At 40.4% G+C, this 144,179-nt stretch overlaps 7 protein-coding genes across 11 annotated transcripts; 4 read left to right on the top strand and 3 right to left on the bottom strand.

Annotated features, from left to right (window-relative positions):
• Positions 1–45,086: 45,086 nt before the first annotated feature.
• Positions 45,087–47,982, top strand: LOC119908413 (beta-1,4-galactosyltransferase 1-like). Its single transcript, XM_038726071.1, has 2 exons — positions 45,087–46,278; positions 46,774–47,982. The coding sequence occupies exons 1-2, from the start codon at positions 45,919–45,921 to the stop codon at positions 47,440–47,442; spliced, it is 1,029 nt and encodes a 342-aa protein (XP_038581999.1). The 5' UTR covers positions 45,087–45,918; the 3' UTR covers positions 47,443–47,982.
• Positions 47,983–54,870: 6,888 nt separating this feature from the next.
• amer2 (APC membrane recruitment protein 2) lies at positions 54,871–57,837 on the bottom strand. The gene has a single exon (XM_038726060.1). The coding sequence runs from the start codon at positions 57,706–57,708 to the stop codon at positions 55,624–55,626; it is 2,085 nt and encodes a 694-aa protein (XP_038581988.1). The 5' UTR covers positions 57,709–57,837; the 3' UTR covers positions 54,871–55,623.
• An 8,459-nt stretch (positions 57,838–66,296) lies between these two features.
• On the bottom strand, positions 66,297–79,224 carry mtmr6 (myotubularin related protein 6). Its single transcript, XM_038726049.1, has 15 exons — positions 79,028–79,224; positions 76,385–76,516; positions 74,481–74,643; positions 74,171–74,328; positions 72,684–72,812; positions 71,290–71,424; positions 71,007–71,139; positions 70,775–70,884; positions 70,325–70,450; positions 70,134–70,183; positions 69,726–69,819; positions 69,487–69,593; positions 67,925–68,059; positions 67,702–67,828; positions 66,297–66,952 (listed from the first exon to the last, which is right to left on the bottom strand). The coding sequence occupies exons 1-15, from the start codon at positions 79,049–79,051 to the stop codon at positions 66,602–66,604; spliced, it is 1,974 nt and encodes a 657-aa protein (XP_038581977.1). The 5' UTR covers positions 79,052–79,224; the 3' UTR covers positions 66,297–66,601.
• A 975-nt stretch (positions 79,225–80,199) lies between these two features.
• On the top strand, positions 80,200–95,383 carry nup58 (nucleoporin 58). Of its 4 annotated transcripts, XM_038726026.1 has the most exons (14): positions 80,200–80,621; positions 81,308–81,471; positions 81,600–81,632; positions 81,721–81,999; positions 82,385–82,553; positions 83,137–83,202; positions 83,413–83,587; positions 84,086–84,165; positions 84,360–84,478; positions 86,253–86,335; positions 86,514–86,715; positions 92,278–92,361; positions 93,144–93,242; positions 93,697–95,383. In XM_038726026.1, exons 1-14 carry the CDS (start codon positions 80,542–80,544, stop codon positions 93,864–93,866), a joined length of 1,803 nt encoding a protein of 600 aa, XP_038581954.1. In that variant the 5' UTR covers positions 80,200–80,541; the 3' UTR covers positions 93,867–95,383. The 4 variants fall into 4 exon arrangements, with proteins under 4 accessions (XP_038581954.1, XP_038581955.1, XP_038581959.1 ...); XM_038726027.1 differs by lacking the exon at positions 92,278–92,361 and having other exon boundaries at positions 80,201–80,621; XM_038726031.1 differs by lacking the exons at positions 92,278–92,361; positions 93,144–93,242 and having other exon boundaries at positions 80,201–80,621.
• Positions 95,384–95,965: 582 nt separating this feature from the next.
• ropn1l (rhophilin associated tail protein 1-like) lies at positions 95,966–104,678 on the top strand. Of its 2 annotated transcripts, none has more exons than XM_038726024.1 (6): positions 95,966–96,078; positions 96,865–96,997; positions 97,789–97,912; positions 99,220–99,381; positions 100,051–100,226; positions 103,931–104,678. In XM_038726024.1, the coding sequence occupies exons 2-6, from the start codon at positions 96,867–96,869 to the stop codon at positions 104,040–104,042; spliced, it is 705 nt and encodes a 234-aa protein (XP_038581952.1). In that variant the 5' UTR covers positions 95,966–96,078; positions 96,865–96,866; the 3' UTR covers positions 104,043–104,678. The 2 variants fall into 2 exon arrangements, with proteins under 2 accessions (XP_038581952.1, XP_038581953.1); XM_038726025.1 differs by lacking the exon at positions 103,931–104,678 and adding an exon at positions 101,104–103,114.
• A 4,145-nt stretch (positions 104,679–108,823) lies between these two features.
• ankrd33ba (ankyrin repeat domain 33ba) lies at positions 108,824–126,974 on the top strand. Its single transcript, XM_038726023.1, has 6 exons — positions 108,824–109,863; positions 122,307–122,436; positions 122,730–122,870; positions 123,353–123,494; positions 124,146–124,344; positions 125,318–126,974. Exons 1-6 carry the CDS (start codon positions 109,420–109,422, stop codon positions 125,861–125,863), a joined length of 1,602 nt encoding a protein of 533 aa, XP_038581951.1. The 5' UTR covers positions 108,824–109,419; the 3' UTR covers positions 125,864–126,974.
• Positions 126,975–130,957: 3,983 nt separating this feature from the next.
• LOC119908304 (death-associated protein) lies at positions 130,958–143,357 on the bottom strand. Its single transcript, XM_038726020.1, has 4 exons — positions 143,147–143,357; positions 142,022–142,121; positions 136,099–136,141; positions 130,958–132,685 (listed from the first exon to the last, which is right to left on the bottom strand). The coding sequence occupies exons 1-4, from the start codon at positions 143,199–143,201 to the stop codon at positions 132,566–132,568; spliced, it is 318 nt and encodes a 105-aa protein (XP_038581948.1). The 5' UTR covers positions 143,202–143,357; the 3' UTR covers positions 130,958–132,565.
• Positions 143,358–144,179: the final 822 nt, after the last annotated feature.

The following is a 144,179-nucleotide window of genomic DNA, read 5'->3' as shown; positions in this document are numbered from 1 at the left end:
TGTGCAGTCTGTAGTTGTTCCAGAGTTTTTTGACTAAGACAAGAGAAGAAGCTGTTGCAACAATCAAGGTGCAAGGAGATAAACGCATGCAACAGTTTCTGCTTCTCTAAAAAACAAAGTTGTACTGGAAACAAAAATGTAAATCAGACAAAGGTTTCTTCACATAATACACAGTGTGAACTCTGTTTTAAATGGATTCCCATTCAAACTGAAATGCTCACATTCAAGTTCAAGTCTAGCCAATCCTATTTGCATAATGTGTACTGTACACTGCTGTAGCCGCTTGGGCACTTGACTGAATGGTTAAATTAGGGACAAAAGTCAAGGCGTTTGATTCTTAATGTTGTATGCATGGATTAAATTAGTGAGTATGTAGACATATTCACATCACCAGATTTTGTACACAGTTGCTATCCTCTGTTCAGATATGAGTTGCTGCCACCACATTCAGTAACTTCCAATACTGACAGGTACGTGTTTACTTTACATTACAAAACAAAGACATAGTTAACATTATGTTTGGTTAGTCTGAATTTTGGTTAACGTCTTATGAGCTCTTAATAAAGTAAAAGTATGTCACACAGTGTACTGATAACTGTAGGACGCAGTTTCCACAGTGTAATACATTTTATAATATCTTGCTTTTATAACTACTTTGTTTAGTTTTACATTTAAATGATTTTTTACAACTCAAGATGGAAAATACATAGCAAAAGCACGATCTCTATCACTACACTTCACACAATCTTAATGATTCCCCAATCTTCTGTGCTGGCCCACTGTCATTATTGTAAGCTGCTCTGAATAACAGCAGTAGCAAAATCTCTGCAATGTGTAAATGTGTTACAACAGGAATGGTCACTGGGGTGTTGATGGGGACGAGGGCACACACGTATATCCGCTACACACAATCATATACATGCATAGACACATACGTCACCCACACAAACACACGGTGACACAGTCCACACGGACAGCTCCCAGGAGAGTGCCACTACAACTTCCACCACTTTATTATTGGTCAATTTGGAGGCTTCTTTCACAGGGGTGACATGGCGTAGGAGATGTCACAGCCCAACCAATCAATACCACTCTGAAAGCTCAGGACCCACAGCCAGTGTGTGTGGCTGTGCGTGCGTGTATGTGTGTGCGCGCGTGTGTGTGTGTGTGTGTGAGTTGCTGAAAGCTGCAGCAGCTGCGGCAGGACTCTACCCTTCTGACCTGTTTACCGGACAGTAATTACATGGGAAGAGACGTCCGTCCAGCTCCTGCTGACCAGCGTGGCTAATGAAGTAAAACACAGACAGATAGGCAAAGATAAGGGCAGACAGGAAGACAGGATAGACAGAGACAGACAGATACTATAGATAAACAGATGGACAGATACATGGATAGATAATATCTGTCTTTGTGTTACTGATAGTGTGTATTTATTTGTTGGTTTGTGTATGTACAAGCCTGTGTGTCTGCAATATGCCTGTGTGAACGTGGGCATGTGGTACTCATCTATGATCTGCACATACCTATATGCAGGTTGTTTTGCCATAGCCTGTAGCAGGATAGGCCTGACTAGTGGATGAACAAGCCTCACAGCATGTAAGCAATCCCAGGCGTGAGTTTCCCTGGCAAACCTATTGATTCTATGGATTTCCACCCAAAGTTGTGATAATGATACATCACGGGCGGATTTGGCAGAACAGACTGCTGGGGGAAGAGGTGGCAAAGCAATTTGCAGCTGTAAAGACTAAGGGGGACTTTGATTACTAATACCCCCAAAGAAACAAAAAGAGAAGGGGAAATATATCCCTCCATCTCTCTGTCCATATTTCTATCCCTCTCTCCTTGGGTGTCTTGTTTCCTGGTGTGTCGATATGGATGTATGAATTTGTTACAGATGTATCCGGCACAATGGATTGGCTTTGCTGCTTTGTTAAGGATAAGGAGTGCGCAGGCATCATAGACTTTGGTGTGTTTAGCGTGTGAGCCGCAAGAATAGAGCTCATAGATAAACCCACTGTACGTATGTCTGCCGTTTTTCTTTTCCAGGCTCAGAGCATCTTATCTTAACGACTGAATCCCGAGGTGTTTTGTAATATTAAAACTATCTTTCACTTTCTGGCTGAAAGGTATTTTAAATAAATGTATGAGTTCTTCTTTTCACACAACACTGCTGTACAGTACCGTACATCAGCTGTAGCAGCACATACTTTTATGAGTTGTAGATTCCAGAGTGATGCAATAGGTTCAGTGTAGCAAAGCACACTCCTTCAGGATATTAAGATGAAGCCTTCCAGGTATTACACAATGTGAGCTGCAAGTTAAAGGTCCATGTCATGTATTTTATGTTTGCATATCAGTTGGCTTGCATACGAAACACGGGCAGTTGAACTGCAGCGAGGGCAGGTTATTTCGAGTTTATAATGTAATTCTTCCAGAAAAAGAGAAAAACCTTACAGTATGGAACATAATCCCCATGAGTGAAAGTATACCCGAACGACTTTTAATTCAGAATTCCTGATCAAAAATAACTATCTTTTAAGCCTCTTAAAAATGCTGAAAAATTAGATTTGTGATGCGCCGGTGCAAAAACACAAGTCTGCATGAAAGGCAATAATTTATGGCCCATATTTCACTCTGATTAAAAACCTAAGCAGCGATTATAGTGACTACTCAGCAATCTTCTCTGACATCAAGGCATGTTTTTTTCCTCATTCTAATCCACTACATTATAATTATTCAGTCATTTCAACTTTCATAGGGGAAAAATAATCATCTTTTGGTTATGCAAATGATTGGGCCGCTGAAAAGGCCCTCCTTGGCAGATGGCTGGTATTTAAAATGGGGTATGTGGTCATTTGGGTATTTCTGTCATGAGATAGATCTTTGATTTAATGAAATAGGGGTTTAGGATCATTCTGAAGAATATACAATACAATTACTTTATAACCACCATCTCTGATTATAGTAAGTATATTGTCTGTCTGTCTGTCTGTCTGTCTGTGTAGGGGTGTGTGTGTGTGTGTGTGTAGGGATGTGTGCGTGCGCATCCATGCAGCTGTAATGTTCTTGTATGTGTGAACACTTCAGTTGCGCTGCATTTTAGTCAGCACTTGGTGACCCACATACACATGTTTAATCACAATTTGCTTATTATCTGATCGGAGTTATTGGTGTACCTTGTAATTAATCGTAAACTACTTCTGCGGGCCCATTCATCTGTAATTTATTGCAAAACAGACTGTATGGAAGAAAAATACCTAATTGCAAAACAGCAGTTATATCTTTCAAAAGGTCCTCTGACATATTCCTTCCAAATTATGTAACAAAAATGGTTAGGGACTGTAAACTAATTTCTGTTAGGTGTAAAAATTTTGACCTTGTTTTTAGTATCTGTCTGATAGATAGATAGATACTCCCGACTAGCTGGTTTTCCACTCTTTTATTTATTCTTCAGTCATAAAAGAACACACAGTCTCCAGCCCCTTTGTCTTTAAAGGAGAGTGTCTAGCTGCCAGTTGGGTATCCAATCCCAAGCCGTTACGGCCAAATCAGGATAATAACACCTCCCTTTAAACCAAATGACCGCAGCGTGGGACTGCCAGCTAAAATTAATTCCACCTCTGACCAGAGGCGAGAATACCCCACTGCTTAACCCCCTCTACACACACTCACACATCCACAAACACACACTTAAGCTCTTACACACACAAACACACACATACACACACTTAAGCACTTACACGCGCACACAGGCTGATGCATGCATGCACACAAGCACACATACTGAATATGGAGTAGTCCTTATTTGCTCTCGCTGCTCACTATTCAGTCTTGATCACAAGCCTGTCAGCAGACACCAAGCTGCAGCATTTGGCCAAACTATTGTGCATTTAAACAAAGCATTTTCTTTTTCTTATCTGCCTCTGTAATCTAACACTGAACTTTGAAATTACAAAACAACTGTTTCCACAAAAAGTTACAAATTGCATGCAAATTAGGGAGACAAGCTAAATTTGGCGCTCTTTTGTCACAACATCAAATGATGAGTCGCAAAATGGTAGATTGTTATCTCAGGCCGTGACTTGCCTTTAAACAGGCTCTTAGACTCTTCTACAGTGACATAACTTTTAATTGTCCCAAAACTTACACATTTGAAAACTATTTATACAATGCATAAACCTTGTAAAAATCACCCATCCATACTGTTCTGTGAAACGGTATGAAGCTGCTGCTCAGCACATAGCCTGTTAAAATGTGTACGTTTTGAATGGAACACTTGATACCACAGCATTAGCTCCCCTTTCCAGCAATATTGATTTACAACATCGATATAGGCTGGCTCCCTCTTAATACATTTAAACTCTAAAAACACCAATATGTCACAGCTACTTGACTGTGATTCTTCAAAATAAACACTATGTTCTAAAAAAACTGCACGAATCGTGTCTGTTAAGACCCTTGGGTTTTGTTTTATTCTGGGTTGTTGTTAAGTGACCTTTTGTTAACTCATATTTAAGTGACATTCATTCTCCTGTCTCGGGGCACACTTTGTCTTTGTTACCAAGGGTTGCAACTATTCAAATTTCCATGTTCTTCATGCTTCACACAATCATCGAACCAATAGAGGCTCTGCCTTCTGCGGCCTTAAAGGTGTTTATGCACAGACAGAGGTAGCAAATGATCAAGATTCATTGCTGTTCATTTGTCTTTACAAAACCAGAGGAAAGAAGTCCAGCTGCTGCCAAATTTGGGTCAGGGTTCAGGGAATTTCTGATGAAGATACAGGGGATGTGAGTGTTGTGAGGTGACTTTTAAGATTCAAACTTGTTTTACATATAGGGGCGTATATCTATAATTAGGAAACACAGGAAACCTTAAAACAAAATTATTATACTGTATACTGTAGGAGCGTGACTCTAAACTAATGGTGACGGTTATCTCAGTCTGGTTGTGAACGTGTGTGTGTGCGATTGTGTGTGTGTGTGTGTGTGTGTGTGTGTGTGTGTGTGTGTGAGCCCCCGGTGTGTGTATGTGTATGTGTTGTTTCTAGGGCAAGTCTAAACTCTGTCATGTTGATTAGCTGTAGGTGTTAACACACTAGATACTGCCTCATCTCATTCTCTTCCTGACTGATCAATGTCACTCTCTGTCTCACTTCCTTTTTCTCTTCATCACTCCATCCACTCTCTCTTTGTCTCTCCAGTATGCATTGGACACATTAAGCCATACATTTATTTTTTTACTTAGAAAATGTGTTATTCATACATAAGATACATTTTGTGGGTGACTCAAACCATGAAAAAGGAGCAGCACAAATGTAGGCTATATGCATGGATAAATATTTTTGGGCACAGTTTTGTGGTGAGATTTCAGCTTGTTGCTAATTGTCAGCTGCCAGAGGGTCGTAACCATGCAGGCATCAACAGATTGCAGGCTCTCAGCTGCCAGCCTCCCACCAACTGCCTTTGTGCCACTGCCACTTGACATCTCTATTCGCTGTGTGTGATGATGTAAATAATTACACTCAATTAGCACTTAATTAACAATGTTGAAACAAAAGGACAAGTCCCTGGGCGCAGCTCGTCTCCTCTCTCTGCACATTGCTCTCTCTCCACACACATCAGGGAAAACAAAACATGTCAGCTTTTGACAATGTGCCATCTGTCCTCGAGCCAACAGATAGGCTTAGACACATGCACACACAGATATGGCCCCACAGCGCCCATAAGACATGCAGAAACACTAATCGGGTCCTTAGGCGGACATAATTACAGCTTGCCATGTTAATTACCTAACAATTAGCAGCCGTCTCTTCCAAGGGGCAATCAATGAATTAGCTTGTGATTCCCATGTTGAGTTGCCAGACAAGCCCTCCCATTCACGCTCTCCTCACTTCTTCTCCCACTTAGTCTTTGGCACTTTTTTAGCACGCACACACACACAGACACAGAGTACATGTCTAATGCATATAGAATAAGCACCTACATGGCACAGAAAATAGGAATTAATTCACACTTTGCCCAATTAGCTTATTTTTCATCCCAAGGTGCATTGTAAAACCGTTTTGCACCTTCAGTAAGCAAAATGGTCAAGAATTTCATTTCTCCTTCTCTATATAGACCTAATGCCTGAGGGCAGCAGTTTAAAATTCAATGTAAAATAGGCTGAGGAAGAAAAAACATTAAAAAATAATCACAATAGAGGAAATTGAACAAATTGGGTGTCTTGTATTGCTCTTTGTCTTTGTAATTCCTGCTCGTTATCAAATAAATAATGAGAATTTTTTGCTGCTGTGATGCCAAATATGAATCTTAATGCCAATTTTTATTGGAAACAAATTGGTGAAGCAGGTGCAGTCCTGAGACTAATGATCAATAAAAAAAACTCATATTTCATCATTTTTAGAGGACCCAAAAAGCTATCAGTATGAAAAATGTGCACCCTTTACCAGAGAAATCATCCATCACTGCTCCTATTGAATTTCCCATATTAAAACTCCAATATGGAAGTCATATAGGCTGATAACACAATCAGATTGGAAATTGAGAAAAGTTCACCTCCTGCCGATAAATGTATATCATGGATTAGTGCACTTAGATGGTTGCCTCCTCGGGGACAAAAATACTGTTGGTGAATAAACCTTGTGCTTTCTCTTCTTGCATTCAAGCCAAGTCGAGCAGTAACAGCACAACTAAAACACTCGCAACGCACCACCGGGCTCATATATATGTGTGTGTGTGTGTGTGTGTGTGTGTGTGTGTGTGTGTGTGTGTGTGTGTGTGTGTATATATATATATAAATAAAAAACTGAATTGCGCCTTTCTCTCGCCCTTATGGACAGTTTTATTCCCCTCATTACTTCATATTGCAGTGGATATTACTGTGGATGTTAGAGCAGTACAGATTGGCCTTTAGCTTCCTTTATTACTGAAATCTGGCCACATGCATAGGTGATTCATTCATCCTGCCTTGTGTTATATTTATATGTCAGTACAATATGCCTCTGCCTGTCTGCTGTGGCAGCTGGTGACATATTGTAAACTGCGAAATCAAGAAATGAATGGCATATCCTTATTTATATTGTACTAAGTAACATAATTAGACAACAGTCTAAAAGTATACACATTCTTTCTCTCTCTCTTTCAGCATCACCATCACAGACCACAGTGGCCATGCTAGTCCAAGCCACAGACAGCTCTCTAATAGGCCCAGCTGTCTCCTTCTTAATTTGCTGAAATTGCAAAATCAATAGGTGTAGTCGTAGCCGCCCGCTCCCTGTTTTAGTGGGAAAAGATAAAGTCTATGGGAAGGCAATCTTCACTTTCAATTTGCTCCCTGCTCAGCATCGAGGCCGAAGTGCTTATCACTTTACTTAAAGAGACCGTATGCCTGTCTCATGGTGGGTAGTACTGGTGGACAGGCAAGGGTTTCATTCAGAGTCCTGGAAAGCTTGGAAAACACACTCACGCACATACAGACATAATTTTGTTATCTGTGGTACAGCCCAAATAATATCAGCATTATTAATTATTGCGTGCTATCAAAACTTGCTATACTGGACCCAAAATCCTATTTTGCTTTTGTCTCATTCATCTTGTCAGAAGATTTGTGGATTTGTGGATTAAACTTCCTCTATCCTATTGATGTAACTGCCCCACCTACAACTACTGCTCTCTGGATGTGAAAACTTTAATGCTTACTATCTCAAGACTGAACTGGGGAGGGGGGTCTTCTAATTCCAAACTCAACGGGATTATGTGACAACATCTTGGCTAAATCCTTTACTGTAGAATCTGTATGTCGCTATGTGTCACTGGAATTGTAGTTTTCCATAAGAGAGCAATCCTAAAGCTCAAAGACACAGACACCATCTGCACATCTGACCTGGGTGTTTCAGTGCATTTCCATACATTACTGCAGTGGTTCACAAACTGAGAGGGCGAAGTACCACTAGTGAGGGGGGGGCATAGATGTAGACCTCAAGCTCCATGAATGTGATTCATGTGGTGGCATAAACAAAAAAGGGCTCTGATGTTAGCATGGCTATTTTACTAACCTGACTCTTTTGTTGCCCAGTTGCTCTTGTTGTTAACGATTGATAAAAATGAAATCCTCTTTAGCTGGAGTCAGGGGCTTGAACTTTGTTCTGCATCTAAAGGAGGGTGTGACAGCAAAGGTTTGAGAACCACTGCATTATTGTGTGCTTTCATGCATGTGTTTGTAGATATGGCTCTCGAATGCACATTTTCAAAAGCGTGTGTACACGGTGTGTATTCGTGTACGAATGTTTTGAGATGTGTGTGCTTTAAGCAGATCTAGTCGGTAGGATCTTTTGTCTCAGCAAGCCTGGCCGTCCTTTCCTAATCTCCCCTTGATGCTGCTTTTACCCATAATCCTTTCTTTCATTAACTGCCCTCCTCGTACAACACCACCTTTATTGCAGTCTTTCACTTTCTAATTGCAGAGAGACAAGAGCAGGAGGAGGTGAGTGAGTGTGTGTGTGCTGAAGAGAGAGTCTGGGTGGGTGCATTCAGAGCATAAGAAGTTGTGTTTGGGGCCATGCCATAATCGAGGGGAAAGGGAAGGACAGAGGGTGTGGGCGGGTTTGGCTTTGTGGTTGATTGCAGAAATAATTTCACATGTTGTAGAAAAGAGCTTAAAGAAAAAATTTTAATCTGGATATTAAAGAACATTATATGTCCGAGTTAAGGGGGTCATCGCTGTGGCTGCTCTTGGCAGGAAATCCATAGAAATTAAAAACAGGATTTTGATGATGAAGATGAGACAGAAAGAGAGAGGGAGGGTGAGCAAGAGTGAGAGATCAGTTAATGTCTGTACTTGTATCTCCATTATACGTACAATTGTACCAATTCGTGGAATTTTCTAATTACTTTGTGACTTCAAAACATTTTTCAAATCGTCCCACAATATAATACAATAAGCAGATTTACCGGAAGAGAGACAGAGAGAGAGAGAAAGAGCAGCTACGAGAGAGGAGAGGGGAGGGAACAGGAAATGTTTCCAAAACATCCACTGGTGGGTTGCATTTTAAAAATGTTGTTTTTGTGTTGTTAGCACGGAGCCAAAAGAAGGAGGGAGGGTGGAAGCGTGAAGGGGGAAGGGAGGGGAATAAGAGAGGTTCAATTTTGAAAACACTCGTACTGATGCATATTTATGGCCGTGCGTCATAAATGCACTTTATGATAAGGCAAATAATTCACACAGCCCATCACAGACATCACTTTAACATATTCTATAAGCAGAGTTAAAGACCGCCTTGTTTGCCGTTTCCTATTTCACAATAACCCCTCCGACAATAGCCCCCCTTCTCTATGTCCTCCCCACCTGCTCCCCCTCCGAGCCTGTCTCTCTCTTCCACCAATGAACACCGGCCTCACTGAGGCCCTATACTTGGTAACACACTGGCCCCTATTGGCAGTCTTACCACTTAGACAAATCTAAAGTGATGCATGCAAATGGGCAGAAAAGAAAATGGTCAAGCTGTTTTTATTTGAATTTTTTAGATTCAAATGAGCTGTTGTTGTTTTTAAATAATTAAATTTAAAAAGAAAGGAAATGTCATAAAAATGGTGTGAATAAAATCACCCCTAAATTTTTTAAGTTATAGCAGATGTAATCAAAATTGTAAATTTATTTAATTTACTAGTATTTTAAAATATGCCTGAAAGGATGTAATTGTTTTCATATTGATTCTTTTTTTCCAGACAAAAATATTTGTTCAGGTCTGAAGGAATGAATATCACTGTCAGAAACATGGAAATTGATCTCAACAGTAATATCCCTCAATTAATGTTGGGAGTTCTCTTTTTCCAGGGAGGAACAGTGCGTCAGTACATTTCTGCAGCTAAATACATGATTATACTTAAGCTCCTGTAGTTAGGTGTGCCCAATTTCCACACACTAACACAGAAGGAACACAAGGTCACACACTGAGAGAGTCGAAGAGAAATGGGCACAAATGGAGGACAGAGTGAAGGACGAAAAAATGAAGACACAGGGAAGGTGTAGCATGACCACATTTTTGTAACACTGTTTTGAAAGACAGTCTAGAAACTGGGGGAAAGACGTTTTGCAAACTGGATAGCGGATAACCGCCTATGTCAGTTATAATGTCATATGAAATGGAGATATTAGCATACGCACTAACCTTCCAGATTTAGGAGATAACCATGAAAAGAAGCAAAACTTATAGTAGAGGGAAAATATCTGAGCTTTTAAAACTACACGGAAAAATAATATGCAAAACATAGAGGGAAAAATGCCAAACACTGTCTGGTTCCAGCCTCTCAAATGAGGAATTATTGCTTTTCTGCCTTATACATCATTGTTCAATTATATCTTTGCATTTTTGTTGAACAAAGCAAGACATTTGAAGACACCACACTGGGTTCTGGGAAGTTGCGATGGGCATTTTTTTCACAATTTTTTTGACATTTCATAGACTATTGCGAGTTGTAGCTTTAAACTCCAACAGCAGGGGTAAGCAATATGACAACATATAGTACGACATAATAAAAAATGTGTCAGCTGTCGTAAATTTTGTTTAGATTTACACGTGTTTTGCATCAGTGTGACTAAGCACCTTGATTTTCCATGCATTTTCACTAGATTTGACAAAAAACAGATATTCCCGTCGAGCTATTTTGTCTGTGAATGGTGTCTCAATTGAATTTCTAAAAAGATATACCATATCACAACATATTTCTATATCATTATATGACATTCTGTACACTGTGATATATTTTATCAGACTATATATAATCTTATTTCTAACTTAATTTAATTCATATTGACCATAGGCAGCCCCTAAATTTAAATACAATTTTAACATGAGTTTGTGGAGTGAAAAAAACATCTTTAATCCTTTTTTTAATTTTATGTAAAATACTTTACATTTAGGCATCCGTTATAAAACTGTTCATTTATTATAAGAAAAACCTCTAACATGGCATTGGAAGGCAGGTATAAAGGAACTAAGAAACACAACAAAAGTAATGCAGAAGTAGTCAAAACGGCCCTTTTTTTCATGCACAGCTGTGAGATTGCATCTGTCACCACACATGCAAACAGCACACACATTCATCCTCAGCTTCTCACAACTGAACAAAAACACCAAATGTATACATCAATACAGCCATATATTTTGTTTGCCCTGACAGCTTTTCAACAGTTACTCTTCCCTATGCAAATGAGCCGACTCGCTCCCACTCCCAATCGTGGTGAAGTGATATGAGCCGCTGAATATAAATGATTGGGAATGATTGATAGACCCTCCCACTCGCCGCCCTCCACAGACAGATAGAAATTCAGACAGACATATGCATCTCTCTCGCGTCTTCCTCCCATTTCTCTCACTCTCTCTCTCTCTGTCTCACCCACTCACTTGCTAATCCACTCAGTCACACAGTTATACACATAAAGACATGCTAATTGTCAACAAGTTATAAACCATTTATAGTGCTTTAATTCACCACTGTGAGCCACGATAACCAGTCAATATTAAAACGCAATTTAGGTTTCATGCATAGTAGGCCTCAACCAGTCTCAAAAACTATATATATACATATATTCACACACACACACATACACAGTGCAATCTTTGCAATAATTAGTATATTATCAAAAGATTTTCACTGTCCTAATTTATGACAGAAGCTGCCAAAAAAGAACATAGATATATTTTGACAACCAGCTTCCTGAGAAGTCAACTCTGCAGACTACATGACCAGTATACATGAATAAATCAACTCAATGGACCATGAGAGTTTTCAATAAGTCACTGCAGCCATTTTAAATCCCTCAAGGTGTCAACTTTCCTCCACATCGAGCCTTAACGTGTGACAAGTAACTGCTGAAAAATCCATCTAACTGCTTCTGCAACATCCCGATTGACAGCACAACTCGCCTCACTGTTCAGTGCATTATATTTGACTGCAGCTCTACTGTACCTGTGTGCGCACTTACTGGGCTCTTTCCCTGACAAAGCAGCACGCTATGAAGAAACAAGACCCGTCCTCAAGATGGCCAAATTCGAGCAGGGGCCTCTTTAAACATACACAAGACTGAGAGTGCGTTTACAATCAGAAACTAACAAAACCACACAGCTAACACTGGAAATATACAACGCTGTGGACAATGAAGAGCGGAAAAATAATAAGAGATAAGGCTATATGCTACATATGACATGCCGACTCAGACAAACACCAAATATCTACAAAAGAATGTATTTACCCGACTGTTTCCATCCGTTCCCTTTCCCCAATGCCCGACTGGCCAGGTGTGTGTATGTCAGTGTGTGTGTGAGCTACTGTTGGAGGGTCTGTGTGTGATTTCTTTCAGACAGGAGACTGGAAATGGGGTAGAAGCCATTACACTGGGAGAATCACCCAGAGCACCCCGAAATGAGGGGCAGGGGCCTGTCAGCATGCATGGATGTGTGTGTGTGTGTGTGTGTGTGTAGCCAGGGTCCAGCCGGTGACCTTCTTCCAATGAGCCCCCCATGATTTATTTACTGTGCCCTTATCCAACCTCGCCGTGCACACACTCACACACACGCACACACGCACACACGGACAAACACATGATTTCTAGTATTTCAGTGATAAGGTAGAATCTGCAAATGTGGCTTTTTTTCACTCGGGACAGGACAGGCAGGAGAAAATGGTGTTTGGTGCGAGGAGAACAGATCTGTCACCCTATCTCTGACTGCAGTAGCATCTTATTTTCCCCTCCATTTCTCTGCTCTCTGTCCTCTTCTCATTTTAGCTCCTTCTCCAGAGCCAATGTCTGCCTCTCACCCCTTATTCTCACATCCTCGCCCTCCCTGCGCCTTCCCCTCTCACATTTTGTACCGCCCAGACTGGCGAGTCTAGATGCCATCTCCAGCTTTCACTCTCTCTCTCTCCGTTTCATTCTTTCCTTCATCTTTTCTCTTTTTCTCTCTCATTCATTCGTTTCCTGCCTCCCTCACTTTCCCTCTCTCCGTGAGGGGGGAGGGGTTTAGCTGTCGTGGAGCGAGATGAATTTCTGATTGCTGTCGAGCAGCACAGAGCGCTCTCATTGGTCAGAATAAGCCAGGGAGGAGAGGCAAAGGCTGCAGAAAAAAAGAGAGAGAGAAACGACAATTTTTTTTTTCATTGGCTGCATATGACCATAATTGCACCCTCCCTTTTTCTCCCCCTCTGTTTCCCTCTCTCAGCAGAGCAGCAGCAGGCTATAATTTGAACTACCGGAGCCAATTATGCAGATTAGCTGGCCCCAGGTTGACCAATGACCTTCTCTCCGTTTACATTTGTTTACAATATGCAAATTACCTCTTGGTTCAAAAACGCGCTAGAGGGTGTCAAAACACCTTTAGACTAACATCGTACTGCCACAAAAACTGCCTCACCCCTCTGCTAGCTCCCCCACGCTCACATACGATAGTGAACATGTGCAAATGAAACAGAAACAACTTCGCAAGAGATGTTGTCTGATGAAGTGTTTGATAAAGAGTTTGGGGTGTTTTGTGCAATGAGGACTTAATTATATCTGAGGGGGTTTCGCTTAACTTCTGAAACTGAGATTATACTCCAAATGAAAAAAAACACTTAATTGTCCTTCTTTGACGTCCTTCTTACTTTGTCTCTCTACATCTTCTCCTCCCTTCCTTCCTTCTCCACTTCTCTAGCCTTCTCTCCTCTTTCTTTTCTTTCTTTCTTCCAGCCTCTTTCTCACTCCCTCCATCCATCCATGTCTCCCTCTCTCCATTCATGCCCCTCCCTCCACCACCACCCCCGTACCAACCTCCCCCGTTGGTACAGAGATGGAAGCTGGTCTGTCTAATTAGCTGTATGGTTTACCTTGGCTCAGTGGGGCCTGGCTGCCTTAGCCGGGTTTAAACAGGGAGATGGACGGGCTGAAACGCTGAAACCCTAGACTGTAATTAGAGACAAGCTCACTGAGGGCACACCACTGCTGACACAGAGCCTCTGTTCCACCGTGAGCACACACACACACAAGCTCATGGCAAACATACACACAAAGCGCATGAAAACAAAAGGTGTGGGCAATAAGTGCACCCATCTATTCAGGCACGGTCACTGGCATTAAAACACACATACATATGCAGCGAGGTGGCATGCACTCCTGCCAACAAACACAATAAGTCCCTGAAGGGCAAACAAACACACACACTGTACTGTATAGTCCGAAATATATACGAGTGCTCTCAATTTGGTTTCATCTCTCTTATTCCAACTCGTATTTTTGTGGTTTATTTTACTGTGTTGCAGCAAGATGTCCCGAAACACAGTACCAATTATGTCTTTTCCCCTCACCTCATCTATTCTAGCCTACTCTCTCTGCCACTCGTTCCTTTTTTTAACACTGTCTCTCCCCCCCATCTCGTCCAATGATTTATTACTTCTTTCTTCTGATTTTAATTCTCCGTCTCTCTGTTACGACTGTATGCGTTGTGGTGGGCCTATTTCTATTTTGTCCTGTTGGGCAGATTAAAAAGACACACTACCGCGAAATCGGCCAAAGACAACACACACAGCCAATGCCGCACACACACACACGAGCGCACATGCACGTCCACAGCTGGTCTGATTGTGGTGGAAGTGTTGTGTTTATTGTCCTCAAAGTTAACTTCATCAAAACAAGGAACAAAGAGACAGAGCCAATCAATGAAATTCATTAATGAAAACTGAAATGCATTTTATTCTTTTCTAATTACACGCATTGTAGCTCATAATTGAGCGGGTGTATCAGACTTGAGATTACTTCACGTGTGTGTGTGTGTGTGTGTGTGTGTGTGTGTGTGTGTGTGTGTGTGTGTGTGTGAATGCATGATTGTACTGTATGTGTGTGTGTGCGCATGTGTTTGTAGGCAATCTAAATGAGGCAGAGAAAGACATGCATACAAAGAGAAAGAGATGGAGCTAAATGTAGACAAAAAAAGTGATATCAAGAGAGGACTGAGGGTAAAATGAGAGACAGAGAGAAATATGAAGCAATGGAATGAATTAAATCTATTTTTCGCTGGTATTATACTGCCCCCTTCTGTTCATGCACAGAACAATGTTTGCTGTCAGTCAGCTGTGCATGATGAGACCTTCAGTCCCACATGATGCATTCACACAAACTAAACAGGCACACTGCGTCAAGGCGACATGTATAACTTTGATTTGAGTTCATAGTTTGACAGTATAAACTAGATTTGGTTGAGTTTATTGACTTCCCATGGGAAAAAAGATCTTGGCAGAGAGCTCAACAGCGAAAAAAGAGTCATCACTGATGAAAAACGTGTGAAGCCAAAGCAAAATTGATTAGATTTTATTTTTCTCTATACTTGTTCCCTTTTTATCTGTCTGAAAATGTGGTGTTTTGTCAGGAATTCATGTCAGCACAACAACCCTGCTGTTACATCTCATTGCTAAATTGTGATTGTTGTTCTTGAGATTAAAGCGGACCGTTATAAAGAGAGCATGTACTTACAGGTGTCACAGTGTTTTAATATGTTGTGACAACTGCAAGGCACTGTCATCAACATCGTGCATACGGAAAATACAGACACCTCGTATTCTTTTAGGCATTGTTCACCCCTAATCAAACAAATGATGATTAAAGAAAGGTAGAAGCTGTGTGCGCAGGTGTGTGTATGTGTGTGTACATTTTGCCATCTGGCCCTAACTGCCCCACAATAACAAATGTTCCAGCTCTCTGATTGGGCAATTAAAAGCAGCAGGGGCACTGTGTTGACGGGTGAGAGTGTGACATCCATCATCTGAAACAATCGGCCCCTACCAAGTAGAGGTGGATATGTATGTGTGTGTGTGTGTGTGTGTGTGTGTGTGTGTTTGTGCATGCTATAGGCTCCTCAAACTGCCCTAAGCCCCCTGCGTCTCTATAATAACTCCATGAAATCAAACACACAACTCCTTATTCCCAGGTGATACACGGTAGCCAGTGGCATCAAAAAAAAGAGAAGAAAAAAATCAATAATGACCATGTGACCAAACCAGGAAATGCCTGAACCGAGGGCCAAAGGGAGTAGAAAACATAAAAAAAAAAACCTAATGGAAACACATGAGTATGGTGGAGTCTGCTGGTCGCTAAACATGAGGGACACACATTTTGTTTGCAAACATGACGAAATTTAGTCGCCAAATAGAAAGATTGGTCATTAAGTTAGGAATATGTACTGCAAATTCAAACAAAATCACAGAAACCTGCTAAAAGAAATGTTTTTATTAAAACAACTAATCATTATTACAATGGACTAAATACTTAAACCTTGTAAATAATCAACTGTTTTAGTTTTATCGCTCACTGTCATGTTCGCAGTTACTGTGAAAGAACTAAAGGGGATTTTGCTAGGATTTTTCTTAAGACTTGAGCGCAAGCTGAGATTTTTTGTTGCCAGCATCTTGTGGCCATTCAAGAAAGTGCAGTTTGAGGCACTTCCCCATATCTATCCCCTGACCTAAAGCAATTTGCCACATCACGACTATGTCTACCTGTCTATAGATTCATAGTTTATTACTGGTATGAATTTTATGAGGAATGTGCATGAAGTGCATAAATGCATAGCTTAGGTAATTGTGCAGCTCACTTCTTTGTCTCACCTTAGAATTACTAAACGCATGTATTTTTTTACTGTATATCAGAGTTTTGAACTTTAAATTACTCAGTGAAATGTATAAAAAGTGTGAGAGTTTATGGCTCAGAACTGCAGTTTCAGTTTCAAGTTTCATATGGACTTGACTGGAAGATGACACCGATACACTAAGGCAGATTTTTGTCCTTTTCATATTTGTTAAGGAGGCATGTTTATGTACGATTTTTATGTTGACTAGCTGGCAACGGTGTTTACTCGTTCAATCCAACATTTCAAAAGAAGCCTCCCTGCACCCCTGTATACTGAAGCATGCTGTCATAATCTGTCAATAATTAAATCTGGTTCCTATCAAATACATTCTGCACTGAGCTACCATCATGTGTCACACCGGATCCCATGAGTGACAGTCATTACTCAGCAATCTGACAGAAAGAAACTGAATGATGCAAAACCAGTGATTGACAATCCATAGCCACAAAAACCAAACTGCCTCACTAGCATTAGTTGACATTTGTTTGGCTATCAAGTTGAAAAGTAGCCAACTCTGAGTTTGGGTTTAAACTTTTTCTAAAGAGTAATTTAACACCAGGTTAAAAAGCAGTATTTCACTGCCATCTGTTTAAAAGTTTGACTGCCTCTGTCCACACCCGACAGTGATGTCACAGGGCCCTGGAGTACACTTACTACATACATCTATGTAGATCACTGCAGCTCAAGATCAAGTAGATCAAGGTGAGAAGTGAAATCACTGGAAGTCAACAAAAACAATACTTGCATAAAGTCCAATCACTTGCTACCCATTAAATGCTCACCATTCTCTTTTTCTGGACTGGGCATGGTAACAATATTTCAACTTTCAAAGCACGTATATTTCTTTTGGATTTTGTGTGACTGTTTGCTGAGTTCATACCTTGAATAAATAAACCACAAATTGAACCTGAGATGGGGAGTAAACTGAGCAACAAGCAACACCTTAAATCATCAATTAAATCATTATTTACCTAAGTGTAAATCTTACAAATAGGTAATTACATAAATTTGGTTGTTTGAAGATTTACTATACAAAGGTCAAGAAATCACATGGAATAATAGTGTAATTGTAATAGAATCACAAATTAAGTCCACTGGATTAAAAAAACAAACCATAACTAAGAGCTGAAGTGTACTAATAGAAATTGTGTGAAGAAGTCCTCCCCAAAAACATAAACCGAAATAAGTCATATAAGCCAATTTTACTAATTTGACAAGTTTTATGCGTCTCTTTGGTATGCAAAAGATGTACTATATTTAAAAAAGAAAAAAATAACACTGCTGTTTTTGGTTCAGTGCATATCCAAGCAGGACTTACACTTTCTGCAATGCAGAAATGAAGCTCAGTATCAAAGTGGAGCCTTAGTCTTAGCTGTTGATTGTCTAAGAGCATAATTAATGCAGCAACTAATCCAACATGCCATCTAGCCAACCCAGAAACGTCCAATCACATTTACTGTTTCAGCTGCAGTTTGAAGCCACTCAAAGCCTGAGTCCACAGCTGAGGAGCTTTGAGACCACTGAGTGAGGCACTAATCATGACACCATTAACTACGAAAACACTGGGAATTAGTCAGATGAGAAAAAGTTGTGCTTTTCCACAGAGCTTTTGTTTAGTTAATTCCCTGTTGACAGCCAAGTGCTCCACTTGCCTGGAGAAAACTTCCTTGAGAGGGAAAGATTACTTTTTATCCCTAATTAAAGCAGCTTATTTGCATAGCTCACCAAGTCATAATATATGCTAATGTGCATTTACATTGGAGAGTGCTGCGTAGGCAGTTAATGTGGCCTAAATATGTCCATAAATATTATTTATGTTATTTTAAGCCTGCATCTTTTGTATACATTTTATGTTTACTATATGTTTACTTAGTCTCTTAGGTCTTGCTGAGTTACACTGAAGTATAGATTACTTACGCAAGCCACATGACATCTGCAATCAGAACCTAAATAAAACATAATAATTGATGTTTTAAGTCTGTGGTGGATGTGGTTTGGACAAAATGTAAATGCCGCTGAGTGTTTGGGATGAGGACAAAATATGATTTGCGTGTGTGTGTGTGGGGGGGGGGGGGGGGTGCGCGTGTTTACTTTGCCAGCAGACCATCCTGCAGGCCAATCAACCACTGAAGAGGTAGAATCCAAATGATACCATGAAATAAGAGGAAGAATATCACAACTGTGTTTTCATTGTATCTTGCACTGACTGTTAAAGGGAATGAACCAATCTAAATGCTTAATGAATGCAGCAACAGAGTGATGTAAGAGCTGCTCATCAGTCGGAGGACGTGCCTTGTGTCAGCAGGTATCCACTACATGGTGTGTTGGAAAAAACACTCAATCCCTTCTAGCAGAAAAGGAGAAAAATCAAGCTTTTTATTCATAGAAATTATTATTACTATCATACAGTTATAATGAATAAATACTATAGGTCTTCTCTCTACTTAGATCCAAAATGGACCTGTGGAAAACTAACCTGACGTGCATACATTTATTTTTTGAAAGGACTTGAGGACAGGCAGACTGGATATGAATAGACCTGAGGTAGATAGATAAAATTCAAAATGCTGTCAACCTGTAGACCCAAAGAGTGAGAAGACCAACACTGGCAGCAGCATGATACGTCATCAATTAATGGACAGCCCAGGAAAAAAAAGAGTATTCATTTACTAGTCATTTTACCCGCATTTCACAGTTCACAGTCTCCATCTTATCAATATACCACCACATTCAACATCACTTACACTTAACAACAGTAACTTAACAAACTCTGCTAGCTCCCTCCCTCCTAGCATATTTAAAGCAGCAGAAGAGAAGACAATCTGTAGGGGGCATTGCCTCGTGGCTACTTAGTGTGATGCGACCACTGACCACCGCTCAGTGTAGCAGGAGCAGTCATTATCGAGCTGGTAGTCAGAACTAACCAGCCAAAAGCAGCTGCTGTCAGATTCTCAGTGTCTGCACTGGAAACAGAGCTGGAGCTTTGATAGTCACTAGAAGCCCATTCATGGCCCTTTGTAAAAGTTTCTGTTTGGTACCTGTGTTGGAGCTGAGCAATCGGCTCTGAGAGGCTGAGAGGCTCTTTGGTTTGTGTGTGTTTGTGTCAGTATGTAGCTCTAACCCTGCTGTTTATCATGTTACAGGCTACAGTTAGCCGGTGTTCTGACACCAGCTGATATGAAATATAGCTAAACTAGGAGTCCCGATTAGATTATGTGATTCCAAATTACTGCCCTGCGATGGACTGGCGACCTGTCCAGGGTGTACCCCGCCTTTCGCCCAATGTAAGCTGGGATTGGCTCCAGCCCCCCGCAACCCTGTACGCAGGATAAGTGGTTGATGACAGATGGGTGGATTCCAAATTATTTACCGGCCACTTGACCCCATTTTAGTTTTCCACCAAACACAATATTAATTATATAAATTATATAAATTATGGACCCTGTCCTTATGTTTCAATTCCAGCTGAAGACATGGATGCAAGGTCTATGAGACTGTTTATACCTGGCATTAAAATGCATTGCGAGTGATCTGATAGTCCTTGACCACATGGAAGTACAGGTGTAAATGCCTACAAGACACATTGAGGAGGGATTGTGATCTGATCAGCCAAACCACCTCCAGAGGAGGTCAGGGACCCATTGTGACCACATCGAACACAAATGTAAATGTAAATGTGTTGTCAATCCGCATACAACAACTAAGTGAGTGGAAATATGTACCGGTCACAGTCTTCCACTAATAAAATGCTTAAAGTGCGTCCTTCATTGAACTTGCTCTTGTTATTGGTGCACTGAACCTGCACCTCAAGTTTGTGAACTCATGCGCTGTTCAATCAACATACACTACTAAAATAACAGACAATGGCAAGCAGAACTAATGTTTCACTTTCACTTTCCGGCCGAGTTATTGCATTGGCACACAGCTGCAGAGAAAGGAATGAGTGTAGCTGTAATCCACGGAGGAAAACAAATCACAGTGGGAATAGATCATTGAGAGAATTTTTATGCAGACTAGTTATATAGCATTTTTTGGACCTGTGCCAATGGGAGGCAGATGTCACGTTCTGTTATTTGAGCTGGAAAAAGATTGGATCTCAATCAGATCTCAATGTGGACACTGGAGACACATATTAATGCCAAGTATAAATGTAATCTGGTTAAATCATATCCAGATACAATCTGGATATGAGACACATTTTAATGCCAGGTGTGAATGGCCTATATGATCTTTCCTTCTCGCTGGTCATTTGAAAGCCTCACTTATCTTTCCCTGACTGATTTCATTTGGCTTGAAGTGGTTTTGAGAGGAGAGTAATGCCAGATGAGGCCAACTTAAAAACCAGGTATCTCTGAATTTCTTGTCCTTATGGATATTAAGTGTGATGATCTCAAACAAGGGAGGCCCTTCACAGCCATTGCAAATATTAAAAAAGCTGGAGCCTATATGTCTGTTTTTACACAAAGAAAGAGAAAAGTGTTAGAGCGGTTTTCTTTCTAATTGGGTTAGCCTAAATGATGGGGAGATTGAAGAATGCAGCCAAGATGATGGCAACAGAAGAACAGGCCTTCATTTTACAGAAGGGGACAGCAGCACTAGAAGAACAGCCTACCGTTTTCTCCTCAAGTGCTCTCTCGTTTGATTACCCTTTCTGTCCTCTACTTCTCTTCTTGCCTACGAGCAGTGATTTGTGTGCCTTCCTGTAGCATTTTGGTTTCAGCACCAGGAAGTCTGAGCCACAGAGGGCAATGTTCATGCATCTGTGTATGCGCATGTCCATATCTACAACCAAGAGCATATGCGTGCACTCATACCCGCACATGCCTACACAGAAGCATGACCGTGTGTCTATAAACCTTTCTGTTTTTACCCATGTGGCCAAGTTAGAGACCATATTCCATCTTCAAAACACACGGCAGCACCAACGAATGAGTCACCCCTTTCATCTGCTTCCACTGCTCTCGGTTACTCCAGCTTCTACGCCTTGCCTAATGGATTTTCAAATGCAGGTACACGATTTCTTTCAAGACTTGACAGGCATTTTCCTTTGTGTTTAGAGATGGGGATCAGGCACTGAGTGGTTTGCTGGTGATGGTGTTGTTGAAAGATTCTGCATACAGAGTAGAAACATTTTCCCTGAACTTGTTTGGAAAAGGCCAAATGTGAGACTTCATGCACATTTTTACATCTGGTCAAACAAAGGTAATAAAAGCAACCCTGAAATACTTCTTTCTTTCTCTTATGTGAAGTTTTTGCTGTTGTTTGTTTTTGTATTCTTATATTTAACAGAATACTACATATAAAAAAGGTGTGTCAGATGGGATAGGAAGATGACTGTTTAATATCTTAGGACAATTCTGAGGGGTCACCTCAAATGTCTTATCAAAAAATAATGTGGCAAAGCACAAAACACATTATTAATGGGTAAACATTGGAGCTTCACAATGTGGGTTCTTCTAAACATTTCAAAATATTGCAGCTCCTATACGGCTTTTAAGCAAGCTCTGCCATGATTTCACTGAAATTAAAGATTTAAAACTTAGCTTATTTAAAAATTTCACGTTTAATTAAAATAATCTTTCTTCATATATTTAACATTTGACAATTTGCTTTTTTTGTTTCTGGACTTTTGACTGATATCTCATAATCAAAAATCATTGTACTATGAAAATACTCTAAACCATATCTGTGGTCATTTTGCTTATTTCTTCCAGAATGACAACCACAAACTCAATTCAGTAGTAGACAGTCAATGATAGCAGCAGACAGACATGCGTTGACTGTAAATGTATAGTATGAAGCCATTACGGTCAGCATCAGATAAGCTTTGACAAGCTGACTTGCGGTGCCAAACTCATGTTATAACCTGGATGTAATTGACTGTGATATCCAACTGCCCTCTCTGAGCCAGAACGGCAATGTCTTCTAATTAACTAGAGAGCACTGACAGCCTGGTGCCACCTCCATTTGGTCCCCACTTGAAACGAGTGCCATGTCCTGGGGGTTCCTGTCAGACCTAGTGCTCTCTGAACAGTATGACATGTACCTTCATGTCTCCATTCATCTCTCTCTCTCTCTCTCTCTCTCTCTCTCTCTCTCAACACACACACACACACACACACACATACTCTCTTGCCCTGACAACTATTTTCTTCTAATCATGCTCAGGAAGAAAACGACAGTGTGTTTGGCTGGAAGGGAGAAACACACTGCATCTAATGTACGTGTGTGTGATGAGAGAGACAGAGAAAGCAAGAGTGTGTATGAGAGAGAGACCAAGTGAGCAAATGAGAGACGGAAGAAGGAGAGATGTTCTTAAGTCTGTCATCTTATCTGTCTCTCTGTACACTGTGCTTCATTATCTGCCTGGCCTGGAGACTGATGTCTTCCTAAACCAGCACCAAAGCTTTCAGGCTCACGCCACCACCGCCTTCACACTTATTGCAGCACACACATCAGCTACATCATTTATTACTTGCACACACATAAAACACACACAAACACACTGAAACAATTAAAACTGTCACAGATTCTGAATGCAGACAGACAAAAAGGAAAAAACAACATGCATGCATAATATACATTTGGTGAGCACATACATACTACTAAAGGAGAAAAGGAAGGGAGCTGTCGCCCTGATGTAAGGCTAGTGAGGGAGCTAGAAAAAAAGAAAAATGAAGAAAATGTACAGTATGTATAGTGGAGCGGCCACCTAGCAGATAGGAGCCTGCCACTAATGAAATAACTAGATTGGTAATACCCCATTAATTGTGCAGAGAGCAATGGGGTTTAATTGAGAACAAGGCGCAGGTCACTCAGAGAAAGGCTGTTCAACATTTTTTTGAAGCTGGAGGGGGAAAGAGATTACAGTGAGATAGACAGTGGTGTTTGGCTCATTTAAAGGGCAAGCCCAACATTACACAGTTCAGTTGTTGGGTAAATACCTTTAAAGCTTTCAAAGCCTTTAAAATTCCTAATCTGTGCTAGTTTAATACATTCCACTTAATATAAAAGACCCAGTAGCAATGATTAGCTGCATGCTGGCTACACTGTGCTGCACTTCGTTAGATCTACTGCTAGGGAGAATTGGAGATGTTGGCCCACTCCGGAGATGATGTATAGAAAACCTACTCAGTCCCAATAGAACTAAGGAAGATTAGACCCGATCCAAAAAGTGGTCGACACTGGAAGCAGCATGATGTACCACCAATAAATAGGTAGCCACGGTCAAAAAGTAGCAATACATTTTACCCCAAAAACTAATTGTTCTCCTGCAATAACTATGACACACCACATTAATAATGATTTGGACTTGACCCGACTCAGGTCCGAGTTGTTGTCGGACACTAAAAGCCAAGTGCACCCCTGAAGTATGAAATGATAATGAAATGAAAAGTTTTATTAAGTTTTATTATTTAAATTTAAGTGAAGACATCAGTAGAGGCTGAAGAGAGACCTCAAAACTAACAACACCAAAGATATGTGGCAGATAATCAAAAACATCACAGGCTACAAAAGCAAGAGTTTGTGTGAGGCCACATTCAGATGAGTTTAGTACCTTTTAAGGTCGCTTTGATCTCATTTTACAATATTCCGTGTTTTACAGTTCATTCCATTTTAATTTATTAATTCTGCGATTCTGTCTGCGTTTTCCCCATCACACACTTCTGGCAAGAGATACAGAAGTATCCGCTGTCATACCACCAGACTTCTTCCCTGTTGGCTGTGAGACTCTAATTCATCCAAACATTCATTCAAACGTCTGTGTGGCATATTTGGAAAATGCCTCTCTCATCAAGCAGCTCCATACGTTTTGCCTGTATTTCAACAATAGATGAAAAAAAGTAACAAAGCTCAGATGTGAAGCACTTTATTTTACGAAAAGATGGGATGTTTTGTTTTATAACTGTACTGAAGCACTTTCTTTGATAAAAACAATGGTTCAGTGTTGTGAGGCATTATATTTCATTGATCATTTTCAAACATTGTCTTATTGAATTGTCAAAATTGTTTTCATCCGCCACATGATTAGACATGCTTTCTGATGACAAATCATGGATTTCATAAGGCCCTACACGTGAGCTGAGTTTTCTGTAAACTATCAGGAGCAGGAACTCGCTTGATTTATTGAATATTCTGTCCTTGATTCATTGCATTGAGTGGTTAAAGGCGCAAAATTACAACACTGAGCCAATATGGACATAACATGTTGGTCTTGACTGGGCTGTCAAAAACGTATGAATTCTTAAATTATGTGATCATGTGTTACCAAATACTCTACGGTCTGAAATGTGATGTCACTTCTTATCTTGTCACCTCTCCTTTTGCCACTTTTTAATAAAAACACTCAAGCCACTTTTAAGTTTAGACTTTTTTTAACCCTCCCATAAACCTCGGACAACCTATAATTCTCACCACTTTTGTGACACAGAGTAAACTAGACGTTGGAACTTAAATTCAGCGGAAAGACTTTGTCCTTTTCTGACAACTGGCTCTTGAAGTCCCCTCAATTACCCTTCACTAAACCTAGACTTACAGAAAGACATTTGTCACAGAACTGCAAAAACATCCCTCTGGAGCAGAAGTATTTAGTGTGTTTTGCTAAATCTCTGTGCCACACTGCAGGATCCATCTAGTAGTTTGAGGTGCATCACAATCAGCCTAATTGGACAGGTGTTTGCAAGCCATTATGATACTAAACCGTTGTGTCAGTAGAAGAGTCCCAAAACAGCAAGATACCCCCCAAAAACCCGCTGAAGGATTAGCTCTGTGGTTAAGATGGAAGGGAAGGCTTTTACATGTCAGGGTTGAGAGAAATTAAGATGGGGAAGAGAGAAACACAGAGAGAAAGAGAGGAAGGGAGATTAAAGAAGAGCAACACTCTCAGTGTGTGGTAAGCCACAGCCATCTCTTGTCAGCCACCCCTGGTGGGAATATGTACCCCACACAGAGAAACAGAGACAGACATTAACACTCCACTCAACCTCACGACTCATTTACTAAAAGAAGGAAAAAAAATTGAGACAACAGCAGTAAACAGACCTTTCAAAATATGTAACGCTAAATAGGTTGTTAAACGTCATTGTTAGTTGTATCTCTACAGTTAACTTCATTATCAATGTCTCTAGACATATTTTTAATCATTTTAATTACGTCACAAAATACTTTTTAAAAAAGGTTCCCAGAGCCAAAGGTGATGTCTCCCAAGTTGCTTGTGTTGTCTGTCCAACAGTCTAAACCCAAAAAATATTTCTTTTAAAATGATAAAAGAGCAAAACCTCACATTTGACTAAGTGATACCAGAGAATGTTGGCATTTTTGCTTAATAAATTACTTAAACAATTAGTCAGTTACCAAACTTTTCTGTTAATCAACTAACTGATAAGTCAACTAATCGCTCTCATACTACTTAAGTGTGGTGCAGAACAGATCCGTGGTTCCATCAACTAGTATGAACTTTTTAATAATTAACAGAATGATGAATTACTTCAGCATTTAGAAACAATGCCTTGTGATTTGTTAGAGCCTACAAGTGAGGCCTAAAGCAATACAGGAGTCAACCTCAAGGGGTGAAAGTAAGATTGAAGGTCACTATCAGTGGTTATAAACTGACCAGAAACACACTTAGCTGCCTGTAAAGAGAGATATCCATGAGGCACACAAGCCTGTGAGGCACTCAATGAACAGATCCTTATTGATTTCACATAAACGACATGTAGGGCCAATTGAGCCTCTCAACAACTCACTTTTGCTACATCTCCCCTCCAAGCAACTAATCCCTCCCATGAACACACAGTTTCAATCTTCAGTGCACCACATGCACATACACACAGTGCAAACCCTCTCCCCACTACCACTCAAAGCTCTCCTAAATGACCTCATGAAGTAGGGTGAGGCTCTTCACACATCTAGCAACAGTGGTGGAAACAGAGCAAAATATCCCCTCATTGATCGGTTGACGGCACCCAAAGGTCAACAAGGCAGCGTTCTCAGCACGCTGAATGGCCCACATCAGGTCCTGTTGGCAACGGATGTGCTAGTGAGAAACTCTCAGTACTTGAGTGAGACGAGCTAATAGCTGGTGAGCAATTCCAAGCAGTGGACAAAGAGTCTTTTTCTTCTTTCCATTTTGTCTAACTCATGCACCTGGTTTGTTTGGTAAACTGCTCTCAGCTTGAGCCCTGTGTTGAGTTTTACTGTTTATTTATCAGATCATATACATATTATTATCCCTTTTATGTCCTGTCCCAGACCGACAATAATAGTGGCCTTTTTAACCATATGTTGCAAGGTGTAAACACAATTTGAGGAAAATCTTTGATGTACAATATATTGTTCAATATTGCGATGACAATATGACTTGCAATAAATAAAAAATATTGAAGTGTTCATATTAGCTATACAGTTCCTATGTCGGCCTGGTTGTCATTAACTTCAGAAAAAGGACTAAAGCAGCAACGGTAATGTTTACAACAGCAAAGTCACTACATAAACTCAAAATTCTAAGTGAAGTTTATAAATGTAGGAGTAGACAGAGAGCAGGTGATAGGCTGCAGCGTGATAATAAATAGAACAGTCTTTAGCCTCGGTTGCCGGTTAATACTGGGTTTCAGTACCTAAATGTAAGTACAATTATTTGTCTTAATCATCACATTTCAGTCAGTCTTGTGCAATGCGTTTATTGTGAATGTTCATTTCACGATGATGAAAATACAATTTATCACTGAATACTAATTTGAACCAAAATATGACACAGAACCAATATGCCCTGAATACACACATAAAATACATAAGTGTTCTCCACATAAAAAATGTGCCTGCCTCTCAATTTCACTATGTGTGTGTGTGTGTGTGTGTGTGTGTGGGTGGGTGTGTGTTGCGTAATATAGGCCTATAACTAATATAATTTGATGAATAATAAAGTTTACAAAGTGAGTAACACCATTTGGCTCATGTTTTGGGTATGAGTGATGCTGTTCTAGAATATCATAGTAATGATGTGTTTGGGTATTGGCAGAGTAATGGGGCTGCTATCAGATCATTTTCTACATGAACTGCATGCAATAGTCACTGCTTTGCTATTTTGTTATTTTGCTTAGAAACTTCAGATATGTTTTCTTTTCAGACTTCAAAAATGTGAAAAACAGTTGATTGTTTTATGTCCATTATGGTTTACACATAAAACAAATGTAAATTTGATACAAACACGCAGAAGACATCTGATGGTTACCATTGCGTATGAGCACGGACCACTGATAATTAAAATGACCCACCATGTAATATTTGAATAAAAGCAACACATTTTTGGTGTCTGTGCCAATGGAACCTCTAGTCGTTTCCTGCATGCTGTCTCCACTGCTGAAAATAAATGGTATACCAAAGATGCTGACACAAGATGCTGGGAGCTATGGATATCTTAAAGTTCTATCTGGTCACGATTTTCTGCATATTTAGTAAAGGTAGTTGTAATATGGCTATTAATTCAGAACGAGTAATGTGTAATCACGTGCCCTGCAAGACGCTTTTGTTCAGGTTTTGACATCTAATTCGCCATTTTTTTCAGGGAATTAGATTTCATGGAACCCCAGGATGTATTCATTTCTTTGTGGGCATGTGTGAGCACATGCTAGGGCATCTGTGCATCGTGTGTGTTTGCATTTATGTGTGTCACTGGGGTAATTAGAAATAGGAGGAAGGGAGAGATCAAAGGAGGCACTTTACACTCTCCGTTTTAGTTCTGATATGAGTGCGTGTCTGCATGTGTGCGAGTGTGTGTGCGTGCTTGTGTGATGATCTCCTCCAAGCTTTGATGCTGTAAGCTCCGCCGGTTAATGTACTACGGATAAAAATACTACACCATGTAATCTGGCATTTATCCCTGGAGAGCAGAAGCCCAAAATGTGACACATGTCAAGAGGAAGGAGAGACGAAGAACAAGCGGGGGGAAAGAGGAGGAGTAATGGAGGTAAGGGACCTAGAGACTCCATTTCTTCTTCTGCTCTAAGATAATTCAAAGATTGTCAGAGATTCTTAACTGTGCAGAACATTTTCCATTAATTATAAGAATTAATTCAGCACAGTAAAACATGAAAGGGAAGACAGACATGCATTACGAGTTTGCTTGCAGAGTCTGTAGAGTTATAGCAACACATCACAAGCAGCAAAAAAGGAGCGGGGCCCCAAATTCAGTGACATGAACTTCATTTTTTAAGAGAACAGATTCTAAATGTGTTTTCCATCTTTCTAAAGTTTAAATGTGCTGACAACTATGGCCCAAGTAAGGTATGACATTCGATTCAGTTCAAAACAGCACAGGAAACAGATCCACAACCTTCTCATGTAGTCAGAAAAGGGTCAGAAAAGGGTAGTCAGAATTTGTGAATGACAAGCCACCAAACACATTTTCAAAGCTGCGGGAGACTTTACATTGTAAAACACATTACTGTCACAGTCTAATATTAACGCTTGCATTCAGAAACACAAAGATGAAAGTTTCTTAAATTCTACTTTCTGGATCCCTCAAAATCACACTTATGAGAAACACCAACCCCACTTGTCTGTGTGTAACTTAACTGATAATGGATGGTCGTCAGATGCTGTTAGCACCTTTTTAGCTCTTAAAGCAGCCTGATATAACTCCCTGTATGGTGTCTCAGGTGATGCAGCCCTATTGAAACAACTACATGTGAAGCTGTCATGAAGACAAACAGTTGTACTACACTGCGCTAGTGCATAGGATGCTGAACAGACGCATAATGGCTGAGTAGTGTAGACCGCATCCTATCGCTGACCCATGGACCTGAGTGTTTTTGCAATAATATGCAGTCTCCCCAAGAGATGCATTTGCTTGAAAACTGCAGTTTGTGCTCACACTGGTCATTAAGGGAAAAAAACATCCAAATCCTGTCCAGATCTTCTCCCACAGACACTCTCTTTATTTCTAAATATTATACATAATAATAATAATCTTTATTTGTAGAGCACTTTTCAAAAACAAGTTACAAAGTGCTTCAACAAGTGCAAAGACAACAATACAAGCAAGAAAACCAAAGACCAAAATACATGTTTAGGATAAATATAAAATAAGATAAATAATAATAATAATAATAAAATAAAAGGGATAAAATAAAGTCAAATAAGATCGGGAAAGGCTCTCCTATAAAAGTATGTTTTAAGAAGGGACTTCACTGACCCAGCCGACCTGATTTCCTCGTGCAGGCTGTTCCAGAGCCTCGGGCCCCTGACAGCAAACGCTCTGTCCCCTTTAGTTTTCAGTCGAGACTCTGGAACAGACAACAGATCTCTGCCCGAGGATCTCAAGGTACGTGCTGGTGTGTATGGGACTAAAAGGTCAGAAATATAACAAGGCGAGAGGCCATGAAGAGCTTTAAAAGTGATCAATAAAATTTTAAAGTCAATTCTAAAACACACTGGGAGCCAGTGTAGTGAAGCTAAAATAGGGGTGATGTGGTCATATTTCTTTGTTCTGGTTAAAAGCCTGGCAGCTGAGTTCTGGACAGTCTGGAGTCGATCAGTAGATTTTTGGGTTAAACAAGTGAAAAGGCTGTTGCAATAAACCAGGCGTGATGAGATGAAGGCGTGTAAAATGGTCTCGGTGTCCTTAAAAGTTAACATAGATCGAATTTTTGCTATATTTCTAAGTTGATAAAAACATGATTGAACAAGCTTTGTGGTTTGCTTCTCGAAATTTAAATTACTATCAAACCAAACACCAAGGTTCTTTGCAACAGGCTTAAAGTGATTTACTAGGGAACCAGCAGATGGCAGTATTTGTTTTGCCATCTGCTGGGACCCGATGACCAGGATTTCTGTTTTGTCTGAGTTCAGCTGGAGGAAATGATTTGACATCCATTTTTTAACTTCACAAAGGCAGTTGTTAAGTGAACTCAGCATTCCAGGGTCTGTGGATCTGACAGGCAAGTACATTTGTGTGTCATCAGCATAAATATGAAAAGAAATGCCATGTTTATGGATAATATGTCCAAGGGGAAGCAGATACAAGGAAAACAAAATGGGTCCTAAGACCGACCCCTGAGGCACACCATATTTAACTGGACAGAACGAAGAGACATAGTTGTTTACTGACACGCAAAACTTCCTATTTGACAGGTAGGATGAAAACCATTCTAAGGCCGTACCAGAGATCCCCACCCAGTGCATCAGTCTGTCTAACATGATGTTGTGATCAATGGTGTCAAAAGCAGCGATAAGGTCCAGGAGTACCAGGACTGAGCACATACCTTCATCAGCAGACATTAAAAGGTCATTGGTGACTTTAAGCAAGGCAGTCTCAGTGCTGTGGTACTTCCTGAAACCAGAATGAAACTTTTCAAATAATTTGTTATTTTCCAGTACAGTGAGCAGTTGTTTGGACACAATTCTTTCTAAAAGCTTTGCAATAAAAGGCAGTTTTGAAATTGGTCTAAAATTTTGTGGGAGGGAGAGATCTACACCAGGTTTCTTAAAAAGCGGGTTCACGCAAGCCGTTTTAAAATAATCAGGGACACAACCAGTAGATAGGGAGCTGTTAAAAACAGAGATCAAATGGGGCCCAACAGAATCTATTACTTTCAGTAAAAATTTTGCAGGTATTACATCAAGTGGGCTGGAGGACACTCTCATTTGTGATACTGTTTTTAAAAGCTCAGACAAGTCGATGGGATAAAATTGGTTAAAACTCTCTTGTTGCTGGTGAGGGACCTCTGAATAAGAGGCCGTGGGGGTAATAGAGGCTCTGATTGACACCACCTTATTGGTAAAATAAGATAAAAACAATTCACAGTCATCATTACTTCCAGCTGAGGCACAAGGAGGGGTTGGGTTTACCAGCTGATCCACAGTCTTAAACAGAAACCTGAGATTGTGTTTATGTGTAGTAATGAGTTCAGAAAAATAGTGTGTTCTCGCATCCTTAACCATGTTATTGTAGTTACTTAATAAATCCTTCAGACTGAGGTAATGGACTTGGAGACTGGATTTTTTCCATCTGCGCTCTGCTTTCCTGCATTCCCTTTTTAGGCTGTGAATGCTGTCATTTATCCAGGGTTTCTTACTAGCTTTAGACGTAGGCCTAACCTTTAGAGGAGCAGTAATATTTAGTGACAACAAGCAGATATGATTGAAGTGATCGACCAGATTGTTGGTGTTGGAATCAGACAGGCGTTGGCTTTGGCTCTGAAAGAATGTGCAAAACTTTAAAACACCTTGTTCATTAAAGATGTGAGAACACACGGAGCTTGGTGAGGCGACATGAGTAACAGGCGAATCGCAGCTAAAAACAATACATCTGTGGTCAGATATTGTCATGTCCACTAATTCCACCGAGGAAATGCTGACACCCAGGGTAAAAACCAAGTCCAGTGTATGACCACGGTTATGTGTTTGCCCTTTGACATGTTGTTTGAAGTTAAAAGAAGTGGCCATATTTAAAAAGTCAGTTGCATTAACATTGGTGGGGTCATCAACATGAATATTAAAATCGCCACAAAGAACAATTCTTAATTAATTCATAATTTAAAACCAGAGTAGATAAAAATTCAGGAAGTTCTGATAAAAATCCTCCAGGCGTTTTGGGGGGCAATAAATTATAACAAATATGATAGGTTGCAGTCCTCACATAGCCCTAAAGAGCAATAGTACACAAAACACTGGGAACCCTTTAACAAAAAGATATGTTGCAGGCTATACTTTATAACAGAGCTATAGCAGCTGTCAAACATATCTGCATCATGTTGGCCTCGCATATTTTAATGTAGGTCCACCCAAAGTCAGCTACTCCACAGCTGTATGGGAAATAAATAAATCAGCTGATATATCAGCTTGTATTATTGACAAAAACAGTGGTCACTGAGCAGAGAGACAGAGAAAGAGTAAGCAATGTCACTTACTCATACAACAGCATCTGAGATGAAGAAGCTCACTGTACTTGCACTTACTAGCCACAACACAAGAATGCAAATGAGAGCAAATCCTTCAGCAAAGAGCAGCCTATACACTGTGTCCAAAACCAAAGACAACAGCGAGTGAATACAGAGTGCGTGAGAGCTGTTTCCATCCACAGAGAGAAAGAGGGGATGAGTGAGAGCACCATGACAAGCCAGGAAAACAGTAACTCTGACAAACGGCGTAATACAATAACGTTACACACCATCTGACACAGAGTCAAAACACCTCAGGACTATTTCTAGCTAGCAACACAACAAGAGTCCAACAGAAACACGTAAAAGTATTTCTACAGGGAGTTCCTTACCTTTTAGAAGTGATGTAACTTTCCTTTGGGTGCTCTTTGTAGGATAGTCCTGTAAACGCGAAGCTTGTCACTCGAAAATAAATCATATTAATTAGTAGGCTATTGGCGTTTCTAGGGTCTTCATATAACTTACGGCACCAGCTGAAGCATCACAAAGCAGTCAGTTCAGACATTTTGGCGTTTGTCCCGTTTAATTTACTTCTTTTTTCGCTTAGCCTATACAATATCTCCTATAAAAGTTATTCCTCCATGACGACAGGAGCTAGCAATGTCGAGGGATGGCCCACCTCTGACCCCGGCATGACCTTTACCCTCATGGCAAAAGTAAACTTACAGGCATTTTTTTTTTTTTGATTGTTCTAACGCAGATGTAGCCTAACATAAGATACATTTTACATTAATCATGGCTGCTTGGCATTAAATGTCAAAATACATTTTACTAGTGAAGAGGAATGCAGCTTTAATGAACTAATTACTTATGCCTGTGCTTTTATGTGCTGAGTGAGGTCAAAGGGTCTGCTTTGAAAATGGTCTATCAAACAGCAATCATGACAGGCACTCAGTTTTTTATGACTGGCCCTGTGTGTATGACTGTATGACTTTTTATTCATAGATTTTGATTTATTAGCTTGGGGTTAAAACATTAGCAATTAAGTTAAAATTCTACTTTTGTTCAACCAAAAGGGAAATTTATTGTTATTTAACTGTTTAAAAGAATAATTTTACACTGGGAAAAAAAATATTATTCTCTTGCTGAGAAGAGAAAAGAGAAAGGGAAAAATCATGTCTGTGTTGTCACTAATTATGAAGCTACCACCAGCATTCTCGTAACTTAGCCTAGCACAAAGACTGGAAACAGGTGGAAATAGCCAGGCGGCTCTGTCCTACAGTAACAAAGAAATCATGTTTCATACTTACCGTACAAACTTGAGTGGTATCAATCTTCCCATTGAACTCTCAAGCTTTTCCTTTAACTAACTATTTAATAGTGATAGGCCATCAAATAGCAGGGCCTGGGGAACCACTTTAATTCTGAGGCTCGGACCATAAGGGGAGTCCCAGAAGTTTTCCTGCTATAATACTGTACTGTAGCCTACTGTATTTTTGGGGTAGGAGGAAACCACATAAAAGTGAGAATGTGAAAGGAGACCACTTGAGCTCCACACAGAACCTTCTTGCTGTGAGGCAGTGCTCATGTGTAGCCATTGTGATTTACAATTCAGCAATTCATTCTTTTTTAACTATTATATTTAGGACTGCCTTCAAGTTCTGTCTCTGCATACGATGAGACTTTTAATCTAATTCATAAAGACACAAGTATCTTAGCCATGTTAATTGCACAAATTGGCACAAAGTCAGCAGCAACTATTATGTCAAATTCACAGTGAATGATGGTGTTACTGAGTAGATATTCTCATTTAGCAGGGAGAATATGGGGGGACCGCATTTTAAAATGGTGGCAGGCGAACAAATGAGCATGGAAGTCTATCTACCTGAGATAGAAAGGATCTGCTTTAATGAAGAGGGAAATGAATGAACGAGTGTGTGAGTGAGGGAGACAGCTAGTGTGTGGGTGTTCGAGGTAGCAAAAGTGTGACTGAGCGAACAAGTGAGGGAGAGTGAGCCTCTACAGAGGTACCCATCAGGGAGGAGAAGATAGTTAGGCGTGAAGACCATACGTCAATGGGCCCTAATTGAGCTCTTCTCCTTCGTTCTCCTCTTGCTACTGACACATCGCCCCAGGGCCTATTGGGAGAACGCCAGCTTCACGTCACGTAGAAAACGAGAGCGATGGATGATAAGGGGAGCAGAGGACTGTGCTTGTCGGTTTTCCTTCCATGGGTTTTGGCCCCCATCCCTGTGACTCAGGGGTGATGTGTCACCAACTTTTGAAGAACTGAAGTTGCCAAGTCAGCTTACTCTTAAACACTGCAAATGGTCCTAACCTGAAGTCTAGAGTGGCAGACTTGTGGACAGACTTGACAGGCTATGAAAACCTGGGCAGGAGAGTGGAAGAATATTGCCCTTGAGCAAGTCACTTTAACCTGAAATTAAAGTAGAACTGGTAATTGCAAAGGTAGACCAGAGGTTGTGTACCCCGCGTAACTAAGGGAAAAATCAAAAACTGTAAACCAAATCCAATCCCAAAGTGCTTTCATCATTTGGGGCTGTTTTATATGAAGGTGTGACACCTCTCTGATTCCAAACCCTAAGCTTGACATATTACCTGATTCACCCTCTAATAACAGTTGTCATTTCCCCGGTTGTGGTACATATCCCTTTCAAGTGGCCACTTTAGTTGTTATAAGGGATGAGGTCTAATGTTCATGTTCAAATATTTCTATGCTAGCTCTTTACTGGTCAGACCACCAGTGAAGATAAATACAGTCTTTGAGCCCAGTAATGTAGGTCAGTGGTTCTCAAACCTTTTCATAGCAAGGACCCCTTAACTGACACATACCCCCATTTGGTAAGTTTTTGTCTCAAGGTCCCTCATCTGATTGCATTTTTGCTTTTAGATGTTTTATTACAGAAAGTGTATGAAAGTGTTTTTGCTGGGGACTGTCCAATGAATAAGTTCATTGCAGTTCGTATAACTGTTGAGCTGTTTAATACACTAGGTGTTGTGGTGGTGTCAGCCCGGCTGACGGTGAGTGTCCTGGTTTTTTCTCCTTTTTATCAGTTATTCTGCCTTTTCCTTGGTTTTCTGTTCCCTGCCTGCCTCCCTGTGTTTTCTCCCCTGTGTGCTCTCTCTCTCTCCCTCTGCTCCTGAGCCCAGCCAACTTCCTGCACCTGCATCTCATCGGCCACCTCGTCAGCCTGCCACACCTGCCAGCAATCACCTCATGCCTGCCTGCATTTCAACCCCGGTTCTCCACACCATCCTCGCTTGATCGTCGTTGCTCCGTACCCGGTGCCACCTCCGTGTTCAGGCTTTCATGTTTCATGTTTTCTACATTTTCCCTGTACCTTGTCGCCGTCATCCCTAACCCTGTCTCTCTGTCTGTTTCCCTCCCAGGTACACTCACTCTCGTCCTCCCAGTCAGCTGGGCTCATCCACCGGCCCTCTCCTCCTCAGACTTCCCTCACGGCGTCCTCCCTGTTCTCCCACCGCTCCTCGCTTCCTCAGCGCCAGTGTTCCCCGGCTCCCTGGCCCCCTGTCTCCTTGGTTCATCGTGCCTGTGCTTCCCCGACATCCACCTCTTCCTCCCCTCCAGTCCCTCTACCCCTTTCTCCCTCAATAAACCTCCTTCCCTCCAAACATTGCATTTGGGTCCTCTCTGTCCCCACACCACACAACCCCGTAACAGGTTTGTTTGTAGTAAAACCATAGGTTCTGTTTTTGACCCAGTGTTAGAGTTCTGTTGGGTTATTGACCTAAACTAAAACTGTCTCTTTTTTTTTATCCAGTATAGGACACAACCTCAAGGTTTATCACAAATGTATTGTTCTAACATGTAAAATGATACATTAGTAACAATCGGTAAGTAATAGTCATATGTAAGTTTAAAAAGAGCTAAAGTAAATTAGCTATAATATTAGCCATGGGTGCTGTACAGTGTAATGTATACATAGCATTTTAAGCTTAGGTTTAGACCAAATGAGCCACACCCTACGATGGCCTTTGGATAAAACATCATAATATGACACTTTATTGTCGGTTGGTTTTAGAGAGTGGAAGGGATAAATGGAACAGGATATTAGCTGTTAGAAAGGGTCTCTTCAGTTCAGTCAAAAATTAGTTGCTTTAGCACTAGTCTGAGATTCGGGCTTCATTTAAACAACATTAAACTCAGCTCATCATGACTGATATAAATTCATGGGGAAATTTCACATTTAAACTCTTGTAAACACAAGAAATAGGTTTAATACACAGCAAGGCTTCTCAAACACGAGAAAAGAGCTTTATAATTGATTTATTTGGTTATTTTCAATTCAGATTCAAATAACTTCCATACAGTTCTATCCATGTGCACCTCTGGAATAAAAGCTTTGGAATACGAATGTTGAATACATCAAAAAAACAGATTTTGTCAGACCATTTGGGCAATGAGAAGCAGGTGGAGTGCAGAGTTAAGGTTGAGAGGTGTGTGCACATACACACTCACACACACAAAATGCTTTGTTCCCCCGGGTAGACCATGGAGCCGTCAAAACCACTCTGATTCTGAATTAGCTCTGATTGGCTGTCATTGCAGTGTGTCCCACACAGCTGAGACCACTCTAAACCACATACACACACACACACACACACATACAAACACACTTTTATGGTCTGGGCATCATGTTTCACTAAACTGCTGAGTTCTCTAGGCTGTAACTAGGGCTGTTTTAAGAGCTGTGGTTGAGTGTAAATGTGCATGTGTGTGTGTCTGTGTGTGTGTGTTCACATCTGTCTATATGACTGCAATAAATGCATGTATGTAATGTATTCATATTTTCAGATGGTGGGGGAGTGTGTTGTCCTGCATCTTTCAAGCTTGGGGATATTCTCTGAGGGTCTACACTGGGCCAAAAATACTTTGACATTTTGACATTTTAAGCTACAAAAATCAAGAAAACCATGTAACGTATATATTTTGTTAAATAATACCTTGTGTCTTTTTCAGCACATTTCTGGCATTGCTATTCTATTCTTGTGGTCTCTGTATGTCTGACTGAAAAAAACAGAGCTATTTACAATTATGTCTGTATCAAATAGATTGAGTGTGACCCATATGAAAATAATGTGAGTGTGAGAAAGTCCTGGTATTTGTAGAAATGATAAGTATCTTCATGTATGTTGTGTCCTGTAATTAGCACACTATCCTGTACTGATTTACTAGATCAGTCATAAGGCACTAGCGAACTACTGTTTCACAAAAGCCTGATTAAAACTGGGAAATTGGTTTTGTATCACCACCACAGAAGTCATGCAAAAAATCTTGGGTCAATTGTATAACCCTCTTAACACAGAGTCAAGGAAAGCACTCATCTATTTAATTAAGAAATTATACAGGTTTTGCATAAATGTGGCTCCGACACCACAAGCATGCACGCTAAGTAAAATGTGGGTCCAAAAAAAGCAGACCCGCCCACCTCCAAAGCGATGCCACAGTGCCAGCAAAGACTTGTGTGGCTAAATCAGCAGGGGTTTACCAGCCTTGCTCTGTTTGAGTTGGATGTCCATCCAACAAGCCTACTTCTCTGGTTACAAATGTGTCTCGGTAAGCATCGTTCTTGCCCTGAGACTCGAGTTGGTGGGAGCAGCAAAAATAAGCAAAAGCGGGAGGAGATGTAAAAAAAAAAAAAAAAAAAGACAACAAATATCTATTAAAATGTTCAAACTGAAGCTGGATTCCATATAGAGGCCTCGGGATCAGGTTTCTCTACAAAAAGGGAGATTTATCCAAAAGTGTGTGGTTAAGAACGGAGAGCAGAATTCTCTAGAAAGAGACACACACGTGCAGCGACATGCATAAACACAAACATTAATGCACATGGACATGCATGTAATATGTAATATGTAATATTTGTGTGTATGTGTGTACTGGGGTATGTACAGGATTCTATACATAAGCATGCCAAGTCTCTGTAATCTCAGGAGACATCCCTTCTTGTACAGTGGGGCTCACATGCCCATTCTTTCTTTGATGAAACATGAGCAACCCCTAGTTGCAATACACAAGACTACACTCATGATGTCTATCGGAACACTTGGCAGAAACTAGTACTGCACATTGTCCTTCCAATAACCAGTGGTGGACAGTAACTAAATACATTTACTCAAGTACTGTACTTAAGTACAAATTAGAGGTATTTTGTACTATCTAGTATTTTCTTTTTATGCCACTTCACCTTCTACTTCACTACATTTATCTGACAGCTTCAGGTACTAGTTACTTGCAAGTAAGATTTTTACAATATTTTGTAAAAACTAAACTACTCAACAGTTTATACAAGTACAGCTACTTCATTAGTTAACTGACAGAAATTTAAAGACATTCAAGTAATTTTTTCATGTAAAAACATTTTATGGTTCCAGCTTCACAAATGTGAAGGTTTGCTACTTTTTATTTTGATCTTTTTAATGTGTTTAATGTACTTGTAACACAGTATTTTTACAGTGAGGTTATAGTAGTTTTCCTTACGTAAAGGATCTGAATACTTCATCCACCACTGCCAGGAACCCACTCTAGATCTCAATACATCTCTGCTTGCACTAAACCTTTCACACTGGTTTTTAAAGTACTGAACTGAACACATTATATTAACTCTCCATGAGTAATCTTTAAAATATAAAATACTCTCTCCCCACTACCCTGTCCTTCAACCATCTACCACAAACTGCTAATAAAATGTCCAAGGCTGGAAAAGGATGCACATATTATTCTAGTTTTTAAGGAGTCAAAGTTCAGCTTTTATGGTTGCTATCAGAACACATTTAGACAGAATTATGATTTAAGCAAACATTTAACATCTTGGTTGGCACTTTGGGCTATTTTTCAGCCCTGAGAACTCAAGTTCAGCTGAGTGCCAACATCAACATATTAACCATGTATATCACATAACTGAAGCAGCAATGAAAACAAAAAGGAATCCCCATGGTGAACATGATAAACCATAGTAAATGGTTTAAACAGCCAAATAGGGGGCGACGGAACATCTCCATCAAAGTCGTGGGAAAATGTTAGGGAATGTGGGAACATTAGCTTATTTCTTAACCCTACTCCCAGTGTCAGTAACAATACTTAAAGCTATGACTTATATAAATATGTATAAGCTATTGGATAGAATCTGTAGCATGGGAATATAATGTAAGCTTACCTTAGTGTCAGCGAGTCTTAATTTGGAAAAGACACAATGTATACTGATGAGAACAGTAGAATCAGTAGAAACAACAGAATAAAGTCATTATTTCAATGTTTCTCCTTTATTGTACAGAAAGGCACACAAACCAAAACTAAAACTTCATTTGTTTTTATTTAATTGCAGTTACTAAAGTTACTAAAATTCAGTAGGCAGGGTGGTAGTAAGCTCACACAGATGACAACATACTATCTTAGTTTCAGCTGTCTTTCCACTACACACGCTTCATTAAATCGAACTCAGTGCTCTTTTAGGAAGCACATTTCTTCGAGCAGACTCCCCAAGGCACTAATTTTACTTTAACACTAGTGTTTTTCATGTCAACCAGGACAACACTTGCATTTAGATGACAGGTTGGTTTTAAAAAAAACACCTTGGTTTATGGATTGCATGGAGTAGCATGGCCTCCAGGGGTCACTAGCAGCATTTTAACATTCGCTCCTCCATATGTTTCTAGCAGTGATGCAGCTTTGTTGTTAAGACACATCCTTTGGGCCAGATCTAATGCCCTATTGTAGTGTTGCAAAATGACACAATTGCCACTAGTGGTCTCTGTTTGGGAGGTTTAACAAATGCTTGCTGCACTTTGTGGTTTAAATGAGGTCATGAGCACAGTGTATTATTATAATAGAAATCACAATTCAGATGTGACTTACAAAGATATACATAACAGTGTACGAACATATAAAACACAGACAAAATGATATAAAGCATTGCCAGGGGAAGCATACAGGCTATTACAAAAAGAGGACCATATGTTGGCAGTTTTAACTGCCTTTTTGTTGTTGGAGCCAGAAATCAAATTAATATAATGCACAACTTCATGGAAAAAAAGTTAGAGACAAAATTATTTTTTTTTCACTGCTGAATTTACATTTATGAATATGGAATTTTGCCAACAAAATTATTAGTGCAGTAGGACTCTTGTGTCTCTTGGGTGGATCTTAGTATAACGTGACCATTTCACCTGTGGTTTAGATGGACCTGTAATCGTTATGACAGAACAATGAATTTAGCAAACAGCTAAGTGATCTTTCAAAGCAACAGGTTTCATCATGTTTGTTCCAAACACACCCAGCACACTGTGAATAATTACATTTCTAAGAAATGTCTTTTGTTTTGTGAGAGCTGACTGAAACTATAACTACTGTAAGGTACAGCTGACTTCAATTCAGACTTCAAAATAATGCCATTTTTAAAATACTGATGAATTTGCGGCATATGAAGAAGTTGAAGTTTGCAGACAACATCACAATCATCGGCCTCTAATTTCAAACCATGAAGAGATTTCATATTGAGAGGAAACTGAAACTTGCAGAGTGGTGCACGAAAAAGGAGATATAGACACACACTCCTTTCTATGTCAGTGGAGCTGAGGTGGAGCAGGTTCCTGGGAATCAACATCACAGAGAACATGACATGGTCGTCTCACATCGCTCTCCATTCTGGTGAAGAAAAATCAGAAATGGCTGTAAGGAAACTTAAGAAAGCTACACTCCCATGCCAATTCTTGTCAGAGTAATAGAAAGCATCCTGGCTGAAAACATCACTAATTGGCATGGGATGTGCATGGCCCAGGACGAAAGGGCTCTGCAGCAGATGATTAAAACTGCTCAGAAGATCATTGGTATCCACCTCCCAAGCATTAGCTATAATGGTGAGGTCAGGTGCCTCCGCAGAGCCCATTGGATATTAATGGACAGTACCCACCCCAGCCACAGGCTGTTCACCATCTGGAAAAAGATATAGAAGTTTCTGCTGTCACACCACCAGACTGCAGAGCAGATTTTCCCCCCAAGCTATTAGACTTTTAAACTCTAATTTAAATTAATCCTAAACACTGCTCCATGTAATACAGTTTTTAGCTTGCTTCTGTTTACCATTCTATGATTGTTTTTGTACACTGTATATAGCAAAAGGGAGTTACAAACAACATTTCCTTTTACTAGTATTGTAGTCAAGACCACCGAGACCCAGTCAAGACCAAGACCAGAGTTTATCGAGACCAGGACAAGACCAAGACTTTCAGGGGCTGAAATCAAGTCAAGACCAAGACCAAGGGAGGGCGAGACCGAGTCAAGACCAAGACCAGTTCCACACATTACATGACACACAATAAAATGTGGAACAAGATCATAGGTACTTCTTAAATTGATCTGAAAAATCAACATTCCCATAAAAACACCCACATACAAACAGTAAGAGCTGAAATCCACGTAAGCATGTTTATTTAACACTCCTTTTCCATGCTTACCATCACAGGCACAGTCGTTAATGGTAACAACACATTTTTAATTAGGGTTATTGGTTGCATTAGGTTTGGTTAGTTGATCATTGCTTCCTTGTTCTCTGTTGTATTTGGTTTCACATACAGTATCCATGTGTTTTGTCGCTAGCATTACTTCCTGTTTTATTTTGTAGTGATCAGTTTCATGTGTTTTTGTCTAGCTTTGTTTTCTGTCAGCTTGATTGCTTATGTGTCTCACCTGTGTTAAATGCCCTGCCTGCTTGTGTGTATACAGGTGCTGGTCATATAATTAGAATATCATCAAAAAGTTGATTTATTTCAGTAATTCCATTCAAAAAGTGAAACTTGTATAATGTATACATTCATTCCACACAGACTGATATATTTCAAGTGTTCATTCCTTTTAATTTTGATGATTATAACTGACAACTAATGTAAACCCCAAAATCAGTATGAGAATGTTGTGAAAAGGTTCAATATTGAAGACACCTGGTGCCACACTCTAATCAGCTAATTAACTCAAAAAACCTTTAAATAGTCTCTCAGTCTAGTTCTGTAGGTTACACCCTGGAGGGGATTGTGAAAAAAAACCCATTCAAAAATGTGGGGGAGATTCACAAAGAGTGGACTGCAGCTGGAGTCAGTGCTTCAAGAACCACCACGCACAGACGTATGCAAGACATGGGTTTCAGCTGTCGCATTACTTGTGTCAAGCCACTCTTGAACAAGACACAGCGTCAGAAGCGTCTCACCTGGGCTAAAGACAAAAAGGACTGGACTGCTGCTGAGTGGTCCAAATTTGTGTTCTCTGATGAAAGTAAATTTTGCATTTCCTTTGTAGGAAGAGAGGAGAGGCACAGAATCCATATTGCTTGAAGTCCAGTGTAAAGTTTCCACAGTCAGTGATGGTTTGGGGTGCCATGTCATCTGCTGGTGTTTGTCCACTGTGTCTACCAGGAAGTTTTAGAGCACTTCATGCTTCCTGCTGCTGACCAACTTTATGGAGATGCAGACTTCATTTTCCAACAGGACTTGGCACCTGCACACAGTGCCAAAGCTACCAGTACCTGGTTTAAGGACCATGGTATCCCTGTTCTTAATTGGCCAGCAAACTGACCTTTACCCTACAGAAAATCTATGGGGTATTGTGAAGAGGAAGATGCGATACGCCAGACCCAACAATGCAGAAGAGCTGAAGGCCACTATCAGAGCAACCTGGGCTCTCATAACACCTGAGGAGTAATAATAATAATAATAATAATAATAATCATCTTTATTTGTAGAGCACTTTTCTTTTATTTATTTTTTTTAAAAGAGCACTTTTCAAAAACAAGTTACAAAGTGCTTTAATAAGTGTAAAGACAATAATACCCAAAAAACAATAATACAGAAACAATACAAGATAAAAGCAAGAAAACATTGAAAAGACTAAAATACACGATTAAGATAAATATAAAATAGAATAAAATAAAAGGGATAAAATAAAGTCAAATAAGATTGGAAAAGGCTCTCCTATAAAAGTATGTTTTAAGAAGGAACTTAAAAGAGTTCACTGACTCAGCCGACCTGATTTCCTCGGGCAGGCTGTTCCAGAGCCTCGGGGCCCTGACAGCAAACGCTCTTTCCCCTTTAGTTTTCAGTCGAGACTCTGGAACAGACAACAGACCTCTGCCCGAGGATCTCAAGGTACATACTGGTGTGTATGGGACTAAAAGGTCAGAAATATAACAAGGCGAGAGGCCATGAAGAGCTTTAGAAGTGATCAATAAAATTTTAAAGTCAATTCTAAAACATACTGGGAGCCAGTGTAATGAAGCTAAAATAGGGGTGATGTGGTCATATTTTTTAGTTCTGGTTAAAAGCCTGGCAGCTGAGTTCTGGACACTCTGGAGTCGACAGTGCCACAGACTGATCAACTCCATGCCACGCCGCATTGCTGCAGTAATTCAGGACTACCTTGCCTTTTGTTTGATCTTCCCAGTAAGTGACTGTTATCATTTAGAATAAATCTTTGGTTTGAACTGAATCCTCCTCGTCAGTGTCTGCATTTTGGGTCCACACCTCAGTTTGTCTGCTGTTGCACTCAGCCCTCCTGACAATAAATGCACTCATTAACAGAAGTTGAGCATATAGTTCTGCTGTTGCACACTTTTTCAACCAGTCAGTTATTTAATAAACCAGACTACTTCCTCTTAATTGTATTTACCACGTTCTTAAAACACACATCCAACTATCTCCAACCAGCAGCACTTCATTTGTTTATGTTTGAGTATCACATGTCACATGACTTTAACACTGGCTGCTTTGTCTTCAGATTGATGTTTGTATTTGTCACATTATCTCCATACTGTATGCTGCCACATTTTATGACCTTCAAAACAGAACATAATGTATTCAGTATGTTATGTAATAAAATATTGTAAGGCATTATACATGATTCCCTATCATTTATTTGTGATTTTATTAATATCATTCATTTAAATGTAATGAAATCTGAAAATATTTGGGGAAATTGGCATATTATTTGGTTGGTTTTATAGAATGGGTGGATGGACAAGAAGACTAGAAATGCTTTCTTACCATCAATATGAAAACTGAACAGGTAGTAAACATACTGTATCTCCCAGTTCACCACTTTGAGCAATAGCTAGCTCATCTGTCCGGGTTCTGCAGGGAGGGAGATTCTCACACTGAAACTGACCAGAAACCATCAAATCTACATGTGAAGACTGACACAGGAATGTCCTGTATCCAGTTTTCCATCAACCTATCTGTATAATGTTAACCCACGTGACCTTCAATAGTGACCGTAAATAACGTAACTCACAATACCAGACGTACAGTAATCATGTTACATTAATACATTGCTAAACTTGAACAACTGTTCATCTGTAAGTGCATAGTTTCTGTGGTGAACAAAGTAAAGTTGGGTGTGACCAGCGTAACCAATACCCTTCCCGTTTGTCTGCATTCACAAATGACTGGTTTCCTCATTTTTGATGGCACTCCCCTTTCTGACCCTGCGATTGGTTTATCTGCACATAAAGAGGAAGTCAACTTCAGTGTAAAATACCTAATCAGTGACGTTCCACGGGAGAGGTTTACTGCAGTTGGAAATACCCTCAGTCTTGTTACACTTGGCAAGGGACAGCCCTGTCCTCTAAGGTAGAGAGTTTTAAAGTTGTAGTCCTTTTAGTACAGGCTATTTCTACAAGCACATTGGACAGACAGAATCACCGGGACGTCTACGCATATCAAAGGGCAGGTGTGGACAAGTTTCAGTACCTGGGACATATCTCACATATCATAGATCTGGCTGAGGACGTCTTTCAGGGTTGAGCGCTTCTGCTCAGTTCTTGGAGGACTTCTTGAAGGCTTGTCGATGACCTGCTGGTCTGTCAGCACCACGGGACACTCAGAAAATTCAGCAAGTACAATCATACACCAGTAGAGGGCCCCGTGTGACAACACACAGGAAGTATTATAATTGCTGTATTATTTGTGGAAGTGATACTATATATTTTTTAATGTGTTTAGCCAATGACCAAGCCATTTGGTCTCTTAATTCATTACTTTGGTTTTGTTTCATATTAATTAACATTGGTCTAAAAGTACTTGGAGATAATATGCAAATTAAAGGAACTATTAAAATAGTATTCTCTATACTCAAGCACACAGCAGTACACTGAACCAGTCACTAAATTCTGGGTAACAAATGAAAAAAACAAGGATTAATTATTAACAACAGGTGTGTGGCCCAACCTGATCAGCTGACTAGGACAAGCTCAAAGAAAAAAACCTGTTTGGGACACCTTTGAATTGCAAAGAGAAATGCAGGAAGCAGCATCTTAGGAGAGCTGTTGAGTACACATTAGGCCTACTTCAGGGGTAGCAAAAATGCTGCAAAAAATCTTTAACATCCTGGCCCTTTTTGCTTTTCTCAGCTTGGCATGTTTTGTTGTGTTTGTATTCAACCACAAAAACAGCACTTTTACTTTTTTTACTAAGCCATCAAATGAAAATGATTTTTGGGACAAGAAGACTGAAGCTAGAAATGGCAGCCCAAATAAGACAATAACGCTGCCCAGTACAACCAAAATTCTGGGACCCTGCCCTGACACTCCTCCAAATCTTGTTGGTCCTCTCCATGTGGAGTTTAATTATAAACGCACTTTGGATGAGGTGAGAGAGGTGATCAGTGTTCCTCTTCAGGAGGGAGGACGGTACAAACCACCAGACTGTATCGCCAAACAGAAGGTAAGTGAATGACTGGCGAAATAAATTAATACATAAATAAATAAATAATGAAATTATAGATTTAGAACACTTTGCCATGAAATTAAACACTTGTAATATGTGTACAGTGTGTTTAAACAATGATAACTAAACGTGCATGTAATGGAGCACGGGCAAAGCATAGCCTATTGTTCTAATTTTGGGCATTGCTAGTCTAGAAATAAGTTATGTTAACTTTATTACATGTATTTTGTGTATGTATAATTAAATTTTAAGCCAGTGCATGAACTTTTATTTCAGTTTTTTATTTCACTCTACGCTGGGATAAAAGTCAAAATTCTGAGACTTTGTTTAAGTTTAAGAGTTTAAGACTTAAACTCAGAACTTAAATACATTTTTCACATGTGGCCCGAATCCTCTTCCATGCTTCTTGATATTATAAAGGTTTAACAACAACAAAAAAAATAACCCACCAAAGCCTAAATGACTGTATTTTTGCTTATTTCACTTGTTTAGGTGGCGATCATCATCGCATTCCGAAATCGGCATGAGCACCTGAAGCATTGGCTGTTTTATCTCCATCCTATATTGATACGACAGCAGTTGGACTACACTGTGTACGTTATCAACCAGGATGGTGAAGGAGTGTTCAACCGGGCTAAACTGATGAATGTAGGCTATGCTGAAGCACTGAAGGAATATGATTATGAGTGCTTTGTCTTCTCTGACGTAGATCTAGTTCCTATGGATGACCGTAACCTCTATAGATGTTTTGACAAGCCCCGACACTTGGCTGTGGCTATGGACAAATTTAACTTCCATTTACCCTATACCGCCTACTTTGGCGGGGTTTCTTCATTGTCCAAGGAGCAATACTTGAAGATTAACGGCTTCCCGAACACTTACTGGGGCTGGGGTGGTGAGGACGACGATATCTATAAGCGAATTTTCTACCGTGGAATGTCAATCTCTCGACCTGACAATGTGATAGGAAAGTACAAAATGATCAGACATCAGAGAGACCGGCACAATGAGCCTAACCCACATAATCCTGACAAACTGGCCCATACCAAGAAGGCCATGAATAAAGATGGAATTAATTCCCTCAGTTACACAGTCAAGGAGATTGTGAAGGACAAACTTTACACTTTTATCACTGTGGATATTCAGGCTCCGCCAAGCTGAGTGTTGGTGGAACTTGTGGATCTGGGACTGCTGTTGACTTTGGATTCTTTGGTGTTTAAGTCTTAAGAATCAAGCTAAGGCAGCTTGAACCGATTCAGCCTTGGGTGTGTCAGATGCATGTCTTGGTGTAGGGTTACAGATGCAAACATTTGCGCATGTGTGGACAAAGACATTTTGGCAATTGTTGCATCCAGTAGATTTTTGTGTACTGCAAGGCTAAATATCACATGTGTAGCGGATGTAAAGGCCAGACCGGAGTGTTTGGTTGGCCAATGAGGTGTTGGGTCTTATGGTTTCTAATTTATACAGTAGTTTCTCTTTTGCATGATTTTGCAATATCAACTTTAAATTGTTGTTGTTGAAATTACTGTTACTGTGAATGTGGAACATACTGGAAAGGTGTAGCCTACAGTATCACTGCAAAAACTAAAATCTAAGTAAGATTAATTATCTTAATTGAAGGCAAAATATACTTGTTTTTGTCTGACAAGATATTTTTTCTTACCAGGCGGCTTTTATGTAAGAGAATTTCACTTGTTTCAAGTTTTTTTGTCCTTAAGTAGCAAGTCAAATGTTCTTGTTCTGTTGGCAGATAATTTTGCTTATTTTAAGTAATATTTCCCCCATTTTATTGCTTTTTCCCTTGTTTTTGAGAGCTCAGTTTTTGCAGTGCACTGTGAATACACTGGTAGTTGAAATTTGTTGTTTGTATGAAATGTTTTGATGGCTCCTTCTCATTTGGCTCTCAGGCACATTTAACATTAACATCAATTTGTGACACAGTTCCTTAGACTTTTGACTGTCCTGGCAGAAAGGAATGGAAAAGGGAAATTTCATTTTGGTGGAAGTGATGGCAGTATCTTTTTCTTTTTGACAGATTGGTTTACTGTGTCCTTTTGCAATGAAGTAGTGTTCTGCACAGTGTAAACTGATGTGACAATTGTACCCATGTTTTGTGAATTGTAACAATGTTTTTTTTTTTTTTAAGTGTTTCGCAATTGAGAAGAACTGTAATGACATTTATGGCCACCATGGTCCAGCATTGCGCTTTGCCAATTACATAAAAACTAAAATGATCTGCTTTGATCAGCAGATGTAGTTGATATAGTTGGTGTATGAAACAGTGTTTCACCATCATTTAATCGCTATTCCTGGATTTCAGTTACAGTTTTAATCTTTACCACACGGGGTGTATTATATTCTGTAAAGTTCATGATCATATCATGCAGCTTGTATTAGAAACCTGTCGCTCTAACATATAATATGTATGCACTGTATATGTGTTTATGTATGTGTTCAGTTTAGTTTTGTTTGGAATTCATGTGTTTGCCAAATTTAACCTGGTTTAAGATTAAATACATCAAAGTCACTCTCAATGAGAGATTGAAAATACTCAACATCTCTACCACAATTTCACTCCCTGTAGAGATTCTGGTAAGAATTTAGGGGTATTCAACTCTTCTCGCTCAGTAATCCAAAGAGATGGAGTGACCAGTTTGACTGCATTTTTAAAATTACTTGTCACAATGCTTGTTTTACTGGTTTTGTTACTCCCTCCATGCAGGTTATCTTTCTGATCAGCTGAGGTTTGGCGGGGGGATATGAACTCATGAAGAAGACTCTTTTGAAAGAGAATTGTATAGCCCTCTGGCCAGAATACACTCACTTACAAGCACAACTATGCATATGTAGTGTATCCTCAAGCCCGCCCTACCTCCTTATGAAAAATTCAGCATTGTTGCTAAAGTAAATAAGAGGAAACACGACACACTTTGCAGGAGGGGACCAACCCATGTTAATGTTGCGCTCATGATGTTACACTTATTTCTTGTCCGGTAATGACAGTCAAGCATTCAATAGGGGAATTAATTGAGGAAATGAAGATAGCCTACATACCAGTTGTGCATCTCAAAAACGTTTTAGCACAAATTCAGTAATGTGAAAATGTTAATTCAATACTGAGTAAATTCAAGCTATTGTACCCTGTATTAGACCATTAACTCACTTCCCTGACCTTGTATCCTTAAAGGAAATTTCAGTCATCACTCATCTTGTGATTCATAATTCAATCCATAATTCTTCTTTGCTGCTCACATGCTCCCATTCAGTTTGGAACTTAATTGAAATATCTTGTTTCTGGCTGATTTATCATTTCAAAGTCAGAATTTGTCGCTGAAGAGGAACATGTGCTTGTTTGTCCTTTAACAAACTGGTAAACTAGTATAAACCAGATTTTTCATTTGCTTCTGCAGAGTTAAAACCTCACTCAGCATCACGCTGAACTGCATGCCCTTGTCTTCACGGTGTACCACACATTCACGGAGTCAGAAGCTTGTCTGTTGATGAATTATTGACAAGTGGGAGCACTGCACAACATCGAGAGGGACTGTGGCAGCGTATGAGAGACAGTGAGAGAAGTGAGGGAGGATAGAGGATGAAGCAAAAACAACACCAACAGAGAGGGGGATACACAGAGAAGAAAAATGGTGGTGGTGGCGGGGAGATTCCCATGAGATTGCAGAGGTGAAACCCAGTGGTAAAGAGTGGAACCTTCGCATGAGGAATTGATGTGTGTGTGAGATGTATGCTAAAGGTCAGTCTCCTTTTCTTGATTCTCCTGTTGATGGCTTATTAAGTGGCATTTACATTCTGACAATATGGAGTAAGGGTAAGGATTTAAGTTTGCTTTAGCAAAAATAATTGAATTTGTGTCTGTTACTGTGGTATATGTATGTGCATTTCAACATGCGCATTTTTATTTGTGTAAATGTTGCTTGGCACCAGTTCAACTCCAATCACATCTCTCACACACCGTGTTAGCAACCACCACCACCACCCTAACACTCTCCCATCCTCCTTCCTGCCCAGCCCCCTCTTTTCATTGGTTGACCTAGTGGAGTTACTATGGGAACGAGTGTAGAGAGGCTGCCATGCAGAATGTGGGGTACGGCTTTTGAATGGTGCTTAGGGCTCCATCACACACGCACACACACACACACACACACACACACACACACACACACACGTTTATCAGGGAGAGGAAACCCTACCTATCATCAATATATAATTTTTTAGAAATGTCCATACAACCTTTCGCTCTACTCTTTCTCCACCAGCATCTGTAATTTATTGGGTAGTTCTATAGAGGGCTTCTCTGAAAAGCTAAAATGTGTTCTTGTAAGTTAATTTATTTAAATTTAAGCATCAGATGTATAAGCATCTCATCATTTCATCATTTTAACCAAAATATAATGACGACGTTTAGTCAAATTTTCATAGGAACTGTATGTAAATACTAACCTTTATAAAGTCTATGATACTAACACGACTAAATTGACAATAGTTTTACAAACTTAAACCGCAGTAGATACCGATTTAGCTTGAATTATGGAAAACAAATCCCAGTCAACATGTTTTGGATCTTTAGAAAAAACTAGAAAGAAATTCCGACCCTAGCAGAAAACTAGCTAGTTACAATACACATTATAATTGATTATGATGACATACAGGAATAGTATGTACATCCATACAGCAACAGTCACAGGCTACAATACCCTAAAGCAAGACTATGTAACTTTTGGAAGAAGAAATAGCACATTCATAGTCTAGCAGCTGGTGGCCAGTGTTAGCAAACAATACACACATATTGCTATAAATGACATCACCGAGTCAGTTTGCTCATTTAATGACTCTTCTGTGCTAACAAACAAAAAACAAAACAAAAAAAAGACTCTTCTGTGCTTGTGTTACTATTACACTACATTTTAGCATAGCATTATGTGATTATTGCTACTTGTAGCTGCTGTTCATCAAAAGTTACATAGGCTAGCTAAAGGCTTCATTCAAGAGCAGTGAAGCCAGACAAACCCTTAACTCACAGTCACAATAAATCTCCCACTTTTTCTTCATGGTTTTCCTCCTCACTCGCTCCCTTGTTCTCTTCTCTTCAGTATAAGAACTTCGTTGTTCAGCACAAACTAAATCCTCCCTGTTGTGCATTTATACCAGATTTATGCACCAATACAAACACAAACACAGAGGCACAAACATGGCTTACAATGAGGACGAGTGTCCATTAATGATGAGATCAGCCAACACACACACACGCTTGCGCGCACACCAGCACGCACCATTCTCACTGTCAGCATCACTAGCTTTGATCTGGTGGGCTGGTAGGAGTGTTATAGTCTTACGTAAGGCTTTTACATAAACCTCAGCGTGCAGAAACGGAGGGAGTGAGCTGGATAGAGAGGGAGGGGGGTTTGCTGCACCATTACAAAGGGTATTCGCACTGCACCAAATCCTCCTCCCACTACACATGCATGCGCACCCACATCACAACAACATACAAGCTTTCTCTAGCAACACGTGTCTTCCTCGAAATAATGAGACCATCCCTTTCATCTGTATTCAGGACACACAGGAACATCTACAGGTTCCATATCCACATGCATCAGCTGTTCAGACCTACAAGTGTGACGCCACAACAAAAATGCCACACGCTGCATGTCAACAAAAGCGTCTCATGTTTCTCACCCTCGTTCCCACCCAACCTACTCCTTATGGACTGAAGCCACCATCATGTAGGGGCTGCAAAGATTGAGAGGGGTGGGGGGTTGAGGAGAGAAAGGCTTGTGTTGCTGTAATTATGGTACACAAAGCCTCTGACATTAAATTGTATGGATTCTTATATAAATGGGGTTACAAAGAGTCAGGAGCTCATCTATCAGGGCAGTTTTATTCATTAAATATGAAAAGTGGAAAGATTTCACACTGTGAACAGACACAAGGTAACAGAAAAAAGGAAAACATGATGTGCTTTTCATCGCAGCAAATGATCACACAAATGCCCAGATTTGTAAACAGAAAGAAAAGAGAGATGTCTGGAAAGAAAATACAAGGAACTGAGCCACGTGGCAATATGGTGGACTCTGTGGTTGATTTCATTACTGTGTATATGCAAGTGTGACTCAAATGTTCAACTTATTCCTACTTGGAAGAAGCTTAGAAAAGACTTCTATTTACACAGCCAGCTGTGGCAGGTGGAACATGAACTGAGGAGGACGCCATATTTCAACAAAACTTGTTAAACATATGACGCAGAATGATCACTTCTTGTCCAGTTCATAGTTCCCTACTCTATCTTAATCTTAACAATAAAGAGGTGGTATTATGCTCATTTTCAGATTCAAAATCTTATTTAGGTGTTGTACCAGAACAGGTTTACATGGTTTCATTTTTTAAAAACACCATATTTCTGTGATACTGAACATTACAGCAGCTCCTCTTTTTACCCTGTGTGTTGAATGCTTCGTTTTAGCTATGGAGTGATAAATCTTACCTCTACGTGATCTTTGTTGGGAGTTGCACATGCACAGTTCCTAGTTTAGGACCAGGACTAGCCAATCAGAAGCAGAGAGGGGCGGGTCAGTGAGAAGCCGGAAAACACGGCTTCGGTTCAGCTGTATTTGTTGCCCCTACCAGCTTAGCAACAAGGACTGGAGCAAGAGTTTACATCTTTCATCCATAAAGTTTCATCCCTGTGTCGTCAAAGGAGAGGGAAAAAGCCAAAAAGCATCATATGATTGCTTCAATATAATTTGATTGGTGACAATGTGGTTTCCCATTCATTATTTTTTGGAGTCTCTGGGCAACTGTTTTGGTCAACAATCCACTATCACCACCAATGCTGTTTAGAGAAAATATTCTTCTTTTTGAAGATTTAGATTGTTGACCATATCAGTCTCCCAAAAACCTTATGGCACCATCCCTTTCCATCCAATCACTCATCACTCAGTCAACACTACAAGGGAGGGAGAATGAAAGTGAGCGCATAATAAATCAAAAGAGCACAGTGTAAGCAAAAACATAAACGGGCATGACCATTCTCTGCTCCCTATGTGACCTTTAACCTGCCCTTTTTATCCGGTGAGAAACGCATTTACTTCAGACCTGGGATCAGGTTACCCCAATGACCTGTCCTACACTACACCATCAGGAGACTGAAAAGATATCTGAACCTGGAGCAGTGGTGTGGATCAATCATTACATTCTGAGATGAGATGGAAAGCTGTCATGAACTAGAATGACCCTCGGGTGTCATTGGTACCCTTGTGGTTAGGATTAGAGAAAAGTTTCACCATCTTGAATGTCTTTTCCTATGAAAACCCCTCTCTTTAACTGAAGGGTAGGGTACACTCTGCTCCCTGTAACTTGTCTCACTGAACCACTGACAAAGGCCTTTTAGGGCTGCAATACACCCCCTCACTCTCAAAACAAGTGTCGCTTTGCAAAGCTGCAACACTGTGCAGCGGTTTGTCTTCATTTTTCAGAGCACGGTGGACTTAGAAAACAGTAAACTCCACCATTAGTATTGCCTCCACAAAGGACGGACAAAGAGGAAAACAGACCAACACAGGAAAATATATGCTGACCAATGATCTACAATGATGTCAAGCTACATTCAGATTCCCACACAGCTGCGGTGGCTCCTAGTTGTACAATGTTTAGTAGAACAACAGCCAGGAGAAGAAGGGTGAAGGACTCTAAACTGATTTAGCATCAGTCCCCGAATTTTGCTTTGTATTACGCTGAGATCCAGTAAATTAAGTGACTTTTTTCTTTAAATGGATCCCTGACAGAATTTTCTTTTGGGGGGGTTGTCGCAGCCTATTTAAAACTGGCTAGCAGCAAGGATGCCTCCCTGCCATCCACCCACACCAGCTTGTAAGGTATATTAGTACAGAAGAACAGAAAGAACAGAAAGCAGAGTATAGAAGCTGGTGCGATCACAGTTTAAGATCCGTGCAGTGTGACTCAGAAAGAAGGAGCCTATAAAAACTCTATGAAATCCAGTGAAGAAGAAAGTACTAACTAGAAAAAGTTGGCTGTTTATGCATGTGTCCTTGAAGAAAAGAGTCATCCAGTGCAGCTAAAAAGACAGTGCCAAAGGTTGAACAGTGTGTGTAACTTAGATCATTCAGAGTTAGATGATGTTCCCTGACCTTTGTGCCTTGTATGTGTGGCACTGCATGCAGAGAGTGAGAGAAATTGTCTGTGTGCATGTATGACTTTGTGTGTGTGTGTGTGTGTGTGTGTGTGTGTGTTTGTGTGTATTGAAGTGTCAGTGCAAGGGATCCCTCCAGGTGGAGTATTGCGATAGTTCTGCAGGTTTCCATTGGTAATTCAACAGTTGTAAATCCCAGAGATTGAAATCCTATGGATGCCGGGTGATGCAGTGGGTTGTAAGTAATATCCAAATGCAACAGGCTGAAGCCAAACTTAGTCCATCCACAATAAAATAATTTACCAGCTAAAACCGAGGCGCTCTCCCCCTCCAAAAAACACAAGTTTTGTGTGGCCTTCTGTAGGACAGCTATGCCACATTTTTAGCTGCAAAGTAGGTAAGTAATAAAACTGGTTCAGATCTCTAGATTTGCAGTTTAATAATCAGTGTACGGTCAGAAGAAGACCATCTTCATAAAGCAAAAAACACATACAATGGCCGAACAAAAACTGGTGGGTTATTCCAGGCTGTGGATACTGTTGAGTCTTTTCAAGACAATTAGAGGCTGTGAAATGAAGTTTATTTTAACTTTGGCTCTAAGATCAAAGGATTAGGAGGTAATTTGTTACAGATTAGACAAAATGACAAACTCAGAAAAAAAACAACTTTAGATTAGGTCCTTATAAGCAAATCGTGTTACGCCATGTGGTAATTCCATAAGAAAAATGTAAAAGATAAGAAGGTGCTCTGCTTTTCTTTAGTTTTTTTGTTAGTTTTTTTGCAGTGTGCAGTCATGAGCGGTCAAAGTCTCAGCAGGTATGGGGCTTTTCCAGGAAGTTACAAGGCAAATGTGTCTATTGCGAGTCCATGGATTGTCAAGAGTCAACATCAAAAGTTCCAGTGAGGGCTGTGAAGTGTTAACCCAGCTTTTTGGAGTCTCCTCGTGACTTTCTCAAGTGAACAAAACCACTTATTCTATTCTTGCCTGTCGTAAGCCAAAACACTTAAGGAATGAGAGCTTTTAAGATTGGAGAGGAATTTATAGGCTGTTAACTCTACAGCTCAACATTTTTCTTGGTCTGGGAAACTTTTGGCTCTACATAAACAGCCCTGAAGTGATGTAGACTCAAGTCCATACATTAGTAGGAGAGAACCCCACCCCCATCTGATAGGAACTACTTCTTGTGGGCAGTTCCTCTGGTTCTGCTGCCAGGTTTGTTTCCAGAACGACGGACGGGCACCTTGGATACAGGGATTCTGGTGCGAGCCGGGGGAGGCGCTTGGGTCTTTGCCGGAGGGGATTCGGCCTCTAGAACAGAGGAGAGGGCTGACTGGCTTACAGAGTGGGGAGGTGGGGTTTGTCTGGTGCTTACTGGGATCTTGGATTCCCGAGGAAGGCTGGTGCTGCCTTTCATTGACCGGAAGGAGGAACAGGAGGAGGAGGAAGGAGGAGATGTTTGGGAGTTGGGGCTCAGTTTGTATTCCGTTGATGGAGAGGGAGTACTGTTTACATCATCATCTCCCTCCTGCTCTTCCTCTCCTTCCTCTTCAGGGTCATGGTAGAAGTCATACAGGTGGTCTCCAGAGCAACTGTCACGTGATAGGGCCATCTTCTGGTTACGCTGCAGCCCGCTCTCGTCAGGTGTTGCTGTGGGTGTTGCGGAGGGTGTGTCCCAGTAGCCCTCATCACTAAGTGGCTCTTTTTCACCAGGTGATGTGGGATGACGGCCATGTGTGTGAGGGAGGGGGGGTTTAGCTGCCCGGCTTCCTGCTCCACCAACTACTGGAATCTTACTGAGCCCCAACGCCTTCACCTGTGTTACCTTTCGGTCTTCACTCCTGGAGGCTGAGGGCAGGTGGCTGCTGGCAAGGCAGGAGGTGGCTCGAGGAGGATAAGTGGAAGTGGGAGTGGTAGAGGGAGGTTGGTGTAATCGGGGCAAAGCAGGGGAGTTGTCCCCTGTCGAGGGCAGCATGTGCCAGAGCCCCTGCATGTCCGCATCATCCACTCCTTCTGGACTCGCCATTTCTTCCCCTCCGCCCATGTAGGCCACCACACCACTACCGGCTGGGTGCTGCTGTGGTGGAGGTGGTGCCCGAGCCCGAGCTGGGAGGGAGATAGGCACTGAGCTTGGGGATACAGAGAACATGGGCTGGATGAGCTGGGAAGGTAGAGGGGTTTTGGATGGGGAGCCACGAGACATGGCACTTGTGACACCAACAGCTCTCCCAGCACCCGCTCCCACACCCCCCCCTCCTCCCCCACTGCTGCTACTGCTGGTGCCACTACCCCCATTACCCGCTGGCCCCTCCTCGTCTGCGTCAGCAATAATGTCACCACAACCTGTCAGTGAATCAAAGCTCTTGAGGGATGTGACATCGGTGAAGAGGAGAGAGCAGAGGCGGTCCACAGAAGGCTCTGAGGGTGGGTCCCCTGTGCTGCAGCGATCCAAAGGGGGTGTTGCGAGGGAGGGGGTGAGGCTGGAAATTGAGGCTTTGGTTTTTTGGATGGGAGGGCGCAGAGGCGAGTCAGTTGGTGTGTAAGGAAAGGGGGAGTCTGGCTCACCAGATGGCCCTGGCATGGCAACACAGTGTGGGGGTGTCATGGTAACACTAGTAGTGGGAGTCTCTAGGTTAGGCTCTGTCTCTGCGTTCCCACAATCCTCTTGGTGATGATGAGGAGCCGGTTCAAGGGTGAGCGTTATATCCTTTACCTTTTCAGAGTCAGCAAGATCCCCATGCTTCTCCTTCTTGCCTTCCACCTCTTCCCCCTCTCCCTCGTTAGTTTTTTCCTTGCGTCTCCATCGCATGCTGCTAAAAAAGCCCTTTAGGCCCCTCCCTCTTCTGACAAGCCCTGCCCCTCCGTTTTGACTTGACCTAAAACTCCCACGTCGGAGTAGAGAGAAGAAAGTCAGCGATTTGCTGAGAGACCTCACCGGTCCCGCCTCCAGGCTAGCAAGCGCCTCCCCTCTCTGTCCATCAGTGTCGTTGTTAGAGCCCGTTAGTCCATCGTGGGTTTTGCTCCTAACGAGCTCTGCCGATGCCGCCGAGCCGTTCCCATTCAAAGAATTCCCATTGTCAGAATTCCCGTTGTTTGCGCTGTGTGTAGCCCCTTTGTTCCTGAAGGAGAAGAAGCTGGCCATTCCAGAGCCGGTGCTCCGCTTTCCGAAGAGTTTGAAGGCAGCTTTGTTGATCTTCCCTGTGGACTGAGGGTCACACTGAGGGGCCACAGGAGGCTCCACACACTCCGACTGCACCTCCATTATCTGTTATATGTCTATCGTCTTCCTCTAGCTCTGTAGCTGCCTTTCTGTCCTCTATCTCTCTCTGGCCACACATACACTCCTCTCTCTCTCTCTCCCTCTCTCTCCTCCCTGCTGTCTGGTGCTCTTTCACTCCCACTCTGACTTGCTCTAACGCCTGCCTGCTGGTTTTCTCTCAGACTCCCTCCCTCCCCTCCCTCTCTTTCTCTCTCTCTCTCTCTCTCTCTCTCTCTATCACAGGCTGGGTGCTGCTCCTAACTGTATCCATGGCAACTGGGTGGGCTAAGCAGCTTTCGTCAACGTTGGCGGGGCGCCAGTGTCTGCCCTCCACTCCCTCCCCCATCCTCTTCCTCCTCTCCTCCTCTACCTTTCCTGTCATCAGTGCCGTGTTTGCTCTTTTCTTTTAACTGTTCATCAATCTATAAGCCCCACATACACTTTTTCCATCCCTGCATGCGTGCCTCTGTGTGTTCGTACTGTGTTTTGTATTCTACATGTGTGATAGCAATTAAGTAGAGATACACACCCACTGATGAGTTATGACGGATTAGACAGTAGACAGTTTAATATGTTTATGTGAGCTTCCTCAGTGGGTCATGAGACAGAGTGGAGTGGCTAATTATAAAGACTGCTTGCATACTTGTTTATACATCTTTGTGGAACATGAGCGATGAGAGTGGAGCAGACGACGTAATAGCACAAGTTCCACACATGAACATTTTGAATTAGTTTCTTGTAGATGTGTATCACTGGGTGAGGTAAGTCATATCAAAGCTTCATGCAAAAAATATCTTGACATTACAAATGTACCAGTGTTTGTGTGTGTGTGTGTGTGTTTGAGCGTGCATGTGTGTGAGCATGGAAAAGCTCCAAGTAAATAAAAATAAGCGTGTCAGAAGCCTGACTTAGAGGACTCAAATACAAGATCTGCTGATCAACAGTGTGGGAGGACTTAAGCCGGGATATGGATTTAGAAAAAGATAGTGCACACACAAACACACACACGTGCACACATGTTTACTTATGTCACTTTTTGGGATATTAAATAGACATTAATTTCCTGGAGACTTACCCTAATCCTAACCACTACTTGGCTAACCCTAACCTTAACCGTAACCAAGACTTGCCCACTGGCCCAAAAATCATCTTTTTCCCAAGACAAGACTATTGTCCCCAAATAGACAATCTGTCCCAAATCAATTGGTCTTTAGTCTTAAATGTGTCCCAAAATGTAGCATAGGTTAGACACACACGCACACACACACACACACACAGAGCTCAGACATGCCTCCAATACAGTTTGGGTCAGACATATAGGCCATATGGCCTCAAACCCTCTTCCATATGGACGCACAGGACCAGGTGTCTGAAAGCTATGTGTTATCCTATCACCCTAAGTGTGTCTGTGTTTTTGTAACTCATGTAATCAACAATACATAATTCTTTTTAGATTAGATGTACTGTTAGCGCCTTCCCTGGCAACCAAGTTTCTGTTGTCATTTGGAACAATTAACTGTTCACAAACTGGAGCAGTGTGTATCTTTAACTTACTGTCTTGTAATTTTCTTTTTTAAAGTCTCTTGAATTTACATAAGAAATATATATAATATGTAAAATGGTTCAAGTCTTAAAACATGTTGATGAAAATGCATCTCTATTCTATCCTCCCAGCCCCCCATGAATCTCCCTGATACCCCGACCCACTTACAAACCTTCTCTCCCCTCCTTCCTGTCTTCCCCTGCTCCTTTTCTCTCTCTCTTTCTCTCTCTCCTCCTCCTCCTCCTCCTCCTCCTCCTCAGTTGCTGTGAGCACAGGCTCTCCTGTTCCAGCCCACTGCTAGTATCAAACAATGTCTGCATTCATCCGCCTAAGGCAACACACACACACACACACACTCACACACACACACACACACACACACACTCACACACAGATCCACAGACATGCTCACACCCACACAAACACATTTTGAGGGCTTCCCCAGAGTGAAGCACTGAAGCATGTCTTCCTTATGCTCTCCCCCAATAGGAAAGATAATCTGTCCGCTCAGCCCACAAGTCAGTCACCCAGCCTGTCTGCTTGCCAGTCAGTCAGTCGCCCGGTGTGCAAGTTTTCAGGTACATCAGATACTCAAGCAGAATGCCCTACAGCCATGCTAGCAGGTCAGCTGGCTATTGGATGGACTTGAAGCTGACTCTGAGCAGCAGATGGCCGGCAATGAGTGGAGGCTGACGAGTGGGTTCAGTTATCACATGATGAGACAAAGGATTTTGCTTATGGTGGAAATGCACGTTGTAATGCCACTTAAATCATCAGTACATCATTATTACTACTAATATGCAATATTTGTATATTCTGTAATTTAGACCATTATCACAAATTAGGCAGCGTTCACAATCTATTTCACATTGTTGGAGCAGGCTGGAGTTAGTGGGAAAGCAACAGGGTTAAGAGGATAATAATCTTTACTTCAATCAATTAATAAAGACGGCATGCTTTGACATTAACTTTAAATTTTATATTATCATACTAGGCTATTACAAAATAAATATGCACCCCCCTGACTGAATAATTAATTCTATCCCTATTTACTATGAACAAGAAGACAGACACGTGCACACACACAAATGAAAAAGTACACACCCTATTATCTTTTCACCCCACCCCCCATCTGTCTAAAGAGGGTTCCCATTTCAGCCCCCTGAGTGAAGCTCAACACTAAGTGGGACAGTTAGAGGACATTTTCTTTATCTTTCTCTCTTACTGTGTCTTCTAATAATATGGCTTGTCTTAGTGTGGGTGCATGCATAGTGTGCGTATCCCTTGCACTATGCCTGCATGTGGCTGCTGAATGTGCTTTTAAACTCTCTATGCTCTGCTAGCAAAGAGCCTCAGGATGCAAATATTGATGCTATTTAAAAAGCGCATGGGAGTGCATGTGTGTAGGGCAGCGTGAAAGAATGGATGGAAATACAGATGGATGAATATGCCAACATGATGCTGAGTGTACAAAATTTAAAGAACTTGCCTGTTTGTGTTTACCTTTGCAATTAAAATAAAAGTGCACTGCCTCGCCTAGGCAACTCCAGAGATGCAAATCATTTCTAGGTAAAGGCAATGTATTTGCATATTTCTCTTCACTGCCACTAGGAGTGGCCATACAGTAGTTCCTCATCCTGTACAGCCTAACTTTTCTACTGAATCCACATCATGATGTAATTATCTTGATTTATTGAAGTGTGTATCCTTATCATCCAACTCTAATGATCTGACTACAATGAGTGCCAATGGTAAATATAATGACTATGCAACACTTAGTATCTATTGTTTGTTCAATCCAGTCTTTTTGTACATTGGTACCAACCTTGCAATTTCAATAAATCAAAATAAAAACTGCAAATCAGACACTAAAAACACATTCTGCTTCTCTAGGCTCCAGCTCTCCACCACCCTGTTCACTACTAAGTTACTGTATTGCCAACATTTGCAGAATAAAAACATGTTGAATAAAATTATATGGTTTTACATGCTCAAATAACACAACTGAGCAAAAGTCTAACTGTGTGATATTCCCTTGATGTGCCCTCACCATCACAAAGACCAAGGTGTTTACATGACATAGTCAATAGTCTGTACTTTGCGTCAGTGGGCTAATCAACACTAAATCACATACCCTAATCAGTAATATCAGCAGGTGTTTTACCTTTGGCAGATAATGAAAAACACCTGCTATGAACATACTAGCTAGGATTTAGCAAGAAATGCACTAAGTTTCAGCCTTTAGACAGTAGTGCTGCAGCAATTGCCTCACGTGCTGATTTACTCTTTATTAAGGATTGATCAAGATTTTTGCATGTAAATGTATGACTCTTGACAGGGATGAGACCATAATAGAAACCCATATTCTGGTTGACTGTTGAGTGTCATCTCTGCCTGTGATATGATGGGTGTTGAAGCATCAGCATAATACAATATGGTAGATTTTATTAAAATCATTTTACAACACAGGGTTGTATGATGAGATTATGTTGTAATTCCCTTTATGTTACTCAAAGAAAACAAACATAATTTACATAAATTATATATATTCTGAGCGGTTTTAATGCAGAGCCCTCCTGTACAGGGCAGTGCCCATTTCAGTTTGTGATTCAGGATGCTTTCTATTGCTCCTCCTGCAGGTTAACAAGAACTTGGCACAGGAACTTTGCCTTCTTAAGATTACAAAAGAAAGACTGTTTCTGTGGTTTCTTAACCAGCGAGGAGATGTACATATCCAGTACAGGTCTGCAAAAGATGAATGATGCGAATAAAGCACAGGTGTGGCTGCTTGTCAGTTACACTTTACAAACAAACCCAACCTGTTCTGGCATCGTTATACAGGAACAGATCACACACACACACACACACACACACACACAACACATTCGTCATCATCATCATCATCATGGTCATCATCATCATCACTAGGGGTCCTGTTGGTCAGGTTGTTTTAGGACAGAGGGTCTTCCAGCTCCAGATTAAACTAAGCTATAGTGTGTATGTGTTTGTGTGTGGGATTCAGCGCACGTTTGTTTATGTAGTATTAAACCCCCCCGGGATTACCCCCTGTGCTCTTTTGTTACTTTAGTAATCAACAGGGAGTGGTACAAACTGTTATTAAGCCTTTAAGCACATACTCCCAAGCACTTTTACATCCCAAAGGCTGTAAACAATGTCTCTATGAGTATTTTCAACCTCTTGCCTATAGGCCAAAGAACCCCCACCCCATCAAATAAACCCATTATTAGAGAAATACCACAAGGTAAAATAGATAACATTATATAAGTAATAATCCTGCTATATTTATTCTTTCAGTGACATGTTTTCAGTGCATTTCTTTTGCAGTCTACCGACCTATTAATAATATAATATAATCAGGCTCTGTTCCATTTAGATGTACCACTTCTAGAGTCCTGTTTTCACGTAGTGTTGTGTTGTTCGTGAATGTCTCATTCAAAAGAACTAATCTTTTGACTGAACGAAGTGAACTGAATCACTTCCTGAAACCATCTGTGAATTTCTTAGTCATTTGCGAATCGATGTGCAGCAATACAGTTACTCACTGAGCAGTGGCGGAGTTCACAGAATGAATGCTTAGTTGACAAATCTGCTACATTTTATTCCATCCCATAATATGTGTGATATATGTGATATATATTAGCCAATTACTTTATTATATTATTACTGTGTATCAGGAGGTAATGTTCTTACTTATATTGCCATATTTAGAGTTTAGTTGTAAAACATTCATTTGACACAGGCTCTAGTCCCTTCTTAAAACATATTTTTATAGGGAGAGCCTTTCCCAATCTTATCTGACTTTATTTTATCCCTTTTATTCTATTTTACTAATTTTATATTTATCTTAAATGTGTATAGTCTTTTCTTTTCTTTATCTTGTATTGTTTTTGTATTATTGTTTTTTGGGTATTATTGTCTTTACACTTGTCAAAGCACTTTGTAACTTGTTTTTGAAAAGTGCTCTACAAATAAAGATTATTATTATTATTAGCAAGTTCCCTGCAGCTAAAGTTAGCTAGCTTGCAATACAGCAATGTTAAAGTAGTCGCCTCACCAACTCGCTTAAGTGTTATAGATGCATTTTCACACACCCGAAATAACACTTGTCTACGGTTTACTGGCTGATGCTGCTGAACTACATACTGAGGATGGCGGCTGAGATGTAGGTTACTCCTCATGAAAAACTAGTTTCCACAGTCATTAAGTTTGTCAGCTAGCTAGCTAGCAAGCTTGCTTACTGAGGTGACACTAGTGAATGAAACAGACACACAACAAGACAACAACCCATATGACTGTTGCTCCATTGATTGCTCCCTCTGTTCCAATCAGAGAAACTGAGGGGAAATGAAACAATAAAATGATCATCTCACAGTTTACCCAGATGATGGAGAAAATGAATGAAATATCAACGTGTAGAAGATCTTAGTCAGATATCATAAGGAGGGAGAGTGACCCAAACCCATTTTAAACCACAGACCCACACACATACAACCTGCATGTCCACCATACATAAGTATGTATAGTGTGTGTGTATTTATACAGTATACATATTGATGTGAGCCATCTGTGTGTACGTAGTGCTGGATGTGTTCATGTTGTACAGTATTTCTAGTACAGCATTTCCTCCTTGCCCCCAGGAGTGTTCTGCCGGCATGGCGTGCAGTACTCATCTGAATGATTCAGAGAGCCCTCAGCAGCTTGTCCTGACTTGTCAATGTTTAATATGATGTAACGTGCACGAATAGGCTACAGGAAGGCCTCTCTAACGGAGAGAGTAGTGACATAGTGACGCTTTGTTTCCAGAGCAGTGGACACCGTATACAACGAATAGGGTAGGGTAAAAGTTAACTGTCTTTATTAACAAACAACCTGATGAGAGCAGGTGGCAGGAAAACTTGAGATGGTGTGGTCCGGCTGGAGGAGGCTTTGGTGTTTGGTAGTGAGCAATAAGGAAAACCCAAAGGTACTCCACCACATGAGGCAAGGACACTCTGGTGCCAAGAAGCAGAAAACCATAAATATTTGACCAGGAAGTTGATGAGCTGATGGGAAACAGGTAATGTAGTTCCACCAGGTGCCCAGAGTGACCCCCCCCAAATGTCACTTAGTACAGCTGTAATCCCCTAAAGCAAATCACTACTGTTTATCTGATGTTGTAACTTGAGCTTATTAAGTCTGTAGAAATAAACACATATTAAAGCAACTCTATTAAATAAACTCATCACTGTAAGCTAGAACTTGTGATTGCACACTGCGTTCCATCAAATAGATAAATATAAATGACTGATCACCTTAAAAAGGCTGGTAAAGTTTAATAAACCTTGAGAGAGAGGTAAAAGGTGAATGAAAAGTGAATGTACATGTTTTTTGCTTGCTAAAAACCCTGTTCTTGTGTGGATACCCTTTTTTCTCTTCGGAGAAAGCTGACACAGGGGATTACACGTCACACTGCACTGTCAGTCTATTGTTATTTAAAGTTGTGGTAACTGCTCATAGACAATGATTTGTCTGAGGCCAAAGGCCACTTTGTCTGATTGCTGTGTGAATGTGTGTGTGAGCACAAAAGTCCATTTGTGAGGACAGTGAAGAGAGTGGTGTTTAAGGAGGAAATAGTTCACTGCCAGTACATGCAGTGCTACAAATTCCATAAAGTATTTAGAAGCATACGGCGGGATAAAACAGAGCAGAATGAAACGTCTCTGGTGTTGTGCTTTGTTTCTTTGAGTGCCGTGCTAAGCCCTGTGCAAAGAAAATATATGAAGACTATCACAAATCTGCAGAGATACAAAGACGTCATGCATTCACTCTTTATGTGCTCACATCCTTCAAGTTTTTTCTTGTGCAGCAATCTGATTGAGGAAGATATTTGCTTGTACAGTCAATCCAATCAAAGATTAAATCCTTTCAGAGCTCTGATATGAAACAAAGTTACAACCTCAATCTGGAATTAACATAGAATTATTAGTCTCAACAAATACCAGCTGAGCAAAACACACAGTCTGGTACAAAAATAAATAGTAACTTCTGGCCTAAATTCACATGCCACATCCCCATGGCAGTAAACCTAACCCAGTTAAAATAAGGGTGTATTGAAATCCACTGCTCAAAGATGTGACAAAGACTACAGGAAATGTAAGAATTTTACCTTAATTCCTTTCCTCCCCCCCGTTCCGTGAAATATTTTATGCAAATATAAATATGAAAAAAATAGACATTAAGTATTAGCACCTACATAACATCTATCCATAATGCAAAGCAGCACAGATTGATGCAATTGCAGTTTTTCATTTTTGTTAAGCTCCAGAAAAGAAGACTTCTTGAGAGAAAAAAATCATGTGAAGTTTATGGAATATTTCGTACAACTTTTTAAAAAGGTCCAGCATTTGTCAGTGCTTAGATGAGTAGCCTCCTTAACCTTACACCTCGTGCCAGTGTATCTGTGACAGTGAACCCAGATCAGGGTCAGGTGTCATAAACAATAAGTTGTTGACATGACAGACAGAGACAACACATGGGATATGGGATCAATGCGCTTTAGAAAATCAGATTATCTGATCCATGTGAGATGCAAAATAGGATTAAATGATCAATAAGGGTGACAGCTGGCAGCTGAACCTCTTCAGGGTCTGAATATAACATAGCATTTGTCCATTGTCACGGTAATAATTAAATAAGCGAAATGACCAGTGAGGAAAAACCTGTGTTTAGTCAGATACAGTTAGTATTGCTACCAAATTTTGGTTTGGCATAATTTCCAGAGCAGATTATCTTCAATGATGTCAAATATTTCTTTCAATCAGTCACGTGGAGCAAAATCATTGGAGCTCAGGACACAAACAACATTTAGATTAGGCTGGATTCAAGCATGCAGCAGATGAGATTACTTATTTCTGGTGCCAGAAAACATGATTCTCTGTGGGTTGTCATGTTGAGAAATATGAAAAAGAAATATTTGTTAAGAATACCAATGCCATATGTTTTAAAATGAATTATATAAAAAGCAAGTAAAACCGAACAAAGACTCACGCATTTTTTGATGAATTTATTCTCTGATTCTATTCATTAATTCTCTATAGTGCTTTTCAACATTCATAAAAAACAAGCTTTTTTACTATAGATGCAGTATATGACATAATAATGATGCTTTCCATTGAGATTTAGACTATACAGACATACAACTTCGTCCACTGGGCCCATTTAGGACCATTGTGTAATCAGCACGTTATCGCATACAGATTCACGACTGATTCTTGACACGCACACACACTTTCAGTAAGCTCTATCACTTAGTCACGCCTGTCCCTCAGTATCCCACAATGCCCCTGTTTGGTCTCAGCAGGTCATGCGCGCCACTCCAAACTCCAGACTGACAACAGCTGGCTCTTCTTTGGCTGACTCGCTGTTGTATGTCCCTTCCAGCTCTCCGTAGCTCTGCTTCCTGCTCTCGGTGCCGCTGCTGCCCTCCACTGTCCGCTCCATGTCGGTGCTCTCTGTGGCCTCCTCGCCTACCTCCTCCTGCTCTTCGTCATCCTCCTGTTGCTGCACTTCTTTGTGGTTCATGGGCGCTCCCAGAATGAGGGAATCGGGACGTGGCGGGAGGGTGTTGCAACGCTGATCTCTGGTGGGAGGAGGTGCCGGGGGGGCGGAGGTCGTAATGGGGGTCACACCAAGCTGGTGGAGCCGCTGCACACAGAAAGAGGGACAACACAACACAGTGAAACACATTTTTACTGACACAGAACACATAATCGCTCCTGATGGTTAGGCCAGCAACTTGCAAGGCAGCTGTATGTGGTTGTGTGTGTGAATGGGTGAATGAAAGGCAAACTGCAGCATATGAAATGCTCTAAATATAATGACATATTTGAGGTTTTCAATTTGAATATTAAAAATGTTTCAAGATCAACAAGTACATTCTGAGACGGTGCTGTAGCTTAAATCTTATGCGCAGCCACTAAAAATGTTCCCTGAAACAGGGAACAGGGGTTGCAAAGTAGCTTCAGCTAGAAACCCTATATGCAACACATCTGTTCAAGTTACTGTAACCTGTTACAATGTGTCTCTCTTGCATTGTCCCTGACAAATAAACAATAAAGAAAGAAAGTAAAAGTAATGTAGGGCAACTAAGAGCAGCCGGTTGTAATTACTTTATCTTAAGAATACAATTTTCATCATAATAAGATGGTCTTTATCTCCACCATTTGTTTAACCAATATCATGAGAAAAACAACCTTGTTATCCACGCAAGACTGCTGCTCTCTGCTGTTAAGACAACTGTATAAAACAACAAAATACACTCAAATTGCCATATTATTTTTAGGTACACACCTACCTATATGGGATTATTTTTTTGTGTTTCTATTATTTTGTCCACCCCATTAATATCAACGAGGGAAGACTAATAAATAAAGAGAATTAGTGTGTCGACTCACACTCTCCAGTGTCTGCAGTGTGCTCTCTGTCTTACGGCTGTTCTCTCTCAGAGTAAGGATAGTTTTGAGGATAGACTGCCGTGGGTGCATGGACCGATCAAACTGGTGGTACATGTTCCTCCAGAACCTTGGAAATATAAACATACAGGTAAGATTCCTTTTAGAAAGATGAATGATGAAGATGATAAATAGGGACAGCAGCAGGGAGCTGAGAACGGCTCACTTGAAATTGTAGGGCAGAGTGGAAGGTGTCAGCACAGGTTGCGCTTCAGAGTACGCAGGGCTGTAGAACGGATTCAAGTAGTTCTGTTTTTCGCTCATTAAAAATGCCCATAGTGAGTGAGTCCGCTCTCTCAGCCTGGAACACAAAACAGCAATATAACACATAAAGAAAGAAAGACATTTAACACATAGACTTCAGGACAGTCTACTACTGTTATGCTCCATTAATGTTTTGTTGCACTGAAAACACACAGCAGAATAGATAACGTGGCTAGATAGTAGGGGTGTGACAAGACACATGGCTCACGAGACGAGACACGATACTGGGATCCTGACATTGAGTTTGTAACACTATTTTTTTTAGAAATCTTCAATGGCGAATAACATTTAACACATAACTTTTGAGCATTAAACACTTAATTTCCTGCATTCTGGTGATTTCTTTTTCCACCAATTTATGCCCTTTCTGCATCAATTTATGGTTGAGATGCTTTTATTTATGTAAAGGGAAACAAAATTCAGGTGACAGGTGACATTTCAAAATATAAAACTATAACAGAAGTTAATGCTGTGCAGCTCTCAGGCATTCTGTGCTACTTTCAGATGTTTCTCCAGTAGATCAACTTTTCTCATGTAATATCATCCCTGCTGAGTCAACACACGAGGCATGATTTAATCTCGCCTCTTCTTTTGTGGCACCTTTTCACCTCAATGAGAAATTCATTTTAATTCTGTTATAAACTCCTGGACTTTAATAGCTTCTGTGTTTCAGCATGTTTTCTGCTCATGTTCAAAACTTTCTGCACATTCAAAATCTTTCCCACATATCTGTGTTCTCTGACATGTCGAGAAAAAGTCGAAATACTACAGACTAACATCATCATTTAATGAGTATATGTTAGGATGAGACAATGGAAGTGGAAAATACTTCTTATCAGGCAGAAATCTCACCACAAATCCACCCACGTTAACTCTATTAAAGTGCAGCTTACAGTCCCAAACACAGCAGGTTTGCACTTAAGATTTTAGATGTTTATATTGCAAAAGTCTACCAGCTACGTTAACGCTTGGTCATAAACTGGCTGAGACTCACAATATGAGAGCGGGTGCTCTTGATTACTATCAAGGCGTGTGCCGGTGTCACATCAGCTAGGTGGAGCTGATTTGCAAAGCGAGTCGGCGTTAACAGTTATACATTTGTTTTTCACTGCGTATGAAAACTGATGTGTGGCGTGACAGCGTGTGAAGTGTCAAATGCGTGAGTCTCACAAGACACATTTTCCACTGACGAGAAATATTGTTACGTTTTAATCTTCTCACACCCCTACGACATACTGTTACATGGAGAGATGGTGTGTTTGTCAGACTTGTGTGAATTACAATCCTCAATGAATTGTGTTTGTTTTGGCCTCATACAGTGCGAGGACGAATCCCACACAGGATGATTTAAACAACCAGAAGAGAGAAGTATTTGCTAGATTAATTCATCTAAATTCTCAAATATGTTATCTCTTTATAACCGATTACTATAAGTGTGTGCGTGTGTGTGTGTGTTGGCCTCACTGCAACTCCTCTCTCTGTCTCTGATTGTTGCCTAGGAAGTTTCCATATTGGCAGGAGTGGACGTGTTCATGAATCTGCAGCAGGAACCACTCGCTGAACTCAAATGCCTAAGGAGAGGGTTATCATTATAAAAACACAACAAATATTACAACACTGCATTAAAGACACTTAGGTGTGTGTAAATTCATTACTCATCATGTAGCTCACACACACACACACACACACACACACACACACACCTGTGGGAACTGCTCCGTCAGCTGCCAGACACACTCAAGGAACTGAGTGAAAATAGGAGACACCTCCTTTGGATCCACGTCCAACTGGTCACACCTAGGAGTATATAATTCAAATATAAAATAACAGTCAGCTAATAACTACTAAAAAACTAAGTAGTATAAATGGAACATACAGTGTGTAGTATCCATCTCTCTATGAAAATGATAAAACATAAATTATAAAATTGGGCAAATGCAATTAGGAGGTCCTGCTTAATTCTTCTCAAGTTGCAAATTATTTCTTTCTAAAAAAAAAAAACAAAATAGTCAGCAGTGTCCACATCTTACTTGATTTTGTGCATCAAATCAGCAGGAAAGGGCAGACTCTGACTAAATCTCTAAGCTTTATTGATCCAGTTGAAACCTCACCTGTCAGCAAACTTGTGGCCAAAGGAGATCCAGTCTTTCTCTATCAGCACCTAGAAGATAAACGCAAGGGAAAAAAGATGTTAGGCACACAAACGTCCGGCAGAAATTCATATTGTCATCAGCTCTTTAGTCTTCTTAACTAGTGCAGTACCGTCTGTGTGTGTACGTGTTTGTGTGTTTGTGGTTGGTACCATGAAGCCCTTGATGGTGCGGTAGTAAGGGTCCATGAGCAGCGACCCCAGTGAGCAGACCTGGGCTGTTCTGTCCCATCCGTCTGAACAATGAACCAAAACACTGGCTCCTTCCACTGTCACTGCCTGGAATCAAGAGCGAAGACAGACAGCAGAGAATTGTCGCGTTAAAAAAAAAACTAAAAGATATTAAGCAGTCCTTGATGGTCTCTGTCTATGATGTGATAGGGGCGATTGGCCAGCGATGCGCAGTGAGGTTTAGGCTGAACATGGACAGTCAAGAATGAAAGGAGGAGGAGATCATAGTCTCATGAGTTTTATTGCATGCTTTACTGTTCATTTATAGGATGGAGGATATGCCGCATATTACTCTAAAAAAATGTTGAATAAAAAACAATGCTAATGAGCAACAAAAATCAAGGCGCAGGAAAGGGAACTTTTTTTGTTTACCTTGGTGAGAAAGATAGCTGCGTCTACAATAGCTTTGATATGCCGCAGCCAGCCACTGCTCTCCAGGCCAACCAGGTAGTCACTCATGGAAAGAGACCGAGTCCCGATCACTGGGAGACACATTCAAAGACAGAAAGTCATTTCAGATGAACCATTTACCGACTACATGCACATAGTCTGAGTACTTATAAAAGTGCTTTCTTCATCTGCAATGTGTGCTGAAGTGTTTAACCTTCAAGCAACTTCTGCAGGCTGGTCCGCATTACGTGGATGTTTTCAATGCCGACAAACTGGAAGCGGATGTTGGAGTAATTGTCCTCGTTCTCATAGCCTTTACCTGCTGCTCGATTAGCTAGCGCATTCAACTGCAGAAAAAAGAAACGTTCTGCTTGGATATACATACAGCACATTTAAAGCATACATTTTTTTTTTACTTTATAAATAAAATAAAAAAAACACACTTCCAATGTTATTGAACCTGCACATTTTATCCAGAGATTGTTTTTATTTGTTACCTTTGGCCTAGTGTCCATGACGTAGACAAATCGGCTGTTGTGATTGGCCTTGCTGATGGCCTGCAGCATGCTCTCATCCTCTAAGCATCGCGCACTGAACCCAGAGAGGGGCTGACTGCATCGACACACCGCCGCCTGTCAGGGTGAACAGAATACACCATTTGGAATAAGGGAAGTAACACAAAATACTGCTGCTAAATTACCAACTAAAAGTGAAACATTTGACCACATTACACCTATCATTACCTCCCTCTATGGCTCGCCTATAATCTAACAACTACAGCTGTAGTTTAATCTTCATCAAACTGACACGTTCAAACTTCAATAGCAATTTACCGTCATCTTACTTTTTAGTTCAGATTATGGACAGAAAACACAATACTAGTGTTTAGTATTGTGTTTTCCAAACCTTAATGGATAATTGATGTTGATCAAGGCAGTTTGTGGTACAGTATATAGGCTGTGCTTGTGCCAAAAAATGCATTGACTGAATGCAGAGTGCAGATGGATCATGTTGCCTAATCATTCTTAAGAATCAGTTTTTGTTTGCTCTACTCAGAGCTGTTTTACTGGAAATCAGGAATGTAAATATGCATGCATGGGTGCGTGTGACGTACAAGACCCCTACAGCGCTATAAAGGGCATTTTATTCAGTTTAGAAGGGCCCAACAATAGCAGTATCTGCTCATCAGTCCCTGGGACATTTTGGAACAAGATATATATCCAGATTTCCCTGAAACTTCAGTAAATCCTTGTAGTTATAGGTGATCCCCTGACCTTTCATCTGCCGCCAACTGAAGTTCAAAATTTCCATCTGTACACAAGCAATTTCAAAATCTAATGAGCAGATTTCCATGAAATTTGTTAAACATGTATGTGTTCGCAGGGGACAACTCCTTTTCATGTTGGACATCCTGTGAGATGCTATTATGAAATCCCATAAAATTTGCTTAGCAAATTCATATAACCCAGGGCATACACCCATTCTATTACATTAGCCCTATGGCCTTTCCTCCAGCACCACCTTGTGGAAGACCTTTACGCTTTTTTAGTTGTAGTATTAGTAAGACTTCAAGAAATATCAATATGTTGTTTGTCCCTTTATAACATTTTGTGTTGTGGGTGTAATGCCAAGTACACAGCAGCATACTCTAGGGACAACTAATTTCATTTAGATGTCTAGTCTTGTGTTACTACTGAACTATTTGCAAAAACAATCAAAAGAAAAGAAAAGGCCTATACTCTCCTACACCTTTAATAGCATCTTTCTTACTGTCCATGGAGATATTTATATTCCATTCATATCTCTCTAGAAACTACAACATACAAAAAGACCAAACCGAAATGGTTCGTATTCATACTGTGTGTGTAGGTTGTTACGGTTAATACTGTACCTTCTTTTCTTGGTAGAAGTATGTGAGTACAGGAAAGCGCCCTTTGCTTCTGAACTTGGAACTGCCCACAATGATAGGCTTACTGGCTGTGATGGGAACATACAGGTCCCGTGGATACGTCTCGCACACCTGGAAAACCACGCACGACACGACGCACATCACATACACGCAAACACACACGCAGGCACAAAAGATATCAGACATGGTGCTGATAAATAAATCATTAGTCAATAATTCAAAATGACACATGAATCTAGCATAAAAACTATTCTGTACATACAACATGTCGTGTTGAACCAAAATGTTAACAGTAATAATTCTTTATTAATCATCACTCAAAGCAAAAACTCTTATTTGGAACATTGGGAGGAAGAGACAAAAAAAAATAACCCCACACACATTAGATTTCTACCTGGCCCTAAACAGAGATTATGAAATGACCACACCCTAGCAATTGAAAACAGAAGACATAAAAGATCCTGGCTACCAAAAGAATATAGTTTTTCTCCTGAAATATATAGAAGCATAAGAGAGCAATATTTTGAGAAATTCCATCTATTAACGCTGGATTTTAATTTAACAATAAATTAAGAATAATCCTAGGAAAAGGACGTACAGCAATCCTTGCAACCAAATATGTGTCCCTGTGTCACAGCGAGTGACTCAGCGAACAGTTCACTGAATGGCATGTTAAATCTTGTTCATAGTTTAACATTCTGTATTTGTTATTTTTGTTGAAGCATATTAAACTGAATTGAACTGAATAAGACAAAACTATAGTTTGGATCTTTGGATTGAAGCTGTGTTTGTCTATCATACTTGGAGCTAATATTCAACACAGGAGCTAACAGTGAAGCTCAAGCGCCCTCTCCTGGAGCTACGTGCATCGTGTTTTAAAAAAAGTGGGAACATCCAACTGGTTTTTCCAATATACTGTGTTAACTGAGTTCCTTTAATACCTCCACACCCTCAGTCAAAGCCAGTTTATTACAACACAGGAATACCTAGCCTCATATTTGCGCTGGCAAGCCTTAGCCAGGACAATGTTTACACAAAGCACAATCAAGTAATACTGTCAGAATCATAAGAATGACTTTTTTGCTCGGTAATCACCAGCAAACTGCCTACTCATTGAAACTTCTTTTCTTTGTAGCAGGTGGTGGTTTTTGGGACACAGAGGCAGTGCCAAGGTTCAAAAGTCCAGCTTTAACTGGGCAAACTGGGCTCAATACCATTTTTTCTAATTTTTACTTTTTAACTCCAGTTTTATTTTACTACTTTCTGCATATAGACAATGTATTCCTTCCAGTTACTAAACCTGTTGACATCATCTATGGTGTTTTTCCATTTTGTCCTGATTAGGGAGGATGCTAGGCTAATTAAAAAAAATAAATAAATAAAAAAAATAAAAGATACTCTCTTTCTCAGCAGAGAAAAGAAGCAGTTTGGCACATCAGCCGAAGAACAAGATACAGCCAGCTAGCTACCTTGTAGTCTCTGTTGACGTCGGTGAGTTGCCATTGGTCGCAGGGGACGCCCATCCTCTCAAACTCTGCCCCCAGGTCAATGAGTTGCCACCCTTCCTCTCTTTGTTGGTCGTTCTGCTTGGGGTTGTAGGAGAACGCATAGAGCTCATCATATGATACTGCACAAAGGAGAAGGAAACCAGAGAAAGAGCCTTAACAAAACACTGATAAATAAGCAAAAGCGCTGTGTGTGGAAGGGGCAAGAAATCTGAGAGAGCACAGGTAAAGTAAATAGACAGATCTTGACATTGACACACACACAGAAACCCACCAGGCCGTAAAAGGTGCAGCAGCGAGCTGTAAACGTCATGGCAATCCCTTTCTCTCTGTACCACAAAATGAACCACCCTGAAGTTGCGACACTGGATGACCAGAGGACAACCTGTGGTGGTCAGGGAGAGCTTCTCCACAGATGCTATATGGTGATGCAAAATCTGTAGAGGAGGGGAGCAATAAAGGAGCAAAAAGGAGAGAGAAAGAGAGCTGATGATCTTCACTGAAGCCACATTTATTATTATTGTTATTATATTATTATATTGCGCCACATAATCATTAAATTGTTATATATATATATCAAAAAGCACATAGGGCAAGAAGGACAAATGCAGCACATCACCATGTTCATGAGGTTTGAATTCCTCAGGGATTCCAAATATGGGAAATCATAAAGATGCACATTCACAAGCATTGGTATTGACACACACACACACACACACACACACACACACACAGTATATGCTGATCTCACCAGCTGTTGAGACAGACAGTAACTCAACTGCTGTTTAATATTTTACAAGGCACAATAACAGTCTAACAAAACTCTCTCTCTCTGACCAACAGACTGATTCTAAATTGCCTCCACAAATGCAGACACATGTAGAACACTGCCCATGCATACAGACACACAGGACCAAATACATAAATTAAAACACATGCACAGTGGACAGAAGTGCTGCATGCTATGCCAGAATAAGCCCATGAACAGAGGAAAAGAAAATATTCCATCTTCTCAGCACATAAAACAGGAAGGATGGTGGGGAGGAGGCTGGGCCCTGGATCTGCTGCACAAAGCATTTTAAATCACGCTACCCCTTCCAAAATGCAGATCAGCCACTGGGGCTAGCTGTTTTTATCATATAACAGGATAAAAAAAAAATAGAGCGCTACAGAGAGGTTCAAATTGCATTACATGAGACTAAAACACTTGCACATCATTTCCCAAAGATAAATTCCCAATAATCCCATCTCAGATGACTGCTCAGGGCTCATCACTGTATTGGACATCTACTATGTTGGTACATTTCTTTCATGCTTCTCTCATACTCCAACACTGCCATTGTGTTGCCACTGAAACCACTTAAAAAAAGGTGACCATCAGGGAATCAGGACACCCTACTGATTGTTCTCACAGTGCTGTTTAAGTAATCCTTTTTCAGATGGAGGCAGAAAACATACACAGGCACACTTCACATGCACCCACAGACCGCTAACAAGACAGCTTGATGAGGCTTTTGGACCTTTACCTGACTTCCTGTTACCACACACAAGCTTGCATATTCTCTCCCTTTGCCCAACACTTGCCATCACTCCCACCACTTCCTTGCGTCTGTCACACTGGCATTACACTGCAGCTCAAGTTTCTGTATAACAGTTACAGCCCTACATTTGCAATTGGAACATCTGTTTTTTCAGTTTCAAACTTGACCTCTTTATACAGTATGTATCTCAGCTTTATTCAAAGGGTAAATCAGGAGCTCAAAAAGAAAGAGGATCAAACTAGCTGTGAATTCAGAGTAAAAGACGCACGTTTCTGACAGCAACAGCTGTGATTTTGATAGAAGCTACCGGCAGCATTACACTGCATAAGGCCTTCCAGTGTGGGAGTGCATAAATTATATATTGCAATCTAATGAAAGCCAAAACCCTGCGATGGACTGGGGACCTGTCCAGGGTGTACCCCGCCTTTCGCCCGATGTCAGCTGGGATTGGCTCCAGCCCCCCACGACCCTGTACTCAGGATTATCGGTTGACGATGGATGGAAGCAAGCCAAAATGTTTGCTGGCACCAAAGAAATACCAATGGTGTATTTATTGTGGTTACACCCATAATGTATTGTACTGAAAAAAGGGCTCCTGTACTACTGGCAGAATGCAGTCCCCACCAAAACCACTCACCCAGATCTCCTGTCCGGCAGATGATGAGTTGTTAGAGCTGCTCTCCACAAAGATGAGGTGTGTAGCTGTGAGGTACAGTGTGCCGTTTGTGGATTTGTTGCTGAAGCGATCCAACAGTCGCACCTGCTCCACCTGCAAACACACACACATCATCAGTAATAACAGCATTAAGTTAGCCAGTAGTTCGCAGTAAGGTTAACTTCTTCAGCTAGGTGTAAACTTATGTATAAAAAGAAGAAACTGAGAAGAAGAAAGATATGATCTTGTTTACAGGAATGACACCTGTCACAAAATGACTGTAAGTGGCACATGGCGCCAGATCCAGCTGGCACACCACCTAATCCTGGCCACCTGGGCACAACTCAGCTGCCAGTTCCATCATAATGAGAGGCACAAATGATGTCTGGATATGGGAAGAAAGTCTACTTACGGTATTGACTGAACAATGTGATGTAAATGTGCAGTACCTTAAAAATGTAATTTCTCTCTATACACAGCTGAGGTGTAGCCTTGCAATGTTCTTCCCAGTGCCCCTAACTCTTCCACGCATACGAACAGAAATACTGTAGATGTAGTACAGTAGTACACACATTTTCACATAGGAAGAAACTTGTGATCCACTGGCTGTAATAACCAAAAGGTCTTAATATCTTCTGTGTCAGAACGCCTATTCTTAAATGTATTAAATAAGGCAGAAAACTTCCTGTGCAAGATAAATGTCTATGACAGTATTTTAGTATTGCCAAATACACATTACAGACATTAACAAGATCCCTAGCAACATGAGACATGTATTCTAAACAATGCTGTCGATGGACTTAGATGACACTTTTAAAATACATGTGCACCCTGAAATGTTGCATTCATCTCAAATCCCTCTCAAACACTAAAATCCATTAGAATAAGAGTTCTCCTTATTGTTAAAAAAAAGCTGATTGTTTCTAGTGACCTACACTTTGTGGCCAGAAGGTTATTGGACTGTTTGCTGCTGTTGTTGCTGCTAAGTGTAAAAGTCCATGATTCATCATAGAAGCGGTTCTCTTGTTGACTCAGACATCCTCTCCTTTGTTTCCGTTTTCCTGTCATTCTCATGTGATGAAATGTCTATCTCTGTCCCCCAGCAGCCGTGGACACAGCTCTGTCACAGACAGGCTTCTTAGCACATACAGGAAGTCAGGCGGGTGTGTGTGTTTGTGTGTGTGTGTGAATGAAGTGTCATTATAAAGTTGATGATGTAAATGTTTACACTAACGATGCAATCTAAGATATTCTTCAAAGTACTTTAAATACTGTAGTCGCCACAGAGCTCGACCATTGCATCCTTTGAATTTTTTTAAAACAGCTTCAACTTTTTTCTAATGCAGGTTGACCAGAGAGTTAATAAAACACCATCATCCAACAAAACACTACAATATACAAGCTAGGAGTGTTTTTCTTTTTACACAAAGTGAAAACATATGTTATTATATGGCAATATAAAAGTCCTCCTCTGCTGTTTTACTCAAGTGAACAACCGAGAGGACTTGAGACAGTAGGGGCCACACCCAGACTGCATGTAATCACACCCACCTGAACAAACCAAATGCACAATTATCCTAGATTTTCAGAAGTTAGGCCACGCTGCTTCGTAACGTGACGAAGAAAGCTCACCTTTCAAAAACGCACACCATCACAATTACACATACTAGAACAAATAAGATGTAGGCCTAAAGCATGTCCCCAACTTGTGGGCTGCAGAGGCTTATGTAGAATACGTTTGAGTGGTTAATGTCAGTGGCATGTAATCCCTCCACTTTACGGGATGGAATGTAACTTGACCATAACATAAAATGAAAGCAATCGCTTTTTATATCTGGTTGCAAATCATTTGCAACCAATCTCTGTCTGACATCTACATATCACCAGCCACTTGGGATCTTTTCTAGTAATGCTCTGCAAGGCCTGTTACTGCAGCAATCTTCAGTTTTTGCTTGTTTGACTGAGGGCCTTTTGCCTTCAGTCTGCTGCTCTTCTGGCAATGATTTGGACGTCAGGTGATTTGACTTGGCCAGTCAAAACCATTTCACTGCTTGGCGAATCCTAGGTTTTTTCGCTGGATGTTTAGGATAACTGTCCAGATGATAAAATTGTTAGACTATGTATGAAGAGGACTGCCAGTCCTACAGAGATCACGCTGGGTGTGAACACCTTCTAACACTCACTCAGATATAACGTTGCAGACAGTAACGTTACTGTGTGTCAGACAAGTCCATCGCTGAGTCATTAGGCTTGAACGTAGCTTGGATTCTCCTTCTACAACATTGCATGCGCTGGCTGGCTTGACAGTGTAACGTTAAATTCAATCGATAATAGGGCGTGCAAGTGGCATCATTATAAATACCAAGCCCAGCTATCGGCTCTCACAAAACGTGAAAAACAAACAGCTCATTGATGCCCGTCACGTCCGACAAGCTGCTGGCGACACCTGCTAGTCACCATGCTACATTAGATTGATCCACAAACATCTAAGGTTAGTCTAAACGTTGAAATCCGGCCAACGTAACCCCACTCAAGCAATACAAAAATCCACACAAGACAGGCCCAGGCTGCTGCTGACTGTATCCCATCCATTTGCAATTAGCTAGAAATGTTAGCTAACGTTACCTTTGGCGTTCGGATATGCTCCATTTCTCCGAAGCGAAACAGCTGTCAGCTTCAAACGACGCAGTCTGGAGATAACTGTATCATTTATAACAGAATGGCTCAAACTGCGGCATAAACCGTCTTCACTTTGTAAGCGGCACACGATATGTGTTTATTGTCAGTTATTTTCCTCCTCCATCCGCGTAAAGACAGTGTCGATCACGTCAACACATTTCCAACGTGTGAGGTTTTCGAAGTAAAAGCACAAGTCCGGATTTACCCTACTAAAATGCTATTCAGGTACACACTGTATTAACAAGCTTCAATGGCAGAAATGTGTTTCTCCATACATTTAATCGCTTATGCATGTACTGAAATTATTACTATTACTGTTATGTCTCAATCTATCAATCATTTATTTATTATTATTTGTCCCAAAAGGTTATGTCTCATATATAGGCCTATATTGTCTTTATCCTCAACAGTTTCTTCTTTTTATTATATTAGTCTGTCCACATATGTAGGGTTTAGGTCAGATCTGGGAGATTGTTTCATTGTTTTCCTTTCTTGCCATTCCTCTCCTCTCCTTGAATGTTCATTCAAGGCTGGGAGAGGATCTCTGTTCCCCAAAACATATTTGGACTGTCTAAATGATTATGCATCCATTTGCTGTGATCCAGACACTCAAAGCTGCCCTAGGCAGCAGGTCTCTAGACCAGCTGATGATTTTTTGAGTACTTCCTTGTTCTTTTGTCCTATCATAAATACTAAAAGACAATGATTGTAAGTTTTGTAGGTTTTTTGAAGTAAAATACACAGTAGCCTTGTGTAAAATTGTTATTAGTGTCATTATTATGATTTTAGTATTAGCAGTATGAATTCAGCTATAAATATGCAGTGTAAAACAAAACAAGAATCACGAATCAAATCACTGTATGGCTATAATACAAAAGATGCCAAGTGGCAAAAATGTACAGTAAGTGAAACAGCCTTGTGCAAATACAGTGTTTATTTACCTATGTGTCTACCATGTTTTCTATCAGCGTCAAATGGCTTCTTTCATTTTGAAAGCAAGGCCGGAATCATACTGTGTGGTCTTTTCTCATTTAACAGCGCTGAACCAAAGTTGGTACCGGACTGTACGTGATAATATCGATAGGGACGACGGGAAACGTAGTTTATAAAAAGATTACCCGAAATGCCATAGCACTCGGGACATACCAGGCGGGGAATAAGAAAAGTAGCATGCTGCGATATTTGGCAGCTTTAAAAAAATACACTAACAAAAGAACAGTTGGCAAAAACACAGCGGGCTACTGTTGAATAGTTCCGGGTGTATTTAGGAAAGGCGACATTTTTGTCCAAGTATGTTGTGAATTAAAGACAAGCCCGTGGATTTGGCCCTCACGCGGGCATCTTTCAAAGCTAAGTAGCGTGTTAGCTGTGATGTCGTTTACTCGCTGAGCATCTTCATGAGTAACTTAGCTGAAGTCTAGATTGCCAACTAGTGTTCAATGTGTGCCTCATAAGATAAAATGTCTGGCTTTAACTTTGGATCAGGGACCCTCGGTTCCGCCAACACTGGTGGGGGATTCACATTTGGGGCCGTAACCAGGTAAGTTAATGACAGAAGCCGACTTAGCTAACGTTAGCATTGCCTCAGTTAACCGGACGTTAGCAGGTAACAAAGCTTGCATGGTTGGTTCTGTGTTCATTTATTTATCATTGTACAGCACAGGGTTGTACAACGAAATGCAAGCTGTAGTTAGTCACTTAATGCTAACGTTACACTAAAAAAAAACTATTTGTGCAGAATATAACGTTAAGTTATTGTCAAATGTAACGTTACATGTGTTTGTGTAGAACTCTAAGATAATATTGAGTATAGCTGGTTGATATCAAGTTAGCGATCGTTATAGCCAGATTGTTAAAGAAACTCACTTATGTTCTGTCTGTTGTGTATTTGTTGCTTGTCTTGATAAGCAACTGCACGTTTGGCGCGACATTCTTATTAGCATAAGGAACTGTAAGGTATCTTTCACTTTGACTCAACAAGTGTAACTCTTGCAAACTGCAGGTTTGACCTGACAATCTGTGGTGTGTATGTAACAAGTAAAATGTCTAAGGTTAAGTAGTAGGAAGGGATTTCCTTTTAAAATTGACGTCTTTCTTTTGAGTAGTTGTTAGTTTGCATTAATGTGGCAGTGACAGGTTATTCCTTGCTTCACAATTTGCTTTTTGACTGGTATCATGGAAGTACTGTGATAATGTGACTGAAATTACTTCCTTTTGCCATTTTAGTGCACCTGCGGCCAATACTGGTGGTTTCTCTATTGGGACTGCCCTGGGTACAGCAGCCCCAACCCCTGCCTCCGCCGCCAGCGCCACCCCGTCTCTTGGCCTAGGAGGCAATCTCTTTGGTCAGAAACCTACTGGAGGATTCTCTTTCAACACACCTGCCTCAAGTAATAATGTCAAACAGATACAAAAACAAACACAGTGGCAAGCAGTGAAATAAATTCCTGTGTCAGTAAACCATCTACCTGCTGAAGCCGAACACCTTGTCTTATGGTATGTTTTTGTTCCCCTTTAGGTGCTGCTGCACCCACTGCAGGCCTTACATTAGGTATGTTTGTATTTCTGGGATATTTTTAAAATAAGATCTTGGAAAGTCAATGGAAACAGGTTATAACCTTGATTATACTTCCCCTCAGGTGCCCAAGCCACTACTGCTGCGTCCACCGGCTTCAGCTTGGCCTTCAACAAGCCCACCGCCTCAGCAACACCCTTCTCCCTCACCACCACTGCTACCACCTCCTCATCAGCCCCTGCAGGGACAGGCCTAACATTTGGCTCTGTCCTGACTTCCACAGCTCCACAGCAGCCTGCACCCATGGGCTTCACGCTCGGTCTTGGTGGCACAACAACCACCACAGCAGCCTCAACAGGCCCATCACTGGGCGGGGGTCTCTTCTCCAACACTATCTCTTCAGGTGAGATGCGTCCAGACATGATAACTGGCAAGAGCTGATTTTGGCACAGACACCGCGAATAAATTATACAACAATGGCAAAGCTTTATACCATTTCTACAAATGCAAGAATTGTAGACAAAGGCAAATTCAATATAAAGTATTAATTGGTGTATAGGTAAACTAATGATAACTAAGGTTTTTGTAGTGTTTGGTCAGTGGGTCAGCAAAGTAGTGGTGACTTTAACATAGTGCTGTGACTTCTGATTTTCAGAGAGGACATAAATATTTAAAATTGTAACTGCTGTTGTGGTTTTGACCATGACTCAACCGTCTTACCTGAGCACTGTTTGAGAAGTAATCGTCGCTCACAGTTTAATAACACACATCTTTACCTGCTGTTGCAGGTTTGGGTCAGACCACTCTTGGAGGAGGAGGTGGGCTAACATTGAGTTCTCTGTTAGCTACTTCCACAGCAGTATCAGCGGCTCCTGCCCCCAGTATTGGACTGGGTGGAGTTGACTTTAGCACTTCCTCTGAGAATAAGAGCGACACATCATCTGGAGTTAATGCACAGTAAGTCCTGCTCAATAACATAGACCGGGTTCTTTACTCAGTAGAAATGCTAGAACAACTGTCCAGGACTGTCTATACTGCACTGTTTTAAGTTAAGTTAAAAGTGTGTAAATAACTGTTTACTGAGAGGCATTTAGTGGTTTTCTTTTAATTTAAGGGACCATAGAATAGGAAAAACTGTATTTACCCTGGCATAATTAAATGAGAAGCTTTCAGTACATGGATCTGACATACCTTGAGCCTCAGTCATCATTGTTTCTTCCTTCATATGTAAATCTTGTGCGTGCAAAAGACCCCGGAAACAGGGGTGAATGCTAACAAGCACTAGGTTGGACGTAACACTGGGGCTCTTGAATATTTACACCCACAAAATGTACATAAACCAGCGCACGGTCTGGAAGTGGCCCCTAAAGAGGCGGGGGCTAAAATGGAACGCTCAGACAGAAGGTGAAAAGAGCTGCTGAAGCAGTGTATGAGTAAAACAATGTATGTTTTTAATATTAAAGCATGTAAACATTTTATAGTACAACAAGGCATGTTCAGTTTGTTGTAAAGATGAAAAACACTCTTTTCTCTCCCTCAGGGACAGTAAAGCTTTAAAAGATGAGAACCTGCCCCCAGTAATTTGTCAGGATGTCGAGAACTTCCAGTAAGTGGTGTTGTATGTGTGTGTGTATAGTCACAGAATTTGATCCAGTGACACTCACAAGCCTGGGCATGCTGCTTGGCAATGTAGAACTGTCTTATTTGTTTAAAGAAGCAAATGTTAATGTCTTTGATCAGTAGTGTTATTGTTCCAAAGCAGATGCGGCACATTTTTGTTCCAATGGTCTCTCTTCCTCCTTTATTTTTTCAATAGAAAATTTGTGAAAGACCAGAAACTGGTTCAGGAGGACATCAGCAGGATGTCATCTAAGGCCATTTCTAAAGTCCAAGATGACATCAAGAGCCTCAAACAGCTTCTGTCTGTAAGTGCCAGCGGTCTGCAGCGCCAAGCTCTGGCCATCGACAAGTTAAAGCTGGAGACAGCGCAGGTAAAAACAGTACATCTGCATACACATGCCCAAGTATGAGACGTTATGTTAACTCAAGTCTTTTTAGTCTTGGTGCATAAAAATACTTTGACTTAATCACACATCAGTTGTCAGTATATGGATACGTAACATTGAACACTTGACTTCCTTAAATCCAGTGAAGAAATTAACATGACAATTGGTGTTTTAAAGTGGACACGCATATTTCATGTGCGTACTATTAAATATTTTGAATCCCAAAGTATGTAAGATATAAGAAAATGCTCCAGTTCAATGCAAAGATGGACATAAGCTGTGTTTTCAAAGGCATAGCTACAGACCAATCTAGCTCTTTTAAATAGGATTTGAAATGAGAAGAACTTAATTGTCTGTAAAGTTGCAAACCGTATCTATTACTCACAACATGAAGTGAAAATGTGGAATGTGATCTCTAAGAAAAAGGTGGCATCCTGAAGTTATGTATTAAAAATAATCTTTTGACTTTCCTTTCTTTTTAAGGAGCTAAAAAATGCTGACATAGCACTGCGTACACAGAAGACTCCCCCTGGACTTCAACATGAGAACACTGCTCCATCAGAGTAAGTTAGCTACCGGATAGTAGTCCCGTTAAGTCCTATGAGACAATGGTAAATAATCGTCTTTTTAGTAGTGTCAGCTTCTTGGCCTGCAGTATTCTTAACTCACTAGTCTCTCAGTTGTTTTCTAAACATCAGCTTTTACCACTTCATGGATTCGACAAAGATGAAAATATATGTAATTTCTCTGTGTTTAGTTATTTCCATAGCCTGATAGAGCAGTTTGAGGTGCAGCTGCAGCAGTACCGGCAGCAGATAGAAGAGCTCGAGAACCACCTGACAACGCAGAGCAATGGCTCCCACATCACTCCTCAGGGTAAGAGGGCATCTGTCTGACTTTTATCACAATTCTGGAAAGCAGGTGAAATGTCTCGTCATTAATCAATGTACACTGCTCAAAAAAAAATGAAGGGAACACTAAACACATCCCATCTGAATGAATGAAATAATCTCATTCAGTACTCCTTTCTTTACATAGTTGAATGTGCTGACAACAAAATCACACAAAAATTATCAATGGAAATCAAATTTATGAACTCATGGAGGTCTGGATTTGGAGTCACACTCAAAATCAAAGTGGAAAACCGCACTACAGGCCGATCCAGCTTTGATGTAATGTCCTTTAAAACAATTCAAAATGAGGCTCAGTAGTGTGTGTGTAGCCTCCACGTGCCTGTAGACCTCCCTACAACGCCTGAGCATCCTCCTGATGAGGTGGCAGATGGTCTCCTGAGGGATCTCCTCCCAGACCTGGACTAAAGCATCCGCCAACTCCTGGACAGTCTGGTGGTCCATAGCATCAATGCCTTCCTCTTGCAGGAACTGCTGACACACTCCAGCCACATGAGGTCTAGCATTGTCTTGCATTAGGAGGAACCCAGGGCCAACCGCACCAGCATATGGTCTCACAAGGGGTCTGAGGATCTCATCTCGGTACCTAATGGCAGTCAGGCTACCTCTGGCGAGCACATGGAGGGCTATGTGGCCCCCCAAAGAAATGCCACCCACCACCAAACCGGTCATGCTGGAGGATGTTGCAGGCAGCAGAACGTTCTCCACGACGTCTCCAGACTCTGTCACGTCTGTCACATGTGCTCAGTGTGAACCTGCTTTCATCTGTGAAGAGCACAGGGCGCCAGTGGCGAATTTGCCAATCTTGGTGTTCTCTGGCAAATGCCAAATGTCCTGCATGGTGTTGGGCTGTAAGCACAACCCCCACCTGTGGACGTCGGACCCTCATACCACCCTCATGGAGTCTGTTTCTGACCATTTGAGCAGACACATGCACATTTGTGGCCCGCTGAAGGTCATTTTGCAGGGCTCTGGCAGTGCTCCTGCTGCTCCTTGCACAAATGCGGAGGCAGCGGTCCTGCTGCTGGGTTGTTGCCCTGCTACGGCCTCCTCCACGTCTCCTGATGTACTGGCCTGTCTCCTGGTAGCGCCTCCATGCTCTGGACACTAAGCTGACAGACACAGCAAACCTTCTTGCCACAGCTTGCATTGATGTGCCATCCTGGATGAGCTGCACTACCTGAGCCCCTTGTGTGGGTTGTAGACTCCATCTCATGCTATCACTAGAGTGAAAGCACCGCCAGCATTCAAAAGTGACCAAAACATCAGCCAGGGAGCATTAGAACTGAGAAGTGGTCTGTGGTCACCACCTGCAGAACCACTCCTTTATTGGGGGTGTCTTGCTAATTGCCTATAATTTCCACCTGTTGTCTATTCCATTTGCACAACAGCATGTGAAATTGATTGTCAATCAGTGTTGCTTCCTAAGTGGACAGTTTGATTTAACAGGAGTGTGATTGACTTACATTGTGTTGTTTAAGTGTTCCCTTTATTTTTTTGAGCAGTGTATTTAACATGACCATAATGTGAAAGTGGTTACACACAGTGACAAACGGCTAAAGCAAACCACAGATCTGTTTAGAACCAGGTTAAACACTGATCAAAAAAAAAAAAGAAAACATTTAAACGTTTTTTTCAGTGACTTTCTATTCCTTGCTCTTTCTCCCCACTTCATCCTTTCATAAATGCGCCATAAATGTGCCCAAAGGTGATGATGATTCTGTGTTTTTTGTTTCCAGACCTGACCATGGCCATGCAGAAGTTGTACCAGACATTTGTTGCGCAGGCTGCCCAGCTCCAGTCTGTCCATGAGAATGTCAAGGTCAGTTATTTTGAAATGTTGTTTTATAATATCTAGGACAGTGTGATAAGGCATTTATCAACTTGAAGTTGAATAGTATTGTGATCATGTTATTGTTTTGTTTTACAACATGTTAATTTATTTCTTTTTTTCTTCCTTTTTTCTTGTCTTTCCCTTTTGTTTATGCCTGATATCACAGATCTTGAAGCACCAGTACCTATCTTACCGCCGGGCCTTCCTGGAAGACTCCACGGACGTCTTTGAGTCCAAACGGGCATCCAACAGGAAGTGGCAGAGTACGGCGCGAGTCACGACCGGGCCTGCCCCGTTCTCCAGTGTGCCCAACGCTGCAGCGGTTGCCATGGCAGCCACATTGACCCAGCAACAGCAGCCAACTCCAGGTCTGACTGCCTACAAGTTTTAGAAAGCGATATTCCTCTCACCTTCAAATATAGGAGGGAGGGGAGAGGCAAATGTATTAAGAAGTTTGGGAGAGTGTTTTTTAAAATTAGACAATTGTCGGAGCGGACAGGTCAAAAGGGGACACAGAGGATGATTACAAATACTAAAAAACAAAAAAAAAGCTTCAGCTGGTGCCAAACTAATGTCTGTACTTTGTCTGTAGAAAGAATGGTTAAAGACAGCGGGAGAAAGGGAGAGATGACCTACAGGAAACCATTGTGCTGCCTTACCATCTTGTGACTGACTCTCAGTTCAAGGGTTAGACACATTTATTTAATGCGCCTTACAACACTAGAGTGAGGACATTTTATAGATTGCTCCCTTGGGAAATCTGGCGGTGTTGGTGCCATACACTTGAGAATGTTATACAAACACTTTAAGAAATACCAAGGACATAATAACCTACTTCCTCTATTTTCTCCCTGGGCCCGCTCTTAATAGAATGTTTGAGCAGGTATGTGAGGCTGACGTTTTACGAGACATTATATAATGGGAGAGAAAGTCCAGCTATCTCAATTTTCTTGAATCTTGAAGTAATTATTAGAGATTCATTTGAGTTTGAACTGTTTATTTTTGTTTGTTTTTTCTCAATGGATGCTTGGAATGAGCCAACTCTATGAAGGTTATTATGTATAATGGGGTCAGACGTGTTAGACACTTGCTGTGTGTTTTAGATATACTTAGCAAACCTAAACCTGAATGATTTGTCAGGATTGGGTGCATTTAAATAAACAATTAACATTATGTCTGGGTGATCAGTTGGTGTGTAAGCTATACATGTATTATAATGTAGCTCCTACTCTCTTCAGTCACCAAATTGGATCATCTCTGAAAATACAGAACTTTTTTTAAGAAGAGAATGCAGCTTCTCTTGTTCAGGGTCTTAGCAATACAATGCCCATTTTAGACCAAGGAATCATACTCTAAAAAATTAAACCAAATACATACATTTTTTATTTTAAAAAAGGCCTATTTATTGATCAAACAATGTAAAAGATGTTCGTTAAATGTTAAATACCATTATTTACATCTTCTGCCAGTAAAAACAACACTATTTATAAAGATTGTTCTTCACAGTATTAATATGCATCTTTTTATTATGCATACTGCCTACTCTGAGATTGGTGTCGGAGGTGTGGTGCCAAATTGACATTAGGAATTGGTATAACCCAAAAATATTTAAATAAGCCCCATACCACCAATGTTACAAAATGCAGTCGAGCAGGTCATATTGTTTCACTCACCTCAGCCATCCCACTAAATTCACTTTTAAACATTGTACAACTGAAATAACTATGTGAAGAGTTGTCTGTTATTGTTGTTGCTACATCTCTGAGATGTGAAGCCCATTTTCAGCCCTTTCTGGAGGCTTTGGTGTGGAGGCCACTTACTGGCATATCAGGTTGGATTACTTAACAAGGAACAAACTATAAACAAACTAAAGTATTATGTATATTAGCATGTATATTAGCATGTTTCTACTATCTATTTTTTTTTTTTTAAAGTAAAAGTGTCGTAAAGACTGACTTCACACGTTTGAATGCAACTTTTTAATTAGATTGGGTTGCAAAGGGCAGTATAGTTTTTCAAATTCTCACATGGCAAATTATAGAAACGACAGCTGAAGTCTGGTTTCACTTGCAGATTTTGGCTGCTTCTGTCAGATTTGCTTTTTTACCGGTAATCAGATCTGATAACCACCAGTTGTTACCCAGACAAAGAATGTGGCTTATTGTTTCCATATACTACTATATGAACATTCACATACCTTTTGATCACTTAGCAGGACATGGAGGAGCTATTCTGAAAAAGCATCTAGCCTATTTGAGTGTGCTAAGTAGGGATGGGAATATTTTACCTTTATCTATTTCTTAATGACAGTTTGCAGAAAACTTTCACAAACACTGTTGCCACAATAGATAAGATTCACTTGTGTGGTCGAAGCGCACACTACCTTGGTGCCTACTTGTTTTTGTGTTGCTTTCCATTTTTTAAATTTCATATAAAGCCAAATAAATTTCTGCTCATTTGTTTCTTGTAACCCTGTATGCCCTGGGTATGCTAGCTGTCTGAAAAGGCTGCATTATGCTGTAATTTATTTCTAACTCATAGCTTTGCATGTCTGTTAACGCCAGAGTTGTGCACTGGGTTACATAATGGCTTTTTTTAGTGATCATTTTTAGCATAATTCCCATCCCTAATGCCAGATAGTGGTTATTTTCTAGTATTTGACTCAGTCATTTCATAGACTAACCCTAATCAAAAGTGGATGTCTTGGTCTCTTCAGTATTTATTTACCTATTTATTTCTATTTAGTTTTTTTGTTTGTGTGTAACTTAGTCCATGATTGGAATGGCACAGTGGAGGGTGGCCGGCATCACAGCACATATAACACTAACCACGCAGCTGGGTGGCGCTTACTTCAGGCAGATTCCTGTTTGACCCACATACTTGTCGGTGTGGTCGTTGGTTGCGTCGGCCAAAAGCTTGTTCAGATTTGTGCCTCAATGGACATGAGGGTGAAACGTGCCAAAAGACTCAGGATTGAAAATATAAACTATTTAAGTATCTGAACTGTAAATTTAAACTTAGAAATTGTCTTTCCATTACTGCACTTGCTTGGTCTTGAAGTGGAAGCGAGGCTGGTAACCTTGTAAAATAGCCCCGTGACAAAATACTAAAATGCATTCGTTAGTTGGTTTGGTTGTATGAGGCCACACCACTGTTACTTGATTTAAAATATTTCACCTAAGGGCTACTGCCAGTGTAACAGGGCTGGATCATTTCACATTAAGTTCAGTTAACTGAAGATGTAGAGTAAAAGTGCTGTTCACAAGTTGTAATTTCAGGTATTTTATCCAACGTGGTGGTACTTTGTATGGACCTTTTGCCGAAACAAGTTTCTTTTGATTTTGTTGTTTGGAAATCTACTTTGACATTGGTTTTACTGACTCATTGATTGGGTCCAATTTGTTTGATAGTTCAGAGGAGGAGTTTGGTTTTTGCTGCTCACACTGGTCCTTCAGTTACCAGTAAAATAAATCGGTGCCAAATGAAGTAGACAGGTCAGTGTGATCAGGTTGCATGTCTGCGTGGGGTTTATTTCCCACCATTTTGTGATAAAAGGATACAGTGTTGCTTGGTGTAGATACTGGTGAGAGCTTAGCATCTTTGGCGCTCAGACAAGTTAGGACAAAAAATGAAAAGTGGTTTAATGTGTTGTGATATAAACTGGTTTTCAGTTCACGCTCCAGCACTTATCTGTATATTGCTGCTAGTTACAGTGGTGCTCGGTGAACCCAAACTAATCAATTTTTAAAAAAATTATTTTTTGTGATGGAGCCGCTACGTGTTAAGAAACTGCTGCTTTGGACATTCCAGTCCTCCGTTGAACAACTCTAAACTTATTTGTAGGATCGAGATACAGTGTTGGACTGAGCTGGATGTCTTTTAGCTGGATTCCCAATTTGTTCTGAATTTTGACTTTTACTAGTGTAGTTTAGTTTACACTTTAATATATTGTCTTCCACATCCCTACAGTCGCACTAATTATTCTGTCAAAGGTGTTTGGACCTTGAAGGTGATCTTGGATCTTTAGCTCCCGTATTCCTGTATGTTAGGTATCTTCTCTATCTGTCAGTAATATGTATGCAAATGCTGACTGCTGTATTCTCCTTGAATGCCATTACAACAGCAGGAGTGATCCCATTTACCTCCCCTCTTTTTTTTTTTTTTTTTTTTTTTTTTAAACGTGAAGGAATTTAAATGTGGTGATTTTTTTTTTAATGGTTGACATAGTACTAGCACCAAAATTTGCATACAGCGCTTAAGATGAGTTATTCTAAAAGTCAGTTATTCTGAATTGTGTATATGGTATCGTACTTTTTTGTGTGATGTTGAGCTTAAGCACATCAGTTCTCCACAACGGGCTAGATAAGTCAAAAATCAGAGTGTGGTCTTTTGACTAATTGGCTGTTACAGACTGTTTTGAATGTTCTTGTTCTCTCCATTTCCTTTGGCTATTTATCATATGCTTGCGTCATATGTTACGTTATTTTATGCTTTTTTGTAGTGGTGGCTTTCAGGAGGTACAGGTTGTGTTTTATTGGGGGGTTGGGGGTTCTTTGTGATCTCTGATATGGTAAACATTTGCTAATCTGATTTGTTTATCTAAAATCTAGACTAAAGAGTCTCTTACAATATGTTAACCAGTCACCTCCACTAAGTGAGACTTGATCAAACAAAGTTTTTCTAGCCTGTAACCATGTGTAGATTTATCCACGGTGCAGCTTTTTTTGTTAAACAAAACCCAACCACCATTAACCACCAAGAATTTGGCTGTTATTATGTCTAAGAATACACTGGTGAAAGGTGTTCAAACAAACGTGCAGCACCACGGTCATTCTATTCCTGATGAAAGGGTGACCTGAAACTTGAACACACTCACTTCAAGCAAACTATAACATATCACTGAGTTTTCTTTATTTTGACCAGTTTACACTGAGAGGCAGCCGTAGATGCCAAATTCACATTTCTTATCAAAATCTCGAGTGCTTTTACTTGTAGATGAATGTGTTTAAACGTATATAACCAATGCCTGTTCATACAGTATATTTAATATATAATATGGTGTGCCTTTTAAGCTATATACAATAATTGTGTGATGCATTTTTTTTTTATTTTTTTTTTTTAAGGGTATGCTAGTTCATTCACTCTCAGAAATCTTGAAAAATTTGGAAACTTGTCAAATGCAGTAGCAATTAGCAATTAACAATCAATTCTGTTCTAAACTGTTTGTGTTTTATGTAAGTGGAGTTGCATATTAAATTGACAATAAATCAATTTTTAAACAAACAAACGTTTGTCCTTGTTTCTTTTTGACTGGAGTTGTTATAACAATGCAGGCTAATTGGAAGCCATGCAAAATTTGAATACATAAAAGGAGGAAAAAAAGGACAAGTTTCTGAGTGAAAGAACTAGCAGCATTCTTTTCCACAGTTTGTCAGCAATTATAACTACTGCTGATTAGCTGGAATGTTGGTTTATAAATATTGTTGTAAAGGTTTAAAAGTACATATAATTGTGCACATCAGTTGTATTGTGATGGTGCAGTTATAAAGTAGTAATATATTTTAATGCACCATGTGAGGTTATAAAGAGAAGGTACATAGCTGCTACAATCTTTTGGCATTCCCACAAACAACCTCTATTAGATTTCTCTTATACCATCTGTTGCAGACTTAGAGGTGCATTTAAAAACTTAAACTATTCATATTTTTCCTTTTTAATCTTGATATTTAATCATATTTTAAAATTTGATTTTGTCAATGTGAAAATGAAGTAAATTTTATGTTACAGAAGTGCTAGTCATAAAATACATATATCCGTCCCATGGTGAATGTTCTTACCAGCTTTTTTTCTGTCAAAGAAGGTGAGGAACATAGTTTATCTCGCAACACATTCAGAGGAGTAAAGCTTTATGCTCTCTCTGTGTGCCTTAGGGACCCAGGCACCCTTGGGGGCAGGGTTTGGAAACCCCTTTGCCTCGGCAGTGGGCACTAGCTTGGGCTCTTCTACCCTTGGAGGTATCGCCTGTGCCTTTTTTTTTTTTTTTTTTTAAGTAAATATTCCCTTTTGTTTTGTCCTTCACTGTCCTTAACACAGTGTTAACATTTCCCTAATGCCTCCTAGCCTTTAATGCCAGGCAGCCTCAGTCTTTGTGTTCTCTTGTATGAAAGTAGTGGTAGGCAGTGTGTATGTGTCTGAGAGAGTGGTGCAATCAAAGCTTGGCAGTTTCGTTTTTGTTTCTGCTCTTCCTTGCGCAAGAGGTCAAGTGCGTTCACACCACAAGAAAACTGAGCAACCATTTGCCACAAGTCACTGTAACTTTTTTACATGTGACAAGTTGGATGATTTTATTTTCCTTAGTGAGGAGAAATCTGGCCCAGAACAAATTCACCAGCCTGTTAAACTAAAATAATGCCATACATGTTACTAAAACACTGGCAAATCCACTTGGCCACAACAGCCAGTTAAAAGTAACTTGCGGTGTGAGAACAAGTGGTCTGAACGCACACCAAAGTTGGCGTGTTCTCATGTAGTTGGTTGTGTTTTGGTAAAATATTTCTTGTTTTTCTCCCTTTGGCGTTTGCCTTGCCATGCAGTGTACTGTGAGTCCTGTTTTATTCCCCAGTCAGAAGTTAAGCTGTGCGTAGCTCTCTGTTGACTAGGTTGTGGCATTTATTTTCCATACATGTTTTGCTGATATCTGCCTGTGTGTGCTCTTGAGACACTGCTCCTTGCATTCATTCCTAGTGTAGGCTGTGTGCTTAGCCCAAACTGACTTCCATGTCACTCTCTCCCACAGGTTTTGGTGGTGGGCCAGGATTTGGTGGGGTGGGGACTGGGGGTTCTTCTTTTGCCTTCTCCTCCACCAGTAAGCCCACAGGAGGCAGTCTGAGTGCAGGTACAGACATACTGTATATAACCCCCATCACACCTGGCTCCAACTAGAAATGAGTAGGAGTCCGAGTAGGCTTATGTTTACAAGTTGTACTTCCTGAATTGTAATATTTCTCTGAGCATATGTCATCAGATGCAGTTGGACAAGCTGTTCTGAGCATCAAAGCAATGTGCAGATACTATATGATATATTTCTCTGGTTTTCTCTCTGCTGTAAGTAGGCTTTGACAACGTCATCCTTGTGTAGTCTAAGCAGCCATTGTGCTGCCAGTTTGGCCACAAATCATTTTAGGATATGGGGTTTTAACACCAGGTGGACAAAATCTGTTCACAACGTAGCAAATGCTGGAATCAGCCCTTTTATTTTTATCCTTTATTACTTCTGTTCTCTCTAACATTTCTTATATTTTTCTCTTTCTTTTATGTCCTTCTGTGTCCCCTGTCTCTTGCTTTTCTAGGTTTTGGTAGCAGCAGCAGCTCAGGCTTTAACTTCAGCAACCCTGGCATCAACCCCTCAGCTGGCCTGACATTTGGCGTGTCTAACCAGCCTACTGCAGGCTTCAGCACAGGAGGGCCCCTTCTCCAGCTCAAGAAACCCCCTGCTGGTAATAAAAGGGGCAAGAGATAGAACCACGGAAACACCGAACCCTGTGACTGACCAGCTTGGGGTTTGTAGCGGGTAAGGCCTGGTCTCCCAAAAGCATTTAAGTGGTCTAATAATCATTCAACTACAGAACGAAGAAAACATTTTGAGGAAAACATCGGGGACGGGATTGATCCCACAATAAAAGAGCAAAGCAGGATCACCCATTTATTTAAAATAAACATTGAGAAAATGAAACTTCCATTGACCAACAAGCATAATCTTTCAATCATACATTGGTCTGTATTGTCTTCTGTTCTACAGTGATTTGATTCCAAATTGCCAAGGTCTTAGTGTTACCTGCCAGTTGATACAGAAAGTTGCCCACGTCCACGTGTTCCTATGAGGTCTATTTAAACAATAAAATTACATTACTTATTATTAAAACTCACTAACTCTGAATCAATATAGTGGTGTGTACGCAAAGGTTAAAAATCTTTGACTATTTCTGAACAGGACTCTGTGTATTTGCATAGACTCAAAATGTTGCTTGTATCATCTGTAGCCCTACAATGCTTTTGGGATTGCCAGCCACGGACAGCTGGGTCAGTTACAAATCGTTCGGTTATCTGTAAGGAATTTCTTTCGTATGAATATTGTACAAGATCGATGTGTTTTTGCGCTTTGGGGCGGACGGTGCAGATGGTTCCATTGTGTTACACAAACTCTGTCAATTGCATAACTGCACTTGAACGCCTCTCAAAATATGACTGGGTCCAAGTCTCGTCCAGGGAAGGGAAAGGGAAAGAAGCTTATGGAGTAATAGTTGGTTGGGAACAGTGTAGTCCCTGCCTGGAGGTATCAGTGGGGGGTATTATCTGATCCAAGATAGTTTTATAGGCACAGGAGAGTGTCCAGGGTGGGTTTTTGGGGAAGCACAGTTTTATTTTTGTATGAAGTGGAAAAAGAGATGACATTCGGGAGGGGTAAAAGGGGACTAGCACCTTGGGATAGTCCATTAGTCCACATAACCTGTGTTGTTTTTGCTAGAGTCTATCCTTATCATTGTTTAATAATTACTTTTTAGACATTTGTTTGCCCCAGTGTCAGAACATGGGAGAGGAAACGCTATGCTGTTTGTATTACATGGCTCCTATTAAATGTTAAGTTAGTTGAATCTGAAAGGGATTTCACACGCAGGTTCTACCTACTCAACTCAATTTACACATGTGCTACAATAAATGTGCACTTGCCACTGCATACGACCTAACAGTGATAGTGTCAATGTGCATGTGTGCCTATTGCACAAGTATGAATTTGTCTCTCTGGTCTATCATAGTTGCTGACTTCTTTTGAGTGTCTGGTGTGCTTGGGGGGGAATTCTGCTTTTTTAAAATTGACCATGTCCATTTGGTTACCAAAAACTGGTAGATGTATTATTATTTTCTAATCACAGTCTGTGTAAACCTGTATTTTCAAGAAGCTGTTTAATAATAAAATTGTCACTATGATGTTTTGCCTGGCTATGGCATCACTTCAATAAATGTATGTGTTGACACAGATGGTGTTTGTCATTGTGTGTTTGTCCGAATGTGTGTTACCTGATTCGGGGCAGTTAACTAACTTTAATATGACAATGAAGACATGTTCATGGTTATACCAGTTTTCACCATGTTTATGCCAGGACAATAGACGACTATACCAACATTGTCATAGCCTGTATCCAGTGCATTTTCCTGGGCATTGCACAAGCAAGTAAAGTCTTTTAAATGTTTGTGGGTTACATTTCAAGAGGGCAATGGATGGAGAATTACATTCTCATTACATTCTCCACAAAGGTGTTAAATAATCTTTAATTTTATAGCCTTCTTTCTCTGCCAGACTTACCTGTTATGTTACTTTGTGATTGTTCAGTGTCTCAACCAGACCATGTGTCCTATTCCCTTTATGCATCAGAGCTTTTTAGAATTAATGTTTGGAAGAGTAATAAGTGGAAATTGTGTTAACAGATGTAATTTTATTCGTGAAACACTGTTGAACAGTAAAATGGTACACTCTCCTCAGCAGAAGGGGGCGGTAATGCACTTCACGGAGCGTTTTAGCCCCCCCTTAAACAAACGTAGAACGCTGTTACTAAGCGACGATGCTGCAATACACACATCAGGTGCTAGGAATAAATTTACATTTGAGCTAGCCACCCATATTTGAGCCCATCTTTGTGCGGTTTGTGGTCCACATTCATTATTCAACAACCCAGGTAACGTTACAGTGTTTAATGATATTGAAGATTTCTGACAGCTAAAGTTAGAAAAATGCCTTTTGGCTCTTAGCCAAGAATTGCCAACTAACGTTAACGTTACGTTTGTGGCAGGTAGCATTATGACCAAAAGGAGCTGACTTAATTAACGTTAATTGTATAAATGCATTTACATATATTTAAATATATAGAGCAATTAAGAAATTAGTTTTGCTCTCCATACTTTTTCAAGAACAAGTAGAAATGTTTTGTCAAAACAGAATAGCTCTTGAGCGGTTAACTTTAGCTGTAAATTATATCTAACGTAACGTCAGTGTCCTAACGGTTTGTTTCTTTATTCGCCGTTTGTAGGGCGGATTCAGCAGCTGTTACTAACACCTTTTGGGGTGGCTAATGCCAGATTCACAGGCATACTAATATACTTGGCCTGTTTTGCTGTATGTCATTTCTAGGAAATGTATAATATTGATAACTCCATTGTATGAAATGTACTGTAGCTTTTCCAACGTGTCCCCTTTGGATGTTGTGTTCATGGTCTTTACCTACATACTTTTGTCAAACTTCTACAGTGCAGCTTCAACATTAACGCAAAGTCAAGAGAACCAGAATGGACCTTTTATGTTACAGCTAGCCTAATGGTGTGTTATTGTGTTATGTGCACGCACTGTTTTAAGTGGCCAGGGAGCTGCCACTTTAAAAACATTTTTTTTTAAACTTTCTCTTAGGTCTGCGTTCTGCTAGATCTCATCTGCTAATTGGACTATATAAAAATGTTTTATATTGCAGCCATGCCTCTTCCAGACACAATCTACTGTGCCCAGCAAATCAACATCCCTCCCCTGCTGCCAGACATCCTCAAAAACTTCACCAAGGCAGCCATCCGTACACAGCCCAAGGATTTGCTGCTGTGGTCTGCGGCGTAAGTCTTAGTCTTTGTCAGAGGTGGTTTGGGTCAAGGGTAGGGTTACATGTGATTGTGTTTTATTCCAATCTTGATCTCTTAAAGAACGCCATAAACAGTGTCCCCAGGCAGAATCACTCTGTGAAAAGGCAGGCCCTCTTCACCTGTGCATCCCATTTTTGCATTGACTGGCTGTAATTGGATCCCAGGGGCATCCATGTTTCTGCAGCAGTTAAACTATCTGACTTTCTCCAACAAAGGAAAAGAAAACACTGGATTAAAATTTAAATATACCAAGAATGTTTTGTACCCCTAAGGACTGTCGTATCATCTGCTATTTTATTGGCCAATGTAGCTTGGCAGTGTTTACAGTAAAAGACCATAAAGTCAGCCATATGGTGAAACAAAAACAATCAAATGTCTCCTGGGTTACAAGATGTTTATATGCTATTAAAGTAACACCAGGCTCTGTTGCCTTTGAGAGATGCTGAAAGTCACCGTGCCTCCGTTCATTCACTGTAAAATGTTATTTAAACTGTGAAGTAAGAAAAGCCACAGTATGCCCTTTAGCATTATAAGACTGTTGGTAAACTCCAGGCATAGAAAACTGCAATATATGATGTTTCTTTTCAACTGATGGTACTCAATGAGAACTCATTCAATTGGACACATGCCTCATTTTACATATCTTTTATCACTGTATTTGATTGGCATGCTCAGGGAGCAGGGGAGATGAGTGACAAGCAGGGTGAAGCTAAGCACTGTGTTTAATAATAAACGTGTGTTAATAATGTGTGTGTGTGTCCCAGATACTTCAGTGCGCTGTCTAAAGGGGAGTGTCTGCCTGTCAAGGACAGACTGGAGATGAATGTTGCCACCCAGAAGACAGACACTGGGCTGACTCCAGGTCTGCTGAAGACTCTTCATAAACAGGTATTTTCTCTACAGCAGGATCACACCTCATAAAACTGATCACATCATTTCATTTCATAGTGTTGCGGGCTACATTTTGTAATTGATTACATATATGTTGTGTAATTATTAGTTGCATTAAGTTTAATATCCACATTTACTTTCGCTTATATTATTCTGTTTCTGTGTATCTGCATAGTGCAGTGATGCTGTTTCCCCATGAGGATCATTAAAGTTTCATTTTATTGTAAGCCTATTTTATCTCACCTGCGGTGGATTCATTAAAATAACTTAATAATTAATATTTCCTTAAAGGCCAACAGTTAAGCACCAGTGTTAACACTGTGTGGATGCCACTGTCTTCCGCTCTTTATGCCAGTAATGTTAGTATTACAGTTATTAATTTTCACAGCTGTCATTTAGTGTGAAGGACTTTTGGGGGTACTATGACACAGGTTTCCCCCAGTCATTTTAGGGTCAATTGCTGAGCTAAAGTAAGCCTACGGTGAGAGCCAGTGACTCTTCAACTCAGTATATCAAACTCTGTTTGGTCGACTGACTGATGCAGCTGCCTTGATATTGATGCACTATTATCCATTTGTTAGGTAACCCATGGTCGAGATGATATAGGATAATATTTTTTTTATTACAGACAAACTGACTGGCTCTATGCCACACAGTGTTACTTTAGGTTAACGTTGGTAAGCATAGTGTCTTGGCTTGAACCAACATCCAATGGAATCTTCACACATGTCTAGAGGGGTGAACAATAACCTTATTTGGACACTTAGTGAATCTCTGTAGCTCTGGGTAGGAAAAATATCCCCAGACAGAAAGTACTGTTTAGATTTGGTATTGGCATTGCATGTGTTCACATCTCAATAAACGATGCTGCGTAAGTCTTCAGCCGTCTCTGAAACTTCTTAATGACATCTAAACGGGCTCAATTTATTTCTATAACAAATTAGAAAAATTTAAAGAAAGTCTGTATGGCCACAATTCTACCACAGATTGTAGTTGTTTTGGGACATTTACACTCAGATGTAGCTTACATACCAGCTTGGAGTGGGAATAGACTCCTCTTCTTATGTATCTATCCCTGCTGTGTCTTAATTACATAGCTTCCTCAATATAAAAGTCTAGCATAAGTAAAGGAAATCTTGCAGATAAACAGATCATTAGTATGCACAGCTGCCCGATTCCCGAGATCCAATACTTTCAACATATAATACTGAATAACTCATGATTTGTTTTACAGTAAACTAGATATATCTCATTTTCTTTCTCCTCACCTCTCCTAACCTCCCTCTACCCACACCCAATCTTAGCTGTCCGCCGGGCAAACGTGCAGCAAAGAGGAACTGCAGAAGAAATGGAAGGGTCTGTGTCTACCCATGGACCAGCTTGAGACCCTGCTGTTGCTGGGCAGCTTTGGCTCAGACATTGACTGGATGGAGTTCTTTTCCCTGGGCTGCAGTGCTCTGGGAGGGGTGAGATGTTACATAAGGCCAGATATAAATGCCAACACCACTTTATACCACTTCCTTTGAGCGTTAAAACCTACTGTGAGGCAAACCACAGCTGGAGATCCTCAAGCAGCACATTTTCTGTCCATCACACAATCTAGTCTTCGAGTGTTAAGACTAGATCCAGACATCCGTGATCCAGACTTTTCCACCAGGGCCCCCGGGGTCCAGATAGAATGACTGGATGAATCCTTCTCTGATACTTGAATCTATATAAAGCCAATGATTTTGCTTCAAAACTGAAGAAGAGCAGTAGAGACAGATTAAAGAGAATTTCTTTAAGCACTGAGAAATTTGCAGATGATGATGACTTAGAATCTGCAAAAGCAAATGCAGTTCAGCATTATCATCATGTGCTCGATGTCAACAGTTTGGAAAGGATGCAGCTGTGTGTTAGGCTGTTGAACACTTTGCCACATGAGGGCAGTCACGTTCTACATAGAATTGGCTGGTTTTTAAACTGAAAGCTAGTGTTTGCGCATGCAAGCATATTTGCAGTGTGTGCTTGTGATGCACATAAGGGACGTCATCATCCTTGAATGCTGAATGCATGTATTGTGTGTATTGTGTGTGTTTGTTTTTTTGACAAAATTCCTACCATCTGCTTCTGTGTCTCTGCACACGGTTTCTCAGACCCTCATGAGTTCTCTGAAGTTTGCCTGTGAGATCCTGACAGAGGATGAGGAGGGCGGTGCTGCGAGGATCCCGTTCAACACCTTTGTCAAACTCTACAGCTACTTGGCTCACCTGGACGGGGACATGCCACAGGACCACATTGACAACTTCCTCAGCAGCCTGCAGGCACAAGTGTAGGTGCCGTTTGTGTTTTCTCCTCAGATTTAGAGCTGTCAGTGTGCTTATAGAAATGAAGCCTACCTCCCTACTTCCACTTGCAGAAAGCAGCAGAGTGGATGTAGGCGGTGGAAAATTAGGCTGTTTTTAGGCTTGCAGAGATGCTACCCAGTTCTCTTTCCTCAAACAGCCTAATTATTTTTCTCATTCGAATCAGTTCCCCTTGGATTTAGCTCCATTCAAATCTCATATAAAGGCCTTAATTTACTCTTTTGTCTATGAAGATTATCAGTCATCAAGGTCATATGGTATCTCCAAGTATTAACTCAAGAGGCAGCTGGACCTGTTTGGACACGTGACCTCAGCAACTGCAGCAGTAAATGCAGTTGCCTTTTGTTTTTACAACTTCTAGATGTTTCATTCATTTCCCCGTCAAATTTTCCTGATTTATTTTTCCACGTGAGATAGCTAACAAGTCACTCATAGTTTGATTAGGTCAAATGTTCAGCACACATGATTATATCCAGTATACATAGTGCTGCTTAGCATTACAGACTTGACACTCCATATGTGTACAGTAGATTCATAGTCGCCCATATTTCATTTAAAACATGCAGGCAATAACTAATGCAAAACTACTTTAAGCTGAAGGGTTTGCTGCCAAATATTTGTTCCGCAGTGATGACTCTGGATGTGCTGAACATTGCTTTAGCTCTGTTTGGTCCAACATTTCTGCCAGTCAACGTCGGTGGGCTAAGAAGCACAGAAAGTTGAAGAGCTAAGCCCGGTCCCCTGGCCTCAGATGATGTTGTGAGATAGTGCTATTCACTGTGAAAATCCTTATGCTGCTGAGTAGAGCTGTTGCACTGATGCACTGGTTTCTCTGCCCGACAGCAACAAGCAGAACGGCATGATTCAGGTTTCCAGCTTCTACATCAGCAGGAAGTGAAGGAAGGCAAGACAGAAAGCAAAGGAAGACAGGAAGGAAGGAATAGAAGTAACAAAAGGACAGTGTTCAATTAATAAATGGTCCTGCTAATGCTCCTTCAAGCACAGCTGTTGTTTCATTACCTAGAAATTGGTTCCATTAATTGTTAGCATCAGGCACAGTGGGTTATTATTCATCATTGTCCAGCTGAATGAGGCTGCTATTTTGAGTCAGGTTGGAATCTTTTAATGAGCAGCGAGAGAGACACAAAGTCAGCTTACACAAACTGTCAGGTTGAGTGTGTGTATGCTTTTTATTGCCTGTTCCCTTATGTCTGGGTTAGTCAAAGTTCATTTATCATACACACAACCACACATCAGCATACGGCCTCTCTGTTGGTGTATTCATTTCGCCCAGCGGATGAAAAAGAGGAGAGGTAAGGAGATAAGCTCCGAGGGCACAAGAGCATGATTTTCAGCCTGTGTTAAAGACCTAAACCCCCCTGTGTTTTGTTCACTCCTCCATGCAATACTGTAAATGGGCAAGTACAAATTCAAACTCAGACAGGTTTAGTACACTCATCAGAAAGCACACGAAATAACATGCAGGGCCAAGAAATCTAAGTGACACACACATTCGCACACATGCACACACATGCACACATACACGCGCACACACACATGCACACACGCATAAATCTCACAACCAGTCTCCTCAGCATATAATTTTAGATTTACACATTTTTAAAAGACGCTCGCTCATGTGTCAGTATGGGAGCATAATCTGTGGTCACAGATGCACAATATGACACTCTTTTCTTATGAGCATGTTTTTCCGCCTAACGCACGCACACACACACACACACACACACACACACAGAGGCTTGTAGTTTTGTCATTTTGTGAGCATTTCATCAGGCAGGACAGGGAACAGGATCAGTGGGAATTCACAGTTCAGGCACAGTTGGCAGTACGTTTTAGGGGTAGAGGATGCACACACATAAACTGAAGCTTACCCCTTGCAGGATTGCAGCTGCGGCAGAGTCAAAGGGGATTGAAGTACCGATAGAATGCCTGATAACCTGATAACTGAAGGCCCTCCTCTTAGTCAGGCTTAGGCTTTAAAACAGAGATCTTTCTATGAACCACACAGTAGAACCTAAATATTATGTTGAAAATACTTAAGCATTGGTTTTAATCTGCTCAGAATACTTCAATGATAGGGAAATACAGATTGTGTGTGTATATATTGTGATGTAAATAGAAACTTAAAATGTTATCCTACACATGATTTTCCAAGAAGGAAACACGATTAGCTTAATAGAAATAGAGACAAGTTTAGATTTGGGCTATTGCAGTCCTCCAACTGCAGGAACCTTCCCAAGAATCCCAAAACTTGTTTTAGGAAAACATAAACTTCCAGTTTTGGTTTTGTTAATCTTTAGTGGTGTTTCAAATTACATTTTTGTTGTTGACTAAGATATAGACCATGGGCAAGAGAAGCAAAATTAAAAGTTTTCAGTGTGGTTATTTATTATATTTAAAAAACTGTAGATCCTCACTGCTTTAGAGACCTGCCTTCATGGTTTTTTCAATATCCCTTCCAACCTCTGCACGTCTTCCTTCAAGTATATATTTAAAAATCCCACTCTCACACTAGCAAACTACAAAGAGCAACACTCAATTGTCTCAGACCAAACAACTTTTCTACTGTCGTTTAAGATATCTGTCTAAAACTGAAGCCGCTAAAACTGGCACCTGTGCGTGTCCGGAGACACTGCTTGTATTGTTCTATCAAGAAATGATCGTCTTGTCCTGTCCCGGTTTACAATTCTTGTTAAGTAAATTGTATTAAGTAATTGTAAATTGTCTTTATATTCATGTATAATTTACATAGACAATCCGCTCTGGACCTTGTTACCATGTATTGATTGTTACGCCTGCTATTAAAGACAAGGAGATAAGGCTGAAACACAGATATTCCTGTATTTACTGACCTTCTGAGACAAGGATCTTTTCAATATTTCCTATTGTCCAATACTTTCCACTTTTGACCATTCAGTGACACTGTCTTCCCAGCGCATTCTTGGAACTATCCTCAAATTTCTATGCAACTAAAACTTATTTTTAAGTGCATCCTCCACCCAGTACAATGGTCATACAGTGCTGCTTGGGAGTTGTATGCTCCATTGTATTAGCATGTTGGAACATGGGGGAACCATGATGTCATTGCAAAGATGTCAGTGGTTTAGGAATCTCAGCTCCAGGGCGGACCTTGTTGCACAGCTTTTTCTGTTTCTTCAAGCTTTGCTCATAACATCGCATCTCCAGGGACACGACGAATGTAGCAGATTAGTGCGAAAGAGACAGGAGAAGACAGTGTGGACACAAAGGCCCCATTCTAGTGGTCCGCTCTGTAGCTGTTGTGTAACAGATATCAGGGTAAGACTGAGGGAAAACATGATTCATCATGTATTCTGAATTTGCAGAACATGGATATTTCATCAGTTAGCTCTATTACTGTAGTCAGTGCAGTTGTACTCGATTTTGTTGACAGCATTTGTTAGGAAACTGTTTAAACATTAATGGGTTGTTTTACATAATTTAATCATTCTAGAATTCATTGTAAGGCTTGGCTGTTTGTTTTAGTTATCTATTAGTATGAATGATAACCTTAATAACACATGAGATACAGTAACTGGGACATTAGCTGCTCAGTTGTATATGTATTGCGTGCAGATTGCACTATACCAATGTATGTAATAGATGTTTAACAACATGCTATATGTTCCAGGGAGCTCCAACACGGGATGATAAAACCTCTAGACTTTATCCATCGGGATGATATGAACTCAACTTCTCCGGATACATCAGACTTTGCCAGAGCAACCTCAAGAGCTGAATAAGTAAAGCTTGTGTTCGTGTGACCAAAAGAGAGAGTCAGCTGGAAACACCTATCACAACGCTGATGTAACAAATATTTTAGAGACATGGGACACTATGCCATTAACAACACCCATACTTTCCTCGCTGGACGTTTTAAAGACTGGATTTGGGTTTACCACCTGCCACTGTCTTAAAGCTGTGGTGGGATGAACAAGCAGAAACCTCAACAGCTGCCTATGACAGGCACCTGTCAATCAAGCAAACACTCCCAAAAGCATTCTTCTCTTTAAGCCTCATTATCTTCTTAATGGAACGGTGATCTCATAATCCCCACTATGACACACATTAGCAGATTTATTATGAATTTATCTGGTCCTGAAAAAAAATATATAAATACTTTTTATTTCAAGGAAGTTGGAAGAGCGTTTGTGTGTAAGAGGACAGTCATTATTTCCTCTGCAAAACATTGGACTTTTTTCTTGTGTCATTACTCTGTGTTGTCACACTTAACTGTTTTGCGAAGGGGCCGCATGCGCTTAACAGTATTGATTGTTCAATTCTATGTAATGTTTTTGTGTATTTATTTTTAATACTGATTTTGTCAAGGGTGTAACAGCACTGGGGAATGTGTGATCAATACATGAATTTGAATTGTCCAGGCTGTGTTTGAGAGTTGTTCTTACACACATGAACACACAGCACAGAATGAACATAATTAAGGGCCATTGCTGGCTGATTAAAATGAGTTAATTACCACTTGTAGACTATTGAATTTCTCCTATTCAAGCAGCAGCAAAAGCATTGTCTGTCCCTGGATTTAAGTGTTGTCCTTAGCTACTGAATAGGCAGTGTTGTCTGTCCCTGCCTCATTAACTGATTAAGCAATAATGTGAAGAGTTTCTAATCAAGCTATTAATAATCACTACATAAGCCTTTGCTATAAGTGGAAAAACAACATTTTCAGGCAATCTTCTTAGACACAAGCAGCCCCGTTAAAACCCCAACATAAATACTCAGTTTTGGTCCCACATTTACTCTATCATCACACACATACACAAACCTAAACAGTTCAGTGCTTGTGTCAAAAGGAGCCTCACAGGAGATCTTTGTATGGCTCTCCTGCTTCAGGTATGCCATAGAATAGAGCATGGTGTGTTGGGCTGTTTTGGCTGTTTGTGGTTTTAAGGGGGTATGAATGAGAGGAGGTTTGCTGCAGGAGCTTGTCCACGCCTACCAGCGCCAAGATCACATGCTCATTAGATGCATGTGGGATGCAGGCATATATTCCGCTCAATGATATGATGTTAGAGAAATGTATTTATGATCACCTTTTAAATAAAAAGCCGTCCACAGTAGAGTCATTTCTCAGTTTAAAGGAATATTTTGCCACTAATTATGTGGACATCGATTTTGTGCTAATGGTCAAACTCATATTTACAACAACTACATTTTAGTCAGGGAGCCCGCCCCACAGTGCCTCCTTCTCCGAGTAACCTGTAAATGTGAGCTTCTCAATAGTAGACCCTGAGGCACACTTATAGTGGCTGTTAGGGGAAGGTCCTTATTATGTCCAACAAGTATTAGCTTGCCCTTGCGTATAATGATCGTTCTGCTTATGCCTGCTTATATAGGCTACAAATAGAGCTGGGTTAAAGAAATGCTTAAGTAAGGCAACATGCCGGGATTACTGTGGTGACTGCATGTGTACTGTACATAGGTACTGTAGCATGCAGGGTTAGGGTTGAACAAGATGCAGACAAAGTGAGCAGTACGTAGACCCTGTCATCCCTCCCGCAGCAGGTGTGTTATCTCAAGTTATCTCATATTTGAGGTTTTCCAACATGTGATGACTCCTTCAGGAAAATATTGCCAAATATTTTTTCCACATGCTAACAAAGAGAGAGACAGGTTTTGATTTCGAAAAGGTTGAATGTTTTACAGCTTTGGAGTGCTGTACTAAAAGAGCCTTGAATGTAATGGATCAGGGACCCAGTATAAACCTCACCATTTAAATGACACACACACATTCACAGAAGGGCTCATTGTAATTAGGATTTAGATTTTTCTTTAGAGCCCAGGTTGAACTAATGCACTTGGCTCTGCAAGTGATGGTGCTGCTAATGTTGCTCTATTTCCAGCGAGGAGCACCGTGGTTACAGAAGGTGTTACTGTAAAGTGATATTAAGGCATCTCACGTTTTGATAAATTTATGCAATGTAATTTACTCTAGTTATTCAGTTGCATCCCCTAAAACACCCATTCATTATCAATATGAGCCAATTTCCTTTTTTTCTGGCAGAAAATTGTTGCCTTTGTGGCAGCTTTATCCTACTGAACATTTCTTTGACCAGCTCTGGAACTGCTGGTAGTATCAGGGTGTAAAACTGTGATTACAGAATACATTATTGTCCTAAATCAATATAATGTGAGCAACTGAAATTGTTTCATTTTCAGTCTATTAAAATATAAATGTGCTGAACTTTATGGTTATTTTTTGGTTTTCCTGAATTAGTATGCATTATATTGAGAGGTGTTTCTAATATTTTTGTCTACTCCCCTTTTATAGGTAGACTAAATATTTGGAAAATATTTAAGGCTGAAATAGGTGAAAATGGAAGAAGATTGTACTCCTACTACCTGTTTTGCAATTGAATTATTATATTATTATAGTAATTATTATATAATATCTCGAGTCTCTGGTCTTCATGGCCCTAGAATGTTCACTTGCATTCTGTCTGTAATTACAATGTTGCAGTGTAGCTTCTCACAGCCTCCGTCTACATTACATTACATCTACACGTCACTCAGAATCTACACACTTGAGAGCTATACGGGATTAAGTGGAAGAGTGAGAAAGTCATGAGTTACAAGCTTTTACATCTAAAATGTTGATTGCAACCTTTACTCTAACCCTAACTTCACCTTCCTTAATTCTAATTCTAACTGAAGATGGGCAGTTTTATTTTATCATTACCTCCTCTGGTGACTATGTCTGTCTGAACTTAAACTGTTCAAAGTGTTCACAGATATATATCTCTGGAAGCACTACACTGACTGTCACACACACACACACACACACGCGCGCGCGCACACACACACACACACACGCACACACAACAGCAGAGTGATACCATAGAGATGGAAGAGCCACAGGAGAGCAGAGCTCTCAGCTGGGGGTAGATGAAGGTATAATAATAATGGGTACACACTGTTATTCACTAGGTCTTTCCACAGCAGGTGATGCCAGCAAACTGATGTTATTGATTACTGAGGGAAAAAAGGATCATCTCTGTGAAGCTGGCTGTGAGCTTTAAGTAACAGAATGTTGTAGTATTTAGGCACAGCAGACTTTACACAAAACTTAACAGTGTACATCTGCTATTCAGTAACAGCAAATTATTATCCTCTCACTTAACCCTGTTTTTTAACTGTAACTTTGTGTGTTATAGTGAAAACAACCAGTTACATCAACGATATTACGAGTAACATGAAAACAGGATGCAGTCAAAGTATAAAAAAGAACGTGTACCCTGCCAGTGTAAACCTCTCGGTCTTACCTTATCAAATGCAGGACAGGCTATCTATTGTAATGACAAGGTCCTCACACCACAAAACCAGCCCAGCACATCCAGTAAAGAATCTGATGCTGCTAGTGGAACCGATATCAACATGATATCTAATTTCACTGACACTAATTGTCTGCTTAGTGGATCTATATTTTATGACATTACTTTGAAATAATCATTTTCAAGTACAAACTTAACACCATAGCTGATACAGTTTAATTTAGGGTTACTGTTAAATGATGGGTAAATGCCAAATAATCTTTTTGTGTTGGTTTTGCTCACTTCTGTCTAAAAGGTTGCTGTGGTCCAGCCCACACAGTTGCACATTTTTCTGCGCACTAGATGAGAGAACTAGATGATTTCTTTTCCTCCAAATTAGTATGAATTTTCCATGAGCCGAAGCTGGTTACAGACATGCACAAGCACAAGCCCCGCTCTCTCCATAGTTCAGCGCCAAGTAATGAAGCCCAATCTATGTCTCTATTATCTCAACTGGCCAGTGGCCAAGAAAATGAGAGCTAGAGAGAGAGAGAGTGGTGGCTGAACAGGATGCACTGAGGCTGTGTGTAAAATAAATTATCTCACAATCTTACTACATAATTATGGGAAATGTAACCCAATGTGCCACAATCACATTAATAATGTGAATCCCTTAATTTGAACAGAATCTGCTGTAGTAGCTTGAACAGTTTTGGTTTACAGTAAAGTGATGCCTTGCAGACATTCATTCAAATGACTCATGATAGGCTGACACTTGCTGGTTTTCCCCATGTGATTTTCCTGAATCAGATGTAGAGTAGGCTACCAGAAATGTATTACACTTATGGGGTTTTTCTGAAAGGATTAGAGCATAGGGTTTTTCATTTAGTTTTCAATATCACTTGAAACCACAATAGCTTGGCAGAAAGAAGCAGAAACTAAACTGTTGTCAAACCATCATAATCTAGCCTTATATCCAGAGAAAACAGACATAACCTTTTGCAGTGTTTGCTGTATTAACAGGGGTGCTTAAAAGCTAATTAATAGGAAGAGAGAGGAAGTCACAAATAAACTATTGATTTCTACTTTGACTTTACAGAAACAGCATATATGATACAGAGAAAATCTACTGTGGCCTACTGCTACTACTACTATACAAGATATACTTGCTTCCTTTTGAATCTCAAAAATACTAAAACAATATCACACAGATAAATAGGCCCACACCCATAAAACCGAACTAAACCACAATCATATAGGCCTACATGAATATTCTAAGAATAGGCTATATGTTTCACCACGGGGTTGCGTCCCGCAGAGTGAGTAGAATTAATCTTTCGTCCGTAGAGAGAGAGAGAGAGATAGAGAGGGAGAGGTCCCAGTCCCATTTAATCGGATTAGGCGACTGTAGGTTAACAGGCTGTCTCTCTCCGCCCTACATGGGACACTCGTTTTATCTGCTGTAGCTCCACTTTTATCTTAACCTGACTCGTATTTCCATCAGTGTACCCTGGAACCGGATAAATGTAACTACAATTCAACGTGGTTTCGTTTTGGTGGCGCGCGAAAAGAACACCTCACTTCGTGGAAGTTCACGGCTCAGATGGGCACTTGTCAACAGTTCTCCGAAGGTGACTGACGGGTAACTGCACGCGCAACATGCTTAACTAGTAGCACAGATCAATACATTTGTGTCATTTAGGCTGGCGTAGGCGATGTGAGTGACTTTTTTAAAGTAGGCTACAGTCGTTTGATTCCGCTGTGGTCTGGAGAGACAACCAGTCCCATGCCCGCGCCCCGCGTGTCAGGCTGCACTCTACCCCGAGGACAGTGCCCTAGGCTCGGGGGTTAGATGGTGCTTATCACGGACGACAGGGATGGAGGAGGCGCTTCATCTGTCCGGGTCAAACAGCTCCAGCAGCAGCAAAAAGTCGGGGGAAACATCACCCTAGTCCACCCGACCATAGTCGAGGAGCCGCTGTCCAACTCTGACGAGGACTATCTGGGCTCGTGCGAGGAAGACGATGAAGAGGACGACGGAGGGGAGGAAGACCACGATGAATTCGAAGAAGTTGACTTTGAGGACTTGGAAGACTGTCGGAGCATCGTGTCGGACGACTCCTTCTACCCGCCGGATGATGTGTTCGCGGACTCTGAGCGCACCCCGTCTCCGGAGAGCCCGGAGCCGCTGTCTTTTTTCCGGGCGTGCTGCACCAACAACGCGGCTATCGTCCGGATTATGATACGGCATGGGGTGAAGGAGGAAGAGGTCAACGAGAAGGACAGGAACAACAGGGTATGAAGCACATCACAGGGCCTTAGGAACTCCTCGCAAGTTGGTAATACTTTTTGTAGGCTGGTCCGCTTTGACACCACAAGTGTTACCACATGAAAACTTGGCTTGTTGGCCATCTCAAAGCAGACTAGTTTTAGGGTCAAGGTTTTAAGTGTTGCAGTAGCTGAGTTGGATCCAATTAAATAGTAGGGTATTTGTGGTTATATAATTTATAGACAAGTTACAGGTCAAGTATTATGTGGGCCAGCTCAGGGGCACTAAATCTTGAAGCCTCAGATTCAGTAGGTATTGCAGGCCTGCCTCACTGAAAAATGAAGTTATTACACCAATATCTCAATAAGTCTGTAACTTAATAGCAATAATTAATTAATAATCTGATTCATAATCAATTAACAATTAAATATTTGTCTGATATTTATTGAAACTGAGATGTGGGTTGAATAGACCACATATATACACATATATTTCTTACCAGGTTGGCAGTTGGCTTGAAAATGCCACTTCATTATTTACTTCAGTTAAGAGTTTATTTTTATGAGCTTACACCTTTATCCTGAATCATACAAACCATGTGTTTGTGTGTGTATAAAAACACTGAAGTCTCTCATGGTTAGCAGAACACACAATCCTGTGTGTATGTGTGTGTGTGACAGAGTCTCTTACTGAGAGTGTGTGTGTGTGTGTGTGTGTGTGTGTGTGTGTGTGTGTGTGTGTGTGTGTGTGCAGGCACATTTATGCATATGTGAGTGTGCATCTGACTGCAGTTTCTCATTCTGGAATTGGCGTCCGTAGACAAACACATTATCTAGCAATGACATGATGACATTAGTGTGTGTAAGAGTAATTTGAACAGTCTTGTTAATGACCCAAGATGCATTTTTAAAACCATAAATTCCACAATAGGGAAGTAGCAGTGCCTGTCTGTTGAACAGTAGACATTTACCAAAATCAAACACTGATGTAATCATTTATACACAACTTCATTCCGTTAACTTGTGTAGATTATGTAGATTACATAAACACGTGTATTTTTTACTAAAGGTGCTTTGTCAAAAGGAAACATATTTTATCTGAAATGTAATCAAAGTCTATATCACTTCACTCCAGCCAAAGAACTGCAGCTCAGGGTAAAGAGATAAATCCATAATGATGGAACACTAGACTTCTTTTCATTCTTCCAGACATTTCGCTAATAGTATCTGAATTAGCTGACAATGGCCCAGGGATTACATACCTTTTATTATGTATTGTTGTGACTCAGTATACTTGGTACATCTTTAGCCATTTAAACCAGAAAAGAGTTGACAAAGCCCTTTTTTCTCATTACCAACACATGGTTTTATACCTTCACACATGGAATATAACTGTAGTATGTTTTACCATTGGCAACTAAAGAGCTCCAATAGAGAAGTTTGGAGTGCAGTGCCTTGTTCAGAGGCACCTTAATTGCAGTTGCTGAGGGAGAAAGCGTGTTTTATTCATTTGCTGTGGCCACTTAAAATTTCCCAGCTGGTCTTTGTTTTCATACTACTGTCCTTACATTACAAATCTTCATCTCTAACCTTGAGGCTACCCCAATCTCGCTTTGTGTTTTCTACTCTTTCACTTTTCTATATATCTCTCACCCCCTCTCCCTCATTATTTCTCCGTGTGTATGAAATTACTTATCATAGTCAGTAGGTCATAGGAAGGAAGAGTAGAAATAACATCTCTTCTATATGGCAAGCAGGATTATTTTGGTAAACACCCAAAAACACATACTTGCATATTGTATGCTTGTGTATGTGTGTGTACTGGTGATGGACAGACAGTTATGTGTTTGCATAGATAGCCAGGATGTCTGTACTTTGCCATGCCCTGTGACCTCAGGGATGTGCCCATACCCAGACACAATACATGCTAGCAAACCCATCCATTGGCAACACATGTTGATCTGACTCTGTTAAGCTCATTAGTGCATGTGTGTGTGTGTATGTATGTGTTCAACATCCCGACATAGATGTCAACATCCTGATATAGCAGACAGCTTGATGATGTCATGTGCATAACAAAGGGTGTTACATCCCAGGCTTGGCAATTTCCCTTTTCTCTTATCAGCAGATTAAAGGGACCACTACAATTATTTGTTAATTTTGGAAGAAAAAGAAAACTGAAAACTGTTAATGTTAGTTAAGGGATGTAGGTAACATAAGATGTAAGATTTGTGTGTTATGATATGTTGTGGCAACGCATCACACAAGGGTCTGTTTGGCTTTGTGGTTTAAAACCAACACCTAATTACATCACAACCATATGGTCCAGAAAGACGTTTCATGATAAAAACTTAAGCAAAGATGTAACAATTCCCTCTATTTGCATACTGGTGAGGATGTGAAGACATGCAGAGAGGGTAGAAAAACTAGTCAAATAGCCTGAAACAACATTGGCAAAATAATGTACCTGTGTGATTGGAAATACAAAGAGAACAAATTGAGGACCTTTAGAAATACGAGGGAACACAACCTATAGACCTGCATTGAACATTACAACCCTACATTTCTAGTAAATGTACCATGGTAACTTGAGAAGTTTTGAGTCTTATGAGAATGGGTGTCTAGCAAAATGTGTTTTGAGTGTCATAAACCATCAGTCACAACTTTTGTTATATTATTTATTCCAGAATGTTTCATATATCAGTTTCCTCTGGCAACTCTGACCCTGTTTACACCTAGATGTGTGTTCCCCTTCCAGTGAATTGAATAAGTTGTCATGCTCACATAAAAACCCATTGAATACACACACACTCACATACACACACACAGACAGAATCCAATCAACTTAAATGAGGACACACTGCCCCTTATCTCTCTCTCAAACGCACAAACATACACACACTCCGCCTCTTGAACACAATCAAATTTTCCAAATAGGGTGAGATCAGGTGATGAACCAGGACAGATACAGTATGTTACAGGCACCAGGCGACAAAGTCAACCGCAGTGTCTACCAGTGGCAAACAGGCAGAAAGTACAGCTGACCAACACACAGATCAATCATCAGGCCAACAGGAAGGCAGACTAAATGAGGCACAGGCTGGGAGAGACAGAAACTGGCCACTGCAGATGGTAGCAACCACGATGCTGCTAGCAAATATAGATGAGTGGAAAAATCAAAGCGACAGTCATACACATCTGATTTGATGCAGCCATGTGAGCCCTCAGCTGCAGACAGAAAGACAGTTAACAGGGAGGCTATTGACAGAAACATGGCCCAGTACGTCCGTGTCAGTGCTTGTGGTGTATGTGATTGAGGGAGAACTAGTGTGTATTTGCCTGTGTATGTGTGTGTGTGTGCATGTTCTTGAACACAAAGACGTACTGTAAAATACCAAACCAATGCAACGTTTTATACTTGATTTATGCAGGCTGCAGAGATACAGATTTTCTGCCACTCAAATGATTTGCAGGATTTAGCCTTGACCAGTACTTGTTTGGAAAAGTAAAAAACACAGTTGGGGTTAAGTCCTTATTTAGGAAACAAGACGATAATTAGGTAGTTTTATTGAAGAAGTCACATTGGGAAACCCATTAGGTAAGCAAGATCTTGGGAACTCTAGCGGTTGAAGGCCAATACTAGACATTGTGGAGAGATTTCACAGGTTTCTACTAGGTTAGGATGCTATCCTAGTTGTTTTTGCTCATATGATAATGCTGCTACAGTAGTTAGTAATTGTTATATATAATGTAATTATAGTAGTTATAATATTTATCACTAGCAGAATGAGAAACATCACAGGGCAGAAATTGGCAGTTCACTGAGATAGAGCTAATATTTTATATAGTTCCTACCATTTTAAATCCTCTAGTAAGCAAAAACTGATTGACTATTGGTTACAAACTACTTACAGTATCCGTAAAGTTAATTATTCCAGATGTTCTTTCATCTCAGTACCAGCTAAAGTCAGTTAATTCATCATTAACTGACTTGAGACATTAATTAATTCATGTTTATCTAGAGATGGTATGTTACTAGTGCGACTTGTACTTTGGTCTGCTTTATGTGATTTGATTTAGATGGTAATTAATAGTTGAGAGTTGGTTGGGAGACCTGTATTTTATTTATTGTGTGTCTATAAGGAATTTGAAGGGCTACACTGGGCCTATTATAACAGCATTCTCACATTAACTGTAAATACACAGTCTCCCTCCCCCCTTCTCTCTGTTGTACTCTGACTGATACGGCTAAGCCTTTCTATTCCTAGCTTTGGATATTCCCCAGATTACTTTGTGAGTATGTGTGTGTGCTTGTGTCTTTGTCTTTGTGTCTGTGTCTGTGTACGTGTCCATATGGGCTAATAATAAGTTGACCAGAATTTGTGTGTGTGTCTGTGTTAAGACCAGAGTCCACTGACCTTGATTGCAAATGCAAGTTAAAGTTATTTAAAGTTCAACTGAAACTTAAACTTAATTTGTTATGATGTGTACTTAAAATTGTAATTTCCAAAAATACATTTTAATTTGATTTGTTTCTTATGCAGTATGCATCTCTGATATTGGTGCACTCCAGTGGGCATGTCTTTTTGGTGTGGACTGATAATGTTGGTACTTATTTTGTTATCTTTGAGAATTAGTTTATTATATCACTTCAATTTCTTATAATCAGGGTACTTTAATATACTGTAGTTTATAGACACTACTTGAACTATGTTAAGGTACTTTGTTGGTTGGTATAATTTTAGACAATCAGAACGTTGGCCATTAACACTACTGGACAACCAATCCTTTCTATAGACTAATCCATCCATCCATTATCGATGACTGCTTATCTGTGCAGGATTGCGGGGGGGGGGGGGGGGAGCAAATCCCAGCTGACATTGCGCAAGAGGCAGGGTACACGCTGGACAGGTCTCCAGTCCATCACAGGGCTGACACATAGCCTAGAGACAAGCAACCATGCACACTGACAATCACACCTAACTGTGATTCAGAGTAAACACTAATTTAATCTTTGCGTTGCTTTCCTTGTGGGGGTTTTATCAATGGACTACTGCCGAGTGTTCACACATAATGCAAGATGCGAATAAACCCAACCAGCAATTACTACAGGGGTATGAAACCAAAGTAAACATTTTGCTGTGATTGAATTGCAATAAATGGATCAAAATTATGCCGAAGTAACTACTACATGATTGTCGTACATATGAATATGTATCTGTCAGCAAGACAGCAATACACTTTGGATCGATCAGGGTGGTGCTATGCTAACTTGTTCACAGTAAAGTCCCAACGATAGCGGGAATCAAGTAACAGACACATATATTCTGAACTTACTTGGTAGTTCAACTAGGGATACACAATTTGGAGAAAAAGTCAAATTGTGATGACTGTGGGGTAATATTGCAATTGCAATTGCGATTCGATTATAATAGAACAAATGGTACTATATATCTACTTGCTTGATTATCAACAAATACTGACATTTTGAAATGTGTTTTTCTCAACTTGAACAAAGTTAAACGATAAACAATATTTATAACAATAACTAGTAAAAAAGATGTAAAACAGTACAAGGGGAGCGTGTTGCTCTCAGGAGGAGGAGGCTAGAAGCAGCAAATATTGGCACACTGGCATCCTTACTCTGGCTAAATCTGCATCTGTCCATTGCAGGGACTCTATCCACAAACTGGAGGAGAATCTAGTATACATGAATGTTTTGTATATTATTATACTAAACATTCGTGTATACTCTTTATAAAATAAAGAGTATAGCATAATGTTCAGTTAATAGTATTCTGTTAGTATAACGTTAATATGTTAATTACTATATTTATTATAATTTAATATAATAGTGTACTATTCTACCACTAGTTTAATAAATAGCCTACAGTTACAGCAGTTTCATTTCTGGGGATTGCTTTTTTTTTTATTTAATCCTTGTGTAGGAAAAAGGCTTTACATTGGTCTCTAATTTTTTATGCTAAGTACTAACTTGTCAATAATCATATTGTTCAACAATGTAAAGTTTGCTGTAGTACGTCAGACCTTTTTTAATTTCCCACCTCATCGAGGCTGTGATTGGTCGGTTGACGAAAAGAGAGCCTGATAAGCACGTTGGTTCTGTGAAAAGTTAAACAACAAAAGGCACCGATACAGCTAACGTTAAATGGCCAGCAAGTCAAACCCAAACCTTCCTATCTTCTCCCTGTTTTCTTCTGTGTCGCTCTGTCTCTTGGTGCTCCGGTGACGAGTCCAACTACGTTTTGAACAGTTAGCGGTGGGGCGAGGAGGTGGGTTATGGTAGGTTGTTGTCTTAAAAGTTACTTGCACAAACTGCTCGTAAATCATTTTTCTCAATGCACGTAGACTTATCTGTTTTTAGGGGCACATACGAGAGCCCGGTAAGGGAAATTTAAAATTGCAGTAGTCTGCATCTTTATATGACCTACATGCAAAAATACATAATTCTCCCAGAAACTAGGATTTGAAACTCTGTCATGCTCTGTCTGACTTTGCATTTCACGCACTGCACACACACTCATCCACCCCCGGAAGTAGCCTCTTGATTGTTTCAGGGTTGTTGAGCTACGTGGTAGTTTTGTTATTTTTAGCCCTTTAGCCTTAGTGTTACTCATTCAATGGGCAATATTGTGGAGCACATGATTGCCTTTTCTCGATTAATTTGTGTCTCTGTAATTGTATTCTGTGTGTGCATTTCACTGGTGCTCTTCTCTCAGATTCTTCAGTCACGAGCATCGCCAGCAGCCACTGCTAAAGTGCATCAGAGCCCAGTGGATGTAACAAACATCAGTGTGTATCATAGGCATGTGCTGAGTAGAAAACTAGAGCCTGGGAGAAAAAGGTAAAATAAAAACAGAAGTTTAATACTCTTGAGAGTTTTTGAGCGTGTGTGAGAAAGGTTCACAGAGAAAATAGGACATTGTCAGACGACTGAGATTGCTCCAGACATGCTGCAGGGCATGCTGCTGAAGTATATTGCAGCAAGGCTGGAGGGTTGCCAAGAATGTGTGTGTGTGTCTGGAGCTGTGCCTATGTATGTGAACTTCTTCCACAAAATCCACCAGTTACTCCACAGGACCTCTCTCCACCTTTTCCCCTTAAAACTCTCTGGGCTGACAACACTAATATGACTACATCACCAGCTTTAGTTCACACATGTACTGTAAATGCTGCAAGGCATCATTTTAACTGAGCCTGTGCTGTGGACTAAAACAAAATCTTAGTTGCCATATTTTAAATAAAAAGAAACTATGTGTTCAGTCTGATTATAGGATTTATCAGACCATCACATATTTTGGGAGTATAGTCTTGATGCTGGGTAAATTATGCATAATTAAAACATTATGCAACCTGAGAAATTTGTAGACATTTTGCATGGAGATTTTGACTTGGACTTCAGTGTCGATATTGTTTAGAATTTAGTATGTGGATATAACTCTATCCTTTCATACACCACGTCAGTCAGTATAATGTGTGTGTGTGTGGGTAGTAGGTATACGGGGGAAGTTGGCACACACTCAAGCAAGTTTTCTATAAACCTTCAAGCCCTCTCTGTACCAATCTTCTGTCATTATTATATTTATTCATTTCAGCGAGACAGTGACTTTTCACATCCATACCAGAGTTTGAAAGAATAATTTACTGGAGTAACACAGTGTCCTTGGGAACCAAGACTAAAAACGTATCACACCAAGTGCTGCAAAGCATTGAGTAGATTTCGTGAGTGCTCTGAAGAGAACATCATGTCACAGAAGCAGGTTCACAAATCAAGTCTGCTCAATGAGGAAAATCAAATGTGGAACAAATTATAACAACCTATTTAAACACTGCAACACTTTGAATTTATTTCTTAAGTCTGATTTTTAACTCTTCGTGGCACAGATCTGATATTCACATGGCATTAAATATGTACAAACAAGTTTGATCTGTTCTGCAGTTGAACTATTTTTATTTTTTTTCACAGCAGCTGGGAGCACCATGTGTGCTGGTATACATGTACTTGTACTTGAACATGTACTTTCATCATCATTAATAGGAAAACTCTTCACACTCTGTTAGGTACTCTCAGCAGTCACCTGTAGCAGAATATATAAATATTTGTCTTGCCACTGATGCATGCACTGTCTGCGTGTGTTTTGACATGGAGTAGGTCTGACTGGTTGACCTTTCCAGCACACCTGGCTTTCATTAAGCACCAATGAAGTATCCCTGTAGGGTCTGTTACCCTGCCAATAGGTCGTTATGAACAACATGTTTTTATTTGTTTTTATTTGTTGTTTTTTTGCAATAGCTCCGGCTATTCTGCATTCTGCATTGAGCCTGCATGAAATACAGTAATACATACCCAGAAATTATTTCATGACTTTAACCAGTTTAACCAAGAATATCATGTATTTTACATCTTACATTGATGTAAATGCAGTACATGTAATTTTTATGCCTTTGATGGAGCAAAACAAAAGGCGCCTGTGACAACAAAAAGAAGACACGGTATTATTGCACTGAGAAATGAAAAATTCCTTATGCTTTATGGAATCATCAGGAAATCGAAAAACCGAAGAAAGAAAATGACAGAACTACTATACTGAATATTAAAAACAGATGATTCTAACATCAGCTATCAACGGATAACTATGCAATTTTTTGTCTCCTACATGTGTCTGAGATCTAAGCAATTTCTTGTCAGAATTGGATTATTTCCAACAAAATAATTAATTTATCTCATCACATTAATCAGATTCATTCTCATCAGCATTTATCTATCAATGAAACGCAATCCTAACAGAAACTTATAAATACACTGTGTATATGATATGGAAATTGAGAACTCTGTGTTCCTAAATTCTACTCCCTCCACCCCTTCTCTTTTCTCTCTCTGGTGTTAAACTTGTTTGTCTTGGCTGATGAAGTGTGTACCTTCCGGAAAGTACTCTACTTTTACAGGAGTTTTCCAGGACTCACACACTCCCAAACTCACATAAACTCACACTCATCCACATCCACATAAAAGCATTCTTGTCCTGGCATGAACACACACTGAGGCGCACAAACATGTATACACAAAGGTACACAACAACATCAGATGGGGAGATGTGTAGGGGTAAATCTATGTCAATATCATACATATCATAGATATATATATATTTACCCTCCAGACTTTAATTGATCAAGAATTAAAAAAAAGAAAAGAAAGGTATATGCCTGTTTTGTTGACTTCCAAAAACCCTTTGATTCTATCTGGCACGGGGACCTTTTCTATAGACTACTTGAAAGTGGCATTGGGGGAAAAATATATGATTTTATTAAGAACATGTATACAAAAGTGAATGTGCCATAAAGATTGGAAACAAACAAACAGCGTTCTTCTCCCAGGGCCAAGGAGTGAGGCAGGGATGCAGTCTCAGTCCAATTATCTTCTATCAATCATCATCTATCTATCAATGAATTAGTGAACCAAGTAGCGCGTTCCACGGCACCTGGCCTCACCTTGCACAACACCGAGATCAGAGGTCTTCTGTATACAGATGACTTAGTGTTGCTTTCACCTACTAAAGAAGATTTGCAGCAGCACCTTAATCTCCTGCAGAGATTGTGTCAGACCTGGGCCCTGACAATAAACACAGCAAAGAGTAAGATAATGATCTTTTAGAAACAATACAGAAATCAGGTTACACACAATTTCTATTTATACACTACTAAATTGCAACATTCAAAAAACTACACTTACCTTGGCCTCAACATTACATACACAGGAAACCTCAACATGGGTATGAAAGATCTTAGGGACAAAGCAAGGAAAGCTTTTCTATGCAATAAAAAGAAACATTAAAATCTATATTCCAATTGAAATCTGGCTTCAAATTTTCCAATTTGTACTAGAACTAATTATTCTATATGGCAGCGAAATTTGGGGACCAAAACTAAATAATGAATTTGATAAATGGGACAAAACAATCACACAGAATTCTGTGAGCATCCTGCAGGTGCAGAGAAAAACACCAAATAATCTATGCAGAGCAGAGCTCGGCCAATTATCTTATCTTATTAAAAATACAGAAAAGATCAATTAAATTTTACAGTCACTTAAAATCAGTTAACCCCCAGACATACCATCACAAAGCCCTAACATGCCAGAGAACAGCCCCCTCAGTAGCTGGTCCTGAGGCTCTCTGCAGTAACAAGTCCCCAACAGCCTCAGGACAGCAACACCAACTCAAGCAGACCAAACCAAATTATCAAAAAGCAAAAAGAAAAATATATTGAATACTGGAAAGTAACCACCAAAACACAAAGTAAATTACAATGTTATCTGACCATAAAAAGACAATTCACACTGGCAAATTAGCTGAGCACAATAAAATGTCCTAAACAAAGAAAAATGTTGACAACATACACACTGAGTGAACACAGCCTGGCCATAGAAAAGGGTCGCCACAGACAGAGCTGGCTACCAGAAGAGGAGAGACTCTGCTCCCAGTGAGACAGTGGACAGGTAGAGACAGAGCTGCACTTTCTAACCTCATGCCCTAAATAGAAAACATTAAGAGAAAAACACTTCGCAAACATTTTTAAATTATACCCCAAATTCAAATTTCTATCACACACTGCCCTATTTACTGGGAGAAATGCCATAATGCCAAATCATTGCAGCAAAGTTTATCTCCTCATGCCATGAACTGAGGACAACTCAGACTAGACTCATAAATATATTAAATAATTGTTCTATAAATTTTTCAATTTCACATTTGATACTGATTTTTTATTTATTTATTTATTTTTTTTACACATACACACGTTTACTGTTTTATTTATTTATTTTATTTTAATTTTTAATATATGTATTTTTAACACACACTTGTTTTATTTATTTATTTGATTAACCATATGAATTATTTTTAATATTTATTTTTACTTTATTTTATATTTCCTATATTTTAATTTTTTTTTAACACACACAAACACACTTACTGTTTTATTTACTTATTTAATGAAATGTATGAAATTCATTGTTCTTTTGTAATTTATCTGTAGCTTTGACAATATTGTTGTTAAACATTCATGCCAATAAAGCTGAATTGAATTGTATTGATAGGCTATTACTCGTGACTTGTAACCAATCAGCTAGTAGAGCCAAAGGAGTGCATTTTTTTTATTAATTAATTATATCGGCTATCTGTTTAAAATGACCGATGCAGATTATTGGAAAAATGCTGAATATCGGCCACGATAATTGGCCAGGCCAATTATTGGTCATCCCTACAAAGAACGTCTAACTTGTAATTTCAATCTCAGCATTCAAGTGTCAGATCTCTGTTTGCGGATCACAGTGTATTTGTGGCTCACTTCCTATTTGTCTACAAATAATTTTGACACTAGTTAGTAGAATGTGACAATGATCCACAAATGTGGGCAATCAGGAGTTTTGCTTGCTATGTGATGTCACCCCTTCTCAATAAGCCTTTCAAAATAAGAGGTGAAATGTGTCATAACGTGTACATCATCAACTCAAGTTCTGGTTCGGATTTAAGGGGTTCTTGTGGTTAATAATTATTTACTGAAATGTAGCGGTAATGGAAAAAAGGTGTTTTAATAGTCAATATTTATTACAGATTGTTTTTCTAGGGGGAAGATGCACAAGCTGGGTGGCATACTGAGTGAGGTAGGGCCTTATGTTGTATAGAGAAAAGCGGCATGACCGAGAGATGGCGCCAACATGGTCTGAAAAGGACAGCTGGTCATCAATCATGACACCCAAGCTTCTCACCACCCTGGTTGGAGTGATGGTAGAGGAGTGAATTTGTTGTTTGATGTTATGGTGGATAGATTGCTTGGCTGGAATGACCAAGAGTTCAGTCTTAGAGAGGTTTAGTTGAAAGTGGCAAGCCTTCATCCATGCAGATATATCCAAGAGACAGTCCATGATCCGCGACGAGACGGTGGGGTTGTCTGGCGGTTGTTACCGTCTGTATATTGCGTAGTATTCCCCATTGTTAGTGTGCTTGGTTTTTGAGATTCATTATTTTATACCAAGAAGAGTTTGTTTGAAGACTTTGAATTTATTTGTAGATCGTCTTTTGTGTTTACAAATTGTACATAAATATATATTTATGACTCATAGCTTTTGCATTTACAATAATATTGACATCAGTTTACCCCCGTAGAGACAGCTTATTTTTACTTTACTTTTTACTGTTCAGTTCTCAATGAAAAGACAACAGATGTCATATTTATTCAGGGATATCAGTTTTGAAAGATGCCTTAAGATCCCCTGGTCGCATTTTTCTTCCTACTACTTCCTACATGTCAGCACTTTATTGTAGTTTTGCTTCACCTCTTGTGGCAATTTTTTTTTCTCTGAACATTTTTGCTGATCCTAAACATAAGCCTCTCTCCCTTTCCCTCATCTTTTAACTCCTCTATCTCCTCTTCTGTCACTTTCTGTCTCAGATAGGGCTGTTGGTTGCGTGTTACCAAGGTTATGTGGACGTCGTCATAGCGCTGTCTCAGTGTCCGTATCTGGATGTCAACTGGCAGGACAGTGAGGGAAACACAGCTCTCATCACTGCAGCTCAAGCAGGTAACACACACACACACACACACACACACACACACACACACACACACAAACAAAAACTTGCTGTACCTTACTAGCTTTTTGAAAGATGAAGTTGTGAGTGTGTTGCGTGAAAGTGAATGAGGACCAGCCAGCCAGTATGGATGTGTATCTTGCCTGTCCAAAATATTGAAGTACAATGATATGATATACAAGTGTGAATGAGCATTTAGCAGCTCTTATCCAAGCCAACGATATGATTACAGACTGCGTTTTGTGACCTACAGTATCTAATGTCCGTCCTTTTATTCCTCAAGGCCACATAACAATCACCAACTATCTTCTTAACTACTACTCTGGGTTGGACATTGAGAGGAGGAACTGCCATGGCTTCACCGCTCTGATGAAAGCTGCCATGCAGGGCAGGGTGGAATGTGTGCGCTCGCTCATGATGGCAGGTGAGGAGAATGTGTCTAATTATACTAAATGTACAAAACTCTGTAGCAATCAGAAAGGAGTAAATTACACAATTGACTCAGTATCAGAAATGTGTCGCTTATATCTGGATTTTACAAATGACCTGGACTTTTTTTGGCAGATTTTAATAATTAAAACCACAAAAGATGTTGTTTTTTTCTGCCATTACAGTGATCCAGATTGGTGTTATTACATTACATTGTTCTCTTTTTAGCCATAACATTACCTGTGAAGCTAATCGCGAGATTTGATGCCAGTTCATTAAGTCAGGGGGTTAATTTTAATGACAGCAGTGTCATGAACGCAGATGTTTAAATCTTCAGTCATTTCTTTGCCCTCCTCTTCACTTCTGAGTATATGTAACTCTTTCTACCTTCTTATCTTTTAACCCATACCTTTGTGCATCTACCTTCTGCTGTTTCCTTTCATTGACATTTCTAACCTTCTTCGTGGTGTCCATCAGGAGCTGCTCTGAATGCCAGGGACTTTGGCCGCAACTTGACTGCCAGGGAGTGGGCCTTTTTTACGGGCCGTTATGAAACTGCCTGGGTGATGACTCGCTTGATGGAACGGCCCTGCGCCAGCCAGTACAGTGACACGTACAGGTAAAAATATCTCATCACTGTCTGTCATGGGCAATTATCTTATATACCTATATCCAAAGAAATTATGCTTTCCATCACTGGATAGCATTATCTTCAAAACTGTATTCCAAGGGAGGGAGATGGAAGGCAGGCATATTTTCATGTATAAACTAAATATTTCTGACTAGTTTTCAGGGCAACTGCAATATTAATGCTAAGTTATTAAGAGGTGCTGCCAAGTGTAGTTATGAGCAATTTTGCATGTCCTTTTCTCTGACTCTTCACTTGGACAACCCCACAACTCAGCATCCAGTTTATTAGAAAACAAATAATCCTGACTTGCATTCTAGGTATGTAGTTATTTATAAGTTATCTCCTCATCAGTGTTTCTGGACAGGTATTGCTTGTTGGCGATTTGCTGCAAGACATGGGGATTTAGACATGCAACACAAGGTCAAAAAAAGCATAAATATAAGGAAGGTCAGAGCAATTGGCCATAGATTCATTGGAAAGGGAGGAGAATATAAGTTGTTCAATATTATGCATGCATTAAGCAACAGAAACATAACACAAAAGTGGCCTTAAGAGAGGCTATGACTTACTTTATGCTGTTGAAGAGTAAACCCTACAGTGCCTAGGTGCAGTGAATTTATTTTAGATTTGCTCTTCCAGTCTAGAGTGGCCCCCACTGGCATCATTGGTGGCCAAAGCCCAGGAGCCCCGTGGCTGTCTGAAGCGCCTGTCGGACACCGTGCGGAACATCTTCAACATCGCGAATGTCACCAACCCCGAGGAGGAAGGTGTCATTGATCACATGGTTTCTATTACAACTGCGATGAGGAGCCCTTTTATTGCTGTGGCATGCCATACAGTGAGTTATTAAGCTCTGGATCATGTTTACTGTTCGTGACCCATTTTGCAAATGTAAGCTGAGATAAGGTGAAGCAGTGAGTAAACTGGCAACTTGCTCTGTGGGACAGTTTTAAGTCTATAAAGTTGCTCTTGTCTGCATTATTCCTGTTGGTGTGTGCACAAACTCAGCATAGTTGGAGATATCAGGGCTCATTCTTATCTTCTTGTACAATGTGGAAATCACTGTCCACAGACTTGAAATTTGACTGAACAGCCGATATTTGTGTTTTTGCATCAGTTTGCAAATTACATAAAAATATATAAAGTGGTTCCATCAGTGCAGTTTTATATATGTATATATAATTGCAAAAAAACTAATGATAATATTGTGATAATAATGCTATTAGAGGATAGACCTGACACGGTGGTCCAGTGGATGGCACTGTGGCCTCACAGCAAGAATGTCGTGGGTTCAAACCCGGGTCTGTGTGGAGTTTGCATGTTCTCCCCGTGTCTGTGTGGGTTTCCTCCGGGTGCTCTGGTTTCCCCCACCATCAAAAACATGTTAGGTACTGCAGTCAGTGCCACTGATATATACATCTGGAGTTGGTCCCCGGGCGCTGCACAGTGGCTGCCCACTGGTCCCTTGAGGGATGGGTTAAATGCAGATAATGAATTTCACAACATGTATGTGACAATAAAGGTCTATTCTATCTATTTTTTATTTTATCATCAAATTATCTGCTTCTTCATGGGATTTGTTCCCCATAATTAAAGATATAATAAATGCCAGCCTTATCTGATAAGCAGGTTATTCATGCAAGATTACCAGTACTGCAGTACTGCAAACAAAAGGGAGACTGAGCACTGCTTTCTGTTAATAACACAGCAAGAAGTCTATTATTATCACTAGTATTGCTACTGCCGAGCTATTAATATTACACTGCTCATATTATAACTAGTAATACCAATCAGAGACTGTTTTGTTTCAGGTGTGTCCCGACAGTCCCCCAAGTGTGGGCAAACGCCGCTTTGCAGTTCCTGAGATCATCCGCCAGCAGCGCGCCAAGGAGCTCCGCTCCGTCAACCCTGACAGGGTGCACAGCCATCTCAAACTCTTTCAGAACTCCCGGGTCACACTGGTGGCCAAGAACTCAGTAGACCGCAGGGCCAGCCTTCAGGCCCAGAGCCTGGGGCCTCGAAACAGGAGCTCCAGCCTGGGCATCGTGTCTTATAACGAATCCCTGGAGTTGCGGAGAACCAGCCTGCTGCCCATGCACATGGTGCTGAGGAGGAGCAGCGTCAGGCCAGGGTACAGCATCCCCAAAGTGAGGGTGTCCAAGGCCCCCACACCCACTTATGAACCAGAAAAGATCCGGAGGAAGAGCAGTGCCAAAGACGGAGGGGGGCACCTACTACAGATACCAAAGTGGCGGTACAAGGAGCTAAAAGAAGAAAGGAAGAAAGCCGAGGAGGCAGAGAGGAGGAGGCTGGAGGCTGTAACCAAGAGACACCTTTCTGCTGGAAAAAGGAAATAATGTTATTGCCTCAGAGGATAGAATGGACACTACCCCAAAAAGACGCAAAATCTGGACAGACCATAAAGTTGGACAGATTTGGCTTGAATGTCTTTCTATATTATTTGTGCTCAGGGTGAGCCTATAATTACCAGAAGCATTGCTCAAAGAGGTCAGAAGGGGATGCCGGCTGGCCTCTTAAAAATGGTAGCCGGAGCTTTAACAGCATGTGTATGATGCTCAGTGTCCTTTATGATGTCAAACAGTGAATACCCAGGAGGTTTGATACTTGAAATGTTTTTTAGCTAACTTATTTTTCATATTTATTGCTTTTTAATGGACAGCCAAGTCTATATTTTGTTATGCGTTGGGTGCTCTATACTGCAGTGTTTGTGTAGTATGTTGCACCGTATTGGAGCAGAAAACACACATTCTTTCAGAACTGTAACCACAGCAGAAATGTGTTCATCCTTCTACCAAAAAAATTGGAAGCATTTTATTAAAGATGTTATGGAATAATGTCTTTACCAGATTCAGTCGAGAATACTAATGGGCATGTCATATTGACTGAGAAGGCTAAACACAAGCTTATATAGAATCTAATAGCATTTGACAGCAGTTTTTAGATGCTTTTTGTTTTGCTTTATAATGAGAAAACCCATGAATGTATTTTGCATATATATTTTATATTAGAGATTATAATGCTTTTTGATGACAAACTTTTTATTTTTTAATTCCATATGGACTTTTTCCACATAGCCTACTGACATACAAAGAACTATGTTTTATAGTCTTGATGTTCGAGACCAAGAATGAAATGTTTAGCACTATTGTGATGTAACACTTAAATCTCACCATGTGGGATGAATATTCAAACTCTTCCCAAATTTTTGGATTAAAAAACCACATTACACTGGTTCTAATAGTGATACACTAACATGCAGCGAATGAGACTCTTATGCAACAAATGAGACTCAGACTAAGATGTGTGAGTTTGGTGTATACAGGGTATGGATGATGTGGACAAAATAAACAGTTCTGTTAACAGTGACTTATTGAGCCAAATATTGCTGCTTTATTTGCTGTTCAAATGTTGTGTTGAAAAATTAAAAAGAAAATGCTGGGGTATTTATTTTTGCTCTTCTTGATTTTCATAAAATATCTTAGCATTTGGAGGGCATGCATTTCAACCAAGAACTGTAGAAAAAAAAGAGACTGACAGTAATGTGAGTTTGAGAAACCAGGGTGAGCCTTGGTCGAGTAGAATTGAAGTGATAATCCCTAACATACGGCCCCTCTGGTATAAACAGCCAACCCATTATAGAGCAAGAGGTCAGCTGCCTGTTTTAACATTAGAACAGTGAAAATAATAGGGCAAAAAATAGCTGTGAGTTTAAACACGCATAGCCACGGGGAGAGCAGTGATATAACAATGTCGAGATTTCTGAGAGCACAATTTCACGGTCCTAACTCCTCATGGCGATTGCAGCTTAAGTGCCATCCAAGAGTGTGTGTCTAATATACATGGTGATGAGTTGCTAAGGGGTTACAAGGGGTGCTGCGCAGCCAAATCATTTCTTCAAATAAACTTCATTGACTGCAGAGTGGCAGTCTGCTTAGATACCGCCCAGAGGAAGCCATTTGAACACGACAAAAGATGAGCTAACTGCACATTCACTGAACTCTGCGCTTAGCAAACTGCAAGTGCAGGATTTACATATTTGTCAATAAAGTAAGGTCTACTGTGTGTAGTTTGAGAGCATTTTCATAAGGTTTCTACAGCCTGTTTCTTGGCAATAGGCCTACAGAATGAAGCTCAGATACCTTTAGATACATCACATGCTCATGTTTATGACAGGCTTTTGAATTCTGGTCAGGACTGTGTTATTTGTGCATACTGTGTTTGTGTTTGTTTTCATCTTTTGCAATTTGACTCATACATAGTGTGAAGTAAATGAACTACTACTGTGTGCATGCGTGTGTATGTGTGTGTGTGTGTGTGTGTGTGTGGGTGAGTGGGTGAGGGGGGGTACAAAACCTATTAGCCACGAATGCATCAGGTAATATTTAGGTCATTGTTGTAGCTCAAACAGCTGTTGGTTTACATTGTAACCTGAGATTATGAAGCGCCACAGGCTTGGTCAGCGATTCCCCATCGCGCCCCCCTCCCCCACCCCGACCCAAATCCCTCATAGATATTCACAAGTGGCCAAGTAAACAGGGCACTATCCACTGATAGTATGACAGCTATTATGTCACAATGTGATGCTACAGCCTGGGATTTAGACAGTATGACCCGATTCTAGAAACCAAACCTGTGAATTTGGGGGAAATCCCGAATCCTTAGTTGGGGCCCTCTGCTGGTTGGTTTTAGTACAACACTTATAATGATAATCCTCCATCCACACATTTTCAGTGTTCATGAGCAAATGGTCTCTGTCTGGCTACTGCATTCCAAAGATGACGTTTGATGTTTAGTGATCAGCAGAGGTGGAAGAAGTGTTAAGATCTTTCACTTAAAAGTAGTTATAACACAGTGTAAAAATACTGTTACAAATAAAAGTGCTGCATTTAAAATATACAAAAGTCCATGTATTAGCATCAAAACGTCAAATGGCAAAAGTGTTCATTATGCAAAATGGCTTATTTCAAGAAAATCACTGGATTATAATGTCGCAGGTGGCGCTAATTTCAGCTACTTTATATGCTTCTTGGTAGCTTCATCTATAATAATATGTCATAATTTATTAGATGATTAATATTTTGAATAAAAAATCTGAATCTGCAAAGTAACTAGTGACTAAAGCTGTCAAATAAATGTAGTGGTACAAATGTAGCTCACAAAATGGAAATACCCAAGTAAAGTACTAGTACCTCAAAATTCTACTTGAGTAAATGTACTTACATTTCACCACTGGTAATCGGCAGCGATCCCTGTAAGATTTTCATTTGAATGTGACCTTCTTTTATATACTCCCTGCACAAAATTATGACATTATGAAGTATTAATAATACCATCATTTTTAATTAATGTTAATAATGCCTAATAATGAAATCATGTATAATGTAACAACTGAAGTATTGCATTATTGTTACATTCCTTAAATAATAACAAGCAGCAATGATGATGTTTTACAATTTTAGATTAAGATGTAATATTGCATCATGTGGCAGTTATTACATTTTCACTACATATACTTGTCAAATCTTAATTATAATATGAATTATCTTAAAAAATGTACTATATATGCCATACAATAAGCAATAATTAAGGCAAAGCAATATCTGTGTGGCTGTATACACACACACACACACACACACACACACATATATATATTTATTTATCGAATGATTTAATTCCTGGCTGGCTAGTGAACCACATGTGAGGCTTTATTTCCAAATAATACATGATAATAAGATCCCTATGGTCCCAAAGACTTTCTCTATATTTTTTCTAGCAAGAACTAAATGTAATCTATTCCAGCACTCAAAGTGTAAGAGCTATATAATTTTTATTTCTTTTTAGTATTCTTTGAAATGTGATGCAATCAAGCATAAAGTAGGTCCCTCTTAATGAATTCCATTTCTGAAAAGTATGAATAAATGAAAATATCTCACAATTAAATCAGCATCAGAATGATCTACAATGTGTGAACTGAAAATGAACTTCAAGTGGCGATGCCCTCACTGGTAAAAAGCGAGGAAAACTTGGCAAAGAGCAGCACTTGAATACACACAAAAAAAGTTTCTCAGGAGTTTTGATAAGATTGAGCTTGATTTAAAAGAAAAAAAAAAAAAAAAACAGGTCCTGCGTTACCTTATCTGTTGTCAGCAGTAACACTGCAAAAAATAGTTTGGTTTAACATTAAATTGTGTCAAGGTGCTGTTTGAGGAGTCCTGTTCATGCTATGTTGTGATGTTTTTTCATTGTAGCCTTGCTGCCATCTCAAAATGACCATGACCACAACCCAAAAGGCCCGGACATAAATGACCGAAATACCTTTTCCTCTCAGTGTTGCCTGTTGACTGAGTAAACCGCAGCATCAGTGGAAGGTTTTCAAGGTGGCTGTGACACAGAAATGACCAGTCTAAACTAGCTGAAGCCAGTTTGAATGTTCCTGAGGACCACATGGCCAGCTGGTCGTGTATACTCAAGGCTAACGTAATACAGTGCCTAAATGAGAAGGACTTGGTGTAACCTTGATTGTTTTTATGGTGCTGGAAGGAAAACTAAAAAAAGCATGTTTTGGACAAAGACAGATGACTTCCTTTGCCTGCTGACATGTTTGCTGGAAGCTGGCCATTTTGGATATCCCCCCCTACACACCTTTAATATTTAATAGACCATTCTTTATCTATATATAAAAAAAGAACAAAGACACACAATTCGATACGTATTTCAGCACTTTTGCAGTACCACGACCGGCGGCTTCTCCTGTATGGGTGGTCATAGTTACTTCACTGTGGAATTACTTACACATACTTACACAACCAAAGATTCCTGAGTAGGGCAGTTTGATAGATTTTTTGCAGTGTCTCACCCTTGCTCTGTTCGTCCAGTCAAATAGGGCATGGCAGGGGATGAGAGGTCTGCCACATTGAGAGAACTATATACAGCCAGGGAGATGCAGGGAGATCATGTCTGCTTTAATAGGGTGCTTCAGCATGCTGACGGAGGCTCCTACCAACTAAGCCCCACACTGGCTGGTTTAATGGGCTAACATAAAGTGACAGAACACCTGGTTGCAGATGCTTGTGTGAAGATGGATTACATGCACTAACACCTGGTGCACACTGTGTATTTGTTTGTGTGTGAGCTGAAGTGGGGGAGGGGGGCAGACAGCTCTTGGAGAGATGCTTCTTCATTTCAAAACACCACCTGAGCCCTAATCCCTCAGTGCAGGGTGCTAATTCACCATGGTACGCTCAAACACTTCAGGTGAGGTGCAGGTTACAATCCATCCAAGTAGGACTAGTTTGAACTTTTACAAAGTACAACACATTAGAACCATATCATTCACATTCTCCAGTAGGAGGTAATCTATTTTTTTTTTCTCTCAACATGAAGTTTTCCAGTCATCACCCGTTTAATTTAAATACAGACAAGCCGAAAAGGGCATTTTCAAGATAGTCTATATCTTTATTTACTATGACAACCACACCTAACACCTTCGTCCACTCAATGACTAAAGATTTGTACAATTTGAACAATTTACTCAAGCAAACTGAACCGAGAAGAACAAAAATAAACTCTTTTAAACTTAATTAAATTAACACAGGAAATCATTCCTTCTTGGCAAGATAAATTTCTTTCTTTCATGGAAACCTGAACATTAGTTTTGCAACCAACACTTGAGTGTAAGGAGATAGGTGATTAAGGAAGAGGGTGGTTTGTGTTTGTGTGTGCTGATATGTTATCATTTCCAAGGAAACGCAGACCTGGATTTTGTGGGCTGGTACAGATTTCTGATACACAACGCAGCCATACCTGCAGATATCCTTGCACACTGACAAACCGTCACATGGTTGACATATTTTCTATGGAATGTTGAAATCGTCTTGTTACCTTCATCTCACAGTTAGGAGCCTCACTATTTTCTGATCCGCATCTCTGAACTGCATTGTTCAACTTGTAATAGAGTATATTACCCACTTGTGATGTTCAGGGTAATGTTAACGTAAACACAAAGCATCCCGCAGCTGCTTCACAGTAAATGGCTTTCTTTAGATTTTGTGATTTCCATTCCTGTTGACTCCGGCGTGCGGCAGATAAAATGTAAATCGATGTGAGCCAAATGAGACTAAATAACTCGAAGTCTAAGCAACGAGGCACTGCTGGCAAACTTTTACTGTGAGGCAGGGTGAGTTTGCATTAAAGTTAGTTTACATTGCCAGGAAAGGACAGACATTGTTACAACTCCAAGAAGGCAGGTAAAAAGGGAGAGCAGATCTGAGATCAGCAAGACTCTTCTCTGGTAAATAAAAGGCAGGAGGAAACTGGTTTTGCTGTGGCCCAAAAGCTATATAAGTATATAACCATAGCTAGCTATCCACAGTCATGACATGAACGACATGCATTAAGTAGCTCCTAGGAGTAATGGGTAGTGTTTTGCATCTTACTGGTTCCCCTTACTGCGCATCTATTACACATTGAAAATGCCTAGTTTCTTGTCTTGTTTGAATATATTTAAACGTTTAAATTGGAGGCAGATAATCGGAAACTGGTCTGCACCTCATGATTTGTTCTTTTGGTCTGTGAAGGTCATAGGTAGAAGGCTGGAGCTTAGGGCTCATCACTGTGAGGTGACTGGTTTTTAAGTTGGCCTGATTGGTAGGTTGCTGTGATTGGCTGGTTGTGGTTGTGATGTGGCTTGGGTCAACATGTCGCTGGGGTGAGAGTTCCCCCCACAGACTCAGATCAGTTTATCTATTAATGTTTAATCCTCAAATCATAGCCATTTTAGAAGACCTTCCACCCACTTATACCACCTTAAGACTATACAAATGTCAAAAGAGAAGAAAGCGGGACTTCTACAATGGCTGTATTGGCATTGGGTGTCTGTTGCAGATAAATTCCTCATACATGTAAAGCAACAGGCTGAAAACTACTCTTTGATTTTTTTTAGAGATCTGTGCCTGGTGGGGAAACATCTTCATCCTATGTGTTCTGTTGGGAAGGCCGGCCGGTGGAGTTAGCATAGCCATTGAAGCTTGCGGCTTGGCTCACTTGCGGGGCTGGTGGATGTGCTGGTTGATGTGCTGGACAGAGGGCAGCTTGGGGACACAAGGCTGTGGCTTCTGGTGGGCCACCTGCGCAGCTGCAGGGGTGAAGTCCTTATCACCCTGAATAGAACACAGTCATACAATAGTTGTTTAAGGAGAAAATTCAGTTCATGCATATTTTCCGGATAAACAAGATCAAATTTGGTGCCAAAACAACTCACTTTGGAACTATTACTAGAGATGACTTGAGAGGGAAATGAACAACTGTTCGATTGTGATGGAGTACTTTATTCTTGATGGCCAATATGAAATGCTTAAAATGTCTACAAGAACATCCCCTTTTGGAGTTTTAAAGTATTTTACCATCACCAAAAGTATACAGACAGAACAGCTGGTGTTCCTGCGTGTCCAACTGCACATGAAGCACGCACCTCATTGGTAGTCGTGCTCAATATGCTAGTTCCGCTTCACTGTTGTACAACTGGGTGCTCAAACCACTAAAACTTTTCATCTTATATTTGTCAGCTGGGAAACTCATGAATGAAGCAATACTTTCAGATGGCCCATAAGCTCTGCTGCATCTTATCTGTTGCATACCTCCCATTGCAACATACAGTAGAGCAAATATCTATCCAACTGAAGTTAGCTATTAAATAGTAGCATAGTGATGTGGTTGTTTTCCATTAAGTTAGACACTAAAGACAAAATAAGAGTACTGCGACTAATGTAAGTAGTGATGGTGATGGGGCAGTGCATAAGACACATGCCTTTGGCCTGAGAGACCTGGGTTTGATTCACCCTGTTACATCCACCAATGTGTCCCTGAGCAAGACACTTAAACCCTAGTTGCTCCAGAGGTGTCCAACCTCTGACATATAGCAATTGTAAGTTGCTTTGGATAAAAGCATCAGCTAAATTAAAAGTAAAAACTGTACTGTGAACAGTAATATTCAAGTGTGAAAGTGTGTATGTGATATAATGTGTGTGCCCTTCGTGTTCTATTTTTAAATCCTTTCCCTCTGGTAATCATAATAACGATGAGGAAAGTGTGTGAAGGATAGCGTATGGAGCACTCATCTGTCCCTACTCATATGCTCTGCAACCTCAATCTCTTTTTCCAAGAAAAATGCCCATAAACAGCCTCATGTCTAAATCGGATCAAAGCAGGTATTTGATTATTCAAAAAAGAAAGGCAGACTTTCATCAAAGACCTCAATCATGCCTGGATTTCCTCCCTTCTTTCGTTTTATCTTTACCTGCCAACATGTTTTTGTTTCTTCCTTATACCGCTTCCTAACTCCCCTGTTCTTCACTCGTTAGTGCCAAACTGGCTTTTGGTCATCACCATAATTCTGTGGGGGTGGTGGAACGGTGGGGGATTAAAGTAGTAATCTTTACTCATGGGTAACATTGCCCAGCACCATTGCTCTAAAAGTTGCTCCGTGTATCATCAGCTTTACAGGTTTTACATACAGCACAGTGAGGGTGGTGGTGAGCTTGTTTAAAGCTGGGAAACCAGTTGCTTAAAGACAGCGTTTTTGAAAAGCACACATTACATTGCTGCATGCATGATTATGAATTCATACTGAAGTTTTTTTCATCTAAAATTCTTTTATCTAAAATACTGGATTTAAGCATTTATTTGTTGTTTGCCGCTGATGCGGACTTATCATTCCAGATGTTGCTATATGTGGATGTTACTATTCCATCATATATATATATATATAAAAAACAAATACAAGTTTCCCTCAAATTTTGATTTCTAAGAACGTCTATATGGATAAACTTATAAAACCAATTTAATTAACGCTCTACCAACACGCACGCACACACACACACCCTCCTGTCTATCTGAACCTCTTGCTGAATTTCATTCGCCCAACCCATCATCGCTTGACCCTAATCCTCACTGTATGTGTGTGCTGGTTTTGTACAGTATGTGCACTACTTTCTCTACATGTGTGTGTATGTGGGCACAAAACATTTACAGTGTGTGTATTTCTTTCATTTAAAGCCAATTCCACAGCTAAGTGCATGGGATGTGGATTGATTTGACCTCCAATTGCCCTTCGTCTTTCTTCTGAAGCTCAAAGCTTCTGTCTCTCCTATCTTTCGCCGACTGAAGCAGAGGTATGGGAGGGAAAGCAACAAATTAACTGTGTTACTGTGAATAGAAATCATGGTGATTGGCATGGCATGTTTCCTGCCTCATTTTCACCATTTTAATACACAGGTAAAAAACCCATTCGGGGAAATAATGTGATATTTGCTACTTTTCCCTAGTCTAATTTTCCTCCTTTTAATACTTTAAAGAATGTTTCAGAATGAGAACATGTTAAAATGGAAGAAATGAAACTAAGTTTTTTTTTTTTTACATCCATGTGGCTCAAGAAGATAATGGCTCAAGAATGTTTTGAATGGTTCAAATTAACATAATGTTTCATTAGATATTGAATAAAGAATAGCAAATTTAGTCTAAAGCAGAACTGTCTCACCCAATATGCATATTCTCTGTCTTGCATGCAAAAGCTGACCTGTTGAGATATACTTTTCAACAATTCTTTTATTAATCTGTCTGTGTATAATACCAAAATGATCTCTCTCTCTCTAACCATCATCCTAGACGCTCACCTTCAGTAACTTGGGACAAATAATTTTCACAACACAAAAGGCAAGGAAAGGGAAAAATATACGTAGCCAGGAAATGTCTTCTTTTTTTTACATTAAAATAAAACCCCAACAGGCCACAAACTGCGCGGGTGCACACACACACACACACACAGACAAGTGTTTCACTTAGCTCCTAAAAGGCTTTTCTGAGGCTTTGTGCAGTGCTAGCCTCTGGGTTTGATGGCAGTGATAGGGGGCGAACGGGAAGGCTAGAGAGGATCGGGGGATAAATGGGATGCCTGCCACCTTGCTGATATCACCGCAATCTTCCGCAAACAATCTACCTGGTCTGACAGGCAGGAAACGGATCCATCCAGGGACTGAAGGACACGCACGCACGCACGCACGCACGCAACAACGCACGCACGCACTCACTGCTGAATAGCCTGAATGAATCCTAAAATGTCTGACTACCTTTGTAAAACTTACAACTTACTTATGTTCAATTTTATAATATTACTTCAAAAGTTGTTGTTTTTTTTGGGGGGGGGGGGGGGATTGAAAGTAATATAGAACGTAACAAGAAACTTGTTTTTAACTTTTATTAACCAGAAATAAGTAAAGTAATATTGTTACTTTTTCAAGGAGTAATAATTATCTAGTAACTTGCCCAACACTGCAGATGAGTGATCCTCGCCCTTCTTTGCTTTCTCACATTTACCTCTGCATTTCTCTTCATTTTCTTCTCCTCACCTCCTCTGCCTTGCTTTCCCCTTTTCTGTCTTTCTTTCTCTTTCTCTGCACTAAGCCTCTACACATCCCTGTAGAGCTCATGTCCCACATTGAAACCACCTCATAATGCTTATTTTAACACTACTGGTGGTCTCTGTATGTCTGTGCCTGAGAGGGTGTGTGTGTCTTACCTTTGTAACCACTCCAGATACAATCATGGGGACCTTTGGTGGACTAAAAAAGGAGAATAAGACAAAAAGAGAGAGACATATTTTTGAAGAATTCATAACAATATACCATTTAGTAAGCAGAGTGTGTCCAGTGCTTTATTCTGTGGCATCATTTAATCAAATTGTGAGCAGCTTTATACAGTATGACAACACTTACAAATGTTACCTATCTGGCCACTTTAAAACCTCCAAGTGACACTGTGCCAAAATTGTAACATCCAGAGTTGTCAAAACACGTAACACCCACACACTTACTCTCTCTGGCAACACACACACACTCACACACACACACACACCAAAAGGACCTGCCAGCAGCTTAAATAGCTCCCATTCATCCTGGCCAAACACTGGGGCTCACAGCTTTCGGGATGGAAAGCATGAGAAGAGAGAGGGAGGGAGGGAGGTGGCAGAAAGCTGAAGCTATGAGAGGAAAAGAGAGCTAATGAGGAGGAAAGGATTTGGGAAGGAGGAGAAAAGGAGAGGAAAAATTAGAGGGGGATGAAGGGGTAAAAGGCAGGTTATGGCAGATAGAGGAGGTGGAGGACTGGAAAGGGGAGGTGAGAGTGCAGGGAGGGTAGGAGAGAATAAATACCTATATAATAATAGACTGTTAGAGGAGAGAAGAAGAGGATGGAGGAGAGAAGGAGGTGAGCACTCACCTCAGACACAGAGAAAGGGAAGGGAATGGAGGCAGAGAAAAAGATGAGGAGGAGGAATGCAGGACCTGAGGTAAGTATCGACCTTGACATGACAAACGAGCGCCGTCTAATTTTATGGCGACGTCACCCCCCCGGCAAAAGAGTACAGTTATAGTAGCCACCTTCAAAACTCTACTCAAAGACATTAGCTATAGCAGCAAGCATGTCCAACTTATGGCTTACCTCATTAACAGCCTAAATGCAACAGCAGTCAGAATCGAAGAACTTGAGAAAACATAACATTTGAAACATCTGCTACTTCCTTTTAACATTTAATGATCAAGCACAACTTTTTAAATCACAATCAATTAACAGTGATGGATTCTCAGCACATCTGGTTAGCTTCCATCTCTGCAATCAACATCTTGGCACTGAACAGCCCTCTATTTATCTTAATGAGAATATCTACACCTTGTTATTGAATTAATGCTTGGATTTGTTGAATTTCGCTTATTATTCCAGACTAGCAAAGCTAGCTTGTCAAAATGCAGGTTTGAGAGTCGCTTAATTAGCAAGTCGATTAACTGAAATATACCACATTAGAGCCACTGGTCCTCATTCAAAGTAATTCTCTGCTATCTGTGAGGCAGTCTTGCTAGGTTTCTGCTTTGGATCAAACATTTGGATCAAAAGTTTTAAATATTTTATGGTTAACTGAGGAACACATGGATAATAAATGTGCATATGGCAAGTGCCTGATGAAGAAAACTAAAAAAAATGCTTGTGTGCAAGAACTTAGGCTAAACTTTCATTTTAAACATCTTGCTGAGTGACATCCTGCATAGCTGAAGTATCTGCTTTCATTACACAGACAATAGTTAACTGAAAAATTAACATGCTAGCATTATAGCATACTAGATTTCCTCATTTGTTCTAACAGGTCCTTCTAGCTGTAAGCTACCTCTGTATCTATAAAATATCTATATTTCACATAAAAATTTCATACCTAATTTACACCATGTCGCAAAGACATGCCACACATATGTACAATAGTTGCTTCAGTTTCAATTGAAGCTACAGTGAGGTGCGACACAGTTGGGTTGAGGTGAAAAAGCACGCTCAGTTATATATAAATTCACATACTGAGACAGCGTGGGCTGGTATTCACATCAAGCTGGGTTGTCACGTGTTTCTATTCTACTGAATCTCCACTGTGATAAATCCTGAAATATTGAAAACAGACTGCAAATGGAGGGGCGGTATAAAACAAAACCATGGACGAAGGAAAAAGTCAGTTTTGCATTTGAAGCATGTTAGCATCTAACTTTGCCAGTTTGAAGCTAGATTTGCACATGAAGGCCAGAGAGACAGGAGGGAAGACAGATAATACACGACTTGACAGACAAGAGTGAGGGGTGTAAGCCTGTCAGAGAGACAGGCAGCTAACAAGCATCTTCAAAAGTGTAAAAAAAAAAGAAAGAAAAAAAGAAAAAAAGAAAAGCAAGACGAGAGAGTAAGCTTTTCACCTGATTGACAGTTAAAAACAAAAAAAAAAACAGTGTAATCAAACATTGCTGCTAAACAGATAGAAATGCCAGCTTTTAGTCATGCCTGATAAACAGACGACAGACACTCAATTTAAGACTTTTTAATCACGCACTACAACAGGCCCCGATACCTTAATCTATCAAGACACCACACAAAAGCCTTAACCATAAGATTTTGCTACTGACGCTTCATCTGTGGAAAAATAGAAAGAGATACACAGAGAAGGGCGCACACACAGAGAAACCAAGCCACAAAGACCCCTGCTGTGTTTGGTGTGATTGGGAGGAGGATGCCTGCAGAGGGCAGTAGAAAGCTGTACAGACTCCTGAGGAGGAGTCTCTTTTTAGCCAGGAGAGGGGAACAGTTAGAAACAAGGAGGAGGAGAATGAGGGAGAAAAAGAGAAAGGGAGATACAGAGTGCAGATTTTAGCTAATAACTAAGGGTGAAAATGTGTGTTACTGCATTTGTACAATGTTTCCTTCTCTGTCTTTAGCGCTAAAGCTACACCTCACCACCACTGCCACCCCACTCTCTTTCTCTGCTTCAGTAGAGAAGGAAGTTTGTTGCTGTGGGCGAGGTGGTGGTTGCCATAGAAACTGATGCCTGTTGCCTGTTTCTCCCCCCGCCCACCCCACCCTCCACCACCACCACCACCACCACTTCTCTCTCTCTCTCCTCTCAACTTTTCACCATGAGCTGTCAGCTTACTGCACATTTCACCACTGTTCCTACTTATGGTGTATGTGTGCAGTGATTAAGTCAAGCGTACACACAGCACCACCCGTTCTTTTTCTGTAGCTCTGGAACATCCACCACCTACATAAAATATGTAGGAGAGGTGACAGTGCAACTGACACGAGGCCTATGATCACCTTGAGAAGCATGTTTTTTTTTTTTTTTTGTTACACATTTAGCCGATAGTCTCCTCAAAAACGATGTATGAGCAGTTCATAAACCATGTATTCACTAATAACAAGCAACATTTTTAAGTGAAGAAACAGCCACCTGTTTACCTCCTTTGCTATGCCTCCCTCTCTCCTGCTTCACTGACGGAACATCACATTTTAATACAGAAGAACAAACACTAGATTTATTCCTGATGCACATAAAAAACACATTTACCTAAAAGTTACTGGGCATGAAGCGTCTGCTGGATCACCAGTTTGCTCTGGCTTATGCCTGTCTTTCTTGCCTGTATCTCACCCCTGAGTAAAACCTTTCTCTTCCGCATCTTCATATCGCCACGGCATCCTTCACTTTCCACACCATAATAAACCTACCCTCTCTTCCTCACAATAATCCTGGCCACCTATCTCTCTCCCTTTGCCCCATCTGTCCATCTCGGCTAGATTGGGCACGGCAGGTGTTCCCCTGACTACAACGCTCCACTGGCTGCTACTAATGCAAAATTTACCCAGTGGCCACCTGCTAGACGTCCATCAGCGTGACACAGAGAGGGACAGACAGAGTGTGTGCGAGTGAGAGAGTTTCACTGACTGTATTTACTGATGGAGTGCACTTACTAAGCATCTCTTTTTGGATGCGCGGACAGGTAATTTATAGTTAAAGATAAACATTTCACAGAACGGTAGGTACACCTGCCTTTACACAGTCAGGCCAAGAGGAGTTTATCAAGCTCGAGGCTGATTTTAAATGGTTTTCCTCAGTGATTAAAATGCACTATTCGTCTAATTCATTTTCACAGGCCAAGTAATGACTCCTCTTTTTTGACTGCAAGCTCTAGAAAGGAAATATTTGGGAAAAGGTGACATAAATACTAAAGCAACCTGTGATTACCAAAGCAGACATTCCCCTAGCAGTGCAATATAACACATTCATCACGTTTTTAAGGAAGACTGCAATGCAAGTAATAAAAGGAAATGATACAATAATTTCTCTGACAGAGTCAGTTCTTTGACATCTGAATGCAGATTTGTGCAGAAATGCTATCTGATGTCTTCACTGCATTGGTGATTATAGGTTAGTTTTCTAATAATCAAGTACTTTAATTTAGAGTTGAGAAAATGTAGTAGCTACTATTTTGACAATAATTTCAGGCATTGGTCTCTGGGTCCATCTTTTCACATTTCAGGTTTTACCTTGTTTCTCTGTTTCATATCATTGTCATTGCATTTTGACTGTTTGTCAGATAAAACAAGACTTTTTTTGACTAAATGTTTAACTGAGAAAATTATTCATTTTCATTCATTCAAATTCCTTCAGAATCAAAATGCTTGTTATTTGCAGCCCAAATTTAAGTCTCAAAAATATACAGTATGACTCAATTTCCTCTCAAACAACACAGCACAATGAGGAAGTGCATATTTAACAGGCTGGAATGGTGGTCTAACTGAAATGAAGGACAGTCTTCTGCATTTCTCTTGTAGTGTGGAGTGTTCTCTCTTTCTCAAAAAGGCCTTTACCCCTGAAAGATTTGGCCAACCTTGTATGTTGTGTTTGTGCTCATCTACTTGACCTCACTTCCCAATTTAATGCTCTGTTATTGCCACTCATCCTGGCACAAAGAAAATGGAAGCAAAAGAAACCCCCTGATGAAGAACATGCAATATATAATTTAGTGTGTGTGTGTGGTTGCGTGTATAAAGTACATGAGGACAAAATTTCTTGACAGTTGCCAATGTTCTTGAACTCTGCTCACTGCTGTGCAGTGCTTGTCAGTTCTCATTTATCGCCTTTCATTAACACACACACAAACTGATATGCGGTGTGAATATGCCACCTGTACTGATACACACATAGCTGACGGGCTCTCATGAATATGTAGCAGACATATGTGGGTATAGAAGCACGTGCATATGCACACGCACGCACGCACGCACATACCTTGTACCACCCCCATCGCTGAATGTAGTGACCTCAGTGCAAACAATGCATTCAAGCAGTAAAAGCCGAACACGCTAATATGGAAGCAGAACAATTATTGTCGCTCGGAAATTTAGCCAGCGTGATGTAAAACATGCAAACCAAGGCTGCTTATAGCAAACAATAGTGACTGCTGAATGGGCTGCTCAAGTTAATGCTGTAATTATGCAGTAATTATGTTGTTTACCGAATTAGCTGGCAACACAACAAGTCTGCTGCAAAACTGCCTACAGTACAACCTCATAGAAAATTGGAAGCACCTAAATTGCTTATTTGACAATTTGCATGGTGTGTGTATTTGTGTGATCACCAACTTACAAATCACCACAGAGTCGTACATCGTACAGTCTCTCAATCTAACTGTGTAGAGCGCACAGAACCAGCCTTACTTCTGCTGTAAATGTATGTAGCTGCTTGTGTCCGTCTTTGTTGAGTACGTGGACGGATTATGGGACAATGTCCCCCCACCTCTCCTACATAAGAATAAGACACTTGACTATAAATGACGCAGACGTTTCCGCTGTATCCATTTTTTATCTCTCTGAGGTCATTTTTGGGTCTCTTTGTTGTTTTGGATCTCTGTGGCAATTTACATCTCTCTGCATCTTTGTATTAGTTTTGCCTCTCTTTGAAGTCGTTTTGTAGTCATATTCTATATCTTTGTAGTCTCTTTGTGGTCGTTTGATTGATTTTCCAACAACAACTATTAACATTCACTTCAAACAGAGGCTCTGGCACAGGGACCTTGGCTCTTGAGCAAAGGTCCCTGGGCCTGTGCCCGGTAGGCCCGTTCATGACTGAGTGGGTGTGGTACCTGGTGCTGACGTACTCCTCCTCGTCGTCATCTTTCTGCGGTGGTTCTGGAGCAGCAGTGGCCTGGTGCTTCTGGACTATCCTCATTCCTCCTGCCTTTACTGCAACACACACACGTACACACAGGTACACACAGGTGAAATAAGACAATTTGTTTAAGAGCTCACAAATGTGGTCTGTATAAACAGCTAATTCAAACAGTGAGAAAATAAAAAGATACCAGATACTGATATTAAACCAAAAAAAACCTTGAGCCAAATTGTGTTTGGATAGTTAGATAAAAAAACAAGTTTTCACTTTATTGGCAATGTTAGGGACTTAAGGAAAATGTATGTCCTCTATATTGTTTAAATTGGCCATAATCACATTTTAGGTTGCACAGTAGGTTAGAAGTCTGTCCCTCATCAGAAAGACAAAGATTAAAAAGGCGGTGTTGGCAAGCAGCCATCCTGCCTAAGTGTCATTGAGCAAGACTCCTGGATTCTTAGCAGCTGCAGGACCGCTGTTCTGTTGCTGATCTTGACCTCTTGGCCTGGTTAAAGAAATTAGTGCCCATACATGTACATGAACCAGTATGTTTGTTAAAAACTGACACACTGCCGTCTGTATGTGCTGTGGGCCTCCCCACTAATAACAGGTAGGGTATAAGGTGCATGTTTTATCTTACTGTGCTATCAGTGCTGCAGCTGCTGAGGCCCAGTTCCCTGCCACACTGCTCATGTCCACGTACACCTTATCTGTTTTTCCTCTGCTTACATCAACAAGACTGGAGCCTATGACCTCCACGTCACCGTCATCCAGCAGCAATAACGGCATCATTGTAACGAAATCCTTCACGTTGACCACCAATTCAAAACTATACAATACAATACCACCAGGTTAGATGATGTTGCAAGATCTCACGCCAATCAGGAAGTGGGGAAATTGACAAACAATGGCAGATTACACTGCACACAATCTGGAACACTAATAAAACGTCGTCAGTCGCAGGCATCTGCAAGTGTGGCTCGTGATTGCATAAGTATTAAACATCATGTGATTTTCAGTTTGAGACTGCAGAAGCAAAGGCCTCCGGGTTTATAAGAAGCTTTGGAAAAAAACAACACAGCAGCCCAAGGAGCTCTACCTGCAGGGAGATGTCCTCCTTTGGTTTCGACTTTCTCTTTCGGCGGTGACGACATGTCTGCTCTGATTTGAAGTCAGCAGCGGGGAGAACCAGAGCGTCTAACAATGAAATCCCTGCTTTATTCTGCCTGAAATTGTGGACTACACTCCAGTCTGGATCGTCAACGTGGCTTTTTCCTGAGCATTGTTTGGAAACGGTGCGTGATGACGTCACGTTGCTGAAAGACGTGTGGACCGCGCTGACGTCTTCTTCTTCTTCTTAACTGGGGGATTGCGACAGGGCGGAGCGTTATCGCCACCAACTGTCGCGTCGCATTGTTCTTATGTTTTTGTTATCACTCCGGTGTTTTGTAGAGAGACGGATACATGCTTTGTACCCAATTTCCAGAACTGTTTGAAATATTTTTTTATGGTCCATGTGTTTAATCCCTTTACGTTGCAGATCGTTCCTAATAACTGTCTGACACGAGCCTCACTCCATTTGATTGCAGACATCACATGTTCCGCTTGGATGCTTTCTAATCAGGGGTATATAGATGAATTTAATTTAGTATATCCCAGTCTAATCCTACTAATCAGACACTCTTCTTCTCTACTTTTCCCCAGTGAACTTCTTTCTCCAACTTCTTGCTGGATCTGATACAAACGCCTGTCCTTTAGGTTTCTTTAGCTATCCTAGATCTCTGTCTTAAGTTTGTTTCAAATGAAAGATTTGATTTCTGCCTTATTTATTAGTATTGCCAACTCAATGTGATGAGCTTTTGATTAAGTTTTGGCAAGATGGTCTACTGTTTAATTCTCTTGAATGCCCACATGAGCTGGTACCCATAAAAACTGTGCTTCATTTCGTAGCGTAATAATTCTATACAAAGACTGCAAAATGTCAGAGAATATCTTGAGTTCATCTGGAAGAGGTATGCTTGAGAATAGCCTTAGCTGCACTTGAGTATGAACATAGCAGTATTCACAGGGTATTCAACTGCATAGTCCACGCTATATGGTCAGTTGTTCTCTTGGTCACCTTAACTTTCAAT

This window comes from Micropterus salmoides, unplaced genomic scaffold, assembly GCF_014851395.1.
Source record: "Micropterus salmoides isolate LMB-PRFRI ecotype aquatic unplaced genomic scaffold, ASM1485139v1 Ms_hic_scaffold_1, whole genome shotgun sequence".
Taxonomy (NCBI): Eukaryota; Metazoa; Chordata; class Actinopteri; order Centrarchiformes; family Centrarchidae; genus Micropterus; species Micropterus salmoides.
Note: the sequence above shows the minus strand (reverse complement) of the source record. Positions and strands in the feature narration are given on the sequence as shown.

What these genes read in the sequence shown, in the direction of transcription:
- LOC119908413 (XM_038726071.1), top strand. Translation starts at nt 45,919, where the DNA reads ATGCTGCAAAAAATCTTTAACATCCTGGCCCTTTTTGCTTTTCTCAGC. An exon ending in ACTGTATCGCCAAACAGAAG is followed by an intron (nt 46,279 to 46,773) that starts GTAAGTGAATGA and finishes TCACTTGTTTAG; the next exon opens with GTGGCGATCATCATCGCATT.
- amer2 (XM_038726060.1), bottom strand. Translation starts at nt 57,708, where the DNA reads ATGGAGGTGCAGTCGGAGTGTGTGGAGCCTCCTGTGGCCCCTCAGTGT.
- mtmr6 (XM_038726049.1), bottom strand. Translation starts at nt 79,051, where the DNA reads ATGGAGCATATCCGAACGCCAAAG. An exon ending in AGACAGAGAGAGGAGTTGCA is followed by an intron (nt 68,060 to 69,486) that starts GTGAGGCCAACA and finishes TTTGTGTTCCAG; the next exon opens with GCTGAGAGAGCGGACTCACT. An exon ending in ACTCTGCCCTACAATTTCAA is followed by an intron (nt 67,829 to 67,924) that starts GTGAGCCGTTCT and finishes TATATTTCCAAG; the next exon opens with GTTCTGGAGGAACATGTACC.
- nup58 (XM_038726026.1), top strand. Translation starts at nt 80,542, where the DNA reads ATGTCTGGCTTTAACTTTGGATCAGGGACCCTCGGTTCCGCCAACACT. An exon ending in TCATCTGGAGTTAATGCACA is followed by an intron (nt 82,554 to 83,136) that starts GTAAGTCCTGCT and finishes TCTCTCCCTCAG; the next exon opens with GGACAGTAAAGCTTTAAAAG. An exon ending in AGGAGGCAGTCTGAGTGCAG is followed by an intron (nt 93,243 to 93,696) that starts GTACAGACATAC and finishes TTGCTTTTCTAG; the next exon opens with GTTTTGGTAGCAGCAGCAGC.
- ropn1l (XM_038726024.1), top strand. Translation starts at nt 96,867, where the DNA reads ATGCCTCTTCCAGACACAATCTACTGTGCCCAGCAAATCAACATCCCT. An exon ending in TTGCTGCTGTGGTCTGCGGC is followed by an intron (nt 96,998 to 97,788) that starts GTAAGTCTTAGT and finishes TGTGTGTCCCAG; the next exon opens with ATACTTCAGTGCGCTGTCTA. An exon ending in AGCAGCCTGCAGGCACAAGT is followed by an intron (nt 100,227 to 103,930) that starts GTAGGTGCCGTT and finishes TATATGTTCCAG; the next exon opens with GGAGCTCCAACACGGGATGA.
- ankrd33ba (XM_038726023.1), top strand. Translation starts at nt 109,420, where the DNA reads ATGGTGCTTATCACGGACGACAGGGATGGAGGAGGCGCTTCATCTGTC. An exon ending in AGAAGGACAGGAACAACAGG is followed by an intron (nt 109,864 to 122,306) that starts GTATGAAGCACA and finishes TTTCTGTCTCAG; the next exon opens with ATAGGGCTGTTGGTTGCGTG. An exon ending in TTGCTGTGGCATGCCATACA is followed by an intron (nt 124,345 to 125,317) that starts GTGAGTTATTAA and finishes GTTTTGTTTCAG; the next exon opens with GTGTGTCCCGACAGTCCCCC.
- LOC119908304 (XM_038726020.1), bottom strand. Translation starts at nt 143,201, where the DNA reads ATGTCGTCACCGCCGAAAGAGAAAGTCGAAACCAAAGGAGGACATCTC. An exon ending in AGGAGGACATCTCCCTGCAG is followed by an intron (nt 142,122 to 143,146) that starts GTAGAGCTCCTT and finishes TGTGTGTTGCAG; the next exon opens with TAAAGGCAGGAGGAATGAGG. An exon ending in TATCTGGAGTGGTTACAAAG is followed by an intron (nt 132,686 to 136,098) that starts GTAAGACACACA and finishes TGTTCTATTCAG; the next exon opens with GGTGATAAGGACTTCACCCC.